The 144,179-nt window shown below is 39.9% G+C and overlaps 1 protein-coding gene across 1 annotated transcript; it reads right to left on the minus strand.

Moving 5' to 3' along the window:
- Positions 1-32,513: 32,513 nt before the first annotated feature.
- On the minus strand, positions 32,514-103,479 carry LOC142098537 (solute carrier organic anion transporter family member 4C1-like). The gene is made up of 13 exons (XM_075181377.1): positions 103,035-103,479; positions 73,910-74,173; positions 69,928-70,122; positions 66,011-66,107; positions 64,793-64,914; positions 52,604-52,719; positions 50,433-50,577; positions 43,300-43,495; positions 39,756-39,912; positions 38,824-39,020; positions 36,592-36,656; positions 35,410-35,547; positions 32,514-32,824 (listed from the first exon to the last, which is right to left on the minus strand). Exons 1-13 carry the CDS (start codon positions 103,450-103,452, stop codon positions 32,703-32,705), a joined length of 2,232 nt encoding a protein of 743 aa, XP_075037478.1. The 5' UTR covers positions 103,453-103,479; the 3' UTR covers positions 32,514-32,702.
- Positions 103,480-144,179: the final 40,700 nt, after the last annotated feature.

A 144,179-nucleotide genomic window follows, 5' to 3' on the forward strand; every position in this document is an offset into this window, starting at 1 on the left:
CTGCAAATTCAGAAGACCAAGCCTGCCAATGTTAGGAACCCCTCCAGCTGGCACAACACAACCCGGAGTCTACTCTGCCAATCAGGTGTTCACTGGAGCCCCTGATGGTGGGGACAGACTGGGCTGCAGACTGACAGAGGGTCGTGAAGTGTGTACCGGCTGGGGAGAACCCAGGCAAATGGAGTGAAGTCCAAGCAGAAGTCAAGGGCCGGCAGCAGATAGCAATTCCGATTAACAAGCTGAGGTCAAGGGTCACGAGCAGACAGGAAGATAAATAGGCCAGAGGTCAGGGTCACGAGATACTCAAGCAAATTCCAAATCCAGGCAAAGGGTCATACACAGGTAATCAGCAGAAAGTTCAATAGGCAGGAACAAGGCACAGAGCAGGTCAGCAGACTGGAACAGAAGCTATTACCGGCAATGAGGCAGCAGACCTCATTGCCTTAAATACAGACACAGACCAATCAGGAGTTGATACACTCCTGCAGGCTAATTACTGTCATACTGCTACCAATCAGAGCTTGCCCCTGGACTCCCATTTAGGTGTAGGGTAATAAACATGTGCCCTGTTTAATCAGCCTGCAGGCTGTGAAAACTTCAGAGCATGCGCCCGGCTACACAGCCTGCCGGAGCGCATAGGATGATTATCGGCGTCCGGCCATTGCCCTAGCAACAGTCGGCCCGAGTCCCGGAAGTGACGTCCCGATCGTCATGGTGACGGCCGGGACGCCTGAAGGAGCAGGTAGCGAGCAGCGGCAGCTGTGAGTACCGCCGCGGCTCGTGACAGCAAGCCCTAGTATTTCAATTTCAGCAATGACAATTAGCAATGGAGCTCACTTCTTTGTCTGTTACCTATATAACACAGTACAATGTGACTGCAGATTCACATCAAGACTGCCAGCACTATTATTTTTATTTCAGCAATGACAATTAGCAATGGTACAATGGAGCTCTCCTCGTTGTGTGTTACCTATATAACACAGTACAATGTCACTGCAGATTTAGAAGAGCAAGCCTGCCAGCCCGATTTCTATTTCAGCAATGACAATTGAGCATTGGAGCAATGGAGCTCTCCTGAATGTCACTGGAGACTTTGAAGAACACTGCTACACCTCCTCCTTCTTTTCTACCTATGACATTGAGCAACTGCACTAGAGACTGCCAAGAACTGTGCTACCCCTTCTGCGTCCCTTTGTGAAATTGCGTTGGATCGCCGTGGAGGGCGGTACTTATAGAATCCAAAACTCACGAGATCCGACGACGTCACAATGACGTTTTGCCTCGTTTTCAATTCTGAGAGCACGCAAAAGTACTGAGACAGCTCGGCTTGGTACTCAGATCTTCTGAGTTTGGGTGTGTTCGGTTCTCGTGGAACCGAGCATCTCTAATTCTGATGTAATTAAATGATACTCCTCGCATCCCTTAAATAATCTACCATATACATTTGGATATGAGTTGTGTGCACTTTAATAGATAAATATTGTTTTTAAGCATTATTTGCACTACAAAGTAGGTAAATATCACTAATTTAGTATTTTACAACCAGAGAATTTACATTTTTCAATTATTACTCTTGGATTTCCCTCTTCACGACTAGACCCATTTCCATTTTGCATATGTACTTGCTCCACGGGAAATAACTTTTTTTTGTTTATTAGTTCACATGGGTCAATTTTTCTCAGGACAGGGTGTCAATTGTATAGTGGACAAAAATATATTGTTATGTCACATGTATTATGTAGGTAATAAATAGCTTTATGCACCATCTTTTGTACCCATGTGCTTTTTTGTTCCCTGCCCCTTCCTTTGTATCCTGCCTTCTCTTCCATTTGTACCCCTTGGTGTATTGCTATTAATATTTCTTATGCTTTTTTTATCTGTAAAATTCAACTCTCGACTTTTGACCCTGACTGTCCACTTCCCCCAGTGTTTAAAGTCAGTGCCCTGTTGCTGGCAACAGGACTTGTCTTTATTATTATTATTATTATTATTATTATTATTTCTACAGCTTTACAATTGGGGAAAGTAATAAAACAGGCTGTACATTAACAGTCAGACAAAGCAGTGAGACTGCCCTGTTCTCAAGCTTACAATCTATAGGGAAATAGAAATTTGATACATGAGGTTAACTTCCACTTATTGCATATTGGTGCATTAGATATTAATAAGAAAAGTGCTTAGTGGGGTTTAGTTTTTGCAACACCCTATATCAAGGTGATACTCCCTGGTATGGTAACGTCTTCTGAGAAACAGAAGCATTAGAAAATATTTATTCTTGAAATAAAACCATTTTTAATGTAGTATTATATTATTTTTCATTTTTTTTATTTGCACGCTGGTCATCATTGCTGCCTCACTGTGCTGGTGTCATGGTTTTGATTCCTATCATGGCCCTATCTGTGTGGATTTTGTATGTTCCCTCTCTGTTTTTGTGGGTTTCCTCTGGTTTTCTCCCACACAGACCCAAACATGCTTGTATGTTATTTGGATTCTGGCAAAAAGCATGTGTATGTGTGTATGTACTTGCATTCATATGCTTGTGGGACATTGATCTGTTTATACACCAACATTGTGGGGACCTGAGTCCTAGTGGGGACAAAAATTAAGGTCCCTACAAAGCTTCCAAAGGCTAATCAATGTAGATGACCTTGCTAATATGCTCAGCATAAAAATCTGGCATGTCCTCACGAGTCACATTTGTCAAACCAAAAGTGTGTGTGTGTCCATCCGTCAAAAGTTTAGAGAAATGGACAGGCTACTGCTACGGGCCAGAAGAGCTACCCCTTTGGAGAGGATGGAAGACTTTACCACCCCATCGAACTTTCTGCACGTAGTAGATGCTGTGAAGCTTGTAGCTGGCTATGACGAGGATACAGGTACATTTAAGACACCCTCACTGGCACTCAAGGTCGGGCACAGCCTGCAAAAGATAATGAGCATTGTGGAGTGGCAAACCGTAATGGAGGGCTGCACTGCTGCGGTTGAAAACACACAAAATTTCAGGAACATATATATGAGGCAAGATGGAACTAGTTGATCTCATCGGCTGCCTTGAAAACTCTTAAGGAGTCCAAGTGGAACATGCCTCAGCTCTTACTTTTCATGGAAGATGTGAAAAAAATTCACTTGTATCCACTGAGCCTGCAGTTATCCACTGGGCACAAAAGTCACCCTGGCACAGGTGATCTTGTTCAATCGAAGAAGGGAAGGGGAAGTTTCAAAAATGTTGCTGACTAACTTCTCCTCAAGACATACCTTGGATCTCCACAAAGATGTGGCCCTAGCGCTTTCTGAGGTTGAGAGGAAGCTCTTCCGGCACTTCACTCACATTGAAATCCGAAGAAAATGATGGAGAAAAGTCCCCATTCTGCTGACACCAGCCATGCAAGCTGCAATGGAACTTCTCGCAGAGATGTGTGACGAATGTGGAATGGATAGCCAAAATGTCTACATGTTTGCCAGACCAGCTGCCTTGTCATACTTCAGAGGCTCCGATTGCATATGACTGTTTGCCCGAGGGTGTGGGGCCAGACATCCCCACACAATGTCTTCCACGAAGCTTCGAAAGCATGGTGCCACTCTTTTGAAGGCCTTCAACCTAAATGACACAGAACTGGATCAGTTGACAGACTTCCTTGGGTACGACATCAGGGTGCACCGGCAGTATTGCCGCCTCTCAGAAGGTACCTTCCAACTAGTCAAGATTACCAAACTGCTAATGGCTCTCAAGAGTGGCAGACTGGCCGAATTCAAAGGCAAGAATTTGGATGAGATGCACATTGATCCGGATAGTAAGTAGGAAATCTTGTGTCTGATGTATGCTTTTGACTTTTACCTTGGTCATTTACATATCTGTTTCTTTTCAGAACCAATCCAGCTACAGAGCAACATGTTGGATTATGAGCAATGCCTGTGACAGAGGGACAAGTGGTCAAGCGTTTGGTCGACCCTTCCATGTCAGTAGAGAGGCAGTGTATGAACCTGGTAACATGGAACCAGTGCCCAGCCATGACTTCGACATGTAGGTGTAGCACACAGTTTCGCTAGGCAAAGTAACTTTGCCTTCTTTGTATTTTGCAGAGCCGTAATGGACGAACTCTATTTTCTTTCAGGTTGCAAAGAAGTGCGGAGAAAATCCTGGGACAGAGAGTAGGTCCAGGCGGTGGAGAAACACCTGATGAGGTTTATACAGACATGCCGGGTGCCCGGCAAGCGAGACTGTATTGTGTGCCTCATGGCTGAACCAGCCATACAGAAAGATCTGAACTGGTCGAGGGTGAAATTCTACATAAAGAACCGCATAACAGCTTTAATGAGGGATCAAACTTGTTGAAATGATGCGCAGTGGTTGAACAGTTCTGTAGCAGGCATGTGGGTGTCCACAGATGGCCAGAATACATTAAACTTTCCCAACCATTGTTATTATTTATTAATTTATGTATGCGGGAAGGTGGATGTCCTCAGACGGTCAAAATACATGACATTTTCCCCATCTTGCAGTCCGTGTCAGTACTTTATGCAAAGTCAAAGTGTAAATCTTATGTGGTAACTCTGTTGACAACCAGCTGCGACACAAACCCATATGGTTGTTCTGTTTACAGGGCATTAGGAAAGGGGTGTCCCTATGCGCCATGTAACAGACTTGGGTCCTCACAATGCAATAAAAACAAGTGTGTGTGTGTTAAGGAATTTAGATAGTAAGCTTCAATGGGGCAGTGACTGTTGTGAATGAATCATTAAAATAGCAGTTTAGCGATCCCAAGATGGCTGTCTTTCCCTCTTCAACAATCTAAAGTGCTTTGAGTCCTATTGGAAAAAAGGCACTATATAAATAAAAAATTAATATTATTATTATAAAAATGAAAGGTACTTGCTAATTATACAGGTGAGATTATACCTCACAAGTGTCTTCCACCTGAACCGCTGTTTCAAATCTCTCGTTGCCCGGCTCAAATCAGTGAATAAGGCATCACATCAGTCATATAGGGGAAGATTTGAAAACATTGGTTTAAGTAGAAGAAACGGCACTGGACTGGTGAACTACAATGCATATAATTAACAAGTACCAGAAGAAAAAACTAAACTTTATTAAGTATTTCCTCCATCACTCCCCTTGATCTTCATCATTTCAATGTTCCTTTTCCCTCAATCCCCTGCTCCAAACTCTGACTCTATCTCTCTTTTCAAAGTACATTGTAGTTACCCCTTTTCATCAGCCTTACTTCCACACTTTTCATTATTCCCCTTATCTTCATCATAAGTGTTTATTTGAGTTATAAAGCAGTAAATCATAGATGTGGAAGTGTTTGTCTTTCATTATATCTTATATTAAAAATGTGACTTTCACATTTATTAATAATACTGTCAAGATACTATTCTCTCTTGTGTGTATGACACTTCATTATATCTCTGCCATCTACATCTAGATGTCCCAAAAACCTAACAATTAATATGTCCAAAACAAAATTCATAATCTTCTAGTGTTACAATCTCTCCTCCAGGCTTCTTCATGACTGACAATATAAATATCTCTCCAGTTCCCCAAGACTGCTGTCTTGGTGTCATCCTTGACACCACCCCCAGCTTCACCCCATAATGTTGTCACCTTCTCCTTCAAAACATTGCCAGAATATGCCCCTTTCTCACTAAACTCTTATCCTTTCTATTAATTATCACTGCCTTGATTACTGCAACCACCTACTATCTGCCCTTCCTCTCACTCATCTTTCCACTCTACTATCCATCCAAATGCAGCAACAAGACTGATATTCCTCTCCTGCCACTCCACATCCACTGTGCCACTCAACAAATCCCTGCACAGACTCCCTATTCAACTTTATATTTATTTATGTGGCACAACACAGCAGATTCCAATCTCTGTATTTTGAGTTTGCATTGTTGATGTTTAATACTTGGACGAAGGTGGCAATCAATAATTTCTGTACACTACAATCGTTGTGATGTGATTAATACGCAACCTAATCATTAGTGTAGCAACATTTAAATAAGTTTACATGTATTTCTATCATTTACAATAAAATATGATGTGGTAAAAAAAAACGAATTCATGTTTCCAATGCATCAATTGCACCGAGTTTGGTCTCATTCTGTTTGCATTCGCATGGGAACTTTTCCGGTACTATTATGAAGTGTTCGCACATTGTGAACGCTAGTTTTGGCTAATATCACTTTTCATACACTAAACAGTAACTTAAGAGATGTCATAAAAGTACCAGTGTGTACAGGTCTAGAGGCGGGAGCCCGGAGAACGACATCTGGCTACTTCAAGGAACAATGACCAGAGGAATAAACCAATGGGACCTTTAGATGTACAGCTGCTTCTCTTTATGTAGATTACAGCCCAAGTGATTATCTGTGCGCACAATTCTATTGGAGAATCTTTTTTTGCATATGAAATATACGAACGTAACAGCATCTAAAGACATTTGTATTTTGTCTGAAAGATATAATTCTGTTCTCTTCCTTTTGTATTTTGTATATTGGAGTGCTCATTTTGAGGTGCTAACCTTCATAATTAAGACCCAATTTTAAGGATTTCATCATTTTCTTTACTAGAATTTGTCTTAGCAAAGAGGAAGTTAAGGAACCCATCCAACATGTTTATTGTGCCAGAGCATATGGAACTGGATGTAAAACTAACTTGTTTTAAATTACTGTTGTAAAGGACCTTCAAAGTTATGTCCTTATACATTTCATTATATATAATATATATGTTATAAACAGGGAGTGGCAGTTTCCAGACATTAGTAACAACTCCAGTATCATCATCATTGTATATTTACATGGTTCCACACCTATTCCATAACGCCTGACATAATCAGATAAGATATATATGAGAATAGTATGCATAACAATGATTACAGATAAACAGAATAATAAATGCATGAATGCAATTATCATAATAAATAGAAAGGCATAATAAAACTATTCAGCATAAGACATGTGTCAGTTTTCATTCTAAAGGGAGGAGGTAATAAGAGACAATAGGAGCAAATGGGACAGTAAGTGTAGTGGGGTACACTATGGTGCATAGGTAAGGTGCATAAATATGCAAGATGCTGAGGCCAGGATGGCGCAGAAGTTTAGATGGGCCATGATGGTGCAAGGGCCTAGATGGTACAGAGAACAGGAAGGTCCAGAAAGTGCAGGGACCTAAATGGTGCGTGGGCCCAGATGGTGTGTGGGCAGATGGAGGTGTACAGTGGTGTGAGGACTGGAGGTAGACCCTCACCACAGGGAGTGCTAGGGGGCTTGTTTGCGGCCCAGTACAGTCAAAGTACAGTCAAAGCAGGAGAAGACTCCACACAAAGCCACTGGGACTGGATCGGGTTCTAGGGTAAGTAAGAAACATCAGCACCCGACCACTTGAGCAGTCAGTGGACGTGGCAGCTGCAGCCAGGATGCAGCAACCAGGCCGCAGGAGGACCTCCAGGTTGACGAGTCAGAGTGGCTTTGAAGTAGCTGGATGACAGGAGCAGCCAGGTAGTGAATGAAGATTGTAGAAATGTGTTTTGTATGATCCCGTATGTATAATATAGATGGCATAGATACAGTGATATTTGTATTCTTTTTTTGTTTTTCTTGTTGTTGCTAGATTAATAACTTAACACGGTAAAAGAATAAATATGGCAACAGCGGCTGCTTTCACATCTGGAGAAAGCCATAAATGGTGTAGGTATTTTCACTACAATAACTTGGGCTGTGCCTTTATATTACATGATTTAAACATGCCTCAAGGCTTTGTGATAAGATTACATTGCGATAAATGTCAGATGACTGTTTATTGAAAATTTCATGGGAGTGCTAAATACCATTTCATCTCATCTTATTGCAGAAAACCTTCCTTATGTGGAGTAACAGTTATCTTCATGGTGTCATTGCACTGGTTCACACTTTCTTACCCGCTTAATTGTTCATCCCATTTCCAGAGATCCAGGAAGTGCAGAGTTCTAAAACCATAATACAATGCAGTATGTTTAATTAATGTTTTCTAATATCAGGTAGCCACCAAACGTCCTAGAAAATCATTGACCATAAAAGTTCACCTGTTTTTTCTGTATTAGCGTCTCTCATTGTTTGAGGTCCCAAATGGCAGTTATGACCTGTTCTGTTATTATTGGTATGATTTATTGAGCTATGACATTTTTGCACATTAAATCCACTCACATCATCTATTTATATAGCGCCACTAATTCTGCAGCGCCGTACAGAGAGCTCCCTCACATCAGTCCCTGCCCCATCTACCACAAACTTCATATAACTGGGTATTTTATAACCAGAAAATTCAAAGAGAAAAACCACATAAAAATGACGTCAAGTATAAGTTGGGAGTTGGACGGAGTGAGAGTGTTCCTTGCAGTGCAAGGAGTAGGCCTACAAATGCACCTAGTTTTCCGGAGCAGTGCAAAATGAGATACAGGGGTGGAAACTGAATTTTTAGGGAGTTGTGCTGCAGAGAGGATCATGGTCATTTTCATGCCATGAAATGTCTTGATGTTTGCATCAGCTCTGCCTTGGCAGGGATCAGTATTCGTCCTATACTTATTGGGATCATTTTGCAGCGTCCAGTTGCAATTTGCTTAAGTGAAACAAATCTTTAAAAACACAAAAGTCCAGCTTGTAAAAAACAGTCCAAAGGCTAATTGTATCAAACCTGTTTAAAAAGCAAAAGTGGAGGTGTTGCCCATAGCAACCAATCTGATTATAGCTATAATTTTGGGTTGGGTATGCTTGAATGCTGACGAGAAATCCAAAAAGAGAAGACCTACAAAAAAAAAACAATTTAATGAAAAAACGTTTGTAATATACACACCTGAAAACCGATTCTGCAGATATGGCAGCAGACGGCTGCCAGGAACTTCTTCCAAATGGGCAGCTCTCCGGCAGTAGAGTTCTGAATATGAACATATCAGAAACCTAATCATACTTCTCATTCTGTTGTCTTATAATTCCTCCAACATTGTAATATTGTATGATTAATTGAAGTCTGGCACTCTAAATATAAGGATGATCTCATTTATTTTCCACGAGTGCCCTATACATCCGCAAAGATTGTCTGTTCCGGTTACTAACAATATATCATTCCCTCCAATAGGTCACATTCATTCTATTGCGCCTGTGCAAACTGCTGCTCATCCGTAAACATGGTCATCTTGTTCTTTAAACCTAAGCACACTAGTTTGAACCTAGGCGTACTTTTGCAAATGAAGTTACCCACTGGACCAAAGCAGTTTTTGTGCCAGGAAGGGCCATTTTGATCATTGTTAATGACCAATGTATTCTGTATTTTCAGGCTTTTTCCATGTGACAATAATATAATCTTGAAAAGAACTCTTACAGTATGTAGGAAACGTATTAAGTCTTAAAAGACAACATTGCCATCTAGTGGCTATTTGCTTAAATGAAACCGTTCTTGTGCTTGAGATTCACTGTAGAGTGAAATATATAGGCTTGTTTGCAGAAAATAAAAAAAAAACCCGCATAAACTCATATGACAATATGGAATGCCCCATGATTTTGTGCCCACTGGTGTGGCTACAAATTTTCAGACCTTAGTTCAAAAGTCACTACTTGGCCTGACACACAAGTAGTTTATCCATTCAGCTCAATTGTCTCCTAATTCATAAGCTGCAGCTGACAGCTTACTTCATATCACCACTGATAACAATATGAGAAACTGGTACCAGATTTATATACCTCTAGGAGTGATGCCAATTTTTGTCTCATAACTAGGTATTGTGACAAAGGGAGTGGTTTTCCACAGGCCTCTAAGAAAGGAGTTAATTCTTCAGCTGGCATTCTGCAGAGCAAGGCTGCAGACAGACTTACACATTTGTACAGTATTGCATATAGTTTAAAGATACACATATGAGGATCAAGATAAATGGCAATTGAGATTATTGCACTTAGCCCTATCCATGAAAAAGTGTTACTGTGGGTAATAATATCACTATTGGTGGTGATAATCCAGCTGGCTTTAATTTTCACTGGCTATTGCCTGCAAGGTTTCCAAATGCCTTTGCATGCCGTAGTGTGTTTATCAAGAATAGTGGCAGTACTTGTACTGCTGTGATGAGGGCCGGTGCAAGTTTTCTTGGCGCCCAAGGCAAAACTTCAGCCTACCGCCCCTTCTCCATAGGCAAACCGATGGGGGGGTGGGTTCCTAGTGCCTGGAAATCCCCCTCCAAGCCTGGGGCACTGTATAATTGAGGTGGCTGGACCCTGCTCCCGCTTCACATAGCTCTGCTTGAAAAGGGAGAGCTAACAGTAGTGCACGCAGCATTACCCATGTATATTATGGGGAAAGGAAGAGTTGAAGAGCAGTCAAGCACTGTCTAAAATTATAGCCACGTCCCCATGCATGCTGGTCCTGCCCACTTACGGCGTAGTGTGGAAATCCCCCTCTACAAATCCTGCGTTTACCCCTGTTCTCCCTCCAATTCCCACTTCCTAGCCTCTTACACACTTGACATTTTCAAAATAAAAATAGTAATCCTTACCTCCTCCTGGCTGGCTGGTAAGTCCATATGCACTGATGTCCAGATGTACTGGTGTCTTGTCCAGATGTACTGGTGTCTGTTGCAGAATGCTGTCCAGGCTTCACTGCTGCCCAGGAGCAAACACAGGATATCCAAACAGGAGGCTCCAAATTTTAGATTTTATAACAAAACAAAACAAAATATCACTCACCTGTTACACACTGACATGTCCCCCACTGCCCACCAGCTTTTCTCACACATGCCACTTGTACCCATCAGCTCTTGTCACACATGCCACCTTCATTCCACCAGCTTTTCTAAAACTTACCATCCTGCCCAGCAGCTTTTTTCTTGCCCAGGGCCCCCGAGAGATGGAGGGGGGGGGCGCGGGCACTAATTAACCTGGCTCAGGCATGCCCGGCCCGAGCCTTCACTGCCAACGGGTTTTTCTTTCTGTTTTGTTTTTTTTTTACTTTATTTTTTAATCTGTTTTTCTTTTTTTTTTGCGCAGGGCGGGGCATCACCGGCACCACGATCATGTGAGTATACAAATACTCACATGATTGCGGGGCCGGCATCTCTCTTCCCTCCTCCATTTGCACTGAATGTCAGGCATGACATCATCACGATATGCCCGACATTCAGAGAGGAGCGGCGCAGAGAGGACCAGGAGAGAAGAGAGAAGACAGAAGAGAAGAAAATAAGAGAGTTGAAAGAAGCCAATACAAAGGTAAATAAAAGAACGGAGGAAAGCAGAAAGGCACAGGATGATGAAGAAGAGGGGGGGGGGGAGAAAGGCACAGGAAAAATCCTGCAAAAAAAAATAATTACCTTTTGCAGTAACCTGACCGTTCAGGTCAGGTGGCGACCCGGCTCCCTCCCTGGTCCCCTCTTCCATGCTGCGTTCGCAGTGAATGTCGGCCATAATGACATCATAACGCCTGACATTCACTGCGAGCACAGCATGGAGGAGCGCAGCACGGAGCGATGACTCAGAAAAAAGAAGTGATGGAGATCGGACTCAGAGAACAAGGCGTTTGAAGGTAAGTTAAGATTTGATTCTCTTGGTGAAGGGACGCTGAGTGAGCACATGTAAAAAAAAAAAAAGTGATTTTATATATATGTATATATATATATATATATATATATACATAGGGGCCCCGGTGCACTGCTTTGCCCGGGGCCCATAATGTTGTTAAGATGGCCCTGCAACATGTGTGTCAGAAAATGTATGTAATAACTGTAATTTGTATTTCAACTGTAAGGACCCTTGAACAATATTCAAACTGACGCATATTGCCTGCAAGGATAAAGATACGGTTCCTAGGCACAATGGCTGAAATATATGCATGAATATATGAGTATCAACCATGCATAATACAGATATAATTCCATTTTATAAGTTATCATAAAGTGTAGAATTTTAAAATAACAGTTCTGGGCAGAACATTAAAAGCAGAAACATTTGTACATCATTATAATGTTAAGTAGCAGATGCACACACTATAGTACAAAAATGAATGCCAAGAGTTGTTGCCAATATAGATAAATTGCAAATCATAAAGAATGGTCACAGAGTTATTGAGTGTCGCGTATCCATAAGAGCAGCGTTCCTTTTTTTTTTTTTTTTTTCAATTCAACTATTTTTATTGGTATTTTAAAAATACAAACATACAGAGAAAGCAAAAGAAAAATATACAGATAAAGCAATCGCAAGTATAACTTCATTAGAATCAGGAGAATTATCCATGTGAATATATCGCAAAATTACATGACATGTGCTAAGCTCATTGAGGAACAAAGGAACAAAGACCAGAAATGCCCATGCATTCAAATACAAAAAAATGGCATGCATAGTTTACCCATGGGTCATAGTGGCACAACAAGACAATGCATGCATGTTACAGAGGGAGTGACATTTAACATTTAACAATTGACATTTGACCCGGGGGGGATCCGCAGACATAAGTATTCGAGACTCACCGTCTAGGGGAAACAAGTGTGTACTGAGACTCAATACATCTAAACTATGTAGCCTCAAATTTCTTTAGAGCCTGTCTACTGGTATACACAAACCTCTCGTTCCCAATAGTAGTGTTCACCAATGCTTTCCAATTTTTTATTGTGGGGCTTGCTGGAGCCAACCAAAGTCTCGCTATTTTGACTTTAGCTATAATGAAAAATTGCGAAATATAAATTTGTGTCGTTTGTTGATCTTGCCCTTCAGGCGCAGCCCAAGTAAACAGGTAGCTGGTGAGGAACCTCAATTCCAGTTTTTTGAATACAGTGAATAACACTGTACTAGAAGGTTTGTATTTGGGGCACTGCCAGAGAAGATGCCAAAAGCTAACAATTTCTGAGTTACATTTTGGGCAATTGGGAGTATTGTCAGGGTAGAATATTGCCAATATAATACGGGTCAGGTAAGTAATTGGTTCCCCCAGAATACATCCTTGTTTCCTCGATGATCCTTCTACCTCCCCTATGAGTTGGGGGGGGGTGCGGTTTGTGCTGGGGTCTTCCGGTGGTGTAGTGGTTGGGTACCCCGGGGGATGCTGGTCTTTGTAACTTTGTTAATTTGTTCACATAACCAGATTAGTTTAGAAGTGTCATCGGTAAAGTCCTTCTATAGGTAGAAGTCTTGGAGGATACATTGTAATGTACTAGCGATTCTCCAACACGTCTCGCCTGTGAGAATGTGGGCTTTCTCAGGGATATTTTGCATTAAAGCTGTCTGTGCCGATCAGCTACTTATAAAGGGAAAACAGTAACAGGTGATTTGTAATTGAGTTAATTGAAAATCTTTGGAGACAGCACGAAGCAATTTACAGGAGACATATCCAATTACAAAGAACATCTTCGTATTTGCTCATTTTATAACTGCATAATAACACAGCCTTTTATATGTTCCATTGAAGTGACAAAAGCACTTTATGCAACTAGTTCAAAGTAAATTTTTTTGTATGGTAATAAATCAAAGGGCATATAATATGACAGGAGGTAGCAGCCAGGCCACAGCAAAGAGATGCTGTAATAGCTACCCTGAAGTAAGCAGTTCTAGGTGCTGTGATGGAGGTGGTAGCCAGGGCCGGACTGGCCATCTGGCACTCCTGGCTTTTGCCAGAAGGGCCGATGCCTCTATGGGCCGGTCCGGTACCCTGCGCCGCGATCATGTGAGTATTTGTATACTCACATGATGGCGGCGCCGTAGCCCCCGCCCTCACTAAAATTATTATTTTTTTAAGTGTTTTCTTTTTTCTATTTGCAAAGCAGGGGGCGGGCAGGTCTCTGGCGCCGCGATCATGTGAATATACAAATACTCACATGTGTCACTCACCGGACTGTGAGTGCTTCTTCCCGGACATTTAGGAACCGTGGCCGTCCTCCATCCTGAGGGACTGCGCATGCGCAGCCCTTTCTATACCTCCAGTGTATGTTCCTTTAACTTAATTGGCAGATCAGGCAACCTCCCTATATTAAGCACCTGTGGTCAACAACACGTTGCCTGATCTTGGAGTCTCATTCCCCATGAGTCTCTGAAGGTGTTCCTGTGTTTCCTCGTTTATTCAGCCCAGCTGATTCCTGTGGTTTCCAAACCACTTCTACCTCTGTGGTTTCCAAACCACTTCTACCTCTGTGGTTTCCAAACCACTTCTACTACTGTGGTTCCCATACCACTTCTACCATCTACTGTATCATCGTGACTGTGAGCTGATTCCTATCCGCTGCCTCCGTGCACTACAGTCTTCTAACCACTTCAACTCTACCTTGTATCATTGGGACTGTTAGCTGATGCCTATCCGCTGCCTCCGTGCACTACAGTCTTTCATTCACATCCACTCACCTGTTCATGATTGTGACTGCCAGCTGATTCCTATCCGCTGCCTCCGTGCACTACAGGCTTCAACCTGCAACTCGTCTGTGTTTCATCATCGTGACTGTTGGGCTGATTCCTATCCGCTGCCTCCGTGCACTACAGTCTTCAACCTGCAACTCGTCTGTGTTTCATCATCGTGACTGCTCGCTGATTCCTATCCGCTGCCTCCGTGCACTACAGTCTTCAACCTGCAACCCGTCTGTGTTTCATCGTGACTGTTTAGCTGATTCCTATCCGCCGCCTCTGTGCGCTTCAGTCTTCAGCCCTTGTCAACTCTCCCGTGTTTTCCTTGAGTCTGCTGCCACTATTGCTACCCGCTACTCTCCGTGATCAACTGTTCCAGTTCAACTCTGCTCCAGTGTCCCATCGTTACTGCACCTGCTGGTTGCTATTGGCTACCTCCGTGTTCCCGCAGAGACCCGCTGCTGTTACTTCTCAGCGCTACGCATCCATCTACTGCTGATCCGCTCTCCACGCCTTCCTGGGTTCCCTGCGGGTCTACCTACCTGTGCGCTGCACCTGCTAGACCACCGCTTCACCCATCCAGGGACTTTGCATCCTGCCGGCCTCCTGCCGTTCAGGTATCTCTGCACTTCTGTCTGACTGCCTTCTCCTGAACCACGGTATGCATACTTCCCATTGACTGTGCTGTGTATTGCATACCTTGCTGGACTGTGTTGGTTCTCCTCTGGAGTGTACTATCCGCTGAGTCTATTGCCATCATTGACTGTGTTATCTCATGCTGGATTTCTTCAAGAGACTTTCTATATTGGCAGTGTTGTTCAGTCATTTATACATTTATATTGTGCATATTACTGTGGATCAAAGTCAAGGTGCCCGTGTATATATTGTGTTGCAGTCTCTCCCCGTGCACCTCCTCACATATATATTCAGTGGTACAACTTGCTAGTGGCAGACCACTGACCCCTGTTTCCAGTTTCACCTGCTCCAGTATCCTCTCACATAGCAGTGGTACAACTTGCTAACGCAGACCACTGACTCCCCGGATACCTCCACTTGGATTCCATTCCTTCACTCAGACAGCGGTACAACTTGCTATCCGCAGACCGCTGACTCTCATCACCTCCTCGTTTCTGTTGGACATTCCTCCTCACTATAGCAGTGGTACAACTTGCTACCGCAGACCACTGACTACCTTCACGTGTCCTTTGTCCATACAGTTCCTCGTGTATTACTACCTCCATATTGCCAGTGCTGCTAGTCATAGACTTTCCTGAGCATCTCATCATCTGCTATTTCCTGTTCCGTGATCACCCTGCTACCAGAGTACCATATTACCACCTATACTGCTCTGGTAAGCCTATCACCTGGTGATCCCTGGGTAAAGACTCCTAGTGCCCGTGACAGTAAGATCAGGCCATGACAGACCCAGATACGGAACCTACCGCTAAAGAGATGCTGCAGCATCTGGTCAGCCGTGTGGAGCAACAGGATGCTCGCCAACAGCTGTTACTTCAATGTTACCAATCGTTAACCTCCCAAGGAACATCTGGACAGACTGTTACAGCTAATATTGAAGCTCCTGTGCTTTCCTCCGTTTCCCCAGTGCCATCCCAGGTGTCTACAGTTCCTACGCTTCACCTGCCTACTCCGTCAAAATACGACGGGGACCCCAAAACTTGTAGAGGTTTCCTTAACCAATGTTCAGTCCATTTTGAACTCCAACCTCAAAATTTTTCTACCCATCGTTCCAGAGTGGCCTATCTTATCTCATTGTTTTCTGGACAAGCCCTGGCTTGGGCCTCCCCTCTGTGGGAGAGAAACGATCCAATTCTACAAGATAGTGCCAAATTCATTTCCACGTTCCGAAGTGTGTTCGATGAACCAGGTCGTGTGACCTCCGCTGCTTCCAGCATCCTTCGTTTGCGACAAGGCTCCCATACAGTAGGACAGTATGTCATTCAATTTAGGATCTTAGCCTTTGAACTTCAGTGGAACACTGAAGCATTAGTTGCCGCCTTCTGGCAGGGGCTCTCCGATAAAATTAAAGATGCACTGACTACCCAAGAGCTTCCTTCGTCACTAGAAGATTTGATCTCTCTTTGCCATCGTGTAGATATGAGATTTCGTGAAAGAGAGTCTGAGAAAACAACAGCTGTCAAAGCACCTCTTCGTTTAAACCCTCAATTTCGTCCAGCTCCATCCTCTGTGATTCCCATGGAGATAGGACGTTCCAAATTATCTTCAGAGGAAAGGAAACGAAGAGTAAAGAATAGACTCTGTATCTATTGTGCTGATTCCACGCATATGCTCAGCTCTTGCCCTAAGAGATCGGGAAATGCCAGGCCCTAACTAGTTCTGGAGAGGTGAAGTTAGGGTCCCTGGAGTCCTCTCCATTGTCTATGAAATCTAAAGTCTGCGCTTTTGATGTTACGATTTCCTTTGCTACCAAATCCTTTGAGTCACAGGCATTGATTGATTCCGGAGCAGCAGGAAATTTCATTTCTAAATCACTAGTGAATCAATGGTCCCTACCAGTGATCACTTTAAAAACACCCATTACTGTGACGGCTATAGATGGATCACGCCTCATCAATGGTCTCATCACCCAGAGTACGTCTCCAGTAACCCTTCAGATTGGTGTACTACACCATGAAGAAATTTCGTTTTTAATTCTTCCAGTTACGACAAGTCCGATTGTCTTAGGCCTTCCATGGCTTCAGTGTCACTCTCCCCAGATTGACTGGCGCACCCCTCAAGTTATGTCTTGGGGGTCTGAATGTCACCATCGTTGTCTCTCTCAAGTTATTCCTCTTAAAGTACAGCGATCTTCCATCTCATCTTCCTCCCCGGGACTCCCTCCTCAGTATGCTTCATTTGCCGATGTGTTTGATAAAGCTCAGTCTGAACGTCTTCCTCCTCATCGTTCTTGGGATTGTCCGATCGACCTTCTACCTGGCAAGACTCCTCCCAGGGGTCGGGTCTATCCTCTCTCGTTACCTGAAACTCAAGCCACATCTGAGTACATACAGGAGAATCTCCAGCGTGGGTTCATTCGACCTTCCACCTCTCCCGCTGGAGCTGGGTTCTTCTTCGTCAAAAAGAAGGATGGATCATTACGCCCTTGTATAGATTTTCGTGGACTCAACGCCATTACTATCAAGAATCGGTATCCCATTCCGCTGATCACTGAGCTATTTGATCGCATCAAGGGAGCTCGGATATTTACTAAGTTGGATCTTCGTGGTGCCTACAATTTAATTAGAATCCGTTCCGGTGACGAATGGAAGACCGCGTTTAACACCAGAGATGGGCATTACGAATATTTAGTAATGCCCTTCGGGCTGTGTAATGCCCCCGCTGTTTTCCAGGGTTTCATCAATGAGATCTTTCGGGACTTATTATATGTATGTGTCGTTGTCTACCTGGACGACATATTGATCTTCTCACAGGACCTGCCTTCTCATCACCAACATGTGGCAGAGGTCCTCTCCAGACTACGGAAAAACTTGTTGTTCTGTAAATTGGAAAAATGTTCATTCGAGTTACCCCAGATTCCATTCTTGGGGTATATAGTTTCCGGAGTTGGCCTGAAGATGGATCCAGACAAAGTAAATGCTGTACTACATTGGCCTCAGCCAACTACTCTTCGTGCCATCCAGCGTTTTTTAGGTTTTGCCAATTACTATAGACGCTTCATTCAAGACTTTTCATCCATTGCATCTCCCATTGTGGCCCTAACTCGGAAAGGGGCTAATACTAAGCAATGGTCATCTGAGGCTCTCCAAGCCTTTCAAATCCTCAAAGAGGCCTTCTCGTCTGCTCCCATTCTGCGACAGCCTGATGTGACACTCCCCTTCTTCCTAGAAGTAGATGCCTCTAATGTGGGCTTAGGAGCTATTCTCTCCCAACGCTCGGAGCAACAAAAATTACATCCTTGTGCCTTCTACTCTCGGGGTCTTCTGCCCGCAGAGAAAAATTATACTATCGGGGACAAGGAGTTGCTGGCCATCAAAGCTGCATTAGAGGAATGGAGATACTTGTTGGAAGGAGCTCGCCATCCGGTGACGATCTTCACGGATCATAAGAACTTGTCATATTTGCAATCTGCCCAATGCTTGAACCCTCGTCAAGCAAGATGGTCTCTTTTCTTTTCCCGTTTTGAATTAATTATAACCTTCAAACCAGCCGCTAAGAACAAGAAAGCTGACGCTCTATCTCGAGCTTTTGTGACGTCCTCTGATGTAGAAGAGGTTCCCAACCATACTATTCTAGACCCCAAATGTATTTCTCTGGCTGCTTCATCCACCAAAATGCTACCATTTGGGAAGACCCTCGTGCCTCCTACTCTGAGGAGGAAAATCCTTTCGTGGTTCCATGCCTCTCGTTTTTCTGGACATGCCGGTGAACACAAGACCTTTGAGATTCTCTCTCGAAGTTACTGGTGGCCTTCAATGAGGAGAGACGTCAAAGAGTTTATTGCTTCCTGTGATTTATGTTCTCAGTTTAAACCCTCCCGCAGAACTCCAGCAGGGTTGCTGCGACCGCTACCCATTCCGTCCAAGCCTTGGACCCATATTAGTATGGATTTCGTTACTGATTTGCCACCAAGTAAGAATCACAATACTATTTGGGTAGTGGTAGACAGATTTTCGAAGATGGCCCATTTCGTCCCTCTGTCCGGTTTACCTTCCTCGTCTACTCTGGCTGAACATTTCATTAAAGAAATCTTCCGCATCCATGGATGTCCGTCTGAGATTGTGTCGGATAGAGGAGTACAATTCGTTTCCAGATTCTGGCGGGCCCTTTGTAAAACCTTGGGCATACGATTAGCACTCTCATCGTCTTACCATCCGCAATCTAACGGACAAACGGAACGAGTCAATCAAGATCTTGAGACTTTTATTAGGATGTTCTCTTCAGCCAACCAAGACAACTGGGTAGAATTGCTCCCTTGGGCTGAATTCGCCCATAACAACATGTACCATGAGTCATCATCCAAAACTCCATTCTTTGTGGTCTACGGTCACCATCCGTCTTTTCCGGAATTTCCTGCCCTCCCGCCCACCCAAGTTCCTGCTGTGGAGACTGCTTGTCAGACCTTCAAAAATATCTGGTCTCAGGTCAAAACCTGTTTAAAGAAGACATCTAATAAATATAAGTCTTTCGCAGATAAGAAGAGGCGGGCTATTCCACCACTAAAAATTGGAGATCGTGTCTGGTTATCTACCAAAAATATTCGTTTGAAGGTTCCATCTATGAAATTCGCCCCTCGTTTTATTGGTCCATATAGGATCATTCAAGTTATCAATCCAGTATGTGTTAAACTTCTTCTTCCTAAGAATCTTCGGATTTCCAATGCCTTCCATGTGTCCTTGCTCAAACCTCTCATCATCAACCGTTTCTCGACTCCTCCCTCAGCACCGCAGCCAGTTCAAGTTCATCAGGAGGAGGATTTCGAGATTACTGAGGTATTGGATGCAAAAATTTCGCGAGGAGTCCTCCGTTTCCTCGTTCATTGGAAGGGCTTTGGTCCTGAAGAGCGTTCATGGATCAAAGCTGAAGATCTTAATGCTCCTGCCCTTCTGAAGAAGTTTTATTCCAAAAATCCGGACAAGCCCGGTTCCAGGCGTTCTGTGCCCACCTTTAAAAGGGGGGGTACTGTCACTCACCGGACTGTGAGTGCTTCTTCCCGGACATTTAGGAACCGTGGCCGTCCTCCATCCTGAGGGACTGCGCATGCGCAGCCCTTTCTATACCTCCAGTGTATGTTCCTTTAACTTAATTGGCAGATCAGGCAACCTCCCTATATTAAGCACCTGTGGTCAACAACACGTTGCCTGATCTTGGAGTCTCATTCCCCATGAGTCTCTGAAGGTGTTCCTGTGTTTCCTCGTTTATTCAGCCCAGCTGATTCCTGTGGTTTCCAAACCACTTCTACCTCTGTGGTTTCCAAACCACTTCTACCTCTGTGGTTTCCAAACCACTTCTACTACTGTGGTTCCCATACCACTTCTACCATCTACTGTATCATCGTGACTGTGAGCTGATTCCTATCCGCTGCCTCCGTGCACTACAGTCTTCTAACCACTTCAACTCTACCTTGTATCATTGGGACTGTTAGCTGATGCCTATCCGCTGCCTCCGTGCACTACAGTCTTTCATTCACATCCACTCACCTGTTCATGATTGTGACTGCCAGCTGATTCCTATCCGCTGCCTCCGTGCACTACAGGCTTCAACCTGCAACTCGTCTGTGTTTCATCATCGTGACTGTTGGGCTGATTCCTATCCGCTGCCTCCGTGCACTACAGTCTTCAACCTGCAACTCGTCTGTGTTTCATCATCGTGACTGCTCGCTGATTCCTATCCGCTGCCTCCGTGCACTACAGTCTTCAACCTGCAACCCGTCTGTGTTTCATCGTGACTGTTTAGCTGATTCCTATCCGCCGCCTCTGTGCGCTTCAGTCTTCAGCCCTTGTCAACTCTCCCGTGTTTTCCTTGAGTCTGCTGCCACTATTGCTACCCGCTACTCTCCGTGATCAACTGTTCCAGTTCAACTCTGCTCCGGTGTCCCATCGTTACTGCACCTGCTGGTTGCTATTGGCTACCTCCGTGTTCCCGCAGAGACCCGCTGCTGTTACTTCTCAGCGCTACGCATCCATCTACTGCTGATCCGCTCTCCACGCCTTCCTGGGTTCCCTGCGGGTCTACCTACCTGTGCGCTGCACCTGCTAGACCACCGCTTCACCCATCCAGGGACTTTGCATCCTGCCGGCCTCCTGCCGTTCAGGTATCTCTGCACTTCTGTCTGACTGCCTTCTCCTGAACCACGGTATGCATACTTCCCATTGACTGTGCTGTGTATTGCATACCTTGCTGGACTGTGTTGGTTCTCCTCTGGAGTGTACTATCCGCTGAGTCTATTGCCATCATTGACTGTGTTATCTCATGCTGGATTTCTTCAAGAGACTTTCTATATTGGCAGTGTTGTTCAGTCATTTATACATTTATATTGTGCATATTACTGTGGATCAAAGTCAAGGTGCCCGTGTATATATTGTGTTGCAGTCTCTCCCCGTGCACCTCCTCACAAATATATTCAGTGGTACAACTTGCTAGTGGCAGACCACTGACCCCTGTTTCCAGTTTCACCTGCTTCAGTATCCTCTCACATAGCAGTGGTACAACTTGCTAACGCAGACCACTGACTCCCCGGATACCTCCACTTGGATTCCATTCCTTCACTCAGACAGCGGTACAACTTGCTATCCGCAGACCGCTGACTCTCATCACCTCCTCGTTTCTGTTGGACATTCCTCCTCACTATAGCAGTGGTACAACTTGCTACCGCAGACCACTGACTACCTTCACGTGTCCTTTGTCCATACAGTTCCTCGTGTATTACTACCTCCATATTGCCAGTGCTGCTAGTCATAGACTTTCCTGAGCATCTCATCATCTGCTATTTCCTGTTCCGTGATCACCCTGCTACCAGAGTACCATATTACCACCTATACTGCTCTGGTAAGCCTATCACCTGGTGATCCCTGGGTAAAGACTCCTAGTGCCCGTGACAACATGATCGTGGCGCCGCCGTCCACCCCCCCTTTTGGTTTGCACTGAATGTTGGGCGTGACGTCATCACATCACGCCCGTCATTCAGTGAGGAGCGGCGCCCGGAAAAAAGAAGAAAGGAGAGAAGAGAGAAAAAAGAAAAGAGAAGAAATACAGAGGTAAGTAAAAGAGAGTAGAAGCGAAGAGAGGCACAGGGGGATGAAGAAAGGGAGGGGGAAAGGCACAGGGGGATGAAAAAGGGGAGAAAAGGCACAGGGGAAAGATGAATGGGGGATAAAAGGCACAGGGGAATGAAAAAGTGGGAATAAAAGGCACATGCCAATGAAAAAGGGGGGATAAAAGGCACAGGGGAATGAAAAAGGGGGGATAAAAGGCACAGGGGAATGAAAAAGGGGGGATAAAAGGCACAGGGGAATGAAAAAGGGGGGATAAAAGGCACAGGGGAATAAAAAAAGGGGGAATAAGAGGCACAGGGGAATAAAAAAGGTGGGATAAAAGGCACAGGGGAATGAAAAAGGGGGATAAAAGGCACAGGGGAGTGAAAAAGGGGGGATAAAAGGCACAGGGGAATGAAAAAGGTGGAATAAAAGGCACAGGGGAATGAAAAAGGGGGAATAAAAGGCACAGGTGCATGAAAAAGGGGCGATAAAAGGCACAGGGGAATGAAGAAGGGGGGAGATAAAAGGCACAGGGGGGTAAAGAAAGGGGGGGTAAAAGGGACTGGGTGATGAAGAAAGGGGGGGTAGATAATAGGCACAGGAAAATGAAGAGGGGCAAAAGCAGCATGGCAGAATGTGATGAAGGGGGTAAAAGTAGCATGGAGGGCGCAGTGCGATCATAAGGGGGCACAGTGTGGTGGTGATGAAGGGGCACAGTAATGTGGCAATGTAGTGTGTGTGAGGTAGATGGTGGCTAATTAATGGGTGCTATCTTGTTTTCAGGTAATGGTGGGGCAATGTAATAGTGGGGACTATTAATTTAAGATGGGGTGGTTTGGGTGCTATTAAAAGTGGGGGTGAGTTTGAGGAGAATGAGGTCTATTTATTAAATGTGACTATGAATTTAAGGGCAGTGATGGATGCAGGAAATGGGTATATTTATGAAATGTAAATACTATTAATTTATTGCTGGGGCTGTTTGCAGGGAGGGAAATAGGTGTATTTATTAAATGTGAATACTATTATTTTGATGTTGGGGCTGTAGTGAGGCCTAATTTTAAAACGTGGGTGCTATATTGATTTAACAGCGGTGCTGCTTGGAGTATTCTAAATTTTATATACCCATTTTTTTCCAAATAGGGCCCCCAATATTCCAGGATCCAGACAAGCAGCAACTGATCTAAAGACACCAGCAGCCACAAGTCAGGTAGGAGAGAGCAGGACAGTCTGCCAACTGTCCTGAATTTGGTGGGTGACTGTCCCGCTTAGTCAGGATTTGGTCTGACTGCAAGAACAGTTGGGAGGTATGTCCTGCTTCACATTGTACTGCTTGTGAAGGCAGAACTGTGTGCACCTAACAGTACTGCTCACAGTATTGCCTGTGTATTTGTTGAAAATGTGTCTAGTAACCATATTACATATAGGAGCCCCCCTGTCTTAAGTGCCTAGGGCCCCCCCCCCCCCCCGTGCCTTAATCCAGCTCTGGTTAGCAGGAGGAATCTGATAGTTGCTCCCAGTCCCGGGACAGGAAAAAGCCTGCAGAGCAAGCCGAGGAGCTCTAAATCTCATGAGATTTATTAATCTTGTGAGACTCAGAGCCTGCCTGCTCACTCTACAGGAAGTTCCCATCCTGAAGGATGTCAGAAGCATATATAAGTACAGTGGACTAGGGTGTTGTATTGTGTTTCTGGGGTGGGGGGTGGCGTGATGTTGGTGGGGAGGGCCTGATAAATGTAATGTTTTATTATAATGTATATATCAATGTCCCATGTCGACCATGCTTCCAACATAATGTGGCCACGTCCTTGCCGCCGCCGCTGCGCAGCATCACCAACAAAGGTGGGCCTGTATGCTTCAAATGCCAGGGCTGATTTCTAGTCCCAGTCCGGCCCTGGTGGAAGCAGTGAGATTCTCCTACAACTGTTGCACTGTTGGAATTCAAAGTCGGCAAGTGTCTGGTGGCAAGATTCTCTTCCCTAACAGACCGGGTGGCAAAGTAAGTACATCCAGTCACAGCTGTTAATAAATATTTTCCCTTTAAAGTGTGCAATTTATAATGATCTTGTCCTTGTTTGGGGTCATGCCTCTCTCTCATTGTGGATGGCAACATTCTTCCTCCAGAGGTAGAGAAGATATCATTGCCCTTGATAACCATCTGAACTCAAAAATCATAATAATAAATAATAGTTTTTGATTTGGATATTTTCTACATGGCAGTTTAGTATAGCTGAGTTCCCACAGCAATAAAATGATGGCAATTTGTAATAATTTAGCACCCCGATAAGCGGCAATGAAAAATTAGCACATTTCAATACAAATGCTGCTAGTTTATTAAATATGTTGAAGATTGATAAGTAAAGCGAGTCAGATGTAAGACTTCTGTCAGCAGGGGGCGATAAGTCCTCTCACTCTCGTCCTGCCATTGTGTCTATCACTACCATCTCACAATACTGTTAGTCTGTCTATCCTATTAATGTGTTTGCCTGTGTGTCTTTGGTCTTTATGGAAAATGTATCTTTCACATTTATTGCAGTGTAGGACATAACTAAAACGCACTGTGTGGTGGACTTTATTATCATGTAAATTGCTATTGTATAGTGCAGTGGTTCCCAAACTTTTTCAGTTCATGGCATCCTTAGGGGCTCCATAATTTTTTCAAAGCACTCCTCCAAAATAATTACCAAGAAGTCCTGTTTAATAAGTAGTTGGGTCAAAATAACGTAATAAGTATTTAGATCAGGACAGAAATACTTATTAAGTTGTTTGATAAAATAATACACATAAATCCAAGGGAAAATACATTTTTTATATATTTTTTTCAAACATCATCACACTTTGCCCCTTCACCATTACACTGTGCCCCTTCATAATCACACTGTCCCTTTACCATTACATTTTGCCCCTTCACAATCACACTGTGCCCCTTCACGATCATACTGTGCCCCTTCATGCTCACACTGTGCCCCTTCACGCTCACACTGTGCCCTTTCACAATCACACTGTGCCCCTTCACAATCACACTGTGCCCCTTCACGATCACACTGTGCCCTTTCATGATCACACTGTGCCCCTTCACGATCACACTGCGCCTCTTCATGCTCACACTGCTCCACAATTACACTGTGTCCCTTCATACTCACACTGTCAGTTGACGCTCACACTGCCCCTTTATCATTACACTGTGCCCTCCTTCTTTCTTTTCCCCTCCTTAATTGTTTCCTATCACTTTTTCCCCTCTATTCCTTTACTTACCTTACTTGTCCTTCTTTCTTCTATCTTCTTATGCGTGCTAACACCATGCCCAACATTCAATGAGAAGGGAACAGGGAGGAGGATGCTAGGTTCCAGGTGCCGCCGGATTGAGAAGTATTTTTTTTTTCGCCCTGACCGCGGCACCCCTGTGACTGCACCGTGGCTCCCTTTGGAAACCGCTGGTATAGTGTGTAAAAATCCTTCACTCTCTATATGTAAACTACACAGTATTGCTACTTTTGTTCAATAGTGAAGCTTTTAGGTCCAACAATGACAATACATACAGCTACTTACTTCAACTCTGCCCTGTGTCCCACTTAGTCAATTGCTTATCCTGTAGTTGACTGTTTCTTAGGTGTTACTGATACCACTTTTTGCATTATTTTGTTTAAAGAAAACACACAGTTGCTTGCTGAAGGGGAGCACCAGTTTATAGTGAGACTTGTAGAAGTGCATATAATATTGGTGTGTGATGACAGAAAGCTGGACTCATACCTCTATGTGTCTCAGGTGCAAAGTCTGTTGCACCCCTGCTGCACAAAATACAACAAGCAGAATGTCTGCACTGTTGCTACAGTGAAGGACATTCTGTTACAACAGTGTGAACATACAGGGCAGAGTAGTAGGTATAACTGGGGTGTTATACTCATCTGTTGTTCCTTTCTTGCCAGATTCCCACGCTATTTAATCTGATTATTGCGAGGCTAACCTATTAATGAATCCCGCCTATATGTATATATTTTCCATGCTGAAGTCTGTTTTTTAACTACTGGAATTCAATATTGCTCTTGCTGGAGATCATATGATATTTTTTATATCAGATACAGTGCCTTTTATGTCCTTTGGTGTCTATGGCCATATTCACGGTATTATATGTATTTTTATCTGTTTAATAAATAGTTTCAAGTGATATACTAAGAGCTCACATTCTGTTTGTATTTCTGTCAACATATGTGTAGGGCTTAGTTAGAGTTTCATCCTCCCTAGAAAGGATGTTAGATCCTGCTATACCTCTGACCTCTCGCAAACCGCAGAAGTTTGGTTCCCCAGTGGGAATTAGGATCAAATTCTGATGCTTTCTCCTTAGATGAGGCTGAAGTTTTTGGTGGTTCTGAAGAGGAAACTTCTTACTTTGAAGATGATTCTTTTAACCAACAGGAAGTTGATGAACTAAGTCAGGAGGTGAGCCTGGTATTGGACATCCAGGATGCAGAGATTCTGGATATGAAGGGAACCTCGTTGTTTAAGAGGAAGGTTAAGAAAAGTATTTTTTTTCCTTCTTTTCCCAAGCTTAAGGATTTGATGAGTGAGGCATGGACCATACCAGACCAAAAGTTTCAGGTGTCACATAAACTGCAGAACTGTTATCCTTTTCCATTAGAGGATACAGTTAAGTGGGAGGTATCACATTATGTGGATGCCTCTGAAGCAAGTTTGTCTAAAGCAACAACCATTCCCTTTCCAAATGCTGCAAGCATTAAAAAAAGTTCTGACTGTAAAGTAAAATGCACACTTTTATCTATTTTTGTGGGGCAGGGGCCTCTCTGAGGCCCATTATAGCCTCTGCGTGGGTTAACAAGACAGTTTAGAGGTGGTCAGAACAGCATTAATAAGGCCTAAAAGCTGATAGGCCTGTATCTGAATTGTTGCCTCTACTGGAACAAATTCAGGGGGCCACAGAATATTTGGTAAAGTGGCCCTAGATGCTGGATTGATTGCAGCTAAAGTTTCAGCTTTATCAATTTCAGCTCGCCGCACTATGTGGCTCAAAGTGTTGCAAGCTGATACTGAGTCCAAGCGTACTCTATTCCTTTCGCTGAAGATGTATTATTTGGTCTTGAGCTAGATAAGATTATTAGCCAGGCCTCGGGAGAAAAAGCATTTTTCTTCCTGTGAATACCTCAAGATCTAGATCAGCCACATTTCGATTCTCAGGGGAATTCCAGAAAGTTTAGGGGCCAGTCACCCCACAGGCAGATTGTTTGTGGGAGGTCGGGCTGAGGGGAAATTTGCAGAGGGGGAGACAAGCCCAGACAGGCGCCCAGGGGCTAGACTCCCTGACATTTATTCTTCATGACGGGCATTCTGCCCACACAGATTCTTCTGTGATGAGAGCCCATTTACTTCTTTTCCAGGATCAGTGGATAGAGTCCACCACAGATGCCTGGGTAAGAGGGATTGTGGAGGATACATTATAGACCTACTCAGATCCTTACCCAGAAGATTTTTCACCACAGGGCTTCCTGGAGACAAAACAAAACATCTTGCTATGTAGGAGGCCATTCAAGCCCTGATTCGATTTGGCGTGGTTGTTCCGGTCCGAGATAATGAAAGGACTTTAGGCTTTTATTCAAATCTTTTTCTTGTTCAGAAACCGGATGGTCCACTCAGGTCCATCTTGAATCTGAAGACTCTAAACACCCAGCTCAGAGTGGACAGATTCAAGATGAAACCCCTGAAATCAGCGGTGAACAGCATGGAAAAGGACGAGCATATGGTGTCCTTGGATATAAAGAATGCATATCTACATGTGCCTATTTAGGATGGACATCATTGCCATTCAGTCTCACCACTTCCAATTCTGGGCACTTATCTTCGGGTTGGCTATAGACCTAATGGTATTTACCAAAATCATGGCCGTCATGGTGGCTCTGCTATGGTCCAAGGGAATCAGGATTATTCCCAATTTGAATGATTTGTTAATGAAGGTAAATTCGGCAGCTGTTTTTCAGGCTCACGTGCAAGAGACTATTTGGACGTTAGAGTCCCACGGGTAGATTTTAAATCTACAAAAATCCAAAATAGTTCCATCCCAGCGGATGGTGCTTTTGGGCTATGTTTCAATACCCTAAAACAAAGGGTTTTCTTACCGATGGACAAGATTTTGTCCTTACAAAGCATTGTAAGATCTTTGTTGGATCACAGACAGACATCCAATCTTTTCTGCATGAGAGTACTCGAAAGAATGGTTTCAACATTCGAAGCGATCTCCTTTGCCCAATTTTGTTCCAGATGTTTTCAATTGGAGCTGCTCACCAGGTGAAACAAGTCCAACCTTTGTCTGTCCAGTCAGGTCATACACCTTTCTCAGAAGGTGCGTCACTCGCTCCTTTGGTGGCTGAGTAGGGAGAACCTCATCAAAGATCACTACTTTGCCATAGGGGCCGAGTACCGACACCAGCCTTCGAGGTTTGGGGGCGGTCATCAGTCAGGATCATTTTCAAGGTCTTTGCACACCAGAGGAGTCAAGACTTCCTATAAATGTACTAGAATTGCGAGAACATTTGCTGCAAGGAACATCTGTAAAAATTCAATCAATGCCACAGTAGTGGCATACCTCAAACACCAAGGAGGGACAAGGAGTTATCCCGCCATGCGAGAGACCAGCAGCATATTTGGGTAAGCAGAAAGGAATGTTCGGACCATCATGGCAGTCTTCATTCCAGGAGTAGCCAACTGGCAGGTAGACTTTCTCAGCAGGCAGGCTGTTCAGCTGGGAAAATGGTCTCTTCACCCAGAGGTCTTTCACAAAATTGTGAGCAGATGGGGTTGGCCAGACATCGACATGATGGCCTCATGATTCAACCACAAGGTGGACCTGTTTTGTTCAAGGGCTAGAGAACTAAGGGCAGTCTTAGTAAATGCCATATCAGTCCCTTGGCAGTTTCACCTAGTTTACATCAATGCTTCCAAGGGTTCTGAAGAAGGGGAAGAGAGAGGGAGTCTGGGCCATTCTGGTGGCTCCAGACTGGCCATGAAGATCCTGGTACACAGACGTCCTCACCATGTCAGCAGGTCAGTCATGCTATCTTCCTCTTAGTCCAGGGGGTAAATGTATCATGCTGAGAATTTCTGGCAGGTTTGAAAAGTGGAGATGTTGCCTATAGCAACCAATCAGATTCCAGTTATCATTTATTTAGTACATTCTAAAAAATGATAGCTAGAATCTGATTGGTTACTATAGGCAACATCTCTACTTTTCAAACCCACCAGAAACTCGCAGCTTGATACATTTACCCTCAGATTTGTTAAGCCAGTGGCCCTTTCTTCACCAGGGTTTAAAGTGTCTGGCTTTGACGGCGTGGCAGCTGAATCACTGATACTGAGAAAAAAGGGGTTCTAAGATAAGGTAATCCAGACCATGCTAAAGGCAAGGAAGCCAAGTTCTGCCAGGAATTACCACAGAGTATGGAAACTTTATATTTCTTGGTGTGAGAGGAAGGGGCTTTTTACTACTACCTTTCAGGCACCCAGGCTCCTTATCTTTTTACAGGATGGGATGAATGCGGGGCTAAGCCTTTATTTCCTAAAAGTTCAGGTTTCTGCTCTCTCTGTCTTTTTTCAGAGAAGACTGACCCCTTTTCCAGATATCAAGACGATCTTACTCTCTTCAATATCTGGATGTAGTCAGAGTTTTGAAGACCTATGTCCAGAGGACTCGCGATATTCACAACACAAAAAGCCTTTTGGGCCTATATGAAGCCCATACAAGGGGTTGGCCACCATCAAAAGTATCTATTGCGAGATGGATTTCGGCAGTAATTCATTAAGCTTACAGGGGAGCAGGGCTTCCTGTTCAAGAGATTGTCAGGGCACACTCCACCAGGTCGGTGGGGGCTTCTTGGGTGGCATGGCATGGGGCCTCGGCTGAGCAGCTGTGTCGTACTGCTACCTGGTCCTCAATTGACACATTCCCCAGATTTTATAGATTTAATGTGTTTGAATCTACGCATGTCAAAACCCTCCCTTAAAGATAGTTTTGGGATGTTCCCAATGTCCAGGGTCACCCAATAGGAGGACAGAGAAAACTAGATTGTATATTTACGTTAAATCCTCCTCTATTACTCCATTGGGGGACACTGGACATCCTCCTCCTTTTACACTTTGGTTCTCCTCTCTTTATGTTTGTGTTTTTCTACTCTGTTCTGCAGGATTAGTTAGAAAATAACTGATCAGTGCTCCGGCAGGCGTGGGGGGGTATGGAGGAGTAAGGGGAGGAGCCACACCTAAAGGGTTTGAAATTTAAAGTGCTCTCACTCCTATACTACTCTGAATACCCCAATGTCTGGTGTCCCCCAAAGGAATAGGAAAAAAGGATTTAACAAAAATATAAAATCTAGTTATTTTTTAAATGCATTACCATTTTGATGAATGATTATGCAGTTTTATCTTAGTTCCAAAGCCCAAACAAATTAATTATATGCTGTGACCTCCGCAGTGAATTAAGTTAGGTAGCGGGCGCCATTTTTAGGCAGCAGCTACACTTGAGATGTGAGAAGTGGTGTGGGGAGAGGCCTCTGCATGTAATTAAGGATGCGGCAGCGGGTCCCTTTGAAGGCACCATTTCTGCCTCCACTCCCACAGTTGCCGCTATTTGCTCCAGTCCCAGCCCCCTGGGTGCCCAGCTCCCAGACAGATTAATTAATAACGGGACAGCGCTGTCAATACAGAGGAGCCGAAAGGAGATCCCAAGCAGATGCAGAGAGGTAAGTAAATTACTGCAGGGGTTAGATGGAACCGGGAATGGAGAGTGACTGTAGAGAATGGGGCCGGGAGGCAAATGTTGGGTAGAGAATAATTTAAAAATGAAAGTGGGGTTAGAGGAGGAAGGAGGGGGGCCCTGCCTGTTACATTTGTACAGGGCCCCACAATTTCTGGTGGCAGCCCTGTCCATACGCCTGATTAGGATAGTTGAAACTATTGGGACTTGTTCTTGGGAACACTATTTTGACACTTGTCTATTATCTGGGAATCATTACTCAGTGGTGGAGGAAAAGCCTGAGACTCTATTCCTTTTATGATAACACCTTCAGATTGCATATGAAGCCTGCATAATGAACCCCCCTCCCACACCCACCTCCCTCCTTGCTAAATGTCTTATTGAAGAGACTCATTTGAATGAAATCCATAAAAATTTACAATCAAGATTATACAAAGGGCGTGCTTCAAAGAAATACACATAATCACAAGGACTTTGTGTTAAGGTATAATTTATTTAAAATATCATTTTTGTACAATTGATAAAATTCTTTTCTAGTCTTAACAGTTTACTAGTTATTAAACAAGTTTAACTTTCTATATATTATACTATTGATAGTGGGGGTAAAAACACAAAAACATATAATTTCATTGACAGAGGCATAATTACAAATAGTTGCACCCCTGCCCTAGAGTTTTGAAATGATGGCCCCATCCCCCATTTAAGAGTAGAAGGAGGGGTGCCACAGTTCTCTTGGTTATACCCCTGCTCATATGCCACTTCCCTATTCACTATATCACCATGGCAATGTCAACTTTGTCACAAATACTAGATACCTGGTATTGTTCAGTTGTACATACATACAGAATAAAAACAGTCACTGATAATTACACCCTCATTGTACACTCACATTGTGGAGAGAAGAATTACCTCTTTCTGAAAGAGACTCTTCTTTACAATGTAAAATTCCAAACTTAGGGGGTCATGTAGAGTTGGACACAAAGTGTTGTTTGTGACATATAATACGCTTTTTACTTCTGCGCATGCACACAAAGCGCTAGTTACGGTTGAGGCCATACGAAGTTGCATCTTGTGCTTACGACCACTTGTGGCACTTTAGGATTAAAGAGACAGACCAGAGGAAGGAGGGGGCATGCAGGCTTAGCCAAAATATATTATGGGCATGTTGGTGAGAATGTAACTGATGTAGACTGAGACTCAGTGCACATGAGCCTGTCAGGAGATGGGAAACTTGCGGGTGCTCGATCACTGGTGCAAGCTACGAAGTGATCATGATGGCGATCAGCTGAGATGATCCCCACACCCCAGTAAAATGTGTCTTTTTCAGATGCAATTATGCCTGCGATTTAGATGGAAATAGCATCCAACTCTACATGTGGTCCTTAGAACCTGCACCCAGGATTCCTACCTCGAGTACCCCCCCTATATCTCCAGTTACATGTCTGTCTATCAAAGTTGTATTGATAGTAAAAGAAGGTTGTTTATTAAAACAGTCATTTATTCTTGTTTTAAAAAACATTGTGTGTCTTAGTTTAGCACAGTAAGGCTGGATACAGTTTGCCACATGTGCAGTCAAGAACTAACCTGAAAAGGTTAATATAACCTTTAAATAAATCTTCTAAAAATATATTAACAAAACACAACACATTCAATTTTGTTCAGACCACATTTCTTTCACATACTGTATATCAATGTGCAATAAAAAAGTTTATTCTCCACATTTGAAATGGATCTCATGTCATGGATTTATTTGGCCCCATTTTGGTTTGTTTAAGGAAGAACAGTGTCATATCTCTATATGATTTGTTTTATTAACAGAATCACGTATTTACATCAATATGTCCATTATGGTCTGTTGTACTGTGTGAAATACTCCATTAGAGTGATTCTGAACAGATGATCTTGTTGTCTTGTGAAGAGTCAGATTTGCTCACTGGAGGTTTATAAATAAAATATGCAACAAAAAGGAAAAAAATTGTGATGACTTTGCTTGCTGCACCTGAATGAGAGAAAATAAAGTAATTTACTAACAAACAAAAACAAAACGGAACACACTTAGGGGTAAATGTATCAAGCTGAGAGTTTTCCGGTGGGTTTTAAAAGTGGAGATGTTGCCTATAGCAACCAATCAGATTCTAGCGATCAATTTGTAGAATGTACTAAATAAATGATAGCTAGAAACTGATTGGTTTTTTAAGCCCGCCGGTAAACTCTCGGCTTGATACATTTACCCCTTAGAGTATCTTTATAATGGTTACTGAATGCAGAGATGACCAGTTGTAATATTCATATGATATTTTGCGAAGGAGTATATTTTTAATATAATTTAATGTTCACATAATAAATAATAATCTGAACAAATATTCAAAACAGAAGGAATGTTGCATTTAGGTGGAAACTTGCACAAAACAATTGCAACCAATCAGGTCGGACCTGATTATCTAAAAGGCGGACAAGGCTGCAGCTTAGGGCGCTTGGCTTTTGGGGGCGCGCAATATTTTTGTCGGTGAAAACTTGTGACAAAGTAAAAAAAAATCATGAAAGAAAAATGTAGTAAGGTTTTCATCAACATAGTCCCATGGTCAATGGCTGAAGACAATGAAAGGGAGAGACAGCTTTCTCACACTTCACCACTTCGTCTCCGGTACTGCTCATTCATGCCTCCGTTCTGCTATACAATTCTGATTTTAATTTAAACAAAATAAGTGAAAAAGTTAGTCGTGACCCTTTTATAAAGCCAAGTTGAGCTGAGTTTCGAAAACACGGGTACATAAAGGTACGGATTTTAAATTAATGATGGGTTCATTTTTACCTACCACGTATTAGCCTAAGGAGCACTATGATTGTATAAGTCTAGTGCATCCTGAACCATTAATCAGGCCCTGCAATCAAGTGATTGCCTAAATTGTACTAGTCAATTAAAAGTATTTTCTGATCAGTGCAAATTTTGTACCTAAATGCAATGTTAGCACATGCGCCCTACAAAGATTACTTCATATCAGGGGCATGTCATCAAGCAATGATTCACATCCAGAATTGCTCAAAAACAATTAACATATTATAATTTACTCATTTGTGAACAGAACATAATAGACATTTCTGTTCTCTATCACAAAATGCTGTAGATGACTAACCTAGTAGATATTTGATTTTGGTGCGTTTGACAAGGGTCAGAACTCTTGTTATATTAATTCTTGAAGAGATGAAGTAGGCAGGACTAGAACAATCTGCTCTTGGCCTTGCATAATGGTTCGTAACTGGACAAAAGTTGAAATGTCTCTAGTGGAATTCTGGACAGGCTATAGTTTTCTAAGGGACCTATTTAACAATATTCACATTTTTACCCATTAAGTACCATCTGTTATCAACACTATTCACAGCGATGAGAAATGGCTTAACAAAGCAAATTATCATTACAGTCATGCTGGGACAGTAGATGCAATAAGAGGCTGTATCCCATTGACACTTATTTCACCACTTGCTTATTGCAGCAGTGAAGGAAGAAACTTCCATGCTCACAGTCCAGCCTGCTCTTCAGAGCTTGATAAATTGCTCCAGACCACAGTCCCCATTGAGAATTTTGGGGACTGTGTTATTCTGTGTTAGTTTGCCTAAAGCAGGAGATATAGCCCCAATACCTAAATTTGCATAAACCACGTGGAAATAGCCATTCCTGCAAGGTTTTAGGCTTGATAAATAGGCCCCTGAGATTTTAGATGCATATATTCAAAAACATTACAGACATGAAATCTAATGTATATATTAAACATGTGTCCTCCATGGTCATGTCCTCATTTTAAATGTTTTAGAGGGCTGTTTACAATCTACCTCAATACTGAAAATCTCAGCAAAAACCATAGCAACCAAACAGACATTTTAGTTATCAGACAGATAAAAGCTACTATCTGGCTTTTAGCAACAATTAGTAAATAACTTACTTGTGTATGAAAATCTATTTATCTATTATGACAGCTTGCATTTTAGCTGACCTTTGAATATATATTCAGGAGTGTGTGCGACTCACAGCCTGCAGCAGTTAACAGGCTGTGAGTGTATTCTTCAGGTTTGTGCAACTCACAACCTGCAGCAGTTAACAGGCTGTGAGTATATTCTTCAGGTTTGTGCAACTCACAGCCTGCAGCAGTTGGTAGTAGAGATGCACAAAACAGCTGTGTGTCTTTTCTCAGCAGTGTTCTTAGTTCAAACGTAAAAAATATGTTTATCTTAATATGTATGTCTTTTTTATTATTTTAAAAATATTTGAATAAGGGTCAATTACAACCAGAGTCAATTAGAGAATGTTCCGTGAACATGTCAGTGGCCGTCAAATTGGTGGAATTCAATCAAATTTTGAAGCAGTTTGAAATTTTTGAGCATCTTTAGCTGATAGTATCAGTTACATTGCTCAGTGCTTTATAGTCCTGTCCAATAAACCACAAGAGGCAATTTTGGTTAACATATCCTGTACATAATGACATTTAACATCCTTGAAGGCCTATGCCGTATATTGGGGTTTTAATGTAACCTACTTAAATTTACTGTAAAAACACAATTATGTTACACGAAAAAACAGTTATTACTTACTGATGCCAATCAGTTTGTAAGATATATTTGAATTATTATAGGCCCAGCATGCTCCTTGACTCCCACATTCATTCAAGTTCCATAAAATACAACTACTGTCTATGACAACTCCAAATACTATTGGTCCTGGAATAGAACCTAAAGACAAAAATAATACATTCACAACAAAGACTGGATTGGAGTACTGATCACACAATGTTATACAAACAACATTTAAAAGCAGGATATATACAATGGTTTTGATATTGCTGATTTCATCAACAATGTTTGGAAATATAAAGAGATCTATGCAAAATCATTACCTTTATATAAGTTAAATGCAATTATTAATGCCATTGTCATAAATCAGCCTTAGTGACTCAAGAAAAGTAACTGAGTTACTATAGTTAAGAAACATGAATTACTTGCAACATTTTGCATTGGGCACACATAGTGTTGTTTAGTCAGCAAAGTTAGTTATTTCTCACAAAACAGACTTCATAACTACAGTATGTGACCTTTAAATGACCACCAGCAATTGTTCTACTCAATCAATATCTGATCGGGCAGGCTGGAAAATTTGGTCAGCCAATTGACACGCTGGGGAAGTTAGATGCCAATGTGCAAAATTTGCAGCAGAGCAGACTATGTTGCGCTGAAAAGGATGCAAATGCCAACAAATCTTGGCATGCCAGACAAACGCTGTATGCTCTTGCATGCTACAAGCACGTACTGGCCAGCTCTATTATACTACTTCATTTTAGAGTTGGGAGAGGTTGTGACTTCCTCACAACCCTATAATGTTGTGCATTTTACATTCCCTCCTCGTCGCACAAAATGTTTTTTTCTGATGCAAAAGATGGATTTATTCCTAACTCAAAATCAATCACTCCAACCAGCATACAGGCTGCCTCTTACAATAGGGTCATTTAAATGTATAGCTAAATGAGAAAGCTTTTTCACTAAAAGGACTTTATTTGAAAACCACATTGGATGAGGCATTATCAACTATTCAATAGAGTTGAATGATCTGGTATAACAAATAATTCAGTTTCATCTCTTTCTGTAAACTAAACTCTACATATTTAGTGATAAATATTTCAAGTGAATGCATATCATATATTTACAGCTGACTGTCACAATAATTACAACACTCATTTTCTGGGATGAAAAAATAGGATGATATATATTAATTGTATTTACCTAATAAACGAATTAATGACCACTGCACACCAAGCGCAAACGATCGCTGTTTGTCTGGTACACATCTGAAAGAATGAAGTTGTCTTTTATTTCCCAAAAGATTGAACATTTTATACATAAGAACATTTACCAAAATCCAAATTGAACCTTGGGTATGGTTTCTTTATAAAAAAGTGTAACAGAGATGTGTTCAGGATGATGTTCCTATATGTTATCTATGACAGGTTTGATACACAGTTTCTTTGTTATGTTTTCTTTTAGTTTAGACAGTATTGATGCCACTGTCCACAATTCTTCTCAATTCCTGTTACCTAAAGCTGACCCTAGAGCCGCTGCTGCTCAACAACAAAATTATCATCCAATTTGGCAACACAAGTATTTAACCGGATTGGAAAACATCCGGCTCTTTTGCCCCTTGGGCCGAGCAGGTGGAAAATTTCTGGCTCCATTACAGCTAGTTAATGCAGTAGGAAGATGACATTACACACGAGTCAACAGGGGCTACCTGTGCTCATCCTCTGACCACATTGATCACAGGATCGAGAGAATCAATATCAAGGATCGTGGTCGTATTTAACTCATGTATGTTATGAATAGGTAATTAGTTGTCTGATGACCAAAGTTGGATTTAGCAATAGGCTTATGCTATGGAGCAGCAGAGGCTGAGAACAGTTGTGTGCTTCGTCAGCGTGCCTGGCAAACCTTTCCCCTTTCATTGGTAAAGAAATATTAATGTGAATGAGAAAAATAATTTATGTACGTTTAACTAAAGTTGGGGAATCATACAGTAACTAGGAATTTTACATAGGAGAAAACTATTTATCTGAGAGTGGAATGAATAATACAAGTTTTGTGTCACTATATTTTTATATGGTCTAGCACAGCAATGTAGTATTATGTGTAAAAGAGGTGTGACTAGACTATGGGACAAGGCTTGGGTGCCCAAGTTTGTGTGAGCATAGGCTCTGGTGATATTTATCTAGTCTCAAAATGTTTTCTCAGAAGTTCACCCATGGGTTCTTATTATCTTAGATATGCAAGATCATTTTTGCACCTCTTAGACCTCAATCAGGTCAATCTACAGAGAAATCATTAACATGCGTGACCTTTATTATGTAAAGACATAGTCAGTACACCTACTATTAATGAGAAATATGTTTTACTCAACAGTAAACATAGTAAATAAGGGTGTTTGTATAGTATCTAGGATTTTTTTCACTGCAAAAAAAACAAAAGATTATGTACTAACCACTATCCTGTGTGGCACAGCTTGCAAGGCCAATAGGACCCTGTACTTAAATGTAAGCCAACTCTGCAGAAGCAGGACACAAAGTGGCTGTGGTAATATGGTATGGGGTTCTGTCTAGGCTTAACAGGAGGCATTGTGGGGCATCACTACGGGGAGATACTACGGGGTCAACACGGTGTCTGGATGGTGGATCCTTAGATTACTGCACATCTATCCCATACTAATTCCCACATGTTATACACTGTAATACACTATGTGAGGTTAATTTCTTTCATATAGAGATTTCTATAGCTGAATGCCATTCGTGTTGTGTGGAATAATATCAAGTGCCAAATAAGGAAGCGCTTCATGTATGTAATACATTATATTTGTCTGTTATATCTATGTGGAATTTGTGGTAGTATTCCATTTACATACGAGAGGCTGCAAGCCATAGTGAAGCGCTAGACGCTCAGAATCTTTTACATTTCATCACTAGTTACAGTAATAGCAGCCATTAATTCATCCTAATGTATAAACATCACAATGTAGCACATCCTTCATTCAGATGGAATTTACAACCAAAAGAACATCCTCTAAACTGGGAATGCCTACATAAATGTTCAGTTTTCCATACCTTAGAGTTCATTAAAATATCACATTTCACAAAACAAAAATGTTTTGTCTTTTTGCATTATTTGGGTGCCAAATTAAGTGCATTGCAGCAGCTAACCCACAGTCAGTAAGGAGACCACATTAAGGGGCCACCATGACACCATAAACCCTACATTTAGCTGTAAAATCTGATTCAGTTACACAAAAATAGTTGCATGATGTCACAAACGTAAAAGAATCCGCTCAATGGCTGCACAATGTTTCTGCTTTAGTAAATGACCTCGATTGTGCTTTAATGGACATTCTCATAAAATAGATTTTTTTTCTAAACATAGTGATAAGGAGAATCTAGAACTTTGTTCTGTACAATAGCTAATACCGCTTCTCACCTTAGAATCGCCATGGTTATTGGTGTTGCGGTCATGAAGGTGGTAATAACCACTACGAAGAAAAATGCCATAAACAATATCAGGTTTTTACAGGTGGATTTACATTTTCCATTTAAAGCATCTGTAACATTTAAACTTAGTGAACGTTCTGTCATTGTCACCATTGGTGTTCCAATACATGAACAATTAGAATAAATCTGCAAGAGAAAGCAGAAAAATTACTACAAAATATAAAAACAATCTATTAAACTGAAATATTGATAATACAGAACAGTGCTGTCACACTTTTGGGTATAGAGAGACATTTGTTTATATTTTTATCTACATGGTGCAAGGCCTGATACCAAAAGAAATGCAGTATATATGTAGTGTTGCATGCATGGTATAGTCCACTGTATGCCGAAAATGTAATACTTAACACTTATGGCAATAAAAGAAAAACTATGTAGCAGCATGTGCTGAATGGCAGCTAGTTAATACTGCCCATTGTCTATCCATGCCCACCACACACAGCATAGTAGCCTCATTATCACCATACACAGAATGTTCCCATTATAATAAGCATAATGGGCACCACAGTGCCAGGTCCACCATATACAGCCATTGGCTAGCCTATTACAGTATACCAGTCCATGGTCAGCAAAAACAGCCTGTGCCAAGCATAACAGCCTCATATCCACAAGTCCCACACCTGCTCTATGCTGATAATATACAACCTATGTCATTTTTTGCGTAATACAGCACAAATGCAAATAGCATATGCAGAATCGCTAAAACTAGACACTGTTTCTATAAGACTGTTGCCCACTACATAGAGTAGCTTATCCAGCATAATATCATTCAGGCTTTGCTCATCATAATATGTGTCGTGTCCGCTACTGTTCCATGCCAACCAGTCATTGACCAGACTAACACAGTATTAGTGACATTACCTTTTCAGTATCACTGGAGAAGGCTACTGAATTACATCCTGCATAGCATGCCGAAAAGTATTGGACTCCATCAGCACCACAAACTGGATCATAAAAAGAGCGGGCGCAGGAGCAGTTGCTATTACATGGGGCCAACAAATTATTGATTCCTTCAGTTCTAATAATAACACATAGGAGAAAATTTGTTAGTAGAATAAAAATCCATAGTACATCTCACTGTTTGCACCAAAATTGTTTGACCAGTCGTCAGTGTGCAATTGACCTGAGACCTCAAATTAATCTTATGGGATCCCATTTGACAGGTTACACACCTCTAGTATACAACATGTGAATAAGATGAGAAATCCTTTATAATAGTTATTAGATATAGTATTGACAAAAATTATGCAATTAACATGAAGATTAATTTTACTCCATAATCATGTACAATGTTGTAATTTATAAATGTTCTAACTTGTTGGAAACACAAGCATAAACATAGTGCTTATTAATTAACAAATTGTAATTAACTTTAGTGTCCAGCTTTATGCTGGCAATACATGCTGCAATATTGCTGTTGATATCAGATCATATTTGTTTGGATTGTTACTGATACAAAGTATGTGTATAAATCTGATTGGAAGATGAGCAATGTTGGCTTTTATGTGTGGTCCTTCCTTCCAACCACACTAATAGGCCCTTTTGTTATCCATGACATTGGCACAGTGGTCAGCATTGCTGTCCCACAGTGCTGACGTCATTGGTTAGATTCCAATAAAGGCCCTATCTATGTGGAGGTTGTATACTCTCTCCGTGTTTGAGCGGGTATTCTCTGGCTGCTCCAGTATCCTCTAACAGTCCAAAAAACATACTGGCAGGTAAATTAGCTTTTGACAAAATTGACCACAGAGTAGTTGGGTATTTAGAATGTAAGCACTAATGGGGCAGGGACTGATGTGAATGATTACATATTCTCTGTACAGTTCTGCCTATTATAATTGGCACTATATAAATATAATACCCTGCAAATCACAGATATATTACTATAGTACCCCAGAGGGCCTCTGGGAAGTTAAATGCAAATTGTGTCGGCCATTTTTGGGTGGACAGATTGCAAACTACAGCCCAGGCTGATCTCTAGAGCCCAAGAATGTACTAGAAGGCTTCAGGACAATCTTGGTAAAATAGGGGGGAACCAAAAACGAACTAGGTAGTGAGAGAAGTAATGTGTGTGACTGCTGGCTGAGCTAATGTAGGATTTTCCTACAAAGAGCAACTGAATGTTACGGCTGATATGTTGTTCTGAGGGATATTTGTAGCCAGCCCAGAAAGAAGCACCTTTGCAGTATAGGAAAAGACCTAACTTACCACTGCCCATGAGATGTCAGCAGGACTCATACGAAGATAGATACGTTTCTTTTGCTTTGCAATGTTCACGTTATTTAATTGATACATCAAACTGTGTTATTAAAACCTCTGACCGGGACTATAATATTGCTATTGAGAGGTGTTATAGCACTGGCTAAAGGAAGAGTTTGCTCCAGCCAAATCTGCTGTATTTTAAGTTATCTGCAAGCTGACTGAAACTGTCTAAAATGGATGCTTATGAGAGAAATGCAAGTTGTTTAACCCTACAGTTGCTGGGAGAGAGTGTCTTAGTCCATTGGGACAGAGTGATAAGTGTACACTGTCATTTACACTGGAAATTGTTTATTGTGCAGAATTGCTGTTGTTTACAGAGCTCAGGAGACATGCATGCATCAAGGTAACTACTGATTTCCACTTGTACAAATAAACGAGCTTCATCTGTCAGCTGACACTTTGCTTAAACCTGTGGATTGTAATTTACCCCCTTGGGTTCTGTTTTTCATACAGTGAATCTAATCTGAACCAGCTGGATTACACCTTGTTGCATCTCTACTGATTTTTGTGTGATAAGTATGATCTGTATAATTGCACTAAAAGTATTGTGATTGATTGGTCTATATTATCTGTTGCCGCAGCATTTAGTGTAATGGTCTAATGAACTTGTAGCAACCGGTTGTCTCCTAAAGTATCTATCCAGTGAAATCCATTTCACTGATGCACAGTGCCTAAGTTTAAAGTGGGATATATTTATTCAGTGACCTATGTTTTAATATTGTTGAACCTAGATTTCTAAAATGTTGTTTATTTTGTGACATGTTGAATAACATAGCACTGTCTCTAAATGAGGCATATTAGAAGTGACGCCTGTAACTCACTCACTCTTTAAATTCTATTGTGATAATCTCACCCTCTTCAAAAGACCTCTCCTTTTTGCTACATAAATTCACTGTTATTATTATTGCCATTATTAATCGTCTGAAAATAAAGACTCCTTCTTTGGTCTGGGCCTGGATGCAGAGAAGGCATTTGATGAATGCCAATATCTCAGGTGTTCAGTTTGATAAAAAAGAATCTAAATTTGTCCTCTATGCAGATGATATTCTTCTCACACTTATTAAAAACTTCCCTCTCAAATATCTTTGTAGAGATCCAGATATATAGTGTGCTTTTCAGTTTATAAATTAAATCCTTCTAAAACAGAATATCAAGATTTCTACCTCACTCCCATGACTAAAACCAAACAAGGTCAAAATTGGCAATCTTCTCAAATAAAGTATTTATGAATATATTTGAATATTGGAATAAGCTATTTTCGGGTAATTTTCATCCTCTCCTAGAGAAAATTAAAAAAGCTTTGATGAGATGGCAACCAGGTTTTATCTCTTGGCAAAATGGTTGTATTCATTCCAGACCCTCCCTCTCAGAGTTCTTTATAATGATTGTTTAACTTTAGATAAATTTACTTCTAAATTTGTTTGAGCTGGAAAATGTCCCCAGGTGAAAATGAAAACTCTGCATTGTCATATTGCGGATGGTGGCATCGGCCTCCCAAACTTTAAGAAAGACTACATAACATTGCATATTTCACAATGCATTCAAATGCACGCTGTCTCTAACACCAAGCTTTGGGCAGATTCTGAAGCGTTGTTACAAATGGCATTGAGCGATTCCTGTTTACGGCTCCTGAAATCCCTTAGACCCATACTATTTAAATCCATCCCTACTCTGGCTTTTTTTTGTACACTTTGGGATCAAATGACATCTTCATTTAAGTTAATCTCAACAATACTTTCTGTTTGCCCTCGTAATCCAGATTTTTCCCCTGGCATGAACCCTAATTCCTTCTCCACCTGGTTACATAACAGAATCAGGTTCCTCCATGATTTGATCTTATTAGACTCCTTACCAGAATTTTCAGACCTTCAAACAAGACTACATCTCTCTAAAGAACATTTTCATCAATATTTAAAAATACAAAATTTTAATGTGTCCAGTTACCTTAAGGCTCTTCACTTATCTCTGGAATCTCTTTGTATGTTCGATCATAAAAAATATATTAATTAATGGTCTAATTAATCTATTTCTTTAAAATACTTAGTAAATTGTGAAGCATATGCTGATTAATGCACAATAATCTTTACTTAGGCAATTGGACGTGCTATTAGTGTATATGGAAGAAGTAAATTTTCCTACTCACCCATTATAACTTACGGTAACACCTGCAAATGGCTCATTGTTACACTTAGCGAATATAAAAACTGTTGTCAGTGCCACTGATATAATTGACAGTATTATTGAGAACAGCATGCTATTTTTGCATTCAATCTTGAATTTTGAGATAATTATTCCACCTACAATTTGTCCAATGGCTGCGGCTGGAATTAGTACTCCTCCTGAGAAATACAACAAAAAGCAGAGTGATAAAATATATTTGCAATAGTTTGGAAGGCAGCAAGAAAGTGTGTCTAGATCACTTTTTAAAAGTCTAATTAAACACTTTGGGCTAGATTTACTAAGCTGCGGGTTTGAAAAAATGGGGATGTTGCCTATAGCAACCAATCCGATTCTAGCTGTCATTTTGTAGAAGGGACTAAATAAATGAAAGCTAGAATCTTATTGGTTGCTATAGGCAACATCCCCACTTTTTCAAACCTGCAGCTTAGTAAATCTAGCCGTTTATCTTCTCTTTCAGTCATGTATGAAATTTGTTTGTTTCTTGATAATATGTTAGCGCTTTATCAATAACGTATAATAATACTGTCTCAATGCATAAAAATAGGTTTGACATAAACTGTTTTATAAATTTATTTTGCTAAACATTCACTAAACCTAAAATATAAGTCATCTTGAATAGCATAGCTACTAATAACATTCACAGAGATGCTTAAAAACTTTAAACTGGTTTGAAATTTGTTAGATTTTCACAGGTTCAAAGGATATGAACATGTTTGTTGTATAATTGTTAATAGACCGTGATTTGAATTTGCGGTTTAGTTGCATTTTGAGGTTTGTGGTTCATAGTTTGCAGTTTGTGTTTACATTTGTGCTTTCAAACATTTTTATTTCTAAATACTATGAAAATAATATTTTCAAATAATACAAAAGTTAGAATTGGGCAGCTTGAGTTCAAGGCATGCCAAAAAGTTATTTTTTTTTACTTTTGAGCCAGTTCACACTTAGTCTAACCTACTTGACTTGGTCAACTTTAGCTCAATTTTTTTAATCGATTTTCTTTCCTGAGCTACCATTTATAATTGATATCACACCAAGGGATGTGCCCAGCGCTTCTAAAACTCTAGGCTGCCTCCAACACTTCCCTTGAAGACCCCCTGCATTGCCATGCTCACTCATGGCAGTTGCATACAGCAAACAAATATAGCATTTATCAAGAAATGGTCCTATGCCCATGATTATATCAACTATATTGTGAAACACATTGAGGTTCTTATATGTCTCTACTGAAACCACCGATTTAGGGGCGGAGAAACACATCAGATGATGCCAGCACACCTGGGATGGAATACTGCCTGTTTGGTATCAGATCGAAGTGATTGGCACAGTGGGATGAAATACTGCCTGTTTGGTATCAGATTGAAGTGATTGGCACAGTGGGATGAAATACTGCCTGTTTGGTATCAGATCAAAATGATTGGTACAGTGCAATTTTTGTATACAGACCAAATGTCTGGCTACCACTGATAAGCCCTCAATTATTGCAAGTGACTGCTTATATATTTTTGAGTCATATAAGAGCATATCAGAGCTTAAAAACATGGAGAGGTGAAAACTGCAGAAAAGGAGATTTGGATGTAAGCACAGCTGTGTTGAGAATTTATGTATCGTGAGCTGGAACAAACCCACCTCAGATAAGTACTATTGTGATTATTCACTTAAGTGAGACTCCATATGATCTTACTTGAATATAACATACTTCAGTTTAATACATCTGCATTCAAAGTGAAAAGTGATCTTTGTCTTTCTGGCTATAACCTAAGGAAGATCTATAAGTAATTAAACAATCTGCTCTTATCCATTTTTCTTGGAAGTCACTTGTTTGCCTGAAAGCAATGAGATACATATACATGTGATTATAGAAGGACTGAGTTATATGAATAATTGTACTCATAACTGTATTGCAGACAATAGGCCTAATATGATATGACATATATAATACATATATAAAGGTCTGTTTATATAAATGAAAGTGTTTATTTGATTGGCAGCTGTTACATTACCAGAAACACTGGATATTTATGCATTGATAGCTTTATATACTGTATATATTTTTGATATTGTTATTAATAAATATTTACAATTAATTTATATCAGCGCTCCCTAACTTTATCCTATATATACCGTGTCTTCTTTGTGGCAATATCAGTAATTGCTGCCTTAGGAGCGACAGATATATTGGGCACGGTTGAACAATTGATTTTATATTATTGATTACCTATTAACGCCTGATATATATATTTTTCTCCTACAGTATAGGACTCATTAAGATTTGGACATACATCAATTTTTGTGGTATAAATATAAACATTTCTGCACATATATACCATAAGGCATCCATATATAGATTTGTGCATATTTTAGACTTTTATCCCTGGACAGGGTGTTCACATAAGTGTAGCATGCGCCATGTTAATGCAATCTAATGAGACTCGGACACATCGCTAGATACTTTTGGTAGGAGATGTATCTTTTGCAGGTACTTGAAGTCTAGTGTAAAGATTCATGATGATGATGGGGACAACACTATTTAGCTGCTTATGATTGGCTGCTTGTATACCCTTCCTGCTAACAGGACTTCATTCTTTAGCAATGCAACTCTATTATGTCAATTTGTGGCTTTCTATTTAGATTTCTTATCTGTCATTTCCATGTGAACAAGAGCAGGAAAGAAGATTTCCATTGGATTTCTAAAGTGGCAAACAATGGATGTGAGGGTTTGTATTTTATAATTTTTTAACAGAAAATGTGACTCTCAATTATTAATAACATTGTCAGAACACTATTCTCTTCTGTATATGATACTTTGTAGCAATATTTTTGTATGAATAGGATAACACTGTTGAGCTGCATTGCTACGCTATCTTGGGGTGGGTGTAAGTATACAGATTTATAAGCATGATATACTCCTGATATGTGCATCAACTACGACTAATATGTTTTTGAGTCTAATCCTTTGTGATCTTATTCCTAAATGTATTCAAAGGGTAAGTATTACTATTTTCAAAGACTTTATTCATGCACCAAATTTCCCTAAGATTTTGGACACTGTAAAGTGAATGAGGTACCTTATGTCCATGGACATTCTCATTAAACATGTAATTTTTCAGGTCCATAATACTGTTCATTTTTTGTTGATATGGTGAAATGTTAGGGATACATTTAAAACACAAGTTATGTGATTATGCACAAATTTTGCACCCGTGGAATTTTAAAACTTCATCTGGTAACCTTATCCACAATTTCCAATATGATAGGAAACAGCAATGGAGGGGAAAAATAATAAAGGAGAGGTAGAGTGAGGATGAAGAGGGGCAGAGTGTGGAAGAAGGAGGGCACAGAGTCAGTATGAAAGAGGGCACAGAGTCAGGATGAAGGAGGGCACAGAGTGTGTGGATGAAAGAGGGCACAGAGTGTGTGGATGAAAGAGGGCACAAAGTGTGTGAATGAAGGAGGGCACAGAGTGTGTGGATGAAGGAGGGCACAGAGTATGTGGATGAAGGGGCACAGAGTATGTGGATGAAGGGGCACAGAGTATGTGGATGAAGGAGGGCACAGAGTGTGTGGATGAAAGAGGGCACAGAGTCAGGATGAAGGAGGGCACAGAGTGTGTGGATGAAAGAGGGCACAGAGTGTGTGGATGAAAGAGGGCACAGAGTGTGTGGATGAAGGAGGGCACAAAGTGTGTGAATGAAGGAGGGCACAGAGTATGTGGATGAAGGAGGGCACAGAGTGTGTGGATGAAAGAGGGCACAGAGTGTGTGGATAAAAGAGGGCACAGAGTGTGTAGATGAAACAGGGCACAGAGCATGGATGAAGGTGGGCACAGAGCGTGGATGAAGGTGGGCACAGAGTATGTGGATGAAAGAAGACACAGAGAGTGTGGATGAAAGAGGGCACAGAGAGTGTGGATGAAAGAGGGCACAGAGTGTGTGGATGAAGGAGGACACAGAGTGTGTGGATGAAAGAGGGCACAGAGTGTGTGGATGAAGGAATGCACAGAGTGTGTGAATGAGAGAGGGCACAGAGTGTGAATGAAGGAGGGCACAGAGTGTGTGGATGAAGGAGGGCACAGAGTGTGTGAATGAGAGAGGGCACAGAGTGTGGATGAAGGAGGGCACAGAGTGTGTGGATGAAGGAGGACACAGAGTGTGTGGATGAAAGAGGGCACAGAGTGTGTGGATGAAGGAATGCACAGAGTGTGTGAATGAGAGAGGGCACAGAGTGTGAATGAAGGAGGGCACAGAGTGTGTGGATGAAGGCACAGAGTGTGAAGATGAAAGGGCACACAGTGTGAGGATGAATGTGTACAATGTGATCGTAAAGGGGCACAGTGTGATGATTTTTCTACATGCTATTGTTTTATTTTGTTTGATCTTATTCCTCTGAATATTAGCTGTAAATTATTCTTTGACAGAAATATAAATGAAAAAAATATATAAAAATATTAATTTCCCTTGAATTTATGTGTATTATTTTGGAGGGGTGCTTTGAAAAAATTATGGAAACTCTAAGGCTGAAAAAGTTTGGGAACCACTGGCATAGCATATGGATTAGCAAAAAACATTAATGGTACCAGTGCTGCAATAGTTTTGTTGAACAGAGAAATGAGGGAAGTGAGAGAAGGATGCTTCAGAACACAGAAACCATAGACTATTTACTATTAAAAGCAAATTCAGTTTCTCCGTACTTCATAGGTTTATGCAGTTTTACGGGTAGCTTTACACCTGTTAAACAAAGGGGGTAGGATTTGTAAGAGTTACAGAGACCGGAAAGTCATTGTTTAGATGGTTTGAAAGCATAGGAGAGTCAATTAAAAAGTTTTCGCTTATGGCTGTAATTGGGATACTTGGTAGAATTGAGCTATGCCTTTAAAGATCAGCATAACATACGCTCCATAATTCATTAGGAGCTTAGGAAATATCTATTGAGATGGTGAGTTGATCAAGTTTAGGAAGGTGGTGAAGGAACAAGTAGAAGAGAAAGCATAGTAAGAAAGGCTGGTTCTGTTTCTATCCCATTGAATGGTTATTAGTCTGGGTATAACCACAGGGGGGAATGATGAGGCACATAACCGTTAATATATATTTTAACTATTTAGGTATCCCAAGCCTTTTACATGTCAATCATTTATATTCTGATTGATGTTTGCAATTATATTAATCTGAAGTTTATTCTCACACAGAATAAAATATACAGGGACTTGAATATATTACACTCCATTTTCTTTCTAAACTAATTATCTATAAGATGTCATTGATGGTCATCTAAATAATAATAACAAATTTCCATTCTGAATCTAGTTTAACAACACGTAGGGTGAAATGTATTATATTTTATTCACAAGAATACTTGAGAATACTAGAGAAACTTGAGTAAGTAGCATGATGCCTGACAGAAGAACATTTCAGGGACAGAAAATTAAAGCCTGTAAGTTGAGTTTTCAGAATGACTGTTATATCCCAAATATAGTTAAACATTAAAGAGTGCTTAATCAGGATATTTTAACATTCTATGTGGGAGATTCAATTAGGAAATAATATGTGTAAGGTGTCTCTGGAACGACCAAAATCTTGTTCTGTTCTTGATCCTCTGTAGTCCATATGCAATATAAATAAAAAAAAACACATAGACTGCTCCCAAGCAGCTCCAGACACAAAATGAGTTAATGTCTGGTAAGCCCTCCTACTTAATTGATGGGCAGCCAATCAGGAGAGTCTCTAATCCATTAATTACGATAACGTTAAGGAAATTAAAAAAATTCCTATCTGGTTTTACCCAGTCGTTTGCCTTAAACCGCATGTGAGTTAAGCGTTTTGAAACTTGGAACAGGCATTATGAATATTCACTTTTAAGTTACATTAAATTTATTTTCTCAGCTATTGGGGGAGATTCAATTAGCCGCGATGTTTCCAAGAATTTTTACTGTTAGTATAGTAAAAATATCCGCTCATTTTTGCTCGCAGCTCTATGGGGTGCGAGCAAATATGAGCGGATATTTCACTCACAAAAATACGCGCAAAGTGTCATTCAACATGCTTTGTTGTATCCCTCTATGACCTTCTACCACAGCCAAGTCAAATACAATGTGCCAGTGTGCAGCATGTAACTTTGAATGTGCTGTATGTCTTCCTACAATACAATTAATTTCCTGCCTGCCTTTAATGCTAAATTCTAATCTCTTTGGCCCCTATTTACCATCATACAGCAATATCAATGATTTTCTATCTCCACTTATTGCAGTCAAAGAAAATCTTCATACACTGCAATTTACTATTAAAGTTTCACTGAGGCAGCTGAGTGATGGCTAGCAGCGGTAAAGCTGCACTTACTGCTTCACCAGGCAAGGTTGGAGGCATATGCACATGTCATACTTACCAACTTTTGCAGCCAGCTGTCCGGGAGGGGCTCCATCTTGGAGGCGTGACCACGTGAATTACACCATTAGGCCAGGATGACACGTTTAGCCCCGCCCCACCCACTTCGCAAACGAGGTGAGCTAGACCCGGGATGTTGTCCTGCTCTCCCGGGAGTCCAAAAATTCGGGAGTCTCTCGGACATTCCGGGAGAGTAGGCAAATATGGCACATGTATTAACCGTACCAAATCTTTTAACTGACTCTCTATTCGGCCTAACTGCATAAAATGTAGAAAAATGTTTAATACCAGATGCGTGTGGCAATATTGTGGAGTGGAAGTATAACCTTTCATTTGATGAAACCAATCATATTCAATGAGCTAATATTTCCAAAGATCAGTAAGTCCTTCCCTCTGCGGCTTAAAACTGGCATGCTTAGTCAACAAGTCAAGATTCATGTGTTCTTCTACATTAGTTAAATCATTACAGTTGTTGGAGATATTAAATCTAACATAAGATGGGTGTATAGCAATAATAAATCTAAATTATAAGTACTTAAAATTGTTATTTGTCTATATTTTAACCACAAAGACAGGAATATATTTTTTATATTGCATATGTATTTTTTGTCTTTGCACTCTTTTCAGTCTTGTTTGCAATTATCAGCACATTTTTTTTACTGATTGAAATTATTTTGTAAATTTGCATCACATAGAGGTTTGGAAGAAAAAGGACACTTACCTCCTAGAATTGCTGCAAAGCTTGATGTTAGTGAAAATTGGTTTTCAATAAATTTGGGAAGAAATGCTGCAAAAGCGGTAGTGATAAATCCATCGGCACAGCTGGCAAATGTTAAAGCCATGAGAACAGGGTTTTTCAACATAAGCTATAAAAAATGTAGGTTTTGTTAGAAATCGATTAGGCAGGATAACACGTATACACAAACTTTACAAGCTACTTGAAGAATAAGGATTAATTTCCTAGTTTAATAAAGAAAAGACATAAGGCCTGATGTTTGCATAGTGTAAATTGCTGCTCGCATCTGCCACTTTCACCTCCTTACAACTGGAGAGGCAGATGAGGGAGGGAAGGGGAGTGTAAATGCAGCTCGAGTATAGACTATTTAAGAGCTGTCAAACCTGTCCCTCAGCTTGCCATTGATTAAGCAGACTTAGCGAAATGCGCTTCGGCGTCCTCGCTGTCTGCACTCAGTCTCATTTTATTAATGAAGCTATCTTCTCTTTACATTACTCCATTAAGCCCACAGCCAGTTTGGAGTTTTAGCAAGGTAGTTAGCAAATCACTCCCTTTAGTCTTGCTATAATCTACAGCGATATTTACTTTCATTGCAGACAAGCCGCAGGGTTGATATTACACTCAACCGTGTACATTGGAGGATATTCAATAGATTAGACCACAAGTGCATCTGCCATTGAGCTTACACTCTTAGTATTTGAACTAGGGGCTAGATTATTTTGTGCTACCTTCTCAGACCCATACTTATTTAATATACTTCAAATTTAGTGCAGGAGGAGTACATTATATTGCTATTTTTCATAGCTATAGCTAGGAGACATGTTATAGTGCAAACAGCAGTTTTAATTATCATTTTTCGTTTAAGCACTCACACTTGTTTTTATATTTCGCTAATTTTAAAATTAATAATAAAAGTCAAGTTTTAGTTAGGTATGCTCTTTTTGAATTAAAACTATATACTTTATAAGGAGTTGTTAGTGTATTGGTATTACACTGAACGCCATCCTCTACTTTATTCTTAACACCCAGTCTCTCTCCCAGTCCTGTCACCTCTACTTCTGAAATATTGCTAAAATATGCATTTTTCTTACCCAAGATAAAGCACCAAGACTGCGCTTCCTCTCTCCCCATTTCACATTAACCACACCACTCAACAAATCACCACACTAACTCCCCATATCCTCCAGGATCCAATTCCAATGATTTACCCTCACCTAGAAAGCCCTCATCAACATCACTTCATACATCTCAATCCTTATCCCTATATACTCTCCTTCACACCCTCATACGTCTCACCTGTGCCTCATTTCATCTTTGATAACCAATTCTTCCTCCCGCCTAGAGGTCTTCTCCTGTGTTGCTACCCATGTATGAAATCCCCTAATATATTTAAGCACTCTTCCTAGTCTTTAGGGGCCTGATTCATTAAGCATCTTAACTTGAGAATCTTCTTATTTCAATCTCCTGGACAAAACCATGTTACAATGCAAGGGGTGCAAATTAGTATTTTGTTTTGCATATAAGTTAAATACTGACTGTTTTTTCATGTAGCACACAAATTTCAACTTTAAATTTCAGTGTACAAATAAGCTATCAAGTATTTGTGTGCTACATGAAAAAACAGTCAGTATTTAACTTATGTGCAAAATAGAATACTAATTTGCACCCCTTGCATTGTAACATGGTTTTGTCCAGGAGACTGAAATAAGAAGTTTCTCAAGTTAAGATCCTTAATGAATCAGGCCCTAGATCTTTAATTTCTCTCTGGAAGCCCACCTCTTTATTTAAACTTACCTTACTTCCACCAATACTACACAGACTTGAACACCCATACAGCTGTCCTAATTTTCACATTGAGCCACACTCGCTCATTTTGGCTCTGCTGTGTCAGTTCCCTATAGATTGTGAGCAGCATCCTTCTAACCCTTTGTTTTCAGGTCTGCATTTATCTTGTCAACTGTTTAATGTATGCCCTATTTTCCCAACTGTCATGCACTGCGATGACTTACAATTCGACAATGGTAATAATATTCCATTTTTCAGTAATGATATTATAGCAACTTAGTATTCCTATTTTGCAAAAGCAATTTTATTTGAAATATGTGTATATAATTTTACTTAAGTGGCGGTATACATCGTGATGTGTATTTTCTTACCAAAAGTGCCAATGGAAAATCTTTGAAATTTTTACCAAGATTTTTGGATTCAACAATATTTTCACTTCCATTGTTATGGGCTTGTGAAATCCTTTGAGATTGTATTGCAGCTGTACCTGTAAAAGAAGAAATATTTTCCATTTTATCACCCATTGAGGGTTATTGAATAAAATTACATAAAGAAAAAAAATGAAGTAGAGAAGGTGTGAAGGTTTTTAGAGCAAAATTACTCCATTTTCTATAAAAAACAAAACAAAAACAAATGTGTGAGAATGATTTTTCTTTCAGTTAAGTCTCTTTTTGGTGTTATATTAAATCTCTAAAATCAGAGAAAGCAAAAAGAAAAAAATGGTGTGCCTCAAAGGGGCACTTCAGGACATATATAAAAAGTTCAAAGATAGATAAATACTAATAATAATAATATAATAAATAGTTTAACTTTAACTATAATAAACACTTTATTGAAACAGTTTAAAATATTAAATCATCCTAACTAGGAAAAGCTTGTGAAATATTTAAAACAAGGAATGTGAAGTGAACAATTGTGAGTCTAAAAATTGCAGATGTACCGAAATAGGCTCTGTTGTCTAAAGCATATATAAATATTTTATCAATAATGCTTAATAATCAGACTTTGTTAGAACCTGTTATAGTAGTAGGGATATAAACTCATATAGATAATATTGTGTGATATTGAATACAATATTACAGCATTTACTGAATGAACTTGTATGTACACTAAGAGGTAAATGTATCAAGCTGCGAGTTTCTGCCATGTTTGAAAACTGGAGATATTGCCTAAAGCAACCAGTGCAAGTCTAGTTATCATTTTGTAGAATGTACTAAATAAATGCTAAATAGAATCTGATTGATTGCTATAGGCAACATCTCCACTTTTTAAACCCTCGGGAAACTCGCAGCTTGATACATTTACCCCTTTAAATAGTTCCACATTCAAATATGTGTTGTTAAATGCAGCCCCACACTCACTAGCTGACATATCAAGAGAGGATAAATCAAGATCAATTCCTCTCATGTACTCAATAAATATGGCATTGGTAATGATAATATAACGATCAGCTCTACATAATGAGAATTGTAATGGGTACAAATATCCTGCTGTGTGATGGCTCTCTACAAATTTCCAGGGCTAAAATATTCCTAGTATACAACTACAGAGTAATCCCCTGCATAACACCCATCTGATAATAGGTTGGTCAGCCTAGATCAATATCAGCTAATGTATTCACATAGCGCTGTGTGTCAAATCTCTAATAAGGCAAAATGAACTAGATTTCCCATAACTAAAATATATATATATATATATATATATATATATATATATATATATATATCTATCTTGACCAATTTGTTGTAGTGTAGTTTGACAGGGACTGACGCCACCTTAATCCAATCAGAAGCATACACATCATCTTAGGTCCGCCTCTCCCCTCTTATCATTGGTCCTTAATAGTGGGAGGGTTTATAAAGTTAAATATAATAAAGATTGAGTATTGAATGTAAATGGATAAAGATATATGTTCGCAAGGAAATATCTTAATGATTCATATGAGTATTCTACCCATAATGATTTCTATATTATGATAATTATCTATCCACCAGAAAAATAAGGGGGATATTTCCGCTATGATGTCTACGGTACTAGAATATATCCACAATATACTCATTAAACTCCGATCACATAGACTCATTAACAGATATCATTCAGGTAAGTTTCTATAATGTATACATTTCTATATCAATATATAGAAAAATGTTATATAGAAACATTTACCTACGGAATATGTATATATACAGTCAGGTCCATAAATATTGGGACATCGACACAATTCTCATATTTTGGGCTCTATACACCACCACAATGCATTTGAAATGAAACAAACAAGATGTGCATTAACTGCAGACTTTCAGCTTTAATTTGAGGGTATTTACATCCAAATCAGGTGAACGGTGTAGGAATTACAACGGTTTCTATATGTGCCTCCCACTTTTTAAGGGACCAAAAGTAATGGGACAAACTAAACAATCCTACATCAAACTTTCACTTTTTAATACTTTGTTGCAAATCCTTTGCAGTCAATTACAGCCTGAAGTCTGGAACGCATAGACATCACCAGACGCTGGGTTTCATCCCTGGTGATGCCCTGAGACTTACTGAGATATTAATGTGACAATATATAAGTATAATAAAGTGAAACCACTTAAATATTGTGCATATAAGGCTACAATAATTGAAAATAAAACATTAATTATGAATAGCTATTAACTAGGGACTTCATATGGCGAGACCAAATAAATACATCTCCTGAAACATTGTCGGGGAATAGGAGAATGTTAGATCTAGATGGACAAAAAGAACACAGTCCACCCATTCTAACATGTAGTAATTATAATGTCAAGTTGTTTATAAAAATGCAGTGTAACTATTATAGTCATTCAAGCCCTTAGGAGACATACTCCCCATTAAAAAGATTTTTTGTGTCTCCATTCTTTTTTTTTTTTTTTAAAGATTTTATTTTTGCAAGGGTCAACCAAAAGTAACATTCTATACAGCACTGTGTTAAAAAAAAACATCTGAAAAATACATATGCAATAAAACATACAGCGTCTTGTTAGAAAAGAGTATTAATGAGAATGTTGACCCAATTTTTTCAAGAAAGCAACTATTTTAGAAAGAGAAATAAGACTGAGAAGAGTAAAAGGGGTGGGGGGGGAGTGGCGGCGTGGCGGGCCACCTAAGAGTAAGATGGAGGAAGGAGTGTGGTGGAATATGGGAGAAGAAAAAGAAAAAGAAGAGATGGGAGAGAAGGAACATGGAAGGGTAAAAAGGATCCAGATGGAGTGATGCTGTAGAATGACATGACAAAAGGGGTTTGGATTTGGAAGTATGAGGTCCACGGCGCCCAAACCTTAGTGAATGACTTAGAGGTATTACGGATTATGCATGTCATGTATTCCATCTGATAAACGTACCAAATCCTACTGATAATCGTCTGTAAAGTTGGAGCATTGGGCTGCTTCCAGTCAGTAGCAATCTGGCATAGGGCAGCGGAGATTATGTGGCGAAACATTTTCTATTGATGTTTAGTGGCCGATGGAATCCCGAGAGGAAGAAGGAAAAACCTGGGAGAAAACGGGATGTCAATCTGCAGTAGCTGTGAGGCGAAGTCCCAAAGTTCCGTCCAAAATGGGGCAAGTCTGGGACACTGCCACCAGATATGGAGGAAGGACCCCTCTGCGCCACAACCTCTCCAACATGTGCTAGATGAATCTGGGAAGATTTTTTGTAATTTGGTTGGAACCAAATACCAGCGATAAAGAAGTTTATAAGCATTTTCTTTTAATTTAACACAAATTGAACTGGAGGCTGTGTTAGTTCTAATTTCCTCCCAGTCTTCATTGTCTAGCGTTTCTCCCAGGTCCCTCTCCCAACCCCTCTCATGAGAATCTCGGTTGTTCGAATCAGGGACTTTAAGTTCCCAGTATAGTAAGGAAATGAGACCTTTGGTAGAAGATCGCCGGAGCGAAAGCGCTTCGAAAAAGGTCAACGGTCTACGACCTAGAGTTAATTTGTTGGTAGAATGAAAATTTCTTACTTGTAGGTATTGGAAGAAATATGTGTTTGGAGTATTAAGATTTGTTTTTAAATCATCAAATGAAGGAAACGAAGTGTCTTTGGTGATATCGTTGAGATAGCGTATGTCTTTTCGTTTCCAGTGTTCAAAGGATGAAGTTATACACCCTGGTGGAAATTTGGGGTTATCAAAAAGTGGGATGACCGGGCTGGGAGTAGGAGCAAGGTTAAATTTCACATTTGCTCGATCCCAGATAGATAACGAGTGGGCTACAATCGGGTGATGAGAAACGGATCGTGGACGACTGGTGCGAGGGAGCCACAGGAGAGAGGATGAGGAAGAGATACCCAAGCTTTCTGCTTCGATCGAGACCCAGACCCTGGAGGAACTAGGAGAATTCCATAACACACATTGGGCAAGTTGCGCTGCTAAATAATACTGCCTAAAATTGTGTACCCCTAAGCCACCACCCCGTGCCGACCTCTGCAGGACAAGAAGGCGGACTCTTGGGCGTTTTTTGCCCCATATAAATTGCGATGTGTAGTGCTGTAAAAATTTGAAAACGTATGTGGGAATGCGTATTGGCAAGGCTTGATAAAGATATAGTAGTCTAGGCAAGATGTTCATTTTAACTGAATTGATACGCCCTATCCATGAAATAAAGTGCTGGTTCCAAGCTTCAAGATCAGATTTAATCTGGGAGAGTAATTTTGGGTAATTGGCTTGAAAAAGTTGATTGTATTGCTTAGTGACGTGAATGCCTAAATATTTAATCTTTTTTTGATGCCATTTGAAGGGGAATTGAAGAGAGAGGGAAGATCTAGTTTTGCCTGTTAGAAAAAAATCAAGAATTTCTGTTTTTTGAGGATTTATTTTGTATCCTGAAATGATGCTGTACATGTTGATATCTGCAAGGAGGGGGGGCAGAGAGACTGCAGGGTCCGAGAGAGTCAGGAGAACATCGTCTGCATACAATGATATTTTGTGTTCAGATTTCCCTGTTTTAATTCCTTGAATAGCCTTATTAGATCGTATCTTTGCAGCTAAGGGTTCAATTGGAAGGGCAAAAATTAAAGGTGAGAGGGGGCAACCTTGCCTTGTTCCGTTGGAGATTGAGAAGGGGGAGGATGAGACCCCATTGGCCACCACCGTTGCCCTGGTTGTGTCTCCATTCTTAATAGTTGTCTATGTAAATCTCCTCCTCTGATACCAAGTATGACGTTCTCCATGACAAAAATCTTTACATTCTTGGGGTCACTCTAATGACACAACATAAAGTGTGGGACTAACAAAGCCTGATTATTAGGTATTATTGTTAAATATTTATATATGATTTAGACAACAGAGCCTATTGCGGTAGATCTGCAATTTTAGACTCATAATTGTTCACTTCACATTCTTTGTTTTAAATATTTCTCAAGCTTTTCCTAGTTAGGATGATTTAATATTTTAAGTTTCAATAAAGTATATATCTTATAACTTTTTATAAATTTCCTTGAGTGCACCTTTCAGACACCTCTTTTTTTCTTTTTGCTTTGTCTGATAATCGCAAGTGATAACCCGCGATTTTAGTCAAAATTTTCTCAAATGTATCAAGCTGTGATTTTTACCCTGATCTTCAAAATCGCTGGTCATTTATTGCGATTTGCTGCGATGTAAAACACTCCCGTGTTAGCTAACTCTCCTGTGTTGTAGCAGCAAGTTGTATAAACACATCACTGTTACACTGCCTGTCATACAGCTGCAGGAGCTCCGGCAGCTGTCAAAAGTGTCAAAAATAGATCATGGGTAAAAAAAAAAAAAGCGTGGGGTCCCCCCTCTATTTAGTCTTAACCCTAGTACTGGCAGACTACTGCTGGTTCAGTGAACATCGGGAAAAAATTTGAGTGGGGTCCCCCCGATATTTTCAAGGAACCAACACTAGGCAAACCAGCCGGAGTTGGTGGCACTATAGCAGGGGGACACGCGGCAGGGTCCCCCTGCCATAATGACAAACCAACCCCAGGCTGTTCAGCGCTGGGCTGGATTCCCTAGGGAGAGGGGTCCACCGAAAAAAATGAGCGGGCCCCCACCCTAGGGACACCCAGCCCAGTGCTGAAAGCACTAGGGCTCTTCCTACACCCCTGGGCGGTGGATGTAGGGTAATAACGGCGATATAAGTGTTAAAAAAACAAACCAACGCCATTTTGTTTTGTGGAACTAGTCCCAGCCAGCCAGGTTGCCATAAATAGTGTGGGCATGCTGCCACTTGTATAACTACAAGCACCAGCATACCCATGGCAGCCAGGGCATCTTGGCACATGGAGAACCACAAGTGCCAACATGCCCTGACACCCAGGGCTGACTGGGACCTGTAGTTCCACAACCCAAAATGTTTACAAATCCACAACACCCTTGTTAAAACCACTAACATTTAATAAAAATAATAAACCCACAATAATGACAGTAAACACCCTAATTTACACCATATATTTTTATTAAAAATAATACCCTATACTTACCACTGATGTTTTCTTCTGTTGTCAGCAGCTTTCAATCCAAAAATGACTGCCATCAAAGTCCAAAATAAATTTGTAATTCCCAAAGTCCATGCTTGACCATGTCCAAAATAAATTCGTAATTTCAAAAGTCCATGCTTGACCATGTTCAAAATAATTTTTTGTAATTCCAAAATTATAATTGTAATTCCGAAAGTCCTGCTTGTAATGTCTTCTGTTCTTCTGGCCAGGGGGTCCCCATTGTTGATTGCAGACTTCTGTTCTTCTGGCCAAGGGGGCCCCATTCTTGCTTGCAGTCTTCTGTTCTTCAGCCGGGGGGCCCCATATTTGTAACATCCCCGATTCTTCTTGCTTGATTGAAGGAAAATAAAAAAGTGCAGGACTGCCACAAGCAGCTTCTACACAGTAGGACCTCCGATACGCAATGAGCTAAACTCATTGCGTATCGTTGCTCCTACTGTGTAGAAGCTCCGATACGCAATAAACTTAGTTCATTGCATTAAATCTGCGAGTTTCAACTCTTCTAAGAAAATCGCTGGATTTGCAAAATCACACCTTGATACATTTACCCCATAGTGTGGAGTAAAAACGCATGGGCGAATTTCAAACCGCTTTGAAATTCAATTAAATTTCACTAATTCAATGGCCACAAATATATTCATGGTATAATTACCAATAAACTGGTTTTAATTTGTGGTCGAAATTTAGAGTTCATATTTGCAGTTCGCATTCCTCAATTGTGTATGAGGTTTGACGTACACTTTTGAGTTTCATACTCACTGTTCACATTAAAATCAGTGTTTTTAATTTATTTTTCTTTCCCATCTTTAAGACTTGTGTAATAATGAGTTTAGTCTGTCTTTCTCTCGAGTTTATATGTTATCGCAGATAGAACAATGTGCGCTAGCTTATACCAAAATGAAGGGGCTAATACTAGTGAGTCCCCTGACCCTCATTCAGCTCCCTCTGGATCCCGATATTTAATGAGGGGTCTTTGAGTTGCTCACTTCTCAGAATAGATATAGTTCTCAAGTATATTACAGTATAGTATGCTTACAAGTGCTGCATAGTCCCTAACAGCAGCAGCGGCCAAGGTGCCCATGTCTCTGGATCAAGCCATCTTTTATATAAGGCTACTCAAAGTGGTGTGATAAGGTGTCAAGCAAATAAAAAAATATTTTTTAAAAAATTTTTTAATCAAAATTCAAACACAACTGTGTTGTAAGATTTCTGTTTGCAATCTGTCCTTTGCAATTAAAAACTGCTGAAATATGGAGCGTGGCCTGGACAAGCATAGAGTAGCAAGCACAAAAGCTTGCTCTCCAGTCTTAATATCCTGAATATATTCTGCTGCTGAGAGATTTGTCCTGCATGTCGCATACTGCATAATCTGACCATCTACAAAGTGCCTGTACGGGTGTCATGTTAATAAAGGGAGCTGGACATGCCTGCCTGTTACTTGTACCTTGTGTCTACTGTGAGCCTGGATTCTCCTCTTCCGCAATTGCAAAGACGGTCTTTTTAGTTGACCTGCCTTACCCGCGATCATCGCCTGTGCTGGACGGCGGAGAGTCGCGCATCAGGTCCTCGGCTGCTGCGCCTATGTTGTGTAAGCTCCAAATCCCTTACGCAAGGATCTTCCAAACTAGAGTGCGTGTGGTGGCTGAGGGCATGACACATTTTTTGGAGTCACCAAGAGATGCAACAAACTCACTTGACAACAAAATGGATTAAGCGTCTATACTCTAACCCTTAGTGAGAATATGTGTGAATGGATTTGTATCTCATTCATTCATATTAGGCAGAGGCACTAGGCAGGGGTGTCCTCTGTCTTCTAATTTGTTCACGCTAGCTATAGAGTCCTTGCATGTATGATTAGGAACAATCTGAACATAAGAGGTCTTGTAACAACGCATGGAGAGGTTAAAGTATCCCTCTATGTGGATGAAATGCTGCTGTTTTTGCTCCATGGTAAACCTGCTGGGGCTGGTGAACGCATTTGGAAAATCAATTGGCACAAGTCTAGTATTTTCCCGTTGGCAACGGAATAACCAGAGATGCACACAAATCAATTTCCACTGAAATGGACTCTCCAGTTCAAATATCTGTGCATATGGATCACTATCAATATATCGGACTATGCGCACCTGAATATACAACCTCAAATTGATTTTCTTAAGTCTAAAATCCATACCTGGCAGAAGCTACCTCGCTCTGTTTCTGAGGAAAAAAAATTAATTAAGATGATGATACAACCCAAATGACTTTATGTAATCCAACAAGCCCAGGTTTTTATCTTGCACTTTATTTTTCATAGGATTGATGAATATCTCACTTTTTTGGTATGGGAGGAAAAGGAGCTAAAGTAAAATTAAGTTCCTTATACAGGTCTAGAAATTTGGTGGGGTCTTCCTCTCCCCAATCTATGACTTTATTATCATGCTTCACAACTTGCCCACCTAAAATTATGGGTTTCAGATCCTGATTATCATGATCTACAGTGGGGATTTGTAAGACAGGTGAAGAGTGGTCACACGCCACTACTGGCTTAACTGTCAGGCACAACTCATAAATGCACAGCCCCAATATTAGTACAGGCTGTGAGAATTTGAAAATCAATCAATAAAATGTCAGATGAGGAAGCTCTAGAATCTTGCACCTCTTTGTGCGGTAATAATAGACTTAAAGAATTGCTGTCTATGGGAGGAAACTCTCTTAGGTTCTGGCGGGAGGTGACCACTGTGTGACAACTGTATTCAGGTGATGCCTTCAAATCCTTTGAGCAGTTAAGAGGGGAATTTGAAATATCCAGAATAATGTTTTTCTACTACCTTCAATTTAGACTTGAAAACAGAGTCCCGAATCTTATGGAAGCTCCAGTAAAAAAACTACTTCAACCTTTTACCCCAAGGACTATACACAGGACATGCGGTCACCTCCTAAGGTTAGAGGAGAGGAAATTTCACAACCGGCAAAGGAAGGGGTTCTTTACAGTAAGGGCAGTAAATATATGGAATTCATTGCCAGGGAAGGTTGTGATGGCAGATTCAATAGATATGTTTAAGAAAGGGTTAGACAAATTTTTAGCGGAAAAGTGCATCCAGGGATACAACCATTAATTAAAATGAAGGATAGTAGTGGATATAGGGTAAAAATAGGACTGCAATATTGAGTCTGGGGAGATTTTCACAATTTAAACAGATTGGCTTGTTGCTTACTCTGGATCAGTTTCACATATAAGTGAGGGATCGCAGGAGATCCAAATTAGGTTGAACTTGATGGACTGGTGTCTTTTTTCAAACTCATCAACTATGTTACTATGTAACCTCATTCCTTTACTCCTATCTATTAAGTGTATAAAATATCTGTGACCTAATACAGTTAGGAGGGAAATGGGAGTCGGATTTATTCCCCTTTTGTCACACTTCAATGCAGAAATACAGCTAAAGAGACAGGAATATGGTGAAACACATGATGTTTATTGCTGGGAAGTACAGACCAGATGGTGTAGGTAATGAGCATTGCAGGGAAATGCAGAATGTAAATTTCGGGTACACGGCCGATGCAGGCAAGCAGCTGATGTAAAGAGATCCCAGGCAGCAGGTAAACCAGAAGAACAGCAGCATGGAAAAGCAATAACAGCATGGAACAACAATAACCAGCAATGTATGCTCGGAGTGACAGGTATAAGTAGGGACACACCCAGGTATAAGGGACAATTAATGAGGAGGTTAACCCCTAGTACAAACAAGGAAGGCACAATAGCAGCACCTCTGGTGAAGAGAGGTACTACCACTATATATATATATATATATATAGATATATATATATATATATATATATATATATATAATAAAGCTCTTGTCCACTCTCTCATTATTTCCCACTTGGACTACTGTAACCTCCTCCTTACTGGCCTCCCCCGCTCTCATCTCGCTCCCCTTCGCTCCGTATTCAATGCTGCCGCTCGGTTCATTTTCCTTTCTCGTCGCTCCTCTTCTATCTCCCCCCTCTACCAATCCCTCCACTGGCTCCCCATCCCCTACAGAATCGTGTTCAAGCTCATCACTCTTACTTTCAAGGCCCTCTCCAACTCCACTGCTCCCTACATCTCCAACCTAATCTCCATTCATGCTCCATCCCGCCCTTTGCGCTTGGCTAACGACCGCCGCCTCTCTTCCCCCCTGGTTACCCCTCCCATGCTCGCATCCAAGACTTCTCCCACGCTGCCCCCCTCCACTGGAACCAGCTCTCCCGCTCCATCAGAACTTCCCCCAACCTGTCCAGCTTCAAATGGGCCTTAAAAACCCACCTCTTCCTTAAAGCCCTCCAGTCCCCACCTAATTGACCTTCTCCCAGTCTCCTCCTACCCCCTCCCAATCCTGCCCTCCCTCCTGTCCCCCTCTTACCTCCCTCCTTTTCATTCTCCTCTCCCCCCCTCTCCGTCTCTGCCTCTGTTCTCCCCAATCCCTCCTCCTACCATTGCGTCTCTGTCCGTCCTACCCTCCCCTTAGATTGTACGCTCCTTCGAGCAGGGCCTCCTCTCCTTCTGTTCTCCACCACCTTAACTCTGCTCTTCAGCTCCTTGTCTCTTCCACGAGGTCCTCCTGCCTTCTACCCCTCTCTCTACCCCGCTGGGGGCTCTCACCTCTCATCTAGCTGTACATTGAGCTTCGGAGTTACTGTGCTTTTTGTTAACTGTACCGTGCTGTCTCACCCTATATCGTGTTTCTGTCTGTCCCTGTACGGCGCTACGGACACCTAGTGGCACCCTATAAATAAAAATAAATAAATAATAATAATAATAATAAAATCCAAAGGGCAGGAACTGCCAGGAAAAGCAGCATGCAATGCAAAGGGCTTGTAGGCAGATCCTGACATCTTTACTGACAAAGATCAGGGAATTCTCCTGAGTAGTTCACGCCATGCCACTGCATCACTGAAATTTCAGCAAATACAAGTGTATATTTTACAAAGGGCGTATCTTACTCTGCTTAGAGAGGTGACATTTGGCAAGAAAATAGTCTGAAGTGTGGCTCTATGTGTGTGTGGGACCATTTGGCATCTCCTTTGAGGTTGCCCAAAAATTTAAAACTTCTGGTTTCAAGTTATTAGGTGTATCAAAAAGACTGGTGTTTCAATACATTTACATTCTACGGCTACATGCATTTTTGAGTTGCACTTAAAAACTATGACAAATAGAGTGACACAACAATATCTACTGAATTTATTTATGATAGCTAAGGTTTGTATAGCTAGACTATGGTTGGTACCAAGTAGTCTGAAAATTCAAAACTTGATTAAGTTGGTCAACATAAAGGTAGAACACAAGAGATTTATACACACTAGCAGAAAGGCTATACCAAAATGTTAAAGTATCTGGAGTAGGTGGACTGACTCTCCTTATGCATTGGCATCAATGAGAAGAAATAGTGTGGATGACTGACGCAGCAGTCACCCATGTCACGTGACACGTGATGCATGGCATTAGACATAAACTATTAATATTTATGTACTCAATATGTATGTTTGTAAACTTGGAAGCGTCTTATAAATCTACACAACCGATGTTCAACAGACTTTTACTGTATAGAATCATCATCATCATCATCATTTATTTATATAGCACCACTAATTCCGCAGAGCTGTACAGATAACTCATTCACGTCAGTTCCTGCCCCATTGGGACTTACAGTCTAAATTCCCTAACACACACACACAGGCAGACACACAGACTAGGGTCAATTTGTTAGCAGGCAATTAACCTACAGGTATGTTTTTTTGGAGTGTGGGAGGAAACCGCAGCACCTGGAGGAAACCCACGCAAACAAGGGGGGAACATACAAACTTCACACAGATAAGGTCATGGTCGGGAATTGAACTCATGACCCCAGTGCTGTGAGGCAGAAGTGCTAACCACTAGGCCAGCTTGCTGCCTGAAAGCCATGTATGTTGGAATTGAATTTTGTTTGATTTCACATACAGTTAATGGGCTGTAATGTTTGTAGTGTTTTACATTTAAAAATAACAATAAAAATGCTGGAATTAATAATTAAGTTATGCATTAACTGGATTCTGTAAAGTCAGTTATTTACCTGGTAAGTGTTTTGGGAAACAGGAGAAAGGAACAATCAACAGCCACGTCATTAGCCCTATGATTAAAAATCCAATCCACCATGCACCAAGCCATCGGGGGTCATCTGCCGAAAGTGGCACACTTCAGGAAACATATTAATAGAAAGTAAGTGTCAATGTTATGCATTATCTGTTCGTCATAATATAATATAATCCTAATTTGCTAAAAAAAATATTCAATCGCTTACTTAATATTCAAAGAAAATATGACAATTACATAACACAATAAGGGCTACTGATCCAAAGAGTTCAATGTTGGTACCCTGCTGAGTGGTCTGTTTTGTGTTTCTTTCAATCAACAAATTAATAAATTAGAAAAGATAGAACTTGGTGGATTTGTGTATTATTTCAACCTCACTATGTAGTCATATTTATTGTTTATTAAATACATAATGTCTATGACTTGTCTATAATGTAGCATGCTTTTTACAATATGTCCCTAATTTTGGCTGCTCCCTTTTCTCCATACCTTTACCTACTACAAAAAGATGCTCTTAGGTAATGTCTATTAGGCATGTGTGCCTAAATACATTTGCAGGACAGTTTCTGAGAGACCCCAACTTCACATTATTTTAAAGAAGGCAAAAGTTAAGTTCTAGAACCAGGTCTAGTAAGTGATTTTTTTTTGGGTGCCTGGTAATTTTGCTAATTCAATAGACCTTGTATCAAATTGATTATTGTAGTCTTAGGTTTCTAAGTATTGATCAAAAACACTGCTTTAAACACTATGAAAAAAATGGAAAATAAACCAGAAATTCTTTGTTCTTTTATCCTAGCTGGAAAAGACAAAACTCTCCATTCAACCACAATTAGTTAAATGCAAATATTGCAATAACATGGAATGCCAAACAACATGAGACTTGATGTCCACTTTCTCCTCAGTCCACTCTCCTGTCCTGCTCTGGTTCTCCTGATCTATTGTCCCACATCCTCTGTTTGTCTTAATTTTACTTAACAGCCACCCAAGCCCTACATTGCATCAACTTTTATGCATGTGTCGCAAGGGTACATACATGTGCACCAGATCTGGGACAAGACTAAATATGTTCTGATCTTTAAAACCAGAAAGTTAGCAAGTATGCACATGGGACTTCTTATCTGGAAACAAGTTATCCAAAGCGTTCCAAAAACCAGTAAAGGAAAAAAAGTTCATTATTATCTATATATACTCTACTTGCCTTGATACTTTTTCAAAATCAATGTAAATATCCAACAGCTGTCCACCTATCAAGTATCCAACTGCAGGGCCCACTACAGACATTCCGTATGCAATACCTGGAAAAAGGAGATTCATTATTCATTGTTTAATGATTATTTAATTTTATTTTCTTACAAATGCTGTTAAAATCTGTTATATATACATATTTGTAACTTTACATAAGTACTCACTTTAATTATAGCTGGGTTATATGCAGTTACCATAGCAACTGCTCTTGGAATACGTATGTGGGTACGTTACTGTAGTAATTTTGTACTACATGTGTAAGTCAAAGAAACTAATCCACAGTCTACCTTCAATGTCTGCATTGCTAGAAATCAACTATTGCACTCATCATTTGTTAAATACTATTTTTAATCTTCTGTTTAGGGAGAATGAGGTCTATTTATTAAATGTGAATAAGAATTATTTAATGGCAGTGATGGTTGCGGGAAATAGGTATAGTTATTAAACGTAAATGCTACTAATTTATTCCTGGGGTGGGGGGTCTCTAATGTAATTTGGGTGGAAGGTAGGCTATTAATTTAAAGGTGGACTGTGGGTCTGAGCTAATTATTTAATGGTGGGTGCTATTAATTTGTTTGTGGGGTGATGGTGGGGCTATTAATTGAAGGTGGGGCTGAGTTTGGGAAGGAGGGCTATTAAATAAATTTGTATATGCATTATTTAATGCTGGTGATGATTGTGGTAAATGGTTATATTTATTAAATGTAGATGCAATTCATTTATTGCTGGGGTTGTTTGGAGGGAGGGAAATAGGTATATTTATTAAATGTGTATGCTGTTAATTTAATGACAGGGCGGGTTGGAGGGAAACAGATCTATTTATCAAATGTGAATACTCTTAATTTAATTTTGGGGTTGGAGGGTAGCTTAATTATTAAATGTGGGTGCTATTGATTTAACGCCAGGGCTGGCTGGAGTTTTCTAAATTTCATATACCCATTTTGTTTCCAAATAGGGCCCCTAAAATTCCAGGATCCAGACAAGCAGCAACTGAGCTAAAGACACCAGGAGCCACAGGTGGTGAAAGTGACAAATCTAGTGGGGTAGTCCTGAATATGGGTATCTGTCTCGCTTAGTCAGGATTTGGTCCGACTACAAGGACAGTTGGGAGGTATGTCCCGCTTCACACTCTATTGCTTGTGAAGACAGAGCTTTGTGCATCTTAAAGTTGTGCATACAGTATTACCTATGTATTTGTCTAAAATTATAACAATATTAAATCATAGGGGCCACCCTGTTTTAAGTGCCTTGCAAAACACACAAAGATACACTATGCAAACAGTATCACTCTGAATCAGGCCCTATGTGTGCTTATTTCATTTCTGCCTGTGGTTTACTAAATCATTCATTACTATACTACTCCCTTTCTTCTATCCTTTACAGTGCAGAACCTGTGGATTTTTGAGATTTTGAAATGTTTGGCAACTTTGGTTTTTCAGGTTTTAAAAAATAATGATTTACAGGGTGATTTGCATGTACTAGATTTGGTGAATTGCGGATCACCACTCAAATCACTAAAAAATACTTATTTTAAAGTTTGGGTGAATATCTTATTTTGTAATGTTAAAAGTCTTTCCATTTGTGGAACACAGAGAATGCAGTTCTACAACATTCTTTATTATTCACATTCAATAGGAAACAAAAGGAAACTTGATCCTAAGAAGCAAGTAACGCTTTACAATGGCTCTATGAGAAGCATAGTCTGTTTTGCAAGTGGACTCAAATATTTTTAAAGCATAATGGGCCTTGATATCCTGCAAGTCATAATGAAATAAATTACACAGTTTTGTGTAAAGCATTTTATAAGTGTAATTCTATGATTTACAACATGATACAATGAATATATGTAGGAAAGCTCTTACAAGTTGATCTATATATCTTGTGCAAAAATAAGGTTTGGTAAGACATTGATATATAGATAGTGGACAAAAAAAAAGAAAACATATGGATAAATGAGGGAAATCAAGTGTATTGAAAGCACAGACTTCCACACAGGTATGCCTCATGTGTTAATTAAGAAAATAACACCACACTGGGGTAAGGGGGTAGGTAAAGAATGCTTGACTGCCCTAGTTGTCTATAATTATGGCAAGCATGGCTGCAAGTGGGGACCTCAGTGGCTTTGAAAAGATGGTAGTTGTTGCATATGTTTGGCAGAAGCTTCAGGGACCAAGGAAGTTTTTTTGCTAATGCTTCATGAGCTATTGTGTTAAAGTGATGGGCAGAAGCTCATACTCCAGGATCATGATGTCCATGCATTAATCCTCAGTGCCAGGCAATAGCTGGACAGGAACTCAGCAGAGTGGGATACCATAGATGGGATGCAGTGCATAAGCCGCTGATTTGATGAACATGTGTAATACTCACCCGATCCACCATCTTTGCACGGCCGGCCGCCTGTCACTTCTGGGCTGCGGCTGTGCCGATCACGTGACTCCCGGTGGGGAATTTAAAACTCCTCCTGTCTTCTGTATATAAATCATGCTCTGACACAAGCCCTGTGTCAGAGCAACAGGTTACATACCTGACTCCTGGCTTCCTGTATTTGCTCCCTGTGATTCTCCCTGCATCTCCTGTGACTTCCTAGTGAACCAGAACCGGCTTGGATCAGACTATCCGATTAGACCTCCCTTGGCACGGATGTCATCTGCTGTGTACCAGACCCGGTTCAGACCTCACTATTCTGCTGGACTTCCCTTTGACTTGACTGTCATCTGTTCCTGTGTGCCAGAACCGACTTGGACCTCACTATTCTATTGGGTCTTTGTTTGGCACTACGGACATCTGCTATTGTGCACCAGACCCAGCTGTACTTCACTACTCCTTGGGGGATTCTCCGCTGTACATCTGACTTCAGCTGCAGGTACCTTTCCAGTGTTATATTGCCGCTTGTCTACCTGTGTCTCACGTCTGTAGGCTTAGTAGGGGCCGTGACCTGCAGTTTCTCAGCAACCAAGCCCATCCTGCCTTGCAGCTGTTCTTGGTGAAGACCTGAGAGACTGTTAGACTCCGCGTCTTGCTAAGCTATTGGTAATACTGGCTGAGCGACTCCCCTGGGCGTAACAACATGACATTGATTTTATTCATATGTTACTGCTTTCTGGGTCACCAGATCTGAACCCAATCGAGCATTTATGGTATAATCTAGAACAACGGATGATACAGAGTTTTCACCTCTATTAACTAAGCAGAAGCTGAGTGACCATCTGGAAGAAGAATGGGACTCCATCACTCCAGCACAATTCCAGACCATGGTATACTTAATGGCTCATACAGACTGTACTTGCCGCACATGGTTGCCTAACTCCCTATTGTGTGACTTTATATTGGTGTCTACTGCCATTATGTTATATGTGAAGTAAAAGACTCCCTTCCCCAAAGAACTGTTTCATACATTTTCATGCTGCTGTTTTCCTTGCCTAAAGAAAAAGGTTCTGGTGGCTTAAAAGATAAACTAGGAATATTTTCCTATCCATGGTAAATACAAATTGTCTTTTTTCTACAAAGGAAAGATTGTGTTTGCTGACGTAATTTCAGATCTTAATGTTTATGATATTACGGAAAACCTTTAACTTATTTAATTATGAATAACCAACTAAATAGGAAAGACGGGCAGAAATAAGGTGAAGAAAAAATAAAATGAATTGTGGAAAACTTTTCATGCCAATAAAAACAAACATCATAAACAGCTTTTGGAGGTAGTCCACATGTATCCATAGCCAGGAGGATAATATCAACTTGCCAGTATGAACTCTTACAGGAAGAACATGGAAGAAGTACAGTATCAGTAATAATACAAATTTACTGTATAAAGGAGATTTGTAATATCAACAGAAGTATTCAAATGTTGCTATCAAGAAATGTCATTACCTATGTACAAGGAAGATTTATGTGTTGGAAGGCTGTCATCAAAAAATGCCGTTCCCAGAGTATACAAAGGAGTTCCACCAACTCCCATTAGCAGCTGAGCCAAAATGAAGACATATAGGTAGTTTGAGAGGGAGGAACTTTTTTTGTCAGTGCAGATCTCCGTACTACTGTTATTTCCTGATGCTGCACAGAAATCTAAAAATGAAAACACATTGTTCATTAAACATTCAGTGATTGTCAGTAATACTTTCACCACATATGTTTTTCACTTGAAACAGAAATTATGGAGTTTATATAAGTATGGACATTAAATAATTTGTAGCTATGTATACAGTTCATATTTCATTTTACTAAATAAAATAAGTGTATATATGAGTCATACAGAGTCAGGTTTTTGGGGGTAGCACAATGTGAGTAATTATTTTTTTACGAAGCCTAAATTAGTGGATTCTGCATTGATGATAGAAATAGTAACAATAAAAGGGACACTATTTGTCTATTATAATGCACACCACTAAATGATTACAGTAAGTTTTGTAAAAAAAGAGAAGGGTGCAATTGCAGTTACTGCCTCAGGAAGCACATTGACTAGGTACACCTCTGTCCTGGCTAAATATTTGGTATTCATTTGTCACCAGTCTGCCATAGCCAGGTGCTGGTTGTGAGTTTTGTGTTTTGCCCCCTTCCCTCCCCCCATATTAGCAGTTTCCAGCTCAGGCTATGAGCGCTGGTGGTTGGCTCACTTTGGAATTGGCAGGATGTTTTCTAAAATGTATTTTTTTATTTAGACTGCAAAGATCCACGCTGATGAATTATAGGGAAACCCAGGGTGGCTTTTCTAGTTGCTGGAAACCCCCCTTCCAGCCTGGAGCACTGTATGCTTGAGGTAGCTGCACCCTGCCCACAGGACCAGCCACTTTGCAGCTTGTGTGTAGATCGTTTCTGTCCGCAACGTTCACAGCCATCTCTCCTCTGCTGTGTGTCCCCACCCCTCTCTCCCACTGCCAGCATGTCTCATGTGTGCAGCGGGAGGACACAAGACACATCACTAGATGAAGAGGGTAAGGGTGTAAGTGTGTGAATGTGAGTTTGTGTGTGTGGGGGGGGGGTTATTATGTGCTTTTAATGTAAGTGTGTAAGTGGGGGGATATAATGTATAAGTACAATAGTTCCTTTATAAACATAGGCTTAGAGACGCTTTTAATATAAGGGTGGGGGAGGAGGGAAAAAGAGATTTTATTGTAAGTGTAGGGGGGTATTTTCTGTGTTGTAGATGGGGTGTGAAATATTAATTTCATAGTAGATTGAGAGCGGGAGCTTTTAATTTATTGTTGGGGTAAAGGTTGGAAAGATTTAATTTAATAATGGGGTTATGGAGTAAAGGGGTAAAGGGTGGAACGATGGAACTATCTATTTAATACTAGGGTGGTTTGGATGCTATTAACTGAATGTGTGGCTGAGTTTGGGAAGAAGGATTGCTATTTCTTAAAAGTGAATGCAAATTATTTAATGTTTGAGAAGAAATAGGTTTATTTATTAAATGTAAATGCTATTAATTTAATGTTGGGGTTGTTTGTGGGGAAATTGATTTTTTTATTAAAGGTGAATGACATTAATTTACTGTCCAGTTTGGTTGCTGGAAGGCCTAATTATTAAATGTGTGTGATTTTGATTTAATTCGGGCTGCTTTGGGGGAGGGAGGCCTACTGTGTTCAATCATTGCTGGGATTTTTATATCATGTACCTGTCCTTTTTTCAAACAGGGACTCAACATTCCAGGATCCAGACAAGCAGCAGCTGAGCTTTGGACACGAGCAGCAGCAACAAGTAGTGAAAGCAGCAAGAACAGGTAGGAGAGAGCAGGACAGTCTGACAACTGTTCTGACACACTCAGTCAGTGCTTTGTCCAGACTGTAGGGACAGTTGGGAAGTATGCCCTGCTTCACATGGCTGTGCTCAAAAATGCAGAGCTGCGTGCACCTAACATGGTATGTATATGATGGGGATAGGAAGGGTTGGAGAGCAGCCAAACACTGTCTAAAATTATAGCCACGCTTCCATGCATGCTGCTCCCGCCCACTGGCGGCCTGGCGTGGAAACCCCTCACTACAAATCCTGTGTTTGCCCCTGGATGATCATCATCATAAGCACATATGTTTTCACCAGGTGTCAAGCATCCACCGCATAGGCTGTATGTTTAGGGTACATGTAACACTTATGTGTGTACGCCCTTATCTTACTTCCGTTGTTTACTTCCGTTGAACATCCAACTTTCACGGAAATCCAACCCTACGCTCTGTATTGGGAAGGTGGAAGGATCATAAATCTCATATTATATCTGGTTGACTCATTGTAGGCATACCTCTGCCTGAGTGTGATCCTTTTACTAGAAATAGAGATGATCAGCAGTAGCGCTGTGTCTTTTCTTTACAGTACAGTAAATAGCCAATGAGTGTAAATCATAATTTATAGCCCTCAAGAAATAATTCATCATCATCACCACCATCATCATCACCATTTATTTATATAGCGCCACTGATTCCGCAGCGCTGTACAGAGAACTCCTTCACACCAGTCCCTGCCCCATTGGAGCTTACAGTCTAAATTCCCTAACTTACTCACACAGACAGACACAGACACACAGACAGAGAGAGACTAGGGTCAATTTTTGATAGCAGCCAATTAACCTACTAGTATGTTTTTGGAGTGTGGTAGGAAACCCACGCAAACACGAGGAGAACATACAAACTCCACACAGATAAGGCCATGGTCGGGAATTGAACTCATGACCCCAGCGCTGTGAGGCGGAAGTGCTAACCACTTAGCCACCGTGCTGATATTATACATAGGAGGGATGATATAAGATTTGAAATAAAAATATTTCCATCATGTGGTATATGTAGTATGAATTGATAATTGTTACATTTTATGCACCAACAGGGTCATGTTGTTATTGTGTAATATACACAATTTTGAAATTACTTTTCTTATTTAAAAAAAATAAAATAAAAATCTTTCTTTCGATATTTTAATATTTCGCTTAAGATACTCCTTCTTTCTATATCCTTTTATATACAGGAACAGCATGATACGTGGCTTTATACAGAAACAGCGTGATATGTGGTTATATAGAAACAACATGATATATAGTTATACTGGAAGCAGTGAAGATAGTTATGTGCATGATAATAGGAGTTATAGCTCTGTGTGTGATATCTGGAGTCATATACTGGCAGCATAATATTGTATAGTAAGCAAGTTATATATTAGGCGCCAGCTGTGATATATGCATGGCGAGCAGCGGTTATGTGGTAAGGATCTGCGCTAGATTGTTATATTGTTTATAAGAATTCTGCACTAGATTATAATATCAGGGTATCACTGCTCTATACTGGATGAGAATACTGAGCTAACGCTATTAACATTGGAATCATAATGTTATGTGGAATACACGCATACATACACGTAAGGAAGGTACTTATACACATTAATGAAGAAATCAGTAACAGCCGTTAATGTACCTGCTTTCAGATATTTTATCACCCATATTCAACTTTTATATGTTGTTTGCTTTATTTTGTGTGTATGATTATGTAATTGAAGATATATTGAAGCATTATTGTATAAGTAAAAATACTATGTCAAACATATATCTGTATTGTAATTATGGATTTTAAACTGTACTGATGCAGTAACTATTGTAGATAGAATTCTACAATATGTTCTTCTATGATCGGTGATAGCATGCACTCTTAACAGCAACCAATAAGATATCAGATTTCAGCTGTTTAGTGCAGTCAGACTACAGAATGCTAATACCTGATTGTTCTGATTGGCATCACATGTTCTACCTCTATGTCTGTTTTTAAAAATAGAATAAATGTCAGTAAATATTTTTTTCACAAATTATTGAATGTTCCACAAGAGAAATACATTAAACGTGGGACATTGGGAAGCTTGTATAAATTGTTTATTAACTTACCATTATATTTGTTCCCATACTCGTACTTTCCAGTAGTAAAATGAGGTATTGCAAACACTAATGATCCTAATCCAATCATTAGAGCTGAGAAGGCAAGCCATCTTGGTTTGTGCCCTCTTTGTCCGTAAAAAGACACAAAAAGTGACAAAAGACAAAATGCAATGTCATAGCTGGCTGCGACTATCCCAGTAAGGGAGCTTTTCAAATCATAGCGTTTCTCAATAGTGGAAATGACAACATTTACCAAGCCATTGACAGCGGTACCTGAAACAGAAAAGCAAGGATCAGCATAACTAACAGCAGTTTGACACAAAATTAGTTTGGTAAGAAGATACGTACAGTGTAACAACCAAAAACATGTATTAAAATGAAGTTCTATTTCTACTACAAAGGAATGCTACTGTATCTGCATCACAATTAGAGTTTAAATTAATTTCATAACTATGTATTTCCCTTGCATCCTAAGTAGAAACTGCATTTGAAAACTTATGTGAGATAATGTAATCTATTTGGACAGGTAGATTTCTGCTTCACAAAAGACTATAGGGACAGATTAAGTTGCCATTGAGTTTGTTTTCCTGGAACTTTTGTTCTTGTTCAAAAATATAATTATATAAGTAAACACTAACCCATATGAACAAAACACAAAATACTATAACCAATTTTACACATGTATGATAATTTCCTTGCATTTGACATAGCTTTGCAATTGGTGAAAAGCTGAGCTTGTTGGGTCAATGAACTTGTAATTCATTTAATTAGAAAAACAGATCATTTAAATGTATTGTTTTGTTATGGCAAATATATGAAGGTACCTCGACTACTTATATAAATATACAACTAGCGAACGTACTTCAGTCAAGAACTATGGTATCGACCGTGTAAATACATAGAAAAACGTGCAACACATATAAGACATATAAACAAGGATAAGACAGTTTATCAGAGTGGATAATATATGACAGTTCATTAAACATTTTCAGTCTTACAGACAGTTTATCAAAGTATGACGGAAAATCAAGAGAATCAATGAAGTTCCATAATTAAAGAACCTAAAGTCATAGTTAAATATACATAACAATGAAAATAGAGCTATATACTGTATACAATTGATGCCAGAGAACACTGTCTTCAAGGTGACATCTTGTGAAATAACTGGTCCCAAGAATTATTTTGAAATGACTGAGGGTCACTTTACAAATAATTAGGTTTACAAGGAAAAAAAGAGTATGGTCTTAGTATATAGATGGAAGGCACTCCAGTTCGAGAAAATTTGTTCATATATAATGTTACCAACTAAGTGACAATAAAAAATTATATTCTTGGGCAAAATAAGCCTTTATTATACAAATCACAAATAGGCGAAATATTAAAAACATAAAGTGATGAGAAGTATAGAAAAGAGATATTAAAATGTAGTTGGACTTTGGAACATATCGGCAGATAAATATATCCTATTTTTAATTCCGAGAATAAGACATAAAGTATATTAGATATAAATACTCTAATTTTCCCTTGTAATCGTTCGACTTTATATTGGAAGGGCACCCCCTCCTGGAATTTTCTTAATACATTATGCTAAAATGAGGATGGTTCTAGTCCTAGTGCGATACTATCTCCCTCTTTCTGTATAAATAATTAGGTTTTTAAGTATTAGGTACTATAAATAAGTAGGCATTTAGGTATTAGGTAATATAAATAATTAGGTATATTGGACTTTACCGGGCTATCAACCTTGCATTACAGGGCTACAAACCTTGCATAACCCTGTAAAATTTCTTAACTGTACAATATATAGAGCATACCACATTTGGATTTTCCACCCATTGTTGACTCTAGGATTACAGTGGTTTCAGACCAAGTACTTTACTTTAGCTGCACTTGATTAAATTAACTTCTAAAATCTGTTTTCCTAGTTTGACTAGTACTTTAAAAGTAAGGATGTTCTGGAGAGTAAGCTCTCTCTCTTTGTGGACGATGTCCTTCTGACTCTCCTGCAGCCCGAGAAGTGTCTCCCTGGACTCTTTGGCATATTACACCATTATGGGCACCTCTCAGGGTACAAGATCAATATTTCGAAATCGGAGGCTCTCCTTAATATTCCCTCCCCTGAGGGATTGGTACTCACCTCCCGCTTTAACTTTCGATGGCAGAGAAAGAAAATTAAATACTTAGGTATCTTCATTACCGACTCCTATGACTCCCTCTACCGGGAGAACTACCCGGCCCTCTTTGCTAAGATCAAGTCTGAATTGCTCTCCTGGCGCTCACTGATCATTTTGTAGCTGGGCAGGATTATCTTAGTCAAAATGAACCTCCTTCCTAAGCTTCTCTACTATTTCCAGACCCTCCCTGTCCGAGTCCCCCTTTCGGATCTGGCATCTATCCAAAAATGTCTCTCTAAGTTCATCTGGAATGGCTGGTCTCCCAGGATTAAGCTGGCTCTCTTAAAGAGACACACCAGAGGTGGTGGTAGGGGCTTCCCGGATTTGAAAATTTACTATTGGGCGGCTCATTTGAGCCAAGTCGTAGCCTCCTTTGCCCCCCCCCCCCCCCCGCGGCACTGTCATGGGTTGACATCGAATCCGCTTATCTTAATTTTCCAATCTTGTCCCGTATGTGGGGTCTCTCAAAACAAACTAGATCTCCCCTTGCCTCCCAATGCCCTACCCTTCTATTCTCAGCTGCAATATGGGAGATCTGCCGACCCCATCTCAAGATACCGGTGTCTTCTCTTACTGTCCTACCTCTTTGGGGTAACCCTGCCTTTCCTCCTGGCCTCTCCTCTGCCTTCTATAGTTCATGGCTCACTGCGGGAGTTCGATTTGTTGGAGACCTATTAGTTCAGGGGGCCTTTATCTCCTGGGATGACCTACGCTCTAAATATCCAAGGCTCCATCCTAAATTCTACGAGTATTTCCAATTACGACACTTTGTGGGCTCTCTCCTTGGGGGGGGCTCCTCTCCCCCCTCTTAGGTCTCCCTTTGAATCCCTATGTCTCTCCTCACCCTTGGGTAGGGGCATGATTTCCTCTATCTACAGCTTAATTTTCAATGTACTTTTACCACCTGGCGGTAGGCATGAGAGGGAGTGGGAGAGGGATCTGGGCCCCCCCCCAGAGGAGGATTGTTGGGAAATCATAAGGGATCAAGTTGCCACCAGCTCTATTTCCACTTTGGTGAAGGAGAACGCATATAAAGTATACTTTAGGTGATACTATACACCTGACAAACTCACTAAAATGTTCCCCTCTAGTTCTCCATTATGTTGGCGGGGTTGTGGCCAGACGGGCTCCTTTATACATATCTGGTGGTCCTGCCCTAAAATATCCTCCTTTTGGGACCGAGTTAGGACCCTCCTCTCCTCCCTCCTTCCATGCCCTGTCCAGAAAGACCCATGGTCTTTTCTTCTCTGTTACCCTTTGATTGAGGATGATAGACAGTCTGCGAAATTGGCCTCCCATGTCCTGGCTGCGGCGCGTTGCCTAGTAGCTAAGTCTTGGAAACAAGCTGAACTCCCCACTATGGCGGCCCTGCGATCCTATATCTGGTTTATTGCCCGGATGGAACAGATTACATACCACCTGCATGATAAGGATGATAAATTTCACCAGGTTTGTGCTCCTTGGCTTTACTTATAACCCCTTACCGCCTGTACCATCTCCTTCCTCCTAAAAAGACTCCCTAGGTTCATAGGTGACCTGACTCTTGATGGTGTTTCACTTCCCAGAGAATCTAAGCAGTAATCCCCTCGAAAACCTTTATTGCCCCTCTTCTATTTATTTATTTGTTCCTCCTCTTAAAAAGGAAAGATAGGGGTAAGGAACTGTGTGGATAATTGGGAAGTATGTTCTTTTATTTTTTTTCAGTCTCGGTGGCGACCAGTGCAACAAATATAGAAGAGTAAATTGCTCTTCGAAAAAAGATCTTGGAAAAATAGTGTATACCAGTATGTGGGAGAAAACCAGAGCACCAGGAGACAAAAATGCACAAACATGGGGAGAACATACAAACGCCACGCAGACACAAAAATGTTCTACCATATTTGTATATTTACTATTTTGTGCAATTTGCTCTAATGAAACTGGAAGAAACTGTTGAAACAATGTGTAACAAAGCAAATTTGTAAAAAAAAATAATCATACAAACCAGCAATAAACTAAATGCACTACAAGGATCAAAATATGTAAATACATTTTGTAATGTTGTTTTTTTCCTTTTTCATAATCAAATGTGACTAAATCACATTACATTCTATTAAGTGGGTTGCCCTGAAGGAAGGTCGTACTCATTTAAAACCAACATAAAGGTAGTTTATTTAATGAACTAGAGCTTACAGTTTTGTGCGATTGTGTCTCATTTGCTGTTTGCTCAGATGTGTGTAAAGTACAATTAGAGCTCTACCTACTTACCAGGGGCAGGCTGGGCTATGGGGCAGGTGGACATCTGCCCCCCGGGGTGGTCCCATAGTGGATTGCCTTGGGCTGGATAATTGGGCTACCTGCATATTTTTCCTTTAAAATAGGCTGCTGAATCGAATCTTTCCCCCGGACCAAAATTTGCCAGCCCTCCCCTTTTACATTTGTTTATCCAATTTATTAAGCGTAACTTCTTCTTTTTTCAAAAAGTTATGTAGCTCTTAAATAATTCATATTTCAAATGTTGTAAAGTAGATCTGTTGCATACATACAGTGGACACAGCTCTTGTCTGCAGAAGACCGGTTTGAAGCCTAGGAATTTGCTGGAAATCAGTGAAATCACTGAGGAACTGCCTAATACTCATTGACCTGATTTGTTTTCAAAAGGTACAGGTTCCTAATAAATTAATAGGCTACATTCTCGTAAAAATTAGTCCAGCTCACAAAAGGGCTTTCTACACTATGAGACTCAGGCTGAATTGTGCATACGCCCTATTGCTTAGCAGTATATAAGCAAATCTGAACATGCCATCAAAAAGCGTATGGCTACGCTCGTATGCAGATTTGGTACTTGCGTCCCTTTACGCTTGGGGAGGTGTAGGGGGAAGCATATGCAGACCGAGTACAGAAGTCGCCAACACCAGCTAGCCAATTCTCATTTGCTGATTCAACTCTGAGGATGATATTGCTTTCTTCATTGCTCATGCTAATATTATATGATATAGTGGATATATTTTAACATGATTTTTGATAGTTTCATTCATACGTGGGAGATTATACCTGATATTTAAATCAAACTAAATAGCTAATAAAGTTTCTCTATCATAAAACATAATAAAAAAATGATTGTGCTTCTGACCTTCTGTAACTGCATTTAAGCATATGGGTGTAAATACACTATTTTTACATGCAACTTTTTACAGTTCCATAGAGCTGGATGTAAATCCATTTCTGGGGTGTAAATATGCACATTTCCGTACAGAGCATGTGTTTAAAAAAAAAATCCGCATTTAGAATGTATCTTAGACTTCCAGACCCTTAAATCAGGAGAGAAGAGGGGCGAGCAAGCATAAGTTCAGTACAGCAAGGGTACACATGTGTAGTGTACCTCCTGAAGATGTGATCTAATGACACTGGGAAACATTCACGGATACTGTTCTTAGATGACATATCTTTTGCGGGTACCAGTGGCCTGGTGTAAAGACATGTGATGATGTTCTCTATCTAGCTGCTTCTGATTGGCTGTTTGCGTATTGAACCCTTAAACTTGTAGTACTTTGTTCATTAGTGTAGCAGCTGTATTATGTCTGTTTGCAGTGTTCTATTCAGAAATTTGTCATTTCCATGTGGAGTATGGAAGGAAGTGTAAAAAACAATAAAAGAAGGACGTGGAGGTGTTTGTATTTGAAAAATGTGTCACACATTTATTAATAACACTGTCAAAATATTATTTTCTATTGTGTATTTCTTTTTTTTATTGTTGAAGCCTGATGTGCGTGAATCCAATCACCCAGTGCAATAATCACACTGTGCTGGGGGCTTGGTACTTTGGACCTATTCCTCATTCCCCAGGAGACAAAAGGCCCCAGAGAAGGACCTCCTCTGCTGAAGCTAGAGAGCCCCTTGACATTCCCAACCAGCAGAGGCAAAAGGTCTCATAGGAGGCAAGAGTCTTCAGGCCAACCTCTCCCGCAAGGCTCAGGTGGGCCCCTTTCCCCAGGGCTCAGATGGAGCCTATCCCTATCAAGAATTTCTGTCTCCCAGAAAAGCACTTTCTCCTTTCCACACCTAGTTTATCAAGAATTGCTTAAAACAAAACATAAAACGTAGCACCTTGGCAAAAGACACTATCTTGTTCTGCAACTTCATATATAGCAGCGTACAACCTGGCACAATAGAGCAGAACTCGTTTTTTACAAAGAGAGAGTGTGACCTATATATTTGAAGGTTGGATAGATAGACAAATATACATATATATCAGTGGTTAGCACTCCAAAGTCATGTTAGTAGGTTAATTGTCGACTGACAAAAATTATCCTTAATCTGTGTGTGTGTTAGGAAACTTAGACTGTAATCTCCAACGGGGCAGGGACCAATGTTAATTTTTTACTACATCATAACTTTAACTCAGGCAGAGAATCCAATAATAACATTATATTATATCAATGGTCGAAGTGAGCTGTTGTACATGGTGTTATGACACGCCACCTCTTCTCCTGCTGCCTTCATTATAAAACGATCATATTCCATTCACTTACATTTTCTATACCGTCACTTCTAAATTTACACTTCAACCACTACATTATTTTATATAATATTATATTGATACATTATATAACATTATATTGCTACACAGCCTCATCCTGAGCAAATATATTGGCACACTTCAAGAACCACTAACAGTATTGCTCTGCTGGGGAGAAAAGAATTTGCCAAACATCTTTGCCCCAGGATTGTCTGTTCATCATAGTGTATGGACCATTATTGATGGACTGGTGAAGAATCCAGTAAGGCTGGCTGTACACCCAGCACCTGTACAGCTTACTTAATGATCAGCAAATATGTAACTTGATGTGTAATCATAATTATGCTTTATGTCAATAGAAACGTACATTACGCCCAGGTTGACCTACTTATGATATTACCACAACTGGAGCAGTACATTGCAATCATCAAATGTAAATTAAAAAAAGATTTAAAATAAGTCTTATACACACTGCAGCACAGAAGCTCATGTAATAATAAGGTGCTCAATGTCAAACAGATTAAAATTTTGCATATTACCAATGACTCAATTTAATCACCACAATGGATTTGAAATGAAACTAACAAGATGTGCTTTAACTGCAGACTTTCAGCTTTAATTTGAGGGTATTTACATCCAAATCAGGTCAACAGTGTAGGAATTACAACAGTTTCTATATGTGCTTTTTAAGGGACCAAAAGTAATGGCACAAACTAAACAATCTTACATCAAACGTTCACTTTTTAATACTTCGTTGCAAATCCTTTGCAGTCAATTACAGCCTGAAGTCTGGAAGGCATAGACATAACCAGACGCTGGGTTTCATCCCTGGTGATGCTCTGCCAGGCCTCTACTGCAAATGTCAGTTCCTGCTTGTTCTTGGGGCATTTTCCCTTCAGTTTTGTCTTCATCAAGTGAAATGCATGCTCAATTGGATTCAGGTCATGTGATTGACTTGGCCATTGCATAACATTCTACTTGTTAGCCCTAAAAAACTCTTTGGTGGCTTTTGCAGTATGCTTGGGGTCATTGTCCATCTGCACTGTGAAGCAATGTCCAATGAGTTCTGAAGCATTTGACTGAATATGAGCAGATAATATTGTCCAAAACACTTAAGAATTCATCCTGCTGCTTTAGTCAGCAGTCAAATCATCAATAAATACAAGGGAACCAGTTCCATTGGCAGCCATACATGCGCACGCCATGACACTACCACCACCATGCTTTACTGATGAGGTGGTATGTTTTGGATCATGAGCAGTTCCTTTCCTTCTCCATACTCTTCTATTCCCATCACTCTGGTACAAGTTGATCTTTGTCTCATCTGTCCATAGGATATTGTTCCAGAACTGTAATGGCTTTTTTTAGATGTTGTTTGCCAAACTCTAATCTGGTCTTCCTGTTTTTGTGGCTCACAAATGGTTTACATCTTGTGGTGAACTCTCTATATTCACTCTTGTGAAGTCTTCTCTTGATTGTTGACTTTGACACATATACACCTACCTCCTGGAGAGTGTTCTTGATTTGGCCAACTGTTGTGAAGGAGTTTCTCTTCACCAGGGAAAAAATTCTTCTGTCATCCTCCACAGTTGTTTTCCGTGGTCTTCTGGGTCTTTTGGTGTTGCTGCGTCCTTTCTTTTTAAGAATGTTCCAAACAGTTGATTTGGCCACACCTAATGTTTTTGCTATCTCTCTGATGGGTTTGCTTTGATTTTTCAGCTAAATGATGGCTTGCTTCACTGATAGTGACAGCTCTTTCGATCTCATATTGAGAGTAGACAGCAACAGACTCCAAATGCAAATGTCACACCTAGAATAAACTCCAGACCTTTTACCTGCTTAATTGATGATGAAATAACGAGGGAATAGCCCACACATGTCCATGAAATAGGTTTTGAGTCGATTGTCCCAATACTTTTGGTCCCTTAAAAAGTGTGAGGCACGTTTAGAATCTGTTGTAATTCCTACATCATTCACCTGATTTGGATGTAAATACCCTCAAATTAAAGCTGAAAGTCTGCAGGTAAAGCACTTCTTGTTAGTTTCATTTTAAATCCATTGTAGTGGTGTATAGAGCCAAAATATGAGACTGTGTAGATGTCCCAATGTTTATGGACTTGACTGTGTATATATATATATATATATATATATAAATCTAATATATAAATGTCTAGTGGCGTGTGTTAGTCTGTCTGTGTGTGTGTGTGGAAAAAATAAAACCGAGCTGCAGTGCCACCTGCTGGGCAGAGTTATACACTGACCTACTAAATTCTTAGTGTGTGTGGGAAAAAAAATTCAGAAAGGGCTGAAATTTGGTATACTAAGATGTTTTTAATTTGTTAATTTAATTTGTTAATTGTTAAAAGTGTTTATAAAGATTTTAAAAAAAAATATATATATATATATATATATTTCTTGAAGGAGAAGTGACAGTTGGGAGTGGTTGGTGGTTGCCGGGGGTGACAGTGGGGAGTGGTTGGTGGTTGAGGCCTGGGCTATGGCCCAAATGCATGACAAGAACCTCTTTAACACCTTAAGTAGCTTGATTTGACTAGAATGCATGAGTATCATGCACGGGTTAACTTGTATATGTATATATATATTTGAATCTAAGAGTTCTTTTTGCTAAGAAAATCATTCAGAAGTTGCTCACTGTTGTATTTTTGTCCCACATCCAAAGTTACTGACTTGAGTCAATAAATTATTCCACAGACGCAGGTTTTCTGAGGAAAACCACAATTCATATGGAGAAATGCATTTGGTTCATTTACTATGTGGATTTTCGTTCAATTCTTTGGCTAAAAAGACTTATATTGGGGTATTTTTTTGCCACAATTTAATCTTTGTAGAAGTCCATCCCAACCATTGCTGGTTCATGGGATCCAGAGGTTGATTGGTGCTCTGAATTAACAGCATCAGCTCACCATGTCCCTGATTCATTTGTAGTATATTATATCCCTTAAATTCATTTATAATAATTCAGTGATTCTATCTATAGCATTGTGTGATACGGAAACCAGCATCACATTTACAGTGGACATGTCAGCTCCTAATTGAGGAAACTCTGGTGTATCTAATTATTACAGCGAATATTACTCTACTGGCACCACACAGTTTTGATCTCATACATCTCGAGGATATACATCACTTCTAAAGTGAGGATGATCACTATGGGGAGTAGAATAATTCCGATATTTTTTAAATACTTGTGTTTATATTATCGATGAAGTATATATATGTATACCAGATAACAAGAGCCTTTATTGCGTCATTGATTAGTATTGGGACAGTTCTAATATATGTAAATGTTTAGTATGTTATGTTTTAATAATAAATATATTTACATATTGTCATAGTAGTATGTTTTTTAAAAAGTAATATTTGACAATTATAGGGGAATACCAGACCTCATAATATTGTCGATTTACTATGATTATTGGAACACATATAGCATTGATTATTATGTTTGTTGTCTCTTAGTATTGATATAAAGCTGGAGGAAAAGTTATGGCAGCACCAATATGTATTCCCTATTTTATTCTCAGTTTTTTAATTTATTGGTTGCATCTATTTTGTTTTCCATTTTTTATAACATATTTGGAAATGTCCTGGTAAAAACAGTCTGGCCCTACATTTGCATTAAGGTAAATTATAGACAACAGTAATCCCAACACAAGTTAGACCGATGCAGAACTCCGATGAGAATAAAAAGACAAAGAGTAAATGTAGACTTACTAGATAATAGACATACCACAATGTTCACAGGCTGTATGGGCAACACATGTAAATTTCGACCGTGTAAAATCTCTCCAGTAATAATAACGTCACTTGTAATGGACAGAGCAAGATTGCCGGATTTAAAGCAGCAATGGTCCGACCCTCTGCCTGTATACTGTAATCCAGGTCTGGGTTGCTGTTGCCGAAAAAACCTACCCCACCCCTACATTTGCAGGCTGACCGTTTTAGCCTCATTAAATTAATATCAAGAGTGAAGGGACATCAGCCTTTCTTACATGTGTCAATTTCGTGTGGGTGAATGATTTTGATATGTTGGTAAAAGTGCGCCTAGAAATGTGCTGTTCTGCAACTGGAAGGTGCAAATATAGGGATAATGTTTCCGGCACCTCTAACCAGGTGGAGGATTCAAGACCCTTTTGCAGGGCGTTATAAACTGTGCGTCTACTTTCATATCAGTGAACGCCTCCCTAAATGCACCTTCTCCACCTACTGCCAGCTTATTAAAATAATTCTCTCTGCAAACTGAAATCAAGTTTTTAGACTTAAGGGTAAAATTTAAGTGCAAAACTTGAAGTACTCATGTGCCTAATCTGCACTCACGGGAAGTCAGGTAAACGAGGAGCATTCCTGGCTATCAAACATTTCAATCCCGCAGAAGCTGCAATATTGGCCGATAAATCCATGACCCCCATAAGTTAGTGCTTTTACCCAAAAGAAGGCATGTAGCATCACAAAGCAACATTTCAGTATCACTGCTACGGCAATATAATTTTTTGGCTAAATTGCAGCAATAACAGGTTTTTACATCATGTACATTACATATTCAAAGGTTCTCTGCTTACAATGTGTCTACAAATCACAGGCCCTAGTTTCTATTATAAGGAACTTGCTAAACTATTTTCACTGCCAGCTAAACCGGTCTACCAACAATCTCTGCACAGAATTAATATGAAGATACTGCTACAGGGCAATATCAATATAGCAGCACAATATATAATGTCAATATTTTTCATTGTACAATGAACAATTTTATGCAAAACATTATTATTATTATTATTATTATTATTAATTTTTATTTATAAGGCGCCACAAGGCGTCCGCAGCGCCGTACAAGGACAAACAAATTACAATACAATGGGAGACAGCACAGTACAGTAAACAGTAAGCACAGTAACTCAGTAAGGTCAATGCACAGCTAGAGAGGGCGGGGAAGGGGGAGGGAGGATCCGCAAATGACGGGGCCCAAGAAGGAGGGCGCGGAAGACAGGGAGACCCCCAGGGGGGAGGAGGGAGCGAGAGTGGATGTGGGGTGGAGGACCCTCGAAGAGGAGGGCTAAGTAGCTGGAGAGCAGAGTTAGAAGTGGTGGAAACAGGCGGAGAGATGGCCCTGCTCAGAGGAGCGTACAATCTAAGGGGAAGGGTGGACAGACAGAGAGACACAGGGGAGAGAGGACAGTAGGGGGACGGAGGCAGAAGATAAGGTAGGAAGTTAAGTAGGAGACAGAAAGGCTTTAAGAAAAAGGTGGGTTTTTAGGGCCCGTTTGAAACTGGACAGATTAGGGGAAGATCTGATGGAGGGAGGGAGCTTGTTTCAGTGGAGGGGGGCAGCACGGGGGCGAAGTCTTGGATACGCACGTGGGAGGAGGTTATAAGGGGGGAAGAGAGGCGACGGTCAGAGGCAGAACGGAGAGGGCGGGATGGAGCATGAATAGAGAGGAGGGTGGAGATGTAGGGCGCAATAAAATAAAATAAAATACTTCCTCATTAAATGTTGCAGAGCATAGAGCACTATTTGTAGCTATACCTAACAATTATTCAGTGTTACATTTATCAAGCCTTCTAAAAAGGAAAAGTGGGGGTGTTACCCATAGCAACCAATTAGATTCTAACTATCATTTACCTTTTACAATCTAGAAAATGATAACTAGATACTGATTGGTTGCTATAGACAACACCAAAACGTTTCCTTTTTAGAAGTTTTAATAAATCTACCCACTAGGGAGGCATGGCACAAATTTTTTTTTGGTGATGTCACGTACTTTGATTTCCACTAGTGCGCCTAGGTTTCTGTCAAAGCACATGGGTCTGCTGTGCGGAGTGAGGCCCTTCCTTATTATCTATGGAGTGGATACATGATGGGGACAGTGTTCTAGAGCAGTGTTCTGGAGCAATGTTCTGGATCAGTGCAAAAACGAGATTTCATATAGCATAGCTAGTGTATTAAAATGACATGGAGGGATGGAGAGGGGCCATTGTTCTGGAGTTTCCTTGCTTTGCAGAAGGACACATAGTAATTTTCAGTGCACAAAAAATGTGAGTTTTGCACCAGCTCACAACTAGAGCACCTCAGGTCACATCCTTTGAGATTAATGACACATTTGTACCGGAACTGGAATTAGATGCCTGGACCTGGGCTTCCAGTTCCAGAATCATAAAACAAAAGAAAGAAAAATAAACTTCATTGAAAAAATGAGAAAATGGTTTATTTTAATAACAATGCATCTTTTCCTGTGGATTCTCTCTGCTAATGCCACCATATGATGGCATTAGCAATTGGAGGTTACTCATCCCGCTGCTGTCTTGGTAAATATGTTTCCCCATGCTTTGCATGCAGAAGCATCACAGGAGGCCCCCGACAATGGCTACTGCCGGCTTCACCAGCCAAGGGCTTTGATAAGTAGGGTGAAGCCGTAGGGCTTACTTCTCTTTGATAAATGAATGCAAAATAACATACATACATACAATACATACATTCATATACCATACCTCCCAACTGTCCTAAAATCAGGGACATCCGGGAGTTAAGTCATGAAAAAGGAGCCACATACACTGGATCATGTGGAAATTCTGGGTTCAATGGATGGGAAGGGAGTTGGTTAGACAACCATGTAATCATTATACCCTTTAGAGTCTTTGCTATGTACATTTCATGACATGGCAACACACCTTTCTGACAGCAAGGTCAGGGGGCACAAACGATAGCTTCACCTATGGTGTATATTTCCCTAACACAAGCACTGAATGCACAAGGATTTGATGTAGAGATGGGCGGGCTCGGTTCCCCAAGAACCGAACCCGCCCGGACTTCAGGTATCCGAGTACCGAGTGTCGAGCCGACTCGGTACTCTCCTTCCGATTCGGGATTGAAAACGAGGCAAAACGTCATTGTGACATCGTCGAATATCAGAGCTCAGTTCTCACGATGTTTCAAATGCATAAATACCCGCCTCCACAGCAATCCAGCGCCATTTGACAGAGGGAGAGAGAAGGGTTAGGTTGCAGGATTAGAGCAGGGAGAGAACAGTTATTACAGCAGTTATTAGAGCAGGAAGAGTGCAGTTATTAGAGCAGGAAGAGAGGAGTATAGAGGAGGCATTTTTCTAAACATTACAAACTGTTTGGGGTGTCATATTCCCTCCTAAAGAAACTATTTTCTGCCTGCAGAAATTGTAATATACCAGCACAATTTCTTTCTGAATTTGCACTACAAGTGTTGGGTGAAACATATTCCCCTGTAGCAAAAAGCTATTTTATGGTGCTGAAATAATTATATACCAGCACTATATATTTCTGAATTTGCACTACAAGTGCTTGGGGTGTGACATATTCCCCTGTTCTAAAAAAGCTATTTTCTGGTGCTGAAATTGTAATATACCAGGACTATATCTTTCTGAATTTGCACTACAAGTGCTTGGGGTGTCAGATATTCCCTTTTTTGACAAAAGCAATTTTCTGGTGCTGAAATTGTAATATACCAGCACTATATATTTCTGAATTTGCACTACAAGTGTTTGGGGTATCAGACATTCCCCTCTTTGAACAAAGCTATTTTCTGGTGTAAAAAAATAGCACTGGTGCCAGCAAGCAGCTGCTGGCACCAGTCCTGATGGTAGTTTTCCCTGTATGTCTTCCGGTAAAGCCTATGTAAAAGTACATAGTCTTTTTAAGTCAGGGAAAAAAAATACCAAAATAAATCTTCTACCGTGTTGAAGAGAAAAAGAGCTGTAACTCATGAAAAGTTAACTGCCAAGAGAAAAAAATTGCCACTATGCCATTCTATGCATGCAGTGGCAAAGAAAGAATGAGGCCTTCGCCTTTCTCTATTAGTGCGAGATCTAAAAATGTTACAGAGCCTTCTTCTTGTACGGTCACTTGTGACCAAGCAAGATCAAGTAATTGGGAGTCCAAAAGTGGTGCACAGCTACTGTTACGTGTGAAAGCCGAGCTGGAAAAAAACAGTAAGGCGTTAGAGGAAAATGTATGCTCAGAATCAGAAATGACACCAATCCTTGAGGAGAGTCTATCCACGAGTTGTAAGTGTAATCGTGACTATTCTGATAGTGTACCCATAAAGAAGGGCCCTTTCAGCATTTCTGCTGATGTGTGCCTGAACAGTCCGAGTGTAGCCGGTGATACACCAATTGAGGATGCCACTTTGGAATTAGAAGAGGATGAGGTGGAGATTTGTGTAGTCGACGACGGCGCTAATGAGGATGTTGAAGAGGATGAAGTTGTTTGTGTAAGTTCTGCACCAGTGGCAGCAGTTCTGGCACGTCACAAGAAGAAGCTCATTGGCATGCCTGGGCATAAAACCAAAAAAGCCACTTCTTATGTGTGGAATTATTTCTACCCAAATCCTGACAACAGTTGTATAGCCATTTGTAGTGTATGTCAAGCCACAGTCAGTCGAGGGAGGGACCTTAACCATCTTGGAACCTCATCCATGTTACGCCATTTGACAAGAGTTCATGGCAAGGTGTTGGGAAAAGCTGAAAGTTATGGCAAAAAAATAACAAGCACTCCATCATCAGCTAGGACCCTTCTCTCACCTACATCCCGATGGCTGAAATCTTCACCCACAACACCGTCCTCATTAATATCCTCAGTAGCGATCGGAGTTAGCCCTGCATCCCACTTCGTAAGGCTCGATGACTCCTGCACAATAATTGATTCCTCTTAATAATATTTGAGCAATAGTCCCACTGCTGCTGCTGTTGCTGCTGCTGGGGGTGAATCTTCCTCCCATAAGAATTAACTGTGAAACAATCTTTTGCTAGAGGAAGCAAATATGACAGCAGTCACCCAGTCGCAAAGCGGATCACAGACGTCATGGCTACTATGCTAGTGTTAGATCTGCTTCCAATATCCACAATAAACGCAGCTGGTTTTTCACAGTTAATTTATGTTTTGTGTCCCTGTTACAAAATTCCATCGCGACACCATTTTTCCCGTAAAGCTATTCTGCAACTATACCAAAACGTTCGTAAAAATGTAGTAATTGGGCTCAAAAATACCATTCTGCCCACTGTACACTTAACCACAGATATGTGCACAAGTGGAAGTGGGCAAACCAAAGACTATATGACTGTAACAGACCACTGGGTTGGTCATTCGCCTTCACCAGCAGGAAGAGCAGCAGCATGTACACCACTACGTAACATTTGTCACAGGCAGGCTACTCTTTGTATCACCGGCTTCACTAACAGGCATACAGCTGATAATTTGTTACGAAAACTAAGGGATGTCATTGATACATGGCTTATACCACTTGGACTCTCCCCAGGATATGTCATTTCTGATAATGCCAACAATATTGTGAGAGCATTACAGCTGGGTGAATTCCATCACATTCCTTGTTTTGCTCACACAATAAACTTGGTGGTGCAGAGCTTCCTACGAAATAACCGTGAGGTGCAGGAGATGCTTTCGGTGGCCCGTAAAATTTTGGGACATTTCCGGCATTCTGCCACAGCATGTAGGAGATTGCAGCAGCTCCAAGAACAATTTAACTTGCCCTGCCACCAACTTAAGCAAGAGGTGGTAACTAGGTTTGAATTCCACCCTGTACATGCTTCAGAGGATGGAGGAACAGCGCAAAGCCATCCATGCGTATTGCACAAGCCATGACATTGGCAAAGGAGGGGGTATGTATTTCACTCTTGCACAGTGTGGAATCCTTTCTGTGCTGTGCAAGGTGCTGAAACCATTTGAAGTTGTGACTTGTGAAGTGAGTTCAGACTCTGCTAGCTTGAGCCAAGTCATTCCCTTAATTCGACTATTGGAAAAGCAGCTTTACAAACTGAAGGAGGAGATGAAAGAAAGCAATTCCGCAAAGTATGTTGGCCTTGTAGATCAAGTACTTAATTCGCTTCACAATGATCCAAGAGTTATTAAAATCTTGAACTCGGATCACTATGTTTTGGCGACTGTGCTTGATCCTAGGTTTAAGACCTATATTGATTCTTTGCTTCAAAACGACCGAGATGTGAACATTTGCAAGGAGCTATTGGTCAGGAAGTTGTCCGCTGAACTGGGCCTTGGCTTGATGACGTCTCCTCCTTTAGTTTCTCAGGTATTTGCTGCTCGGAAAAAATTGCACTTTTCAAAGAAAGAGAAGCAGGGATGACGCAGGTGGCAGACCACAATAGTTTGACATCTGGGCTGGTTTGAAAGATTTTACCAAAAAATGTGTGACCTTGCCCATAACTCCATACAATCCTACTATTAACATGCAAAGGATGGTGGAGGATTAATTTCAAGAATTAAAAAGAAGCCATTTGGAAACCCATGTACAAACTTGCTTTGCAATACCTAAGCTGCCCACCCTCCAGTGTGCTCTGAAAGAGTATTCAGCACAGCCGGGAACCTTGTCAGTGATGGACGTAGGAGGTTACTTCCGAAAAATGTGGAAAAGATGATATTCATCAAAATGAACTACATCTTCCACGAGGAAGGCCTTTACCGTCAAAGACATCCAAGTACTGACAGTTCTCTAATGGCGGATTCCAGCGGAGATGAATTAATAGTCTGTGATGATAATGTACACACTGATGAGGGTGAAGATGATGCTGATGATGATGACGACAACATATTTTTAAAACTTTCCCTATAAGTGTAGGGTGTAATCTACCCCCAAAGAGAAAAGGGATTTGGGGCATTTCTATTTAACCTACAGTCTTTGCAAGCTGCTGTTTTGTCAATATAAGTGTAGGGTGTAATCTAGAGCCAAAGAGAAAATATGCTTTGGCCATTTCTATTTATGTTACAGTCTTTGCAGGCTGTTTTTTTTCTATTTAACAATAAGTGTAGGGTGTAATATACAGACAGTCACCAAACTGCCTTTTTTTCTATGGATTTCAATAGCTCTTTTTAGACCGTTGGCTGCCATCCTGGATTGGTGTGTGTCTGATAAAAGCACACATCCTGGGGGGGGGGTTTGACTCATTGACATTTATTAGCTGTAGAATTACCTCACTTATCCCAGAAACAGGTGGAGCACTAACTTATGTTATTGTAGCCCCAAAAAAATGAATTCTTTAACAAACTGAAAAACAAAAACAAACATAACCAAAACACGCAAGGGCGGTTTTGGCAAAACCAAAACCAAAACACGAAGGTTAGCCAGATCCAAAACCAAAACCAAAACACGGGGGTCAGTGAGCATCTCTAATTTGATGTGAGTTTCTTTGTGTGTGTTGTCATACCTCTGTCATGTATAATTAAAAACTAGCAACAAGAACAAAGTACTTTAGTTAACATAACCAGTTTTATAGTCTATTAAATTTGTGCTGTTTTAGGCAGACATGTAAAGACCTGACCTGGGCTGTATAAAAAATTTTAATAGACGTAGGAACTGATCACATTTACAGTAGGAACATTTTGATTTTAGAATATGATGTCTGCATGTAATTTAGCTAAAAATAGTGAAATTTGTAACTATTTTATACACCTATTGCAACTTTTTTGTCAAAATCTTCAAACTAGAATTTGTACTGTATATATAAGCTTGTTTTATTTCATGGCTTAACCAGAATAACTGGATAATCACATCTATTTGTACCGGGCTATATATTTCTGGATAACGCGGTTTTCACATGCTACTTCTGACTACATAATGACTCCCAGAAAAGCACTTTTATTTTCCACACCTAGTTTAATTGATGTTGTCTTCAGAACATGGTGGAACAACTGCAAACATATTCCAAGTCACAACCCCCCCTCCTACTGCCCCACTAACTAGCAGCGCTATGGTGTTTCTCACAGTTCAGAAAAAAAATCACACATACCAGAGATGTAATGTCTTCTCTCCTAGGGGTCTATTTACAACCAAACTTAAATTTATCACGTCAATTTTCATTTCTTATCACAATGATATAACATGAATTATTGTGGCAATTTATTAAAATTGATTCGAAAATTGTTCAGCGATTGTGATCACTTTACTTACAGGTGTTATTGGGCTGGTAGAATTTGCGATTAGGAGAGCGCGAAGTCTACCAGGGAGGGATACAATGCTCCCTCTCCTGCGATGCTCTCCCTGTGGGTTATAACAGCTAACGCCATCTTCAGATGGTGTTAGCTACCAGGATCAAGCTCCTAATTTCGAAGCTTGACAAATAGGGCAAAATCGCAGCCCTCATAGACAGCTATGGGGACTGGCTTTGCTATTGCAGAGGCTGGATCCTCCATTAATAAACACCTTGGGCCTGATTCATTAAGGATCTTAACTTAAGAAACTTCTTATTTCAGTCTCCAGGACAAAACCATGTTACAATGCAAGGGGTGCAAATTAGTATTCTGTTTTGTACAGAAGTTAAATACTGACTGTTTTTTCATGTAGCACACAAATACTTGATAGCTTATGTGTACACTGAAATTTAAAGTTGATATTTGTGTGCTACATGAAAAAACAGTCAGTATTTAACTTATGTGCAAAACAGAACACTAATTTGCACCCCTTGCATTGTAAAATGGTTTTGTCCAGGAGACTGAAATAAGAAGTTTCTTAAGTTAAGATCCTTAATGAATCAGGCCCCTTGTTACTATTTCTCTGCTGTAATCGACAGTTTTCGAGGAATTATAGGTTGTTAAATAGGCCCCCTAGTGATTAGACTACAATGCTCCTGCTGCCAGTTGGCAATAAGGGACAAGAACTACAGTGGTCTTTGACATGGATCCTGAGGGAATGCTAGTAGTTTGTTTGTTTTTATGGGGCTATAATTATGATAGTGAATATTGTTTTACCCAAGGAAAAGTAGATTATTTGAAAAAAAAGGTAAAGTAAAAACCAAAGTAAAGGAATTAGTAAAGAAATTAGATGTAATTTGTCTATCCCTAGATAGGCTACTAATAAACTAATCAAATTAACAAAGGCTATTTATGTGGAACGGTAGCACAGATGTGTTTTTGTAAGGTTATGTGCATATATTTGCACAAGTGTGAGTAGTTCTCCACCAAAGTGCATTAGATCTGCAGGCCAAGTTTCGACCACCTGTTGGTAGTTTGTTGGGTTCAAGGGCATTCCTTGTTATGTGCAACTAGGTACACTTGCATCATAACAAAACAAGATTTAATTTGGCGTGAAGAGTTTCAGGGGCGTTCCCTACATTGCTGGAGGACGCAAAGCCTTTTTATCCCCACAAAAGGCCTTGAATCCTCTATTACCTCAGAGGTCCCAGAGATGGGGTCTAATTCCTATACTTATAATGGGACCTGCTTTGCACCATCTGATTGCACTTCTGCGGGAACGTTCTTTTTCTATACATACCCATATTATAAAAATCTTCAAACACACATAAAGGACTTATGTAGTAAAGACAGTCCCACTGTACATACACACTAATGCAGGTCTCATACACACTGGCACACACTAATGCAGGTCTCATACACACTGGCACCCACTAATGCAGGTCTCATACACACTGACACACACTAAAGCAGGTCTCATACACACTGGAACACACTAAAGCAGGTCTCATACACACTGGCACACACTAATGCAGGTCTCATACACACTGACACACACTAATGCAGGTCTCATACACACTGACACACACTAATGCAGGTCTCATACACACTGACACACACTAATGCAGGTATCATACACCCTGACACACACTAATGCAGGTCTCATACACACTGGCACACACTAATGCAGGTATCATACACCCTGACACACACTAATGCAGGTCTCATACACACTGGCACACACTAATGCAGGTCTCATACACACTGGCACACACTAATGCAGGTCTCATACATACTGACAAAAACGAATGCCGGTCTCATACACACTGACACACACTAATGCAGGTCTCATACACACTGGCACACACTAATGCAGGTCTCATACACACTGGCACACACTAATGCAGGTCTCATACACATTGGCACACACTAATGCAGGTCTCATACACACTGACACACACTAATGCAGGTCTCATACACACTGGTACACACTAATGCAGGTCTCATACACACTGACACACACTAATGCAGGTCTCATACACACTGGCACACACTAATGCAGGTCTCATACACACTGGCACACACCAATGCAGGTCTCATACACGCTGGCACACACTAATGCAGGTCTCATACACAGTGTCACACACTAATGCAGGTCTCATACACACTGACACACACTAATGCAGGTCTCATACACACTGGCACACACTAAAGCAGGTCTCATACACACTGTCACACACTAATGCAGGTCTCATACATACTGACAAAAACGAATGCCGGTCTCATACACACTGACACACATTAATGCAGGTCTCATACACACTGACACACACTAATGCAGGTCTCATACACACTGGCACACACTAATTCAGGTCTCATACACACTGGCACACACTAATGCAGGTCTCATACACACTGGCACACACTAATGCAGGTCTCATACAAACTGACACACACTAATGCAGGTCTCATACACACTGGCACATACTAATGCAGGTCTCATACACACTGGTACACACTAATGCAGGTCTCATACACACTGGCACTCACTAATGCAGGTCTCATACACACTAGCACACACTAATGCAGGTCTCATACACACTGGCACACACTAATGCAGGTCTCATACACACTGGCACTCACTAATGCAGGTCTCATACACACTAGCACACACTAATGCAGGTCTCATACACACTGACACACACTAATGCAGGTCTCATAAACACTGGCACACACTAAAGCAGGTTTCATACACACTGGCACACACTAATGAAGGTCTCATACATACTGACAAAAACTAATGCAGGTCTCATACACACTGGCACACACTAAAGCGGGTTTCATACACACTGGCACACACTAATGCAGGTCTCATACACACTGGCACACACTAATGCAGGTCTCATACACACTGGTACACACTAATGCAGGTCTCATACACACTGGCACACACTAATGCAGGTCTCATACACACTGGCACTCACTAATGCAGGTCTCATACACACTGGCACTCACTAATGCAGGTCTCATACACACTGGCACACACTAATGCAGGTCTCATACACACTGACACACACCAATGCAAGTCTCATACACACTGGCACACACTAATGCAGGTCTCATACACACTGGCACACACTAAAGCGGGTTTCATACACACTGGCACACACTAATGCAAGTCTCATACACACTGGCACACACTAATGCAGGTCTCATACACACTGGCACACACTAATGCAGGTCTCATACACACTGGCACTCACTAATGCAGGTCTCATACACACTGGCACACACTAATGCAGGTCTCATACACACTGGCACACACTAATGCAGGTCTCATACACACTAGCACACACTAATGCAGGTCTCATACACACTGGCACACACTAATGCAGGTCTCATACACACTGGCACACACTAAAGCAGGTTTCATACACACTGGCACACACTAATGCAGGTCTCATACATACTGACAAAAACTGATGCAGGTCTCATACACACTGGCACACACTAAAGCGGGTTTCATACACACTGGCACACACTAATGCAGGTCTCATACACACTGGCACACACTAATGCAGGTCTCATACACACTGGCACACACTAATGCAGGTCTCATACACACTGACACACACCAATGCAAGTCTCATACACACTGGCACACACTAATGCAGGTCTCATACACACTGGCACACACTAAAGCGGGTTTCATACACACTGGCACACACTAATGCAAGTCTCATACACACTGGCACACACTAATGCAGGTCTCATACACACTGGCACACACTAAAGCAGGTTTCCTACACACTGGCACACACTAATGCAGCCAATCAGCCAATAAGAGCACAGCTGCTCTGATTGGCTGTCCCAATCAGAGGGCTGCAGAGACAGTGAGGAATTCCTGTATGAGGCAGGAAGCTCCTCTGCATTATCGAGCAGAACAGGCTGCTCCTACACCTCTTCCTCTGTGAGGTCCCTGGTGATCGCATTCCGTGGGTCTCCCCGGGACCCCACTTGGCCAGTCTGACACTGCCAGTCTCAGTGCCAATGGTCACACAGAAACAGGGGTAGCAGTGTTTTTGCCACTCTCCAGTCTCAGTGACATTGCTAACACAGAAACAGAGGTTGCAGAGTTCTTGTCACTCTCTAGTCTTCAGTCACATTATTCTTGTCACTCTCTAGTCTCAGTGCCATTGCTCAGTGCCATTGGTCACACAGAAACAGGGGTAGCAAAGATCTTGTCACTATCCAGTCTCCAGTCACATTGTTCTTGTCACTCTCCAGTGTCAGTGTCATTGGTCACACAGAAACAGGTGTAGCAATGTTCTTGTCACTCTCTAGTCTTCAGTCACATTATTCTTGTCACTCTCTAGTCTCAGTGCCATTGCTCAGTGCCATTGGTCACACAGAAACAGGGGTAGCAGTGTTCTTGTCAATCCCTGGTCTCTAGTCACATTGTTCTTGTCACTCTCCAGTCTCAGTGCCATTAGTCACACAGAAACAGGGGTAGCAGTGTTCTTGTCCCTCTACAGTTACATTGTTCTTGTCACTCTCCAGTCTCACTGCCATTGGTGAGACAGAAACAGGGGTATCAGTGTTCTTGTCAATCTCCGGTCTCTAGTGACATTGTTCTTGTCACTCTCCAGTCTCAGTGCCATTGTTAACACAGAAATAGGGGTAGTAGACAGTGTTCTTGTCACACTCCAGTCACATTGCTGAGTGCCATAAATAAGGACTCTAATCAGTCCACAGAAGACCAAAAGCACCAAGCAGCTGCTGCCACCAGTCACGATGATACTAATCCATCTACGTCATCTGCTAAAGCCTATGTTCAAGTGCATAGTAGTTTTAAGTCAGGGAAACAAAAATGTAAAAAAAATTTTTTACCTTGGTACAGAAAAAATCCAGGCAAAGTTAACCGCAGAAAAACATAAAATTGCAAACATGCTATTCTACACACAGAGTAGCAAGGAAAGAACCAGGCCTTTGCCTTTCGGTATGAGTGCTAGTTCTGACAACGGCGTCTCCTCCAATTTCTTTGGCAACTGCTGCTAGGAAAAAACGTATCTTTCCCAATAGACCCAGGGATGATGGGGATGACTCAGTACAGCATTTTGACATCTGGTCTGGTCTAAAAGAATTGACCTCTGCTGTAACTCTACCTGATCCTACTATCAAAATCCAAAGAATGGTGGAGTATTATTTTAACGACAGCATAGAAATAGACATGTCAAACAGTCTCTTTACATACTGGGAGGAAAAAAAGGCAATTTGGAGACCCATGTACAAACTCGCTTTGCAATACTTAAGCTGCCCACCTTCCAGTCTGTACTTGGAAAGAATTTTAAGCATAGCTGGTAACCTTGTCAGCAATCGGCATAGGAGGCGACTTCCTGAAAATGTGGAACAGATGATGTTCATCAAAATTCCGTGAGGAAGGCCTTTACCACCAATTATATCAAAGGACAGACACTTCTGTAATGGTGGATTCCAGCGGGGATGAATTAATATTGTGTGAGGATGATGTACACACTGATGAGGGTAAGGATGAGGCTGAGGATGATGACAACAACATCTTGCCACTGTAGAGTTCATTACAGTAGTGTTAGCTTAGGTGCCTTAAGCCCATTGGTAGCTTGTTTTGTGGGGGCCCAAACAAACCAAGCACTTTAGCCATAATAGTGGCACTGCTTGTCACTGAAGTGCTTGGTTTGTTAAAGTGTGCATGTCCTTTTTAAGATCCAACATAAAGGTGGGTGGGAGGGCTCAAGGACAATTCCATGTTGCACCACTTTTCTTTTCTGCCACTACTGTGGGCATTGTTTGCTAGATGTGCTATGAACTGCCGTGTGTTTGTGCTGTTGCTCTGTCGATTAGATTGCAGCAGCTACAAGAACAATTTAATTTGCCCGGTCACCAACTTAAGCACGAGATGGTAACAAGGTTGAATTGCAACCTTTATATGCTTCAGATGATTTCATTGGCTTGTTAAACTGTACCTGCTACCCCACCTGTTTCTGTGTGAGTTTTTTTAACCTTTTTAACATATTTCCCAAGGGCAAATCCATATTGCACTGTTTAACATTTTTGGGCTTGGTCTATCAGCTTGTGTAACAGTCAACAATTCAGGTTTCAACAGTATTATTAGGTCGCCAATTCATATGGTGGACAGTATGATTAGGTAAACTATTCAAATGTGGACAGTATTATTATAGAGCTAAGGATATGGTTAAGGACAGGTCTAGGGACAGAGATAGGGACAGGTGTATAGTTAGGGAAAGGGACAGGTCTAGAGAAAAGGACAGGTCTAAGGATAGGGACAGGTCTATGGATAGGGACAGGGTTAGAGTTAGAGATAATACTGTCTACATTTGAATTGTCAACTTAATAAATACTGTCTACATTGCAATTGAGGTCCTAATAATACTGTTAATGTCATTATATTGTCGACTTTATAACCTCCTCTACTCTGCTGCCCATCAAACATATTATGTCAATCCAACATAAGAGTGGGTGGGAGGGCCAAAGGACAATTCCATCTTGCACCAATTTTCTTTTCTGCCACTGCTGTGTGACAGTATTTCCTACATGTGCTATGAACAGCCGTGTTTGTGCCGTTGCTCTGTCACTTAGTAACTAGCCAGCTCGCTACAGTCTTACAGTCCATTGACAGCACTGTTAGCTTAGCTGCCTTAAGCTCATTGTTAGCTTGTTTTGTGGGGTCTCAAACAAACCAAGCACTTCAGCCACAAAAGTGGATGAAAATAATATTGTGACTTGTGAGGTGTTCAAAATGAACTGGAAATGACTGCAAATTTGTGTTATTGAGGTTAATAATAATGTAGGGACAAAAAAGAGAACAATTATGGGATTTTAGCATATTTTAATGAAAATACAGATCCAAAACCAAAAGGGCATTTTTGCCAAAACCAAAACAAGAAGTTAATACAGCTCCAAAACACGGGGGTCAGTGAACATCTCAAATTAAGATCAAACTCAGGATAAAATAAATTAAAAACATTCACAATCCAATAAACCAAACACAGATAAAAATCATAGGAAAATAAAATATAAGACATTATTTAAACTCAATTGTTTCCACATTTTTAACAATATAGAAAAACAACTGGGTGAATGCAGATGGGTGCTTATCCATCATCCGTCCACCTTATCTATATTCTATTCAACTTGTGCTGAATAGAACACAATGCAGCTCAAATTGAACTATATATCCCTATGGCGATCAGGAAGTCCATTCACACAGCCTCCAGGCAAAGTGAAGGTGCAGACCTAAGAACAACCTGCAAATCACATAATAATTGTCACTGATATGGCCCAACCCAATTACATTTTTTTTGCCGGAAAAAACATGCCATATTTATCAATGTAATATTTAATTCTCACATTATGGTATGTAACAGCTAAAGACTTGGACAGGATAAAACAGTACAGAACGATCTTGAAACAAAATAGGTAAACAGCCATTGCTGCTGTGGAAATAGAGAATGTACACATAAATGTATTCAGGCTACACAAAATGTTTAACAGATCTTGTGAACACTGTGCAATGGATTAGCTGTCACTCTAAAACATGATGAAACTTCTACATTTCAGCAACTTATGCTGAGGTCCCAGTGTGGTGAGGAGACTGATGTGTGGCTGGGAGGATGGGGACCTTTTAACAGCAATGTTGTAACATATGATGTGTATAGAAGCATCATATTATGTAATGAAAACAGTACACTAGCAATGGCCTTATTTAGAGATGTCCCTGCCTCACTCAGTGGGAATACGCACACCATTGTGCACCTCACAAGCTCATGCCCCTCTACTCAGTGTTCCTTCAATAGCTTCACTTGGAAAAACAGGTGGCTGGTAAAAACCAAGAAAGAATAACAATAGAAAAGGATAAAAGTAACTAAATGTAATATAAAACTTTCTATGCTGCCATCTGACCAATGCATGTGCCTTGTTAGCCCATATGATAAATACAGCCCTGTCAACCGGGGAGGGCTGGCAAATGTCAGCCTTGGGGACAAGACTCGACTCAGAAGCCTATTAGGAACATTTTAAAGGAAAAAAATGCAAATGGTCCAGTGACCCAGACCAATATAGTCCTCTAGGCGGCAGATGCCCCCCTGCCCCCCAGCCCAGCCCAACCCTTGCTGTCACCATCAGGTAAATATATGGTTGGCTAGTAAAGCTGGTGAGATATCACTAAAAAACTAAAACTGCTAAAACTAAACTAAAAAACTAAACTGCTACATAGACATTGTGGTTGCACTGTCATTACCTGGTGACATCAGGATGCCTTACTAATGGATGTGACAGCTGTGAGCGTCCTCTGTTGCCCACCACTGCTGTAATGCTATTAATATTTAACGGTATTCAGCTGATGGCTAGACATTTCAAATGTAGACATTATTATATGGTTAGACTTAGTGTTAGGGGGTTAGGGTTAGGAACTTAGGGCCAGAGATAGGGTTAGGGATATTACTGTTGACCTAATAATACTATCTACATTCAACCTATTAACCTAATAATACTGTCTACATTCGAACTATCGACCTAATAAAACTGTCTACATTTGAACTATCGACCTAATAATACTGTCTACCTTTAATATGTCTACATTGACCACAAATCTGGCTGTCAAGTTGCAAAATTGTTATTAAGCACTGGAAATATTACCAATTTACATAATATTAATAAAATATGTTATCGTAATTAATAATGAAGTTCTGCTTTTGAATGAGTAATACACCAAGCATCTAAACATTAAGGTATTCATTCAAAATATTTGGAAGGCAAAAGAACATTTTTAAGACAATTTTTTTTGTTACAGTGCTGGGACTAATATCACTTACTCTCCTTGAAAATACATATTAACCATATGATATAATATAAAGTTGATAATATTTATTATGTATACTTAAAACATGACCTGTCCCTACAAATCATGGACACTCTGCAAAGTAATGTAGACTAAGGGCTAGATTTACTAAGCTGTGGGTTTGAAAAACTGGGGATGTTGCCTATAGCAACCAATCAGATTCTAGCTTTCATTTATTTAGTACCTTCTACAAAATAAAAGCTAGAAACTGATTTGTTGCTATAGGCAACATCCCCAGTTTTTCAAACCCGCAGCTTAGTAAATCTAGCCCTAAGTCTAGTTTTCAGAAGCTGTGTGTTGCGTTTCTGAAACTCAAATGCACAGTGCCACTTCTCTTTAATCCAATTTTCAGTCAATATATTTTATATAATCTTGGCATATTCTGATTAACCCTTATAACGATAGGGTGTCTCCTCTTAAACAGAATTTAACATGCTATCGTAAAATATGTAACTATTCACTCTCATGTGAGACATGATTTGCAAGCCAACTTAATCCAAACAGAGCTCTTTTGGCAAGATTTGAATGATAACCACTATTCATCTATTGTACAGCACTGCAGAAACTACTATCACTATACAAGTGATAATAACAATGACTATGGGCCTGATTTTGAGGAAAGAGCAGAGTTAAGAAAAGGAACAACTTTGCACCTTGGCAAAACTATTTTGCATTTGAGACTGGAGGGGGTTTAAATTTAAAGTGTGGGGACATATTTATAGTTGGGATACAGCATATCATATTGATTGCAGTGTAAATATAAAGCTATCAAATTTTTGTGTGCTACATGAAAAAACAGCCAGTATTTTCCTTGCATGTAGAAAAGATAAGTCAATTTGTACCCCTTGCATTGTAACAGTTTGTCCAGGTGCAAAATTGCTCATTTTCTTTGCTTTGCTCCTAGTTTAAAATCAAGCCGTATGCCAGTATAATACTGTAATATTTTATAAGTATACTATTTTCATTCAAAATATCTAGGATTTTAGCTTCAATCTAGTTAACATGACAAGATCCTGAATATGAACAATCTTCTGCCCAGTACCTCTGTCCCAAAATAAAAACCAGCCAGATAGTCCTTAAAATTAATATTGAACTGTTTAAAAGTTATTTATATGCATAAACCATCAGTCATTCGCAGGGATCACACAAACTAAGAATTGTTGAACTTCTAAAATAAGATGTTATATTTGCAAAATAATCCAAAAAAACTGTCCCCCTATACTTTCTGCTACATGTATAATGAGTATTTACTGTCTGTGAAATGTATGAAAACTACATATACAGACATGGAAACAGAGCAGAAATATATTGCTTTACTCTACTGTAAAATATCACCAAACTCAATGTGACAGTATGCAAGTACTTAGATGTTTGCTGTGGACAGTTTACTATGCCTTTGTTTACATTTAGTAAAAATGACAGTAGTACTTTTATGTAGCATTGCTCTATGTATATATAACTTAATGCTTGCAATCCAGTGGTTGTGGTCTGGTGTACATTACAGTGAAGACGTTTGCATTAACACTGCAGTCGTGAGAAATAATTCAGGAATTGGGGAAAGGTAATGTCTGGAGAGCTCACCTTGCATAACAGCCAGAAAGCTGTATATCACTAAATAACCCTTGGGATTGTTACAGCACTGCAGAAACCTTGGTGTGAAACTTCCCCATCCACATGGTCCCTCTTTGAACTCCTCCTTTACTAGGTGGTCTGGTAGTGGCTCCTCTTTCTCTGCAGGTGGGAAAACCTTTTCGTTATCAATGGTTTGCAAACCCACCTCAGCAAGAGAGCTGAAGGCCGGGTTATCAATCCCTTCATCCATGACATAAACCTCACAGGCCAAAGTGGGAGAAGAGAGTCTTAGCAGCTTCCTGGAGGATCGGTGAAGTGACAGCGGATCTACAGAGAACTTATCTGTGCATCTTGTAGCTGTCCCTTTCCTGCTGCGTGGTGAGTGAAGCAAGACCTGATGATCGCGATCAGACATATGTTGAGTCATAAAAAGGTGGTGAAACCTTTTTTTCCCGTCAGTTTATTTTCTTGGCAGCCCTTTGGGGTGAATTAATCTCCCAGATAAACCACACCTTTCCCCCCCCCCCCCCCCTTTCTCTTGTCTCTCTGCCTCCTCACCTGGCTGCATGGATCACGTGACAGGCAACACAAAATATACCTGTCTGATCTGTTCTTCTGCAACTCCAGCACACAAGTATGACAGACACTTGTAGTATGTGCAACGTCCTTTTTTTGCCAGAAAAAGCAGAAGTTGTGCATTTCTCATTTTACATATTCAGATTTCAGAATACACATTGTTTCTCTGACATGCAAGTGACTTCCACCTATTAATTATTGACTTAATTTTATGCACTGAAAGCAAAGATCAAACTGTCTTTACAGTGCGGGGTTTGTACAATTATGCAGGTGGATTATAGGAAGGCAAAGTCAGGCAACTTGGCAGTCCACAGTAGTTGTGGAACTGCAAATCCCAGAATGCCAAATGCCGAAGACTGGCAGGCAGTGGAAGGACTTGCAGTTGCAAAACAGCTGTAGAGTTCCAGGTTGTCCATGTCAGCATTAGGGTCACAGAAGTACAGTAAAATATCCCTGTATAAAGTAGGTTTCTTGTTAGTGTATATAGGGAATTTCTATCACTACTATTACACTTTTATAAGTACGAGTTTATGACAAGAAATATTGTATGTTTATGTAGTCTGAGCTTTCTTACTGTATCTACAGATAAAGTGTCTCCTGTGTTGTTTGACAAGAGGATTTTTTTATTGACATAGAGTACACATGTCTCTAATATTAAAGGAATATTATATAACAATTGTTTGAATAAATATGTAATCAGTGGAAGTCTGTAGTGTAACATGCAATCCATGGCTTTGTTTTGCAACATTTTTAGAAGAAACCTATTAGAAGAAACATACAGGCTGAGAAATAAGACCTGATGACATTATGGCATTTCCCTGGTAGGAAAATAATATCACTGTATTATATATAGTATATATGTATATATTGTCTGAAACACATGAGATTAGAATTTAACCTCCTTGTATTGTCGGTCTTGTTAGTACTATTTGAGCCAATGTCCATGGATTTTTTACATATGTCATGAGTTGCAAATATTGTTACTTAATACAGCTGAAGCATTAAATGCTTACTAAATCTCACTTACATCAACACTTTATCCATAGTAATGTGGGACAATCTAGACCACACACAACAGTATTTGAGATTATACCATGTGTTTAAGAACTATAACCTAATGATGAAAGGAAAACACAAATAAAATAATTTTATTCCAAATCTGAAAATTTTACTTTTTTAAAAAAAATAAAAATAAATAAATAAAAAATCAAACTTCTTGATTAGTTTGAAGACAGATCCACAATCTGATTCCATCAGAGCGAAAAAATTCTGAAGTGATAATCTGTCACTTTATTAACATTACTTGTCCATTATGCTATTTTATACAGAATTGTGGTTGTTATATAATTTTTATAGTGCATTGAACTTGTATTTAAGAGTTTGTGGAACTTCAATGTTTTTTTATGTTTTTCAGATCAATAAGTAATTGTGTTTAAGAAACGTAAATCAATAATATGTGGTGTGCTATGTTTTCTGTCTATAGGTTATATAACATCTTACATTCTTGTTTATATGATATGTACATATCAGTTTGACATATGTACATGTATTATGTGTTATCTCTTTGACCTGTTATGCCTTTTCTATTCTTAATCGTTATAACTGTACCTTCTGATAAAATACAATTTCTCAGATTATCAGTACTCATAAAATTAAAGCCACAATTTTGAGTCTGAAGTAAAGTAAACAGCCATCATAATAATTACAATGATCCTACAGTTCCAGACCAGAATACTCAGCTGTGTTTCAATTTTGTGTGTAATAACTGACAAGAAATTCCTTCCGCTTAGTTCTGCTGTGGGTTGTTATGAGGCATGTTTTTTATAAGCCATGCGTGTTATGTGGAGGAAGTTGACCAAGAGGGTTAACCAACCACACTACTTTGATGTTACTAGAAGATGACACAACATTTAACTTTTTTTTTATTGTTGTGACTGTTGTATAAAGCTACAAATTAAATATAAAACATTGTTCTTAGTAGAACAGTTTGACAAATTATTCACTAGTGAATAGAGAAGCACACCTGAGGATTCCATTTGTTCATTTATGAAGACTCAGTAATATGGAAGATTTTCTTTCGCTTATGGTAGTTGTAGAAAATCTTCTTTAGCAGAATTTAGCAAGAATGATTTGAGGGGGCAGCTGATGTTCATCTCCCTGGCGATACTGGCTGGCAGCTGTAAAAGGACTCTTTCCATTCCACACAACACGAATGGCATTCAGCTGTAGAAATCTCTATATGAAAGAAATAAACCTCACATAGTGTATTACAGTGTATAACATATGGGAATTAATATGGGATAGATGTGCAGTAATCTAAGGATCCACCATCCAAACACCGTGTTGACCTCGTAGTATCTCCCCCCAAGGGTTTGAACTTACAGGATGTGATTTCAATATACGCAAAAACAGTGTACTCATAGGATGGCTTCCTTCTCCCACCGAATTAGATATTACTCCATCGATACCACTTCCGCTTCTCTCATCATCCAATGTGGATATGTATATAGAGGAGAGAAACAATCTAGTGTTTTACCCTTTATTTAAAACAGTACCAACAATAAAATAGAGGAACTGTACCGGAAGAGAGATGTCAAAACAGCGTGTCAGAACAGCATACAATCATCAACGAGAGCCCCTCTCACGGACTTAACAAGTCACGCTGCTATTCATCTCCCCGATACGTCCTCTGCTAAAACCAACGCGTTTCAACTTCACTGAAGTCTTTATTAAGGTATGATATCCGGTTCCATTGGGTTCCTTTTATATTACCCCGTCTGATGTTGAATCTCCGTCCTCTTTCTCCAAACGAGGCTTGGTCAGAGAATTTGTCCGGAAGTCCTCAGTTCATATCGAGGTTTGAAACAATTTAAAAAAACACGATCAAATGTAGATAGCTTCTACTACAATGTTAAAAAACCTTGGAACTTGATGACATAAATAGATCTTCTTATTGAGCATATGGCATGTAAATACATCTTACATATGTATGTTATAACATATAGTTACAACCATCATCGCATGTTGTTAAATACATACATATTAAAAACATGTATAATACAAGCATACAACTGTCTAAACAACAAAAATCATCATAATCTTTATCAGTTGATCCCTCGATGAATGGGAATAGCTCCATATATGTGAAAAGAAAAAAACAGCATCGTTAAACATGGACATGGACATCGTTCTATATCTCCCAATCAACCGTCAGAAAAAGAAAAATTCTAGAATTTGAGCTTAAATGGTTTTTGGGATAAATGCTTCTGAAATTTTTCTTTTTCTGACGGTTGATTGGGAGATATAGAACGATTTATTTGAATCGCAATGGCTTGTTTTAGCAGATATCTCTGGATTAGGTTGCCATTCTGTGTGGAGTCGATTTTGGGACCCATGTCCATGTTTAACGATGCTGTTTTTTTCTTTTCACATATATGGAGCTATTCCCATTCATCGAGGGATCAACTGATAAAGATTATGATGATTTTTGTTGTTTAGACAGTTGTATGCTTGTATTATACATGTTTTTAATATGTATGTATTTAACAACATGCGATGATGGTTGTAACCCCAAAAAAATTTTTTTTTTATTTTTTTTTAGCGTACTATATGTTATAACATACATATGTAAGATGTATTTATATGCCATATGCTCAATAAGAAGATCTATTTATGTCATCAAGTTCCAAGGTTTTTTAACATTGTAGTAGAAGCTATCTACATTTGATCGTGTTTTTTTAAATTGTTTCAAACCTCGATATGAACTGAGGACTTCCGGACAAATTCTCTGACCAAGCCTCGTTTGGAGAAAGAGGACGGAGATTCAACATCAGACGGGGTAATATAAAAGGAACCCAATGGAACCGGATATCATACCTTGATAAAGACTTCAGTGAAGTTGAAACGCGTTGGTTTTAGCAGAGGACGTATCGGGGAGATGAATAGCAGCGTGACTTGTTAAGTCCGTGAGAGGGGCTCTCGTTGATGATTGTATGCTGTTCTGACACACTGTTTTGACATCTCTCTTCCGGTACAGTTCCTCTATTTTATTGTTGGTACTGTTTTAAATAAAGGGTAAAACACTAGATTGTTTCTCTCCTCTATATACATATCCACATTGGATGATGAGAGAAGCGGAAGTGGTATCGATGGAGTAATATCTAATTCGGTGGGAGAAGGAAGCCATCCTATGAGTACACTGTTTTTGCGTATATTGGAGTCACATCCAGTAAGTTCAAACCCTTGGGGGGAGATACTACGAGGTCAACACGGTGTTTGGATGGTGGATCCTTAGATTACTGCACATCTATCCCATATTAATTCCCATATGTTATACACTGTAATACACTATGTGAGGTTTATTTCTTTCATATAGAGATTTCTACAGCTGAATGCCATTCGTGTTGTGTGGAATGATATCAAGTGCAAAATAAGGAAGCGCTTCGTGTATGTAATACATTACATTTGTCTGTTATATCTATGTGGAATTTGTGGTAGTATTCCATTTACATACTAGGGGCTGCAAGCCATAGTGAAGCGCTAGACGCTCAGAATCTTTTACATTTGACTCTTTCCATTCGCCAAGTGCAGGTTCCTCTGTGTAGGCTTCCAGTTCCATTTGTCCCGTTGCCACGGTCTTTAGGGCTTTTCTCTGCTAGTTAAATAGGCCCCTAAGAATTGGCTAACTAGTTCAATTTGAATATTGTCTTAACTTTTATACTAATCAGGTAAAGTGGATAGAGGAGAGTAGCCTGAGAGATGTATTGTTGTGAAGCGCACCTAGTAAGCGCATTTAGATTTGATTGTAAGTCCATATGTGGGACATAAGCATATGTTTATGTAAAGTGTTTATGTACCAAAATGCACCTGTATTTAGATTTTAGCATATCTACACATCCCTTTATCCATGAAGAGGTGAAATAGGGCAGACAAGTGTAAGTTGAGTACTGTAAGGGCGTGTAGCACACCCCCTGGAGTGAGCTAATAATACTTGGATGCATCTCCAGGAAAACAGCTTTTGCAGTTACTTTTGGCCTTGTGTAAAAATACATCGTCATAATGACACAACAGCACTATTGAGTAAAGATGCTCAGGCTCGGGCTCGGTTCCCCGAGAACCAAACATACCTGAACTTACCAAATCCGAGTACCGAGCCGGGCCGGCTAGGTACGTTCGCGCTTTTTCGGAATTGAAAACAAGACAAAACATCATCGTTATGCCGTCGGATCTCGGATCTCGCGAGTTTTGGATTCTATAAATACCGCCCTCCACAGCAATCTAGCGCCATTTCACAGAGGGACACAGAAGGGGTTACACAATCTGTAGAGCAGTTGGGCAGCAACATAGGTAGAATAGAAAGAGGAGGGGTAGCAGTGTTCTTGAAAGTCTACAGTGACATTAAGGAGAGCTCCATTGCTCCATTGCTAATTGCAATTGCTGAAATAGAATTAATAGGTCTGGCAGACTTGGTCTTCTAAATCTGCAGTCACATGATGTACAGTGTTATATAGGTAACATATGAAGAGGAGAGCAACATTGCTAATTGTCATTGCTGAAATAGAAATAATAGGGAAGGCTTGGTCTTCTAAATCAGCAGTCTCATAATGTACAGTGTTATATAGGTAACATATGAAGAGGAGAGCAACATTGCTAATTGTCATGCTGAAATAGAATTAATAGGGCAGGCTTGGTCTTCTAAATCAGCAGTCTCATAATGTACAGTGTTATATAGGTAACACACAAAGAGGAGAGCTCCATTGCTCCATTGCTAATTGTCATTGCTGAAATAGAAATAATAGGGCTGGCAGCCTTGGTCTAAATCTGCAGTTACGTTATACTGTACCATAGCTCACTCAGAAACAGGAGAGGTGGCAGGGTTCAATGCTGAAACAGAAATTGTAATAATAGGGCTGTCAGTGTTCTTAAAAGTCTCCAGTGACATTCCACTGTGCCAGAGCTCATACAGAAACAGAAAGGGTGGCATTGTTCTTGTCACTCTCCAGTCTCGGTCATGATGATACTAATCCCTCTACCTCATGTGCTAAAGCCTATGTTCAAGTGCATAGTGGTTTTAAGTTAGGGAAACAAAAATGTAAATAAAAAGCTTGTACCTTTTTAAAAATAAAAAAACCTCCTAATAAAGGTGAAAGTTTACTGTAGAAAAACATAAAATTGCCAAGATGCCATTCTACCCAAAATATTTCCAAGCATACCAGCATCAGGTAGCTCCCTTCTCTCAGCTAGATTTCAGCACCTGCAATCTACACTGTCATCATATTCACCCTCATCAGTGTGTACATTATCCTCAAACAATGCTAATTCATCCCCGCTGGAATCCACCATCACAGAAGTCTGTGTACTTTGATATAATTGCCGGTAATGGCCTTCCTCATGGTATTTGCAGTTCATTTTATGGCAGAGCTGTCACGATTTTGGACAATTCTTTTAGACCAGACAAAATGTCAAAATGTTGTGCTGACTCATCTACATCACCACTGGGTGTCTTGGCAAACTTAGTTTTTTTCCTAGAAGCAGTTTCCAGAGAAACTGAAGGAGGAGATGTTGTTATGTCATATACCACTTGAACTGTCAGCCTGCTCATTGTATCTCTTGAGATCTGGGTCAGTTGGAAAGAAAGAGAATACATAGCTCTTAAACCTAGGATCAAGCACAGTTGCCAAAATGTGATCCGATTCCAAGATGTTGATAACTCTTGGATCCAGTCGAAGCAAATTACGTACTTCTACAAATCCAATATAGTTAGCGGATTTGCTTTGTTTAATTTCCTCCTTCAATTTCTCTAGCTGCTTCTCAAAAAGTCTATTTAGGGTAATCACTTGACTCAAGCTAACTGTGTCTGCACTGTCTTCACAGGGGACTACTTCGCTGGACTAAAGTACATTCCCCCTCAAATTCTATTCTTCTTGCAGCTGGTACATTCTCCTACATGCTGTTGCAGAATGCCGAAAATTAACCAAAATATTTTGGTACACAGACAGCATCTCATGCATGTCACTGTAATTTTTTAAAAAAGTTCTGTACCACCAAGTTGATTGTAAGAGCAAAACAGGGAATGTGATAAAATTCCCCCTGATGTAATGCTTACTGTACTTATTTTACACCAGACTGCTACATCCTTCCCCCGTTCCCCAACTCTACACTGGGTGATACATCTTAGTAGGCTTCCAGACTGAGCCGTAATCCATTCTACTACGCATGCGTAGTAAGAAAATTAGCATTTTGTGTGTTTCTGTATCGGACTTACATTCGAAACTACATGAGCCACTATGTGACTGACAATATATAAAAACTACAAAAAAATAGATTTTATTTAGCAGTACTATTGAGACTATTATGTGATTTTAAAGCAATCAATGTTGTGCATGTCTGAAGGCGATCCTGAATTTGTGGGGCATTACTGGGCTTCCAAGTAACACAAAATCTACTTAAACTTATACTACCATGAAAACAGGTGTACATTTCAAGTAATACCTTCCTGCTTGTGGGTTAAGTATGCCCCAAGTAAAACATAATGCACAGGCAATGTGAAAATTTATGTGCAGGATTAGGTGCTGCTTGTCTCTTATGCCCTTTCTCCAACATATGGCCATGTAAACCCAGAGCCATAACAAGATGTTTAAGTGCTTTGGGCAAGAGAGGAAGCTGGCACATCTTGATGGGATTAAATGCTGCCTCTCAGCCTTGGCAATAGCCATCCTATGCTGGGGATGGGCCTAGCCCTGGACAAAAGCAAGACCATTTTCTATCCCTGTGCTGCACTGTCTTATCCGTACTCAGGGCCGAATTAAGGGAATGGAGGCCCCTGGGCTAATGGGGCCTCCATTCCCCCGTGAGGGCCCCCCCCAGTGATCCGAGCCGCCCCCAAGGCACTTACCTCCTTTCCTGGCATTGCGGTCCTTCCCCAGCGCGCTGTAAGCTCTTTACTGAGGAGATCTCGTGAGAGTGAGACTCACGAGATCTCCTCAGTAAGGAGACTACAGCGCGCCGAGGAAGGACCGCAGTGAAAGTGATCAGCAGCATTGACCGGGCCGGGGGCGCCCCCGCCCCCGACCGATCAATAATGCTGTTGAGCACTTTCAAGGGCCCCCTGGATGCCCGAGGCCCCTGGGCTGTAGCCCAGTTAGCCTTGTGGTTAATCCAGCCCTGTCCGTACTTGCAGCTTTGACTACACGGTGCTGGTGCCTCAAGCTCAATTGCTGCTTGGCCAGATCCTGGAATGTTGGCTCCTTGTTTGGAAAAGAGATAGTAACTATTTACCTCCTGCATAGCCGAGCAGCAGTTGAATAACCTAAGCTGACAGTTAAACAGTTGTTTTTTTGTTTAATAACCAAACCACCTTTCACCCAATCAGCCCCAGAATTTAATGAATAGCATTCAAATTTAATAAAAATGCCTATTTCTCCCCATACAGCCACAACATTAAATTAATAGCACCTACGCTGATCTAGAGATCTGTTTCACCACTTCTATACTGCCTTCCTCTCCTCATGCACTGACAGAATCACATGTGGGACATGCACCACATGACAGTACAGTTTTACGTGTGCAGGAAATAAGGCAGATAGAAGAGTTTGCCTCTGAAATCTATATAGTCAGAAGGAAGAAGGAAGTGTGGGGGAGTGAGAGCTCTTCCTATAAAAAGGGTGAAGGGTGGGTATTAATTTAAATGTGAGAGTAGTTGCTAATAATTTAATAGTGGACGGGAAATATTTATTGGTGGGAACAATTTATTTTATGGTGGGGGCTATTAATGCAAATTAAAAACATAATAGTAATATGCAATGTAATACATATATAGGACAGTATGGAAACAGTGAAATGAAACAATATGAAGTTGGACGAGCGCAAAGAAAACCCAAAGATATAAACATGTTACCACGATATTAAAGGAGACGGTAATTAGACAAAAAAAATCAAAAATCAAATACTTAGGAACAGTGCTTTCCAGTTAAACAGTTGAGTAAGCTGAAACAATTATACAAGACATGAGGGGAGTAGTGGAGCCATGAACCGCGAAGAATGGAGGACCTCTTAAACAATAGGCGGATCTCTCTGAAATACTCACGTTTCATACAACGTAGTATAGCGAAAACATGTCCATGTACTATAGAACTCCTTGTCCCTTTGTATATCTTTACGATAAGAAGCCTTCAGCCAATCCATACGAAAGGCAAAGAAAGATTTTTCCCTGAACAATTCAAAGTGTGTGTGTGTGGGGGGGGGGGGGAGGGGGGGTGGAATTTTGAATCCACATTTAAAGGATGCTTTTACCTCTCCTATCTATTCCAATATTTGACAGTAAAAGGCCCAAGATTGCTCATTCAGTATGTCTATCTGCACATGTATACATCTGTAGGAGGGGTTGTCTTGATGGACTTCAGGTTAGGGCAACTGAACAAGTATATGCTACCCCCAGAGGAGGTGATAGATTCAACCTCCTCTGTCGTCGGGAGGCATACTGGATCTTTAGATTGAATACCTTGGTGCCTCATGGTCTCAATGAGAATATAGAACTTAATACCATTTAGGGTCTTTATTTATTTAATTATATTTTTTGCATTATGTATTGGGTATTTATATGCAGGTTTGTTTACATCTATTTATATTCATTTTATATTATATTTTTTAATATATATGTTTATTTAAAATATTTATTTTTAGTTATGTTATATTGTTTTAATATTGTAGGGAATGTGGCTTTTTATTCAAATTGATAGGCTGCTTCAGCTGTTGTGCCCTTTTTTTATTTTTCCATAGTCGATTATATGTTTTGCAATGGGATACAATTATGGAGGGGACCTGTGTTTTCTGCTCTCTAAATTAGTTTATAAGAATTACCGTGATTACATCTGAACAGCTCTATTTATTTACTCTATGTACTTGTATGAACGATCTGGATCAAGATTTGATTGATAGGATATGGTCATTTGATTTTTTTGTTTTGGCCATAAATAAGCATGCTCTTAAAAAGTAACCACTCCTCTGATGAAGCTGTTTGGTACGGAGAAACGCTATTTTCCACTCAGCTGACAACTGGACTCCCTGGGGTATTGTTACATCGCCGGTCCAGAGGGACTCTCCCTGCAATTCCTATCTATGCACTACATCTCTGTCATCGGGTCGCAGAGCGAGCTAAGTAATCCAGCCTTTATTTCAAATTGTTGCTGCAGTTTTCTGCAAGCTAAAACTGGTCATTAAGCGATATTTCATCGTCTATATCGGCCTTTGAGATAGCGGACTAACTTACTTTGATTAATGGAACTTTTATTATATCTAATTCTGTTTGCCAACACGACATTATTGTCCAACTAAATCTGTGGCACTTATCTCTGGATTATCCATGTGTCAACGGATCCTGAGAGCTAGGAGATCTCCCAACTGGACCACAACCAATTACCCTAATTGACCACCACAGTAGATTCGTGACCTTTACTTGATCTCAGTGAACCACTATAACGGCTACTAATTTCTTTTTATATATATTTGTTTTTATGTGTGGTCCGGACCACTGTGTGGTAATTAGCAGATTGCTTACAAGAGTCACTGGTGCTGTCTAACCATCATTGCAGCGATATTGACAAACATACTGCTAAGTTTTATTTATTTTGTCCAACATTGACAAACTCCTGAACACACTACTAAGTTTAATTTATGCAATACTGTTAGTGATGATCTTATCAAGTCTTGATTGCTTTTGTTTTTATTTGTGGAATTACTATTTAATTTAGGAGTGTCCATTGTCATGTGTGTATCCATTACACGAAGTGGAGGTTATATTTGATATTTTTAAACTTTTACACTTATTTTTCAATAAATAGTATTAACTGTTGGACCAGCGCTTCCTTATTTATATATTTTTTTTGTGGCCACTTATTGGAAGACAGGAGCATGGAAACAGTTTCAAATATTTGATAAGGTCTAAAAAATCTGAACCAAAGGCTCTGTTGTTAAGGATTTCTATGAGATACATTAGCGAATGCCTTGTGGGCAACAAGGCTTAAAAGTTTTTTGGGTTGACTAGGTGACAAGGCAGAGGCAGTAACCACTGCTACAGAATTATGAATACCTCGAACCAAATGTCTACCGTGGTTGAATCCTAATTGGTGGTCAATAAGTAATGTAGGAAGTCTATTTTGGAGTCTAGTGGCCATTATTTTGGATAGTATTTTAAAATCCATATTTAACAATGCAATAGGTTAATATGATGGCATTAGTTTAGTATCTTTACCAGGCTTAGGGATAAGTGTAGTGATTGCTTGATCAAAATTTGGATAAAATGCTCTGTTTATATGCATGTTTTGAAACAGTTCTAAAAGAGTTGATATAAATTCCTGTTGTAAAATTTTAAAATATTCTCCCGTAAATTAGAAATGGTTTCCCTAGGTTCCTGGGAGGTAATATCCACCTCCAGAACCTTCCTTTCAGATTCTGTAATTTTGGGCAACTTAGTTTTTTCAAAAGTTTGGCAGCAATTCTCGGGTTAGGAGGAGTAGCAGAATATAAGGTCATATAGTATTCATGAAAGAACTTTACAATTTCTTCCGCTGTAGTTTAAGAAGTCTGTAATACATGTGTATTAATAGCTATATTGTTGCTTACGTGTGGATTTAGTGAGGTTAGCCAAAAGTCTCCCAGTTTTTCTCCTGTGATAATGATTTTGCCTATAATCCAATAAAGAATTATGGCATACTTTAAATTGTTGGGAAACTGAATGTAATTAATAGCCAATCTTTATATTACGAAGATGTTCGTAAAGACGTTTCTTAAGGGGACGTGAAGTCTTTCCTACATAAACCAGACCACATAGACATTCGAGTAAATAAATAACATTACTAGTGTTACATGCAATAAAATGATCAATCTTAAAAGTTCGATCATGTTTAGTAAATTCGCATATTTTATTTCCACTATTACATATAGTTTTATAGGCTATACAGCATCCACACCTATAAAAACCTTTCGATAAAATTTTGACAGTAGAGGTACTATCTGTAGTGGGACTTTTCACCAATTTATCTTTCAAATTCATTGCCCTTTTATATATAAAGTGTGGTTTCATAGGAAGAATATTAACCAAATATGGATCTTTGTTTAGTATATATTTCTTTATTATTTTTTCAAAATATTTTGATGATTGACTGAACATTGTAATAAAGGCTAAAGGGAAATCATTTTTTCTTTGCTCTGTTTTCTTTCTAGGTAGAAAATCCTGTCTATTAATCTTTTTAGCTCTTTCTTCAGCTAAGTCCAAAATAGAGCTTTCATATCCTTTTTCTTTAAATTCATTATACATATGAGTCATTTGAATTTCAAAATCGGCATTATCTGAACAGTTTTTTTTTAACCGAAGAAATTGACTGTAAGGAACACTTTTTACCCAATTGTTTTTATGTTGACTATCTCTTCGAATATATGAATTAATGTCAGTAGGTTTACGATAACTCTTTGTTTGAATAGTCCCATCACTGATATACATTTCCAAATCTAAAAAGTGTACTGATGTTTGGCTAATATCAAAAATAAACTTGATATTCCACAAATTTAGATTCAAACTAGCACAGAAAATGTCTAGAGAGAATTTGTCTCTTCTCCATATAAATAGAACATCGTCTATATGACTTTTCCAGGACACCAGATTCTTCCCTAGCTTATCCAGAATGTAATCTTATAATCAAGTTTATTTTTGATATTAGCCAAACATCAGTACACTTTTTAGATTTGGAAATTTATATCAGTGGTGGGACTATTTAAACAAAGAGTTATCGTAAACCTACTGACATTAATTCATATATATCGAAGAGATAGTCAACATCACAACAATTCCTAATGTTCCTTACAGTCAATAACTCATGTGTAGTCAATGACTCATATGTATAATGAATTTAAAGAAAAAGGATTTGAAAGCTCTATTTTGGACTTAGCTGAAAAAAAGAACTAAAAAGATTAATAGACAGGATTTATTACATAGAAAGAAAACTGTGAGCAAAGAAAAAATGATTTCCCTTTAGCCTTTATTACAAGGTTCAGTCAATCATCAAAATATTTTTAAAAAATAATAAAGAAATATTGGTATATACTATACCTCTACTGGCAAAATTTTATCGAAAGGTTTTTATAGGTGTGGATGCTGTATAGCCTATAAAACTATATGTCATAGTGGAAATAAAATATGCGACTTTACTAAACATGATCAAACTTTTAAGATTGATCATTTTATCGCATGTAACACTAGTAATGTTATTTATTTACTCGACTGTCAATGTGGTCTGGTTTATGTAGGAAAGACTTCACGTCTCCTTAAGAAACGTCTTAACGAACATCTTCGTAATATAAAGATTGGCTATTAATTACATTCGGTTTCCCAACACTTTAAAGTTTGCCATAATTCTTTAGTTAAAGGCATTAAAGGTTTCATGGGTATAAATATTGTTAAGAGTTATTGGAAGAATAAGGATCTTGATATATCTTTATCCAGGAAAGAGATGTCCTGGAATATTAGATTAGATTGCTTAATGCCTAAGGGTCTCAATAAAGATTTTGAGTTAAAATGTTTTTTATAAACACTAATATATCCCCTTTTTTTCTTTTTGTTATACTTTTTCGAGTTCTCATAAGGGTCAAGAAACATCACCAGCAATACAAAGAAGCAAGACTCGAAGATTATAACATTGATTATTGTACTTATCTGTGTCAATATCTTGATCTATTTATTGAATGTCTTACCTGAAGTTACTTATAGGTTTTCAATTGTATTGTACCATACCACATATTGAATTATTTGATGTCTTTTATTATTTTGATGGGATAACTGATATACAGTTCAGGACACTACTACTGGTTCTTATCTCTTGAAATATTCTTGACATGAATGTAATGACTAGAACTTATAATATGCATTTGATGTATTTATTTCCATTGATGCTTAGTACTGATTACGATTGGGAGTTAATGAATTAAATACCGATTAGTGATATATATGTAAGATTTTAAAATGTATTTTATTTATTTATGTGAATATGGTTATATCTGCTGCCAAGTCTTTTGGATTATCATTTTTTTAAATTGTATCTTTGATTAATAAGGATAAAATATAAAAGACAAGCAAATCCACTTCTTACTATGTGTCTAGTACTGAACAAGCCCATCTTTCATTCATAAAAATTACCTCTTTGGAACTTCATGCATTGCGCATGCGCTAGTTCTAATTATGAAAATGAGGCTTGGTTATGTGCAGGTACAGATGAAACGGCAATTTTTTAATAGAAATCCTCTATGGCTTCGGATATAATTATATGTATTTTTGATTGCATGTTCTTATTGTATGACACCAGTGCTTGTTAAATATGTGCAACTCGGTTATTATGTATTATATCAATGAATTTGATTGCGTCATGTAACCGGAGAATTGAGGTATATATATAACCTCAACAGACACCCAGATATTACCTTGATAAAGACCTATTACGAGTCGAAACGCGTTGGAGATTTTGGGTGACAACAAGATCGGAAGTCCATTTCTGTGGTATTACATCTCAGCAGACAATTTCTTTGGATCAGGATTCCGGAGTCCGTACTATTAATTCATGTGAAATTTTTACTGCTTTCTGGTATGGGCAACCGTATTACTTGTTTTTATATGTTTATGTGTGCATCCTTTTATTAAACATTTAAAACATAGTGCACTCGATTTCTATATTTTTCTTGTATATCATTATCGTACCCGTGAGAGTACCCGTGGTCTGAAATTGTTTGGAGCTACATCAGCTGTGTATACGTAGAACAATCTAGACCAATCTTATGTTCGATGCTGGTGGGTTTCATTTACAAGAGGGAAAATCTAAATTTCGGAAGCCTTTATACAAATACCTGCTACGGGATCTTGAACGGGTGCAAATTGTAAGTTTATTTCTCATATGAAAACTGAACGTCTCGAAGTTGAAAAGTCTCCACTCTCTCTGATTCTAAGTTTGTCATGGTACTGTGGACTATATAAATTTTGGATTCATTGTCCAGTTTATCTAACATTGTAAAATCTCAGTGTCAAGGAGATTGTCTCTGTGGGGAGAAATACCAATAGCGCCTAAAGTGTCCTTTATTATTTTTTACAACCTAGGTACAGTTGATAAAGGGATTTTTTTGGCTGCATTTATATATGAGGCGCCAAATTTAGATCAATACTTTTTTCCTAAAAATTGTGTAAGTGTGATATGTGGTGGCAATACAATCACCTATCCAATTGACTTTTTAAGATGGAGCCATCTCCAGACCACTAATGAGTCTCCACCAGAAGGACAATGTCAGGTTTAGATTTTTTTAATATGAGAGGTTACATCCATTTAACTGGGCTATTTAAACATCTGACATTCCATGAAAGGCATTTAATGTGAGGTGACATCATCATTAGCCAATACCCTCCTGGAAACACATTATTGTTCATATATGCATCAATGCGAAGGGTTCCCTCATCCCAGTGAGCGAGAGTACACCTTCTGAAAGTTGAGTATGCCAGTCTCCACTCATGCCTACCTAAACAATCCTGTTTAAAACCTGTAACACTATTCCACTGTAAAATTAAAACACATAGAGCATTAATATGCCTCAATAACATTTTCCTATTTTTCCAAACCCAACAAACATGACCAGTTCCGGGTGTCAATCAGGAGAAAGTCAGGCGCTTCTAGAACAATAATTTTTGCATAACTAGAAAGACAAGCAAAAAAATCAAGGGGAAACAGAGAATATTTACATGCTGATTGCAATATAGCATAAATATAACATAAAAATTATAAACATTTCTATCTATGATCAGTGTTGTAGAGATCTAGGTAGACTGGCTGGTGACCCTGAGGGTAAAGAAGGATGAAAAATTGTTGTGGAGCAGCAATGGGGTCTTCAAAGTTAAGCATTTTACCATTGTCAGTGACCCTAAGCATTGTGTAGTATATAAGAGCAAACCATTTATTACATTCAACTAAATATTTATAAACCGCTGAGAACTCTTTCCTTTCTTGAGTCACCGCTACAGAGAAGTAATTGAAAAATCAGAATCCTGTCCCCATTTACAATAAGCTGCTTCATTCTCTTATATGCTCTAAATTTCACTTCCTTGATGGGCAAGTTCTAGAATTCGCATTATCCCTCTTGTTCAATATGCAATGGGCCCTTTCAATATTGTTAATTTCCAAATACTCTTGGATGTTCAACAAAGGTAACAATTGTGTAGTCAAATGCAGAATCAAGGAGGGACCCTTAATGATTCAGGTATACCGATGAAGTGTAAATTGTTTTCACTATGTCTTTGTTCTAGGTCATCCAATTTATCACCAAGCATCTATATTGTTTTAGAATGGGAGTCAGATGTGATATTCAAGGTTATCATAGAATCTTCCACGTCACTAGTTCTCTCTGTTTAACTGCTGTAAAGTGGGCAGTGTTCGCAGAGGTTCTAGTAAGTGTACTATCAAAAGAGGCATGTAATAGATTTCGTTTTTGAAATTAGGCTTTAGGAAAGAGGAGCTCTCTCTTCCATATCAGAAATCTGGGAGTTAGGTAAATCAACGGCAGAGATTTGTTGACTACTCCCAAATCAATTATGAGGTTTGTGAGGCAGATGGGGAGGAAGGGGATTGTTTAGTACTCTTATATTTTACAATTTAAACCACATCCAGTCTTTGGTTTGATCATGTCATGGCTTGTTTTGAGAAACATTTATCCATAACCTACTGTAAGGAAGCTATAAAAGTATAAGGAAGCGTGTCACCAGCAAAAAGATTGGCAGTTAAGTCAACTTGTCATTAAACACAATTCCACTTTCACTTGTAAGGTAACACATTCTCTAAAAAGTCTACAAAGCAACATAGAAAAGAAAATTAAATGTTCCTAACAATGACATCACCCTTCATCATCATCATCAACATTTATTTATATAGCACCAGCAAATTCCATAGCATTTTACAATTGGGAACAAACATGTATAAGACAATACTGGGTAATACATACAGACAGACAGGTAAGAGAGCCCTGCTCGCACACTTTTACTAAATTAAAATGTAAATGCTATTAATTTATTAGCCCGTTTGAGGGGAGGGAAATAAGTTTATTAAATGGGAATACTATTAATTTAATGTCAGGGCTGGTTGGATGGAATTTGACCTGGTTATTAAATGTGAATACTATTAACTTTATTTAATTTAATAGTTGGGCCGTATTGCAGGAAGGGAGGCCTAATTATTAAACGTGGGTGCAATTGATTTAATGCAAGGGATGGTTGGGGTTTTCTACATTTTATGTACCTGTCTTTTTTCCAAATAGTTCACCAACATTACAGAATATAGTCTTGTTTGTGCTAGAGCTTCATGATTTACATTTGCTGAAACTATTTTCCTATGACATCTAGCAATCCTGCTGTACTAGGTCTTATTTTGCACTTTGCTACTTTACAGTACAGTATTTCTAGATGGCCATTCCATTGATACAAGTGAACTTAATATTGTCATGGACTTTAATTTGGATTTAGTTTAAGTTGTGTGTTAATAAGATGTTTTACTGTTTAACTAAAAGAACTATTACCTTTTTAATAAAGACTAAATTTAATCAGCACAGAGAAGCATTAAAGCTCATAGATTCTGACTGTGTCCTTACAAATCAAATTCCAAATTGAATATTTTTAAAGAATATATTAACTGTTGCTGCAGATTAATTCCTCATAGCAAGAAATGAAACCGTGGCTAAAAGAGCTAAGTTATACAGGACAAAAAGAACTATAGTGGAGTTGTGAGGAATTAAAAAAATAAATACAATGAACGCAATGGAATCTAAAGATGTTTCCGCTTAGTGCATATAAAGACTAAAAACTGTTTTTTTTCCCCCTTTTTTTAATTTATTGAGCATGTGTGAATTTACAAGCAGTAAATAGTAACTGAACAATGTAAACCAATCTGAATCACATAAGGAAACCTCTCAAAAAAAAACCAAATTATACAAGTATATAGAGTAAATCAGGCAATGGTATAAGTAATAAATACGAGGAGGGTGCAAAGGGGGAAGTTTGTCACAGGAATGGAGTTTGGACTATCAGTATAGTCAAAGACAGCAGTAGGAAGGGGGCGTAACTCAATAGATGGGTAAATAGCAAGGGGAAAGTGAGGGCATTTGGAGGCATGTTGGACAGCAGAGGGGGGAAGATTACATGTACAGCCAAGAGACCCAAATCTGAAATTTATATTCCTGAGCATGCAGGTGGGAGATGTTTTTTTCCATGTGAGTAATAAACTAGATGTGAGATATCTGCAATCTGCTTCCATGGCAACCAAGCAACAAAGCAATGTGCTGCAGCCAGGCCATGAGAGGCCGACTTCACTGAGGGAGTGTCAACATCATGGATGGGATAAAAGAGGAGGAAGAACCAAGGTTCCTTCCAGACAGGGCATTGAGGAAGACACGAGAGAACGCTCCTGACTTTATCCTAGAAGAAGGAGATCCCAGGGCAAGACCACCAGATGTGAAGAAAGGTACCCCTTTGTCTGTAGCTTCACCAGCAAATCAGCGGAGGTAGACGGATACATTTTAGACAGGTTATCAGGTGTGAGATTCCATCGGAAATAAACTTCATAGGCATTCTCTTTGATCATAATAGAGATCGTGCTGGAGACCACCTTCGATCTAATGGTCACCCAATAGCCCTAGGGGGGCCCGAAAACTGAATTTTAAAGAACACAATTTGGAAAAGTGTTTACGTACATAAACAGCAAAAAATGAAAACCAAAGACCATTAAAATACTGGGTGGTTGTATATCACAATATCAAAGGAGATGTTATGTTCCGGAAGAATCGGGGTTCTGTCCCAAATGCAAACATACTTATGCATCTTTTTACCATAACATCTGGCAATGCAGAAAAATCCAAACATTTTGGAATAAAATACTAAGCTTTTTATCTTCTGTCTTGGATACTCCTCTTCCAAGTAATAGAAAGGCCATTTTCTTATGTCAATTTGAAAATTGGGTACATCTTATTCCACCCAGAGAATCACAGGATGTTAAACCGTTTATCACGGTCACCATCACAATAGCTAAACTAGTAATTTTTCAACATTGGATCAAAAAATCCCCCCCATCTTTATCAGAAGTGAAAAATGAACTCTTTAATACTCTGTACTTAGATAGAAGAGCCACCTTGCCAGATATTGAGAAAGGTGTTGAAAGATTCTATAAGAAATGGAGTCCTTTTATTGACTCTCTCCCTCCTAATACCCAAGAAGGAATTTTAAAGATGTTTGAAGACACAACATGGTCTCTACATCGTGCTTTGGGAAGTAATTGACATGGATGTAAGATGTCTGGAGTTGTTGATATGGGATTTTGTGTGGAGGAGCAGCCTTCTGTCCCCCCCCCCCCATTCCTCATGCTCAACCTCACCCTTAGTTGCATTTTACCATGTTGAGGAGATGGAGTGGTGGGTACACTCCCGTCCGCTGTGGTATATACTCGTAGGTTGTCCACGGTCGCCTGCCTGTTGATGTTGTTAATGCCAGTATTATTTTGTGCTATGTGAGTCATTTTTTATAAATAAACTCTTCCAGTTCTTTTATGTGAATTTTTATTACAATCTTATTGATACTAAATGCACTCTCACGCGCTGGTAAAATCAAAGGTTACAATGTTTAACTTTTCAAATTGATCTTTATTGTTTTTGAGATAATAAGATATTAAAATTATAAAGGGAACAAATATGGACATTTGTTGAATGTAAACAAGATACTGCTCAATCCTTTGTAAAATATTCTTGTCAGTGAATATTTTTTGATTGGATAATGATCTTTTTATATTACTTTGTAATTGGAAAACTTCTAATAAAAACTGTTATAATAAAAATGTGATTGTAAAAATACTGGGTGGATTTGGTGAGGGGGAAAGAGTAAGCTGATCTCATAAAAACATTCATTCAACAGTGTTTACAATGGAGGAAAAAAATGCTAGTAAATATGTGTATTAATAAACCTGGCACACCATTATATATTACATTTCTAACTCAGCAGGCTGTTCAGGTACAATACAAGTACAAGTCATACATGTTGAATTATGAGTTGGACATTTACAAATACGAATTCTGTAAGTACACGCTAAAAATGGAAGTACGAGGCTTACACAAATATAAGTTAATCACAAAAAAGCATAACAGGTGCATATGAGGTAGATGAAGAAGGTGCAGACATTAGACATAGAGTAGAGAGGGCCCTGCTCATGAGCGCTTATAGTCTAGAGGGAGAGGGAAAGCAGAGTCACTAGAAGCAGATGGGACACAAGTGGACAAAGCAGGTTGAAGATGGAGGAAGTGGAAGGAGAGCACAATGTGTGCCACACACTCACATGATCTAAGGCTGTATAATTAAATAATAGACCACTACTTGTTATATTTAAGGACTCATAACAGGATCCATACCACAGCACTGGTATAAAGCAAATGCAGTACCAATATTTAAAAAGGGGACTAAGATGTAGCAAGGAAATTCTAGACTGGTGTGCCTTACATGATCTTAAATTATTCCTTAGCTTTAGCAGGGGTAAGTGTCTTTATGACACTTAACTCTTTTGTGTTGGCCAAAAAGCACCTAGAAATGCTCCTGTCTGCAAAAGTGCAAGTGGAGAGTGTAAAATGCATCCCATTAAAAGTATAGAACAAGACGCGATCTCTACCAGCATTGAGCTGGTGCAAAAATCAAAAATATGCAGCAAGAATAGGGCTGTGCGCCCTTCCACAAGAGAAGTGAGCACTCCTACAAAGGACTATATGCCTTCACCACTCACATTTTAAAAATCTCACACTGCAAAAATGAATTCTTGACCTTGTACAGCTGCACAAAAACCAGATTGCGCCTACGCATGTATAACAAGAAATGCTGTGCTTACAGTGGTTATAACATAGGTTTCATATCAGGGTCCTGTTGTCATTCCGCTGCTTGTGTCCAAGGGTCCCAGAGTCACCTGTCCTATCAGACAGTGGAAAGCTCCTCTGCAAACGCCACCAAATACATTTTAGCAGATATCTAAGAAAACCATAGAAGAAGAAGTGTGATTTTACAATGTGTGTCAGCTGCTTTGTACTTTATAAATAAGGCCCACTGTCAGCATGGGTACATGAAGGACCAGTCGTGTCAAACCAATCTGATTAGTTTTTATTAGAAGGTAGTTTTCAAGCTGTATTTTGCAGTATTGTGGAAGGGATACAGGGCAAGACTGACAAATTTTAGCACAGGGGGGCAAGACTCGATTCAGCAGCCTATTAGGAACATTGTAAAGAAAAAACAATGCAGGTGGCCGCCCAGTGACCCAGCCCAAGGTGCACTATATGGACAAAGGTATTTGGCCACACCTGTTAATTATTGATTTGAGGTGTTTCAATCAGACTCATTGCCAGATGTGTGTAAAATTAAGTACCGGTACCTAGCCATGCAGTCTCCATTTGCAAATATTTGTGATACATAATGACTCATTCTGAGGAGCTCAGTGACTTCAATACTGTGATAGGATGCTACCGTTGCAATAAGATAGTTTGTGAGATTTCATCCCTGCTGGATATTCCACGGTCAACTTTAAGTGATATTGTTAGAAAGTGGAAGCATTTAGGAACAACAGCAACTTGAAGGGGAAGACCAAATAAAATCACAGAACAGGGTCAACGACTGCTAAGGCGCATGATGCGTAAAAGTTGCCAACGCTCTGCTGATTCCATAGCTGAAGAGTTCTGGACTTCCACTGGCATTAATGCAAGCACAAAACTGTGCGGTGGGAGCTTAATGGAATGGGTTTCCATGGCCGAGCAGCTGCATGCAAGCCTCAGATCTCCAAGACCAATGCTAAGTGTCAGATGGCGTGGTGTATAGCACACCGACACTGGACTGGGGAGCAGTGGAAACATGTTCTGTGGAATGACAAATCATGCTTTTCTGTTTGGCAGTCAGATGGGCGAGTCTGTGATTGGTAGGTTCCGGGAACTTTACCTGCCTGACTACATTATGCCACCTGTGAAGTTTGGTGGAGGAAGGATAATGGTATGGGGCTTTTTTCAGAGTTTGAGCTAGTTCCCTTATATCCAGTGAAGGGCAATCTTAATGCTTCAGCATACCAAGTTATTTTGAACTAAGGCCCTTTTCTATTCCTACATTACTGTACCCCAGTGCACAAAGCAAAGACTACAAAGACATGGTTTGATGAGTTCAGTGTGGAAGAACTTGACTGACCTGCACAGAGCCCTGACCTCAACCCCAACGAACACCTTTAGGATGAACTGGAACAGAGATTGCGAGCCATGCTTTCTTATCCAACATCAGTGTCTGACCTCATAAATACTCTACAGAATGAATGGGCACAAATTCCCACAGATACACTCCAACATTGTGTGGAAAGCCTTCCGAGAGGAGTGGAAGCTGTTAACACTGCAAAAGGGGAACCAACTCCATATTAAAGCATATGTATTTGAATACATTGTCATTACAGACCCTGTTGGTGTAATGGCCAAGCGTCCGAATACTTTTGTCCATATATTGTAGCCCACTATGGGACCAGCCTGGTTGGCATATACCCCCCTGCCCCCCAGCCCAGCCTGCTCCTTATGGGATATATTTGTATCGTAAGATGAGAATATTAGGACTGCAGGAAAAATATGTAAACGGGTAGAGTTTACAAAAAAAAAAAATATGTAATGGGCTGGAGAGCACATGGCTTTAAGGCCGTTCTTTACCTCTCTTGTCTCAATTCGCCCCTTTTCCTTCCTTCCTTTTCCTTCCTCTATCTTCTGGTATTTTGCGGGTTGGCGGGTGACCTTTTTTGGTAGTGTGCTGGCCTGCTGAATATCTTAAGGTAATTTTAGTTAGGGTTTAAGGTATACTTAAGTTGGGTGAAGTATACAGGGTGGGGGTATGGGTTTAGTATTAAAGTTATTTAAGTTGTGGGTAGTTTTAATGTTATCGCAAATATATAGACAAGGATTATATGTGCTTATAAGTATGTCAATGTATGCTCTGCAGGGGTGTGGGATGCGGGGTAGTGAGATAAGAGGGACTACTATTATATGTATTCTGGTACATCTGATAAGGAGCTGAAAATTCTCTCCTGGAATGTGCGGGGCCTAAATAATGCTGTGAAACGTTCTCTTGTACTAAGACAAATTAGAAAAAATGATCCTGATATTGTTTGTCTATTGGAGACTCACTTACACGGTGATAGAATACTCACCCTTAAAAAAGCATGGGTAGGTAGGGAATACCACTCTACGTACACGACTAATTCTCGAGGGGTCTCTATATTGGTACATAAACGTCTCTGCTTCTCCTTGGAAAAAATTCAAGTGGATGCTGGGGGAAGGTTTATACTGATGAAGGCTGTCATTAATTGGGTTCCGGTGATTCTGTTAGCTGTATATATACCCGCACCGTATAATGGTGAGGTGTTAAGGAAATGTGGAGAATTCATGGCATTGTTCCCAGATGTTCCAGCCATTTGTATAGGGGATTTTAATAATGTGATAAATGGAGAGGTGGACAGATGGCGAGAGAAAAATGCTGTAGTTGGCAACTCTAAGTCGGCTTTTTCTGCTCTGGTTGAGGAAATGGGGTTAGTAGATGTATGGCGTTTGAGGCACTCAGAAGATGTCCAATTCTCCTGCTTTTCTACATCACATAATGCATTTTCAAGAATTGATCTGGCTCTGCTGTCACATTCTCTGGTACCGCTGGTGAGGAGCGTGGAATATAGGGCTAGGGGAATCTCTGACCACTCGCCCCTCTGCCTATCTATTGATTTTGCAATTGATAGAGGCCAGTCCTTTTGGAAATTAAATCCCTTCTGGCTCTCCTTGATGGGTACAGGAGCGACCTTGGTGACACAGTGGGAAGGCTTCTTTGAAGATAATCTGGTAACAGCAAGGCCACCTATAGTTTGGGACGCTTTTAAGGCTTTCCTAAGGGGGACATTAATTGCTGGCATAGCTGAAATTAAAAATTCGTCCAGACAAAAAGAACAGATATTAGAGAAAAGGTGTAAATCCTTAGAAGCACAATACATTGCGGACAAAACTGAGGTTGCAAGGGGAACATGGCAGTTGGCTCAGAGAGAGTGGGTAGAGTATGTATTTGAGAAATCCAAACGTAAATTTCTGTTTTCTAAGCATTTACGATATGCAGAGGACGATAGAAATGGTAGCTTCCTGGCTTATCTGACAAGGGCGGAGAGGGCAGATGCAGCAGTACCGGTTATCTGTGATGACAGTGGGGTTAAGAAGTATCTGATGCCTGATATTGTTGAGGTATTTCATAAATATTACACGAATACATATAAGTCACAGGTCAGATATGACATGGATACGTTACAGCAGTATTTGAATGGTATCTCCCTTCCTGTCCTCTCCGATGATAGCAGGGAGTTTTTGGACTCACCCTTTACTCTTGAAGAGATTGATATAGCTATTATGTCATTCCCTAATGGTAAAGCCCCTGGAGTAGATGGAATCCCAATTGAATTATATAAAAAACACCGGCCCTTTTTTGTGTCTAGGTTGTTGGATACATTCAGCGAGCTGGGTGAGATTGGCGCTCTTTCCCCTTCAATGGCAGAGGCAATAGTGGTGGTGCTGCCTAAGTCAGGGAAAGATTTGTTGTACCCCGAGTCCTACCGCCCGATTTCACTTTTGTCAAATGATGTTAACATTCTAGCAAAATTACTGGCTTTGAGGTTAAGTAGAGTGGTGCTGGAATTAATTCATCTGGATCAGACGGGATTTATGGCGGGCAAGTCCACGTCTATCAATCTTAGAAGGCTGTATACTCTCCTGCATGTGCGGTCACCCTCTTCTGAGAGCGAAGTTGTGGTGTCCTTGGACGCAGCCAAGGCGTTTGACTCGGTGGAGTGGCCATACCTGTGGGAGGTATTGTCCCGATTTGGAGTGGGCCCGGAATTTATAAAATGGGTTAAACTTTTGTATTTACATCCAGTGGCGTGGGTCTGTGTCAATGGGCATCTTTCTTAACAATTTCAATTAGAGCGGGGTACTAGACAGGGATGCCCGTTGTCTCCGGCCCTGTTTGCATTAGCAATAGAGCCGCTGGCCTGTAAGATCCGGCATGATAGAGAAATTGTGGGACTTAGATCAGAGCACAGAGAGGATAAGGTGGCATTATATGCAGATGATATGCTGTTGTTCCTTTCAGATCACGACACTTCCCTAAAACATTTGCTGCGGGTGGTTGATGGATTTGGGTTTTTTTCCGGCCTAAAAATTAATTGGGATAAATCTAGCGTGTTCCCTCTGGGATAGGAGTGTCCCGTGACAATGCCAGAAGGCTTACAGTTAAAATGGGCATCGAAATTCAAATACTTGGGAATATGGATCTCTAATACCCCCGCTGAATATGTAGAACTTAATTTGCGGCCCCAGATCAAATACATTAAAGAAAAAACTCATGTATGGAAGAAGCTCCCACTTTCTGTCTCCGGTAGGATAAATTTAATTAAGATGATGGTGCAGCCAAAGTTTTTATATATACTCCAGCAGTCACCTGTATATATTCCACCCTCCATTTTCCGATGCATTGATAGCTATTTGATTTCATTGGTTTGGGAAGGGGGGAGGGCTAAGGTCAAGCTCAGCTCGCTGTATAGATCCAGATCTTCTGGTGGATTTGCACTTCCTAACTTGAAATTATATAATTTTGCCTCTCAATTGGTCCACCTAAAGGCATGGGTTTCGGACCCCGATTACCATGAGCTACATTGGGTGTTGGTACACCAATTTAATTCTAATCACACTCCCTTACAGTCACTGCTGGCGGAGCGGCTTGGTATGCGGGCTCCTCCCCTCCTGATTCAGGCAGTTAAGATTTGGACAATCTGTAATAAAATAATGAAACAAACTGACATTGATCCATATACTCCTATCTGGGGGGCAAAGAAATTTAAGAAGTTGAATACAGTGAAGAGGGCCAGGGAGTGGTCTCGGTTGGGTGTGGTGTCGGTAGGTCAGCTTTATGATACAAATGTATTTAAATCCTTCGAACAGTTGGTTGGGGAATTCTCTGTACCCAGAACAATGTTTTATTCTTACCTTCAGTTACGACACGCCCTAGACACACACTTTAAAGGGGAGACTTTGGTGTTTGGGGTGGATCCACTGAGGAAACAATTACAGGCCTTGGGTTATAGAGGTCTGATCTCTCGAATGTATTCATGTCTTCTGTATGAATCCACTGCAGATGATTTGGATGGTTTGAGGAATCAGTGGGAAATAGATATTGGCCCTTTATCAGACAAGGAGTGGGAAATGGTTACAGACAGTACTAAAGCTTATACTTCATCATTAAAATTTCAACAAATACAGGTGTTTATCTTACACAGGGCCTACTTTACCCCTATTAGATTGGCAAAATTTCGCCCGGATGCTACCCCTAACTGTCCGAAATGCAATTCGATCAATGCTAACTTTTGGCACCTTCTATGGGAGTGTTCATGTATACAAATCTTCTGGCGAAGGATCAGGAGATGTATTCAGGTTACTGGAATTGAAGTGTCTCTTAGTTCACCGGCCACTTGTCTCTTTGGGCTCCAATCGAAGGGGAAAGTTAATAAACTGACAAAAATGTACATTTCACAGTTATTGATGTTGGCTAAGGTCTGTATAGCGAGGCTGTGGTTGGCCCCGACGAGTCCCACGGTTAAAAATTGGAAAGCACTGGTCAATACCACCATAAGGCACGAGAGATTTGTTTATACTAACAGACAGGCTCTGAAGGAATTTGAGAATATCTGGTACAGATGGTTAGAGTCTCCATTCTATCCTATGTCATCTAGTACAGATGCTCTATCTACTTAAATGTATGGCTACCGCAGTTCTTATAATAAGTATCTGAGTCCATGTAATAAACCCTGCATGTGTAACATACTTATGTAAAAGCTTTTACGATGTATGATCCTGAATGAATATAGCACATTTATTACTATTATGCTTTAATGTAATCTTGTAAATTCCGTCATTTAATTCTGATATGTATGCGATTGTTTTTCTTTTCTTTTTGTCGTTTAGTATGTTTATATCTTAAAAAATTTCAATAAAAATACTGGATTTAAAAAAAAACAAAAACAGGTAGAGTAGTGGCTTAGGTATAGAAAGCAGAAGGTTGTTATAATAGGAACATGTTCACACTGGATAAAACTGGTGTACCAAAGGGATCAGCATTGGGCCCTGCTTATGTAAATTAATAGACTTGCAGATAACCTAGAGAGTAAGGTGTTCACATTTAACGATGACACTAAACTACATAGTGTAGTTATAAGAGATGAAAAATAGATGAAAATAGTATCTCTCTGTAGAAGAAATTAGGGAAATGTTAAGATTGGATAAAGAAATGTCAGATTAACATTAGATTATACATATAGGCAAATAATAACAATTATGCTACTAACACATGAAATGGGATGCAAGGAGATACAATTGTGGAAATCTGAGATGGAAATTAATTTAGGACTACTAGAAGATAAATAAATAGCAGCACCCAGTGCCAGACAGGTTCTGCAAATGCTAATTTATTTTTGGGATGCATAAAAAGGAGGATACATTTACATTATGCAAACATAGATTTACCACTGGCTAAGTAACTAGTCCACATTTTGAATATGGTGTACAGCTTGGGGTACCTGCCTAAAAGAATCAATAATATAATTTGAGAGGTTTAAGTGTCAGACATCTTTATTAAAAATAGAGTAAGCAAGTAATAAAGTAAGATTAGTTAAATTGGACTTAGAAAAAAGCACCTCAAAAAAGGTGACCTAATTACTATTAAACATATATCAGTTCCAATATATGTCTTATGAGGTTTTCATAGGACTATGCAGGCAACAATGAGACATCCACTACCTGGGGCAGAACAGTCCATTGTCTGGCCCCATGGCTAAATTTAGGTATGGGCCTTACAATGCATTTCTTGCCTCCCAGGCCCCTGTTCTGCTCTCAATAGAGTAAAGAGGGGGGCATCTCCTGAGGATGCACAGTGTGGCACATGCTCCACTCAGAGGCATCCATTCAGCTTTTTTGGAAGCAGAGAGTGGAAACTCAGGTGTTAGCTGGGGCCCCAGATGGGAGGGGACAACCAAGCATTATTATGACCTGTCCACTTGAAAGCACATGTTTCAACATCAGCATAGAAATGCATTTTCACTGTAAGTGTTGTGAATCTATAGAGTTCTTTTTCAATGGAAGTAGGAATTGACAATTCTTTCAATGTGAAGCAGTTTGGATGCCATTCCTACAAGAAAATGTAACTAGTTATAACTATGTTATTGTCTTACTGGGATAATTGATTTAGGGAATTAGTATGATTACCATGTATTTATCCACAATGTGGACAAATGGGCATCATTGAGATTTTCTTTTGCATTTTTCTGGATCAAGGCAGCTAGAGTGTAACTTGAAGTTTAAATTTGATAGTGATACCAGCTAAAAGTGACTACTATAGTATTTAAAAGGGCACAAATGACTCTGGTCTCAACCCGTTCCCACTCCTCTACCTCTTCCACCCCTCTTTCCATCACCACTCAGTCATACTATTCTATTACCAAAGTTTGTGTTTATTATATCTTCCTGCAAGTTCTGTGGTTCACAGCAGAGGTCTTGGAGCTGCAACTCCTTAAACATCAAGTATGACTTTCAGAATACCTTCACACATTGTTGAAGGTCTAAACAGTCCCCAGAAAAGAACTACACTTTATGCTTCATTATAGTATTATATAGGGGACCTAGATATTTTTTTTACAAGAGGCACATTTTGTGCATAGGAAAGAAAAAAAAAGAGTAGCTTTGAACCTTGGCAAAACCATGTTGTATTGAAGGGGGAGGTTAATTTAAAATGTGAGGACAGAATTATAATTGGGATAGAGCATATCCTAGATCAACTTTTAATGTCGGTGTAAAAATATAGCTATCAAGTATTTGCATCCTACATGAAAAAACAGCCAGTATTTTCCTTATGTGCACAATATTAAACTCATTTGCATATCTTGCATTGCAACATGGTTTTGCCAAGGATCAAAGTTGCTAATTTCTTTGCTTTACAGGCCCTACATTGCTTTTATTTTATGCATAAAGGTTCATTAAGGCACTCAAAATAAACATATTGGGCCTGATTCAATAAGGAAAGTAAGGCAAAAAAATGAGTAAGTTTTGTCCTGGACAAAACCATGTTACAATGCAAGGGGTGCAAATTAGTTTATTATTTTGCACATAAGTTAAATACTGGCTGATTTTTCATGTAGCACACAAATACTTGATCGATTTATTTTTACACTGAAATTTAAATTTGATCTAGAACATGCCCTACCCCAACTATAAATCTATCCCCACATTTTAAATTTAGCTCCCCCTCCAATGCCACATGGCTTTGCTAAGGTGCAAAGTTACTCATTTATTTTGCTGTCCTTTCCTCAATGAATCAGGCCCGTAATTCGGGCATACGGATGTTTATATTCAACTAGAAGTAGATCTGAAAAAATGTGTCTTGTTGAATACGGATATAGGTAGGCTCTGCTTATACAGCACTTGTCGTATTGATCAGGGCCTGATCAGCCAATAGGCTTACCAGGCTGTAGCCTGGGGCGCTGGAGCCAGGGGGGCGCAAGCGGAGTCATCGGGACCGCCACTGGTCTAAAGGAGCGGTCCCGACTGTCACTATCACATGACAGGCAGCCTGGCAGCGATCGCTGCTAGCTGCCTGTCAGTGTGGCCGCGGGCGCTTCTTACTCTGGTCACGTGAGATCAGGACTTCCACATCTCACGTGACCACTAGAGTAAGAAGCGCCCGCCGCCACACCGACAGGCAACTAGCAGCGATCGCTGCCAGACTGCCTGTCATACCCAGCGTTGAAGAGAGGACTCCACAGCAGGTAAGTCAGTTCTAATGTCTCGGGGGGAGGGGCGGCAGATGGGCAGGTGAGGTGGCCGAAGGGGGCAGGTGAGCAGGCTGAAGGGGGCAGGTGAGGTGGCTGGAGGGGGGGAGGTGGCTGGAGTGGGGGGGGGGCGCTACGGCTGAAATAGCCTAGGGCAGCCGGAACCCTTAATCGGGCCCTGGTATTGATACAGACAGAATACACTGCAGGATATGTATAATACATGTGGATATATAAAGCCCCAGCAGACCGCACAAAAAAAGTATTCAATAATTGCCACCTGTTAATAATATAGTCATTAAAGAAAAAACATTTTTTTTTCAATGGAAAACATTTATCACAATGTCATCAATGTCTACTGTACATAAAATGCATTTTTTACAGTTGCTCTTGATTGCAAATGCATGTTTTAGCATACATATGCAACCATCATCACTATGACTCGGCACTTACATCCGCCCTGTGGTTGGTGTAAGTGATACGACTGAAAAACACGTACCTTAGACATGCCCAAAGCCTGAGTCAGATGCTGCTGCATGCGCTCGAGCTTGACACGCCCTCACTGTACATCGACTATGTGCATACGCTCCTTCCCTCCCCCATTCTGCCCATGAAATCGTAGGCTGTCCTAGAAGACTAGTTGGGTGTTCTTGCGTTCAGTAGCGTATATTTAATTTCTGGGCATGTGCAGTGCAATTAAACACAAAACACTGCATGTGTCGATATTGACGTTCCTTAATGAATCAGGCCCAAAATCTGTAACATACTGGAGCATACTTTTTGTTAAAGCTACAAATGAGCATGTCTCCTTACACAAATTATTATCAGATATTGATCCAATAGTTCTATTTACTAAAATATGTTCATTTTTTGTGAACCAATTAATATCAAGCCTGGAACTTGTTATGTGGGTATGTTTGCACTTTTTATGTGCATGCATGTCCAACAACAGTTGGTGCAGATTGCACACACTTCCCCAATTATTTGACATAAGAATAGTTTTAGGAACATGTTTAATGTTTAGAGCTGTAAGCCATTAAACATAGAAGAATCAGTAACATGTAATTTCTAATGATCATCTCTATGTGAAGACATGCATTTAGCTGCATAATTTTGCCTCTCTCAAATCACCCTAATTCCAATGGTATAGGAATAAATAGCTTGCTCATCTATATGTGCAACTGTTCAAAAGTATTCTCAGTATTTGTACATTATCAAACAGTAAATGTTTTGCCTTGTATTTACCTCGTTTTACTCCTGAAAGACATGTTCATGTCAGAAGGTTATGGTCAAAGTATATAGCACATAGTTCAATGCTAAATAAGATAATTACTTGCATAACCTTGTTGAAATCAAAGAGAGATTATCTGCATGATAATAAAAGCCGTTGTAGTTGTACATTTACAATGGCCTGGTGATCTGCCCAAAAGGTACAAAGTAACCAACATTAATGTATACAGAGTTACAATAAGATTATGAGTCACTAGGACATTTACATTTTGAAAGCAAACATTAAAATAATAGAGATAAAATAGAAAAAAGGGTGTGTTATTGTGTCTCTTTTTTTCACTGTAATAGGAATATTATTGAACCTTTTATACTTGGAAGATATAACATATCAATATAAATATAGGATATAAAGTGAGATATAAAATATAAATGTAGATATAAAAGATATATATCCCCCATTTTCTTTCATAAATATTAAAGTCTATCAGTAATGTCTGAAAATAATCTGCTCTTATCCTTAGTAGTGTTGTGCAAAAATATCTAATTTAATTGACCCGCATGTGCGCATTTTACCTAGTAGGAGAAGGAATGTGTGCCACCGCACATCGGTTGCACTGTCGAAGGTGGCGTGGCCACATAGTGATGGGGACGTGGCCAACATGGGCTGTGACTGCGCCTCTTTAGACATGACATATTGGGCCTTATATATCAAGGCACGAAATATGAGCGCAACCCGCGCTCAGTATTATGCGCACGTATTTAGGCCTTCCATTCTCACGAATTCAACAAGACACAGATCTCAAAAGCCATGTCCTGTTGAATTCAGGTGCAGGGCTGCTGTGTTCAGCATTACTACACAGGATGCTGCAGGTATGTATGCACCTGTCAGCACCTACAGTAACCTGTGGGTCGGGCGGCATTACAGCCACTGGCTCTGCACAGTGTTAAAAATAACATTATTTTTTTTAAATGATTGTGGCCCACCCCTCCTAATGATCTTGGGCTGCCAGTCTAGTGCTGGTGATCACAAAATCGGGGGGGCTGCGAATTTCACAAAAACCAGCACTAGGCAAGTCAGGCGGGGCTGGTAGCGCTATAGCAGGGGAACCCGCAGGAGGGGATCTCCCTGCCATAATGACAAACCAGCCCCAGACTGAAAGCACAAAAAATTGTGCAATTCCCCCTCTAGGGACACCCAGCCCTGTTCTGAAAGCACAAGGGCTCTTCCCAAACCCCTGGGCAGTGGGTGTGGTGTAATAATAAAATTAATAATGTGTAAGCAAATACTATTTTAGCTTGTGGAACTACAAGTACCAGCCAGCCTGGGGTGCCATGAACAGTCTGGGCATGCTGGTGCTTGTAGAACTGCAAACACCAGCATACCCATGGCAGCCAGGGCAAACTGCTGGCACTTGGAGAACAACAAGTACCCTGACACTCCAGGCCTGCTGAGCCATGTAAACTAAAATTTAAATAAACTAAACCCCTATTTAGAACCACAGAACTTTAATAACATAACATAATAACAAACAAAAAAAACCTAAACCCTAAAATGTAACTAAATAACGCACCATCATATATTGGGAGGCGCTCAAAAACCGAAAAACCCTTAAACATGTCTGTGTATTTATATATATATATATATATATATATATATATATATATATATATATATATATATATATATATATATGTATATATATCTTGGTGCACTATGTTTTTTTTATATATGACCTTGGAAATTGTGTTTTAAATAAACTGTGTTATAAAAATTTCTATGTTGGTGACCTCCTAGCTTTCTGCAACAGGTGACTGGTACTTTGGGGGAGATGGAGGGGTCATTGTGCAATTGGTTGTTTTTCTCTGAAATATGTGGTTAGCAGTGTTTGTGGAGTATTTCTCTGCAATAGGTGGGGAATAGCCCAATAAATAAAGGACAAATCTGTTCGGGATCCCCATTTGCCCTATGGGGATATTTTGGTGTATGTATATATATCTGTTCACATTTTTACTGATCTGTGCTATCTTTGTTTTATTGTTACAACTCTGTATTGAGAATAGCTTCCATTGACCAGGATAGAAATAGGCCATTTGTCAAGAAGGGGTTAAATCCCTTGCCATTCATAATCGGCCACTTGTCAAATATCAAGTGGCCCCATCCTCAGTGCTGATTATTGTTCCACAAACTCCCCTCCCAGACCCAGCAGAGCCCAAAACAGCAAGAGACATGGCCTGATTCATGTTCGAACGTCCTTCAGTTTGACATAGCTCTGCACATGTCCAGAAATTGACATTATGCCAATGAACCAAATGCATTCATGTTGGCATGCAACTGACACTTGCCAACATGGGCTGTGACTGCGCCTCTTTAGACATGACATATTGGGCCTTATATATCAAGGCACGAAATATGAGCGCAACCCGCGCTCAGTATTATGCGCACGTATTTAGGCCTTCCATTCTCACGAATTCAACAAGACACAGATCTCAAAAGCCATGTCCTGTTGAATTCAGGTGCAGGGCTGCTGTGTTCAGCATTACTACACAGGATGCTGCAGGTATGTATGCACCTGTCAGCACCTACAGTAACCTGTGGGTCGGGCGGCATTACAGCCACTGGCTCTGCACAGTGTTAAAAATAACATTATTTTTTTTAAATGATTGTGGCCCACCCCTCCTAATGATCTTGGGCTGCCAGTCTAGTGCTGGTGATCACAAAATCGGGGGGGCTGCGAATTTCACAAAAACCAGCACTAGGCAAGTCAGGCGGGGCTGGTAGCGCTATAGCAGGGGAACCCGCAGGAGGGGATCTCCCTGCCATAATGACAAACCAGCCCCAGACTGAAAGCACAAAAAATTGTGCAATTCCCCCTCTAGGGACACCCAGCCCTGTTCTGAAAGCACAAGGGCTCTTCCCAAACCCCTGGGCAGTGGGTGTGGTGTAATAATAAAATTAATAATGTGTAAGCAAATACTATTTTAGCTTGTGGAACTACAAGTACCAGCCAGCCTGGGGTGCCATGAACAGTCTGGGCATGCTGGTGCTTGTAGAACTGCAAACACCAGCATACCCATGGCAGCCAGGGCAAACTGCTGGCACTTGGAGAACAACAAGTACCCTGACACTCCAGGCCTGCTGAGCCATGTAAACTAAAATTTAAATAAACTAAACCCCTATTTAGAACCACAGAACTTTAATAACATAACATAATAACAAACAAAAAAAACCTAAACCCTAAAATGTAACTAAATAACGCACCATCATATATTGGGAGGCGCTCAAAAACCGAAAAACCCTTAAACATGTCTGTGTATTTATATATATATATATATATATATATATATATATATATATATATATATATATATATATGTATATATATCTTGGTGCACTATGTTTTTTTTATATATGACCTTGGAAATTGTGTTTTAAATAAACTGTGTTATAAAAATTTCTATGTTGGTGACCTCCTAGCTTTCTGCAACAGGTGACTGGTACTTTGGGGGAGATGGAGGGGTCATTGTGCAATTGGTTGTTTTTCTCTGAAATATGTGGTTAGCAGTGTTTGTGGAGTATTTCTCTGCAATAGGTGGGGAATAGCCCAATAAATAAAGGACAAATCTGTTCGGGATCCCCATTTGCCCTATGGGGATATTTTGGTGTATGTATATATATCTGTTCACATTTTTACTGATCTGTGCTATCTTTGTTTTATTGTTACAACTCTGTATTGAGAATAGCTTCCATTGACCAGGATAGAAATAGGCCATTTGTCAAGAAGGGGTTAAATCCCTTGCCATTCATAATCGGCCACTTGTCAAATATCAAGTGGCCCCATCCTCAGTGCTGATTATTGTTCCACAAACTCCCCTCCCAGACCCAGCAGAGCCCAAAACAGCAAGAGACATGGCCTGATTCATGTTCGAACGTCCTTCAGTTTGACATAGCTCTGCACATGTCCAGAAATTGACATTATGCCAATGAACCAAATGCATTCATGTTGGCATGCAACTGACACTTCCGTCTGTCTCCGACTTGATAGATCAGAACTGAGGAGGGAAGGGGCATACTAACATAGGCCATGTACTGTAAGGGCGTTCCAACACAGATGCATCCGATTCAAGTCCTGCGTTTCTCATAAGTACACTGGTTTACTGTTGCACCCACCACAGGTCAGGTGTAAATGTAAACTGATAGTGATGACTGACATTTCTTAGTCTTTGAATTAAAAATGAAAGGTATGCAGGTCAGAAGCTATCACATAGCAACTGCATGCAAACTAGGATATACTATAAAAATGTATTGTATGTACAGTACTCATTGAAATTTTTGTGTAATTAATGTATAATATAAAAAATAAAATATATTTAAATATATATATATATATATATATATATATATATATATATATATATATATATATAATTATTCTGTTATTATTTCAGTTGCTATTTTAAATTTGAATCAAATAAAAGTTTTGTGTGAACTTTTATTGTATTTACGTATGTACATATACTGCAGTCTGTTCTATGGGCCTGATTCATTAAGGAAAGTAAAGCAAAACAAATGAGCAACTTTGCACCTGGGCAAAACCGTGTTGCATTGGATGGGGAGGTAAGTTTAAAATGTGATGGCAGACTTATAGTTGGGGTAGGGCATGTCCTAGATCAACTTTAAATTTCAGTATACAAATAAAGCTATCAAGTATTTGTGTGTTAAATGAAAAATACAGCCAGTATTTAACTTATATGCAAAATAACAAACTCATTTGCACCCCTTGCATTGTAACATGTTTTTTCCAGGAGAAAACGTACTCATTTTTTTTTACTCCCCCTCCAATACAACATCGTTTTACAAAAGTCCAAAGTTACTATTTTTTTTTTTGCTTTCCTTTGCTTAATGAATCAGGCCCACAGCATTTGGGAAGTCCCTAAAGCTAGGTACACACTACACGGTTTTCGTCTAGTAATCGGCTCAATCAGACGACATACAACAGTTCGTTCAAAAGTCGGGTCAGTGTGTGTAGTGACACAATGGTCGAAAGTCTGGCCAAATGGACGACTGTCGCCTCATTTAGTTGGTCGTACCGTTAAATATTTTCGTTCCAATCTCGTTTCCGTTGTGTAGTATGTATAAACTTCCGACTGATCCACGACAATCCTCCGATACTTCCTCGACCTGGGGGGCGTGTGTATGTAAATTTTTGATGTCTGTCCCAGTCCCACGTGATGCGGTATCCGCACATCACAGGCCTTTGTTTTGTATAGATGTGTATTGCACCTTTCTGGCTGCAGACCATTACACGTGTATAAAGCACGTGTGTTATTACCCTTTGCATCTATGTTGGCAATCTATTCACATTTAACCTTTATAAACTTTATAAACTATTAAGCTAATAAAGTCATATTAACCTTGATTAACTTTATTAACCAATATTTGTCAAATACCCTGAATAAACCACACAGTGTTCATGCAATAGTTTTATTGCAGGTGAAAAAAAAAAATTATAAAATTTGTTTAGTACATTATGACACGTGAGAAAAAAATAGTATTACACTTAAAGGGTGCTAGTGGTTTGTGGCACAACAGTTGCAAACAGCATATACATGTCATCAAAAGTATTATCAAGGTTTTTAATTTTTTTCTTGATGTTGGCAATATTTCCTTTCATTTCTTTAAAATATTCGTTGAGCTTGGCAACATTTTTTTTTTCCTCCAAACTTTCATCGGATATGACGATGGTATCTATGAAACAAGAAAATAAAAAATGTTTACCATTACACTTCTATATCTGTAATAAAGTTAATAAAAGTTTTAATCCAACACCTGAAATGTGCTCACCTTGCACACTACTCGAGATCAGTTTGTGTGGTGGTCACTCTGGCACATTTATTTTTTCTTGTTTGATAACAGGTGTTATTACATCAGTGGTATCTACAGTGGCCTTCTCACCGTTAATTCTTCCTTCTGACAAAACAATAATCATGCGTTTGCATTGGTTTATGTACATAAAGTCCTTCAAACAGGTACATTACACGACTACACGTGCTACTCACTTTCTTTAATGTTTCTACTATTAACTTTTCTGCACTTTCGCTTTTGACAGTCGTAGTCGTACTGGTCCAGTACTTTTACCATCATCTCCATCTCTCTTGGGCTCATTGACTTTGCTCTTTTAACTGCAGTACATTCTTCTTGAACATCTCCATCCCCCACCTTAACTTTTCCAACATTTGTTGGCCCTTCTAGCACCATTTCTGACTGCGTCTCCGTCTCCATTGCTTCAACCCCCACTAACACCTTCTCTTCACTAGCCATCTTCTCACGTTCCTCGGCGCCAGACAGGCTCCTCTATAATTGTATACACTCAGACATGGGCGTTCGTTTCTGCTGTGTACCAATCAGCGATGATGCCCGCAGACAATGGAGCATTGTGGATAATGCCTATTCGTGTATAATAACCACGTGTATGGATTTTTTTTTCTATAACTTTAACCCGTTCATGACCATTACATATGAAGGGATTTTACGATTCTTCTGAGCTGTACATTCGTTCACATATACGGTAAGTTCTTTCTGATTGGTGCATACATGTGTACTTGCATTGGTTTATTGTACAGCACAGATGGGACATATGTTTATTTTTATTAAGCCCAAACAGAACACAATGGCTTAGGAAAGAAATGCTGACCTAATGAAGGATTTTATTGAGACCTACAGGGCTCACCCATGTTTGAGGAAAGCCAAATCCAAAGATTATTCTAACAGAATGATGCGAAACATGGGGATGCAAGAGCTTGTAAAAGCATGTCTGCCATATCACCCTGGAGCAACTGTTGAATGGGCAAAAAGCAAGATCCAGAACCTGAGGACTGTGTATAAAAAAGAATTAAATAAAGTTGAAGCAGCCAAAAAATCAGGAGCTGCAGCTGAAGACGTGTATGTGCCAAAGCTATGGTACTTTGATATGTTACACTTTGTGAAGGACCAAGAAACACCACCACGTACGTCCATTAGCAGCATGCCCACAGACAGCAGTTCATCCACAGAGGTAGAGCAAGCATATGATATACCTGCAAGCGGCACAGTAAGTACAGTACATTATGATGTTGCCATGTAACAGATTTATTCATGTTCAAAGAATCAACAACACAATAACAATACATAACATGTATATAAACAGTTGTTATAATCAATCATTCTGCCATGGCACAGCACCATCACCGTTGAACTACGCTTCCCGATTTAATTTTGCCAATGTACTACTATTTTTAGAGTGTCCACACTCTAATGGTGTCAAGCCCACTACCTCCATGTCCTCGGCATTACTTTCCACATTGGCCTGAGTGGTACGTCCACTGTTGCTTTTAGCCATAGAAAGTTATGCAGAACACAACAGGCCATCACTACTTTGTCAACTTTGTCCAAAGGCAGGTTTATTGCAGAATGGAAAAATCGGAAACTGTTACTTAGACTCCAAAAGGCATTTTCAAAAAACACACCAAGCACGTGACAGTCTGTAATTAAATATGCGCCTTTCAATGCTCAGATATCTTTGTGGGTATGGTTTTAAAACATTGTCGTGCAATGCAAAGGCGTCATCTGCTACAAACACAAAGTTTAGTCCATATTTTGTGCTACTCCGCGATGGAAGGTTAAGAGCATTGTTTTGTAGTTATGGAAGGTAGTATTCTCCAATGCACCTCCATCTAAGACTCCATTTTTTCCAATGTCCACAAATAGGAATTCATAGTTCGCATCCACTATGGTCATTAAAATAATGCTAAAAAAATCCTTTGTAATTATAGTAGAAAGATCCACTGTTTGATGGTGGCATAATTCTGACATGTTTGCCATCAATGGCACCACCGCAATTTGGGAAATTCCATAGCCTCTCAAAGTCTTCCGCTATCACTTTCCAGTCTTCCTCTGTTGATGGAAACTGAAACATAAAGATGTGTAAATAGTTTACATTTGAACATGCATGTAATTGCATACCCTCACTCGTTTGCTCTTTTTCAGCCGGCACTTCTGTCTGATGGGCTCTTGCTGGATGTTGAAGGCCAGGAAGCTACAACAATTAATAGCACTGCACGTGAGAGCCAGCTAACTGCTGCCAGCCAGGACGTGACCCAAGCTGGTACACTAGCAAAAAACATTCAGAAGTGAAAGAGATGCAGAATAAAGGAAATACAAGAAACTGATGGACTAACAGAAAAGATGCTTGATTGCGCTAACACTTTGATAACAAAAACAAAGGAACAGGACACATTTGATTTCCTGGGAGCAACAATAGCTAGCAAAATGAGAAGTAGTAGCAAGCGCATACAAGCTGAAATGGAGCGGCTGCTGTGCGACCTCATGTGTAGGGCAACCGCTGAAGATTTGTGGCCGGATACAGTTATTTCCCCATCTAACCGCAGACACAAACAATCATACACATTTCACACAGCACAGTTGCAGCATGCTACCATGGGCAGACAAAGTGTTATGTCTCAACCGTGTATGACATCCACACCAATAGCATCAGGAAGGATGCCACATTACGCTGGGGACACATCTGAAATGGACACAAGCGAAATTTTGCACTACCAACAATTATAAACTGTTGCTCTGGTCCAAATAATTAATGCATTGCACGTTACAAGTTAAATGTATTTTTACAATTTTATATATGGTAATATGTATGGTAATAAACCGCTATTTTTAAAATAAATACTATTGCTTTTCACCAACCTTCATATACTGCTCACTGAGAACTTCGATGATAGCATCACAGGTGTCAGGTATTATCATGCCAAGAGCTTGAGGTGAAATAGCCGTGCTGTATTTAAGATCTGCCAGTGTTCTTCCTGTTGCCAAAAATCTTAGCGTTGCCACCAGTCTTTGCTCTGGCGGTATGGGTCTCCTTAAATGTGTGTTCTCTCTCTAGATGAGAGGGGTTACTAGTTGGAGCAGTTCCTGAAAAGTGGCATCATTCATACGAAGAAAATTCTTGAAGTCATCTGGGTTGTTGTCCCGTATCTCCTGTAGCAGAGGCATATGAGAGAACGTGTCTCTCCTCTTGAACCACTCTTTGCTCCAACAAGATCTATTCTTTCTCCTTCTTTCTCTTTGGTTCTGTACTTGCAGTCTTCTTGCCACAGCAAGCAGGAGAAGAGCAGTTGCTTGTCCTTGTACTACTGTAGCCATTGTAGGTTTACAAATAGGAATGAATGAAGAGACAGTGTAGCCTTCTCTTTTTATGCTGTTTTGGGAGTTAACTATAGTGAAAGCTCTGCCCCTTTATGCTAATGTCTTTGGTATCTCGTTACATGCCTCGCAAATGTTGCTTCAGTGTGTACGAAATTAAAATCATTGCTCACGACAACATGGCTGTAAAAAAATCGCTAAAGGGACGTC

This window comes from Mixophyes fleayi, chromosome 1, assembly GCF_038048845.1.
Source record: "Mixophyes fleayi isolate aMixFle1 chromosome 1, aMixFle1.hap1, whole genome shotgun sequence".
NCBI classification, from domain to species: Eukaryota; Metazoa; Chordata; class Amphibia; order Anura; family Limnodynastidae; genus Mixophyes; species Mixophyes fleayi.

Bases quoted from the DNA above. Each gene is read 5' to 3' on its own strand.
- LOC142098537 (XM_075181377.1), bottom strand. From the start codon at position 103,452: ATGACTCAACATATGTCTGATCGCGATCATCAGGTCTTGCTTCACTCA. The intron at 43,496-50,432 runs GTAAGTGTCCTT...TGTATTTCTCAG, and splicing joins CTTTGCAGCAATTCTAGGAG to GAGGAGTACTAATTCCAGCC. The intron at 32,825-35,409 runs GTAAGTAATAAC...TCTCTCATTCAG, and splicing joins TTACAAACTGATTGGCATCA to GTGCAGCAAGCAAAGTCATC.